The sequence below is a fragment of the Mesoplodon bidens genome (genome assembly GCF_964165515.1).
Source record: "Mesoplodon bidens genome assembly, chromosome: 14".
Classification (NCBI taxonomy): domain Eukaryota; kingdom Metazoa; phylum Chordata; class Mammalia; order Artiodactyla; family Ziphiidae; genus Mesoplodon; species Mesoplodon bidens.
The window spans coordinates 76,114,284-76,238,904 of NC_138170.1; the positions used below are offsets into that span (position 1 = coordinate 76,114,284).

Sequence of the window (124,621 nt, forward strand, 5' to 3'; positions counted from 1 at the left end):
AACTGCAGCGGGGGAAGGGAAGGAGCATCCCTCTCAGGATGGGAGACAGGATGGGGAGAGAAGGTGGGGAAGCTGCGGCTTGAGCTTTGAACCTGATCTCTCAACCTCAACAGGAAGACTCGGCATTAGCAACAACTGTCTTATGGCTCCCAATTTGGCACTTCTAAGGCCTCCTCTTTGAGGGTGGGGGATGGATTTTCCAAGGAGGAAGGGGACTTGCAGAACCTTCTGATTTGTAGCAGACAGTCTCAGAAAGGCTGGGGAGAGGCTGCAAGTAGGAGAGTGGTCCTTGTTTCCAGGAGAGGCCTTATTGGTCAAAAGACCACCCAGGTGGTGGTGGGTGAACACCAGGTAACCTTAGTCTAGACTTGACGTCCCAAGAAATCCACCAAATGATAGCATTCATCTCTTTGTCCTGTTGCTGTTTGCTCTGAATTCAGCACAGCAGCACATTTTACAGGCCAGTCACCCCAGCCAGGATACTGTCCAGGCTCCTCGGCACATCCCACCGCCTGCCATGGAAAGGAAGGCTCTGTACAGTCCTACCATCGCCTGGGTTCAGATCCCAGTTCCAATAGTTACTCGTTGTGGAACCTTGAGTCGGTTATTTCTCTGAGCCAGGGCTCCCCTGTAACATGAGGATAATAATTAATTGTACCTCACTGGGTTGTAGTGGAGATTAAATAAGACAAAGCACCCAGCACGTGGAGGTGTCCATGTGATTTGTCTCTTTTATCTTTCACTTTTAACATAGCAAATACATAGCAGGTATTCTCATAAATCTGACACCAGCTACCTTGCATGAGTTATTCTCGGAACCTCTGTTTCCTAGATGTTTTCTAGGATCCTTGCCAGCTGCAGAAAAAGTAAGGGTCTGAGATTCTGAGCTTGTTTCCAACAGGCTTTCTTTGAGGCAGAAGGCAGCTCTGTTCAGCAAATCCTAGGGGCCTGCAGAGGACGGCTCCAAACCAAGTTGTGCAGCTGTCAGGCTGCAGAGGCCTGCGTGAAAGACGAGTAGAAGAAGGAAAGGAAAAAGCCCAAGAGCCCAAGAAGAGCTGCAAAGGAAGACAGCTGCAAGTTTGTCCCGAGTAAATCAAATTGTGACGTTTATTGGGCTCTTCCCAGAATAACACCAGCAAGAAAACTGGAACGCAGAATACTCTTTTCCAAGAAGGATCTCAGCTAAGTAGCCTACCATAACCAGGCTTTGTGACTGGAGTCGGGCTGACTTCATGAAAAGGTCATAGGTTTGGAGATACACAGACCTGAGTTTTAACTCTGTCGCCGTTACTTCTTATCCGTGATTTGGGGCAGGTTATTTAACCTCTCTGAGCCTTGTTTTCCTTTTCCCTTCACAACAACAAAAAAGGTAAATAATAAAACTTGCAGGGAGGTTGTGGGGATTAGAAATTAAGAAAAGTACTCAATATATAGCTGGTATTCAATAAATAGGAGCTTTATTTATAATATGAGTATGAGCGTAGCACCCAGGGCACATATCCTAGAAACCTCTGGGCCTGGAGCCATCATTTCTCAAGTTTGTACCTGGGACAGTGTAGAGAACTGAGGGTGGGGAAGGCAGGCAAGGCTGGGGGTGGGTGGGTAGAGGGGAGAAAGGAGATCAAAAGGCCTATAAATATCTGTCAAACTTTAAAATGCAAATCCCTTGTCTGTGGCCCTGTTGGGACCAAATCTTCCATTATCACCTTTCTGGGAAGAGCCTGAGAGAAAAAAATGTGAAGTATAGTTTTTCCCTTCAGTGAAGTGCTTTGGTTTGGTTTGGTGTGATTTTGTAGCCAAGCCTGGATTTCATTCAACTCTGACCTGAGTAGACACTTAAGACACTAACTGCATATGGTTTTCTTTGTGGATAGACCATGAGTTCCTCAAGGGAACTGTCTAACCCTTACTATAGCCCCTGCAATTTGCATGGTACTTGGCATAGAGTACCTGCTTGTTGAATGAATAAGTGGATGGATGGATGGATGGATGGATGGATGTTAATTCTGGGCATAGTAAGTTATCTTCACCAGCTGCTGACCTAGTCCTCAGGGATCTCCCTATCTACACTTCACTGGGTGCCATGGTTGGAGGTGGAGGGGCGTCCCCTCTGAGGGGGAATCTTCATGAGGGACAGCTGTGGCACTCTGAGAAACGCTTGGATGGTGTCTGCCAGTGGCCAGGGCTCTATGCAGCCCCTACCTGGGCACACACAATGCTGCAGAGCAGCTTTTCCCTCCCATTTGTCCCAAAAATGTGGCTTCCTTATGTGAGTCCCTGTTGGTGATTTATTTCTGGAGAAAGTATGGAATTCCAGGTAAATCTTACAGAGGAGAACTTCAGGGGTAAGAGAGCCAATGATTATGTGACACCGGGTGCCAGGTCCTGGTCTCCCACCACCATCCTAAGTCAGGAACATGGTACCTCACTCCCTTCCTTTCCTCTTCCCTTGCTGGCCTTGTTTTTCTCATGAAATAGTACTTGTACGTAATGGGTGACTGGGTTTTTTTTAAGATAAAAGAATCTAACAAATGTGTCCAGCCTAGAATGCCCTAAAACACATGTCATTTACGAGACTCTTCCTGGACCAACTCACCTGACTTCGTCTTATCCGAGAACCTGACAGCCTTCCTTCCCCAGCTCTAAACTTCATCTGCCATTCAAGCCTCCTATCAAGTCACTCACCACTAGGGAGCCTCTGAGGATCACCTAGGTCCTTGCTGACCACTCACTTCTGCATTCTGGTGCCTCTCCTATCACCCGGCACTTATCTGTAGAATCTGTTATTTCAAGAACAGTGAGTCAGAGCTTCCCTGGTGGCGCACTTGTTGAGAGTCCGCCTGCCGATGCAGGGGACACAGGTTCGTGGCCCGGTCTGGGAGGATCCCACATGCCGCGGAGCGGCTGGGCCCGTGAGCCATGGCCGCTGGGCCTGCGCGTCCGGAGCCTGTGCTCCGCAACGGGAGAGGCCACGACGGTGAGAGGCCCGGGTACCGCAAAATAAATAAATAAATAAATAAATAAATAAATAAATAAAAGGACAGAGTCTGGTATCGCAACTAGGTTATAAACATCTTGAAGAGAAGGACCGAGAATTATTCCTGTGGGCTCTGCACCATGCCTCGCCAGGAGTGAATCCATCTCAAGTTCAATCACAAATTGCAGCATTTGCATTTTCAGGTAAATATAAGCAGCACATCACTTATTTCATATGTAACCTTCCAGCTAAAAATGGCAGGTGGAGTGTGTCGATTGGATGAGGACCGTTAGGGGAAAATTATAAGAAGATAAACTCTTGAAATAAAATGATGATATGATAAAAAAAAAATTGCAGCATGTTGGTGGTCAAAGCTTGAGCTTTGGCTTCAGGAAGATTTGGGTTCAAAGGTTAACTTCATCCACTCATTCATTCAACAAGGATGTATTAAATGCGCGCTACATGTTAGACGCTGCTGCAAGCTCGGGGGATATAACAAAGAACAAGACAAAGTTTCTTCTCTTGTGTTGTTACTCTAATGACATGAGACAGACAAGATCTAATTATTTGTGAAGAAAATAGTGGGGTTGGAGTGGGGAGGTGAGGCCGCTACTCAGCTGGCGCGGTCACAGAAGTTCTAGCTGAATGGCGTGGAGGCGCTTACCATCCAGAGCTCTGCCAGAAGTTCAGGCAGAGGGAACAGCAGGTTCAGGAGCTGGAATGTAGGATGAGCTTCATGGGTTTAAGAAGCTGGGATGAAGTGAGAGAGAGGCATGGACATATACACACTACCAAATGTAAACTAGATAGCTAGTGGGAAGCAGCCGCATAGCACAGGGAGATCAGCTCAGTGCTTTGTGACCACCTAGAGGGGTGGGATAGGGAGGGTGGGAGGGAGACGCAAGAGGGAAGAGATATGGGGATATATGCATATGTATAGCTGATTCACTTTGTTATACAGCAGAAACTAACACACCATTGTAAAGCAATTATACTCCAATGAAGATGTTAAAATTAAAAAAAAAAAGAAAGAAAGAAAGAAAAAGAAAACAAAAGAAAGCCAGTGCCTCTGGAGCCAGGTGAGCTAGGGGAAAGGGTCAGGAGATGAGGCTATAGGGGGCCAAGCAGGGGTCAGCCACAGAGGACTTTACAGGCTCTGTAGAGGACTTTGGAATTTAGACTGAGAGGGATGGGAAGCTTTTGCAGGAGGGCTGTTAGAAAGTGATTTGCATTTTATTTATCTGGCTCATGTGTGCACCACGAAGGAAGGGAGTGAGTGCTTTGAAGCAAAGAGATCAATCAGAAGGCGCTTTTAGGAGTTCCTGCAAGAGATGATGGTACCTGCCCTTTGGAGGCAGCAATACAGCTGGGAGGAGATGTTTGGACTAACAGTGTGACCACAGGCGAGTTGCTTTACTCCCTTAGATTGCTTTCAAGATTAATGACAAATGTGCTTAACTGATTTGATTCTTATGGGGCCTCTGGCCTATTTTAGGCACTGTGCAAAGATGATTCAAGTCAGAGATGAATGCTAAAAAGGAGACACTCTTAATTAATGCTCTACTGAGAACTTGCAGACAACCTCGTCTTGAGGATATCTGGCCCTATTGGTTAGAGCTTTGAAGGAAGGGGACAAAAATTCTGGGATATTTGGTGTCCTGCCTGTCCCTCACATGCTATTCTTTCCTCACACACAAAAATCCCCAGCCTCCCCAAGTGTTAACTGTGATAATTATTTTTTAATTCTGAAAATTAAAGTAACTTTTGTGATCATGTCTTGAATGTTCACAATACTGCTTTTCTGGGATTCTGAACTACTCTTAGTGGCCAGTTGCCTATAAATAAGATTAGTAGAAGTCCTTGCACCTCTCTGATGGGCAGTTTCTTTAAAAGTGACACAGACTTGGGCTTCCCTGGTGGCACAGTGGTTGAGAGTCCGCCTGCCGATGCAGGGGGCACGGGTTCGTGCCCCAGTCCTGGAAGATCCCACATGCCACGGAGCGGCTGGGCCCATGAGCCATGGCCGCTGAGCCTGCGCGTCCGGAGCCTGTGCTCCGCAACGGGAGAGGCTACAACAGTGAGAGGCCCGCGTACCGCAAAACAAACAAACAAACAAAAAAAGTGACACAGACTTAGATAAATGTGGAGTATACAGAAGCCTTAATTTTTGCCAAAGAAACTTTGGAGTTAGACTAGCTCTGGATTCAAATCCTGGTCCTGCTGTTTAATAGATTTTGACCTCGGATAAATTCCTTAGCTTCTCTTAGCCTCATATATAACCAGGGGATAAAAGTGCCTGCCTTTCAGAGTTTCTGAGGGGCATATAGGAGGAATTTGAAGAATCAGTAAAGTGGGCGGGCATAATAGTAAACAAGCAATATATGTCATTTCTCTTTTTCCAAGATTCACTAATACTTTGCATCACTGTGTGAACCTCCTCACACTCTTTACTGCCCAGTATGTTTTGCCTCTCTTTTCTTCATATGTAAATTAGAGACAATTGCCTTCTCAAAAAAAATTATACAGGTTATAGTGGAACACATTTTAATGACCTCATTTGTGGACCATCAATGGATTTAGCATATCAAAATCAGTAATGCTAAATGTATACATTAATATATGTCTCTCAAAAGCCATCTGTCCTCAGTGTATAAATGAGGGCAAAGAGAGGCAGAAACATCATTCTCACTTACAAGAAGAGAAGCAAGCTGAAGGCTGGGAAGGTTTGCCCAAGGCAGCTAGTCTCCTTCAGAACTAGGACAATTGCTCAGACCACTGCCTCCCAGGTTAAAGAGAGTGTCCTTTGGTCTGTTTCACAGGATGTCAACCTGGTTGTACTGAGTCCTTTGACACCTCCCGTAGAACTATCCCAGCTGTGAAGTCGTGGGGCCTTCACAGGGCCTGGATGAGAGACGTCTGCCTTTGGACACAACCCTGTAAAAATAAGCCTTCTGGCATCTGGCATCCACAGAATCAGCATTCTCAGTTTAATAAAAATGTAAATGATTTAAGCCATAATAATTACTTTGGAGCAGTTACTGCAACCAGTATTGGTTTAAAACAAAACAAGACAAAAAGGCAAAGGATTTGTAGTCTATCTTCACGTGGATGGTGAATAAACCACTCATTCTCATTTGCAGAGTCAAAGGACAGCCCTTTTAGACGTTATTCACAGCTGAAAGGCAGGTATCTATTGAGTGGTAAATGAAGAGATTTAAGTTATGATGATGCAAACACTATAGAATTCATTCATTAGGTCTTTCATCAGAGAATTCTAAACATACGGGCACCTTTTGCCATTTGGGAGGTCAATATCTTCCTCTTCAGGTCTTGGCACAGAATAATGCTGAGGAAGCCCAGACACTTAATCCTCACCAAAGAAGTTCTGCTTTAGTGCTTACAAAAAGAATTCTTCCAAATATTAGCAAAATATTCAGTCATTCTGCCCACAGAAGGGTCAGCCTGCCTTGCTGATGACCCTCCCCTCCATTGCCAAACAGACAATTCATTGAATTTATCTGGTCTGGGGCTAAATAAGCTATTTATTCTGGCAATCATCTGCCAAGGTTCCACATTTTGGAGGATTTGGGCTGACTCTGCAGCATCTCAGGTTAAAGGCAATGTGGCAAGTCCTTGTAAGAGGCTAATGCGAGCTGTTAGCTGAGCCTGATAAAAGCTTTTCCTGGCTAAGAAGGTGATAAACGTTGCCACGTTAATCTGCAGATGAAAGGAGGCTGACTTCAGTAATATTATTTAAGCAGTTTTACCCTAAGTGCTACCAGCACAACAGGAACAGTCAGCAGGTGATTTAGCCCCCCACCTTCAGAAAGCAAGGCATCTCACCATGGCATCTTTTTTTTTTTTTTTTTTTTTTTTTTTTTTTTTGCGGTAGGCGGGCCTCTCACTGTTGTGGCCTCTCCCCTTGCAGAGCACAGGCTCCGGATGCGCAGGCTCAGCAGCCATGGCTCACGGGCCCAGCCGCTCTGCGGCATGTGGGATCTTCCCAGACCGGGGCACGAACCCGTGTCCCCTGCATCGGCAGGCGGACTCTCAACCACTGCGCCACCAGGGAAGCCCACCATGGCATCTTAAAATGACTAAATGGGACCAGTGATCAAGGAACCATCCAAATGGATTTGATCTTTCTCCACAGTCAGTGGAAGAACTAAGACCCTGAATTCATTACCAGGCAATCAGCACCCATTCACTGAATGCCTTCTATGCCAGCCCCTCTGCTAAGTGCTACAGATTCAGAAATACAAGATGCTCACAGCCTGGTGCCCGAGACAAAAATGCAAATCAATCAACACAAAACTACTCATAGCTAATATCTTAGATATGTATAGGAACTAGTATAGATCCAGAAGAAGCTATATAAACCCTTCTTAGAGAAGACCATGTTTACACTGAGTCTTGATCAGTAAATAAGAATTAGTGAAGTAAAGAATCAAACTCTGTGCAACATTCTGGGGGCACAAAATATTGCAATATAGTCCTTACAGAGTTGTTGAGAGGATAAAAAATCTTGTAAGGAACCTTACTTTGCACATTCATAGTAGGTACTCAAGAAATGTTAGCTTTCCCCTTGCCCAGTGATGTATTTATTTATTTTTATAAATTTTATTTATTTATTTATTTATGTTTTGGCTGCGTTGGGTCTTTGTTGCTCCACGTAGGCCTTCTCTGCTCCACGTGGGCTTTCTCTAGTTGCAGTGAGCAGGGCCTACTCTTCTTGCAGAGCACAGGCTCTAGGCGCATGGGCTTCAGTAACTGTGGCACACGGGCTCAGTAGCTGTGGCTTGCGGGCTCTAGAGTGCAGGCTCAGTAGTTGCGGCACACGGGCTTAGCTGCCCCACGGCATGTGGGATCTTCCCAGACCAGGCATCAATCCTGTGTCCCCTGCATTGGCAGGCAGATTCTTAACCACTGCACCACCAGGGAAGTCCCTTGCCCAGTGATTTAAAATTCCTTGTCCTTGTTTTCCTTCCCTTCTGTGCAGGTTGGGTGCACCTTTGGTACTTAATGTGTGTGAATTGATGAACTCACACATAAACTTTTTTTTTCTTTGTGAATAAAAGTGTTAGTTTCTGCTTTATAACAAAGTGAATCAACTATACATATATATATATATATCCCCATATCTCCTCCCTCTTGTGTCTCTCTCCCACCTTCCCTATCCCACCCCTCTAGGGGGTCATAAAGCACCGAGTTGATCTCCCTGTGCTATGTGGCTGCTTCCCACTAGCTATCTATTTTACATTTGGTAGTAATATAAGTCCATGCCACTCTCTCACTTTGTCCCAGCTTACCCTTCCCCCTCCCCGTGTCCTGAAGTCCATTCTCTATGTCTGCGTCTTTATTCCTATCCTGCCTCTAGGCTCTTCATAACCATTTATTTTTTAGATTCCATATATATGTGTTAGCATACGGTATTTATTTTTCTCTTTCTGACTTACATCACTCTGTATGACAGACTCTAGGTCCATCCACCTCACTACAAATAACTCAATTTTGTTTCTTTTTATGGTTGAGTAATATTCCATTGTATATATGTGCCACATACATCTTCTTTATCCATTCATCTATTGATGGACACTTAGGTTGCTTCCATATTTTGGCTATTGTAAATAGAGCTGCAATGAACATTGTGGTACATGACTCTTTTTGAATTATGGTTTTCTCAGGGTATATGCCCAGTGGTGGGATTCTGGGTCATATGGTAGTTTTATTTCTAGTTTTTTGAGGAATCTCCATATTGTTCTCCATAGTGGCTGTATCAATTTACATTCCCACCAACTGTGCAAGAGGGTTCCATTTTCTCCACACCCTCTCCAGCGTTTATTGTTTGTAGATTTTTTGATGGTGGCCATTCTGACTGGTGTGAGGTGATATCTCATTGTAGTTTCGATTTGCATTTCTCTAATGATTAGTGATGTTGAGCATCCTTTCATGTGTTTGTTGGCAACGTGTATATCTTCTTTGGAGAAATGTCTATTTAGGTCTTCTGCCTATTTTTGGATTGGGTTTTTTGTTTTTTTAATATTGAGCTGCATGAGCTGCTTGTAAAATTTGGAGATTAATCCTTTGTAAGTTGCTTCATTTGCAAATATGTTCTCCCATTCTGAGGGTTGTCTTTTTGTCTTGTTTATGGTTTCCTTTGCTGTGCAAAAGCTTTTAAGTTTCATTAGGTCCCATTTGTTTAGTTTTGTTTTTATTTCCATTTCTCTAGGAGGTGGGTCAAAAAGGACACACATAAACTTTTATATGTGGTTTATACACTCAGAATCCTTTAGCATCCTGGTCAGGTTCTTTGCTATATTTCTTTTTTCTCTTTGCCCTAAGATAGCCTAGCTTGCTTTCTGCTCCAGATTCCTCATTACTTCTCCTCAGTTCCTGGTGATTCCTTTGCCTGCATAGCAATTTGTTCTCTAGAGACTGGAGTTCCAAATAACTCCACAATTAAAAGGGATTTTTTCACCATTCCCTAAACATGCCAACTCTCATTCTTTCATCTGTGTCAAGGTTACTTCAAGTTATTCACTCATTCATTGAAATATCTTCTGCTGGTAATGCTGCTCCAATTCTGCCAATCATACTGCTGCCTATACTTCAAAGCCCAAATGCTTCTAGTTTGCTAAAAGAATCTTCCCTCCCCTGAAAGATTCCTGTAATATTGATTGCCTACTGCATTCATTTAACAATTCTGTGCTAGCCAATATAGTTTTTTTCTTGGATGCAAATATGCCACACTGCCCTACCTTGCTCTAGCTTGTCAATTCCTTGAAAGTAAAAATTGGGCTTTACTCCACTTTGTCTTTCCTGGCAGCCCTTGGCATTTGATGTGTGTAATACTTATTCATTTGACTCTGAATAAATGTTTCTGGGTTGAATGAATGTACACTACCAAAATGACTTCACTTGCAACTAGGAACCAGTTACAGCAAGGCTTGGAACTACATCCCGGGTTAGGCGTGTCGAGCACCTCAGAGCCTCTGTCATCTCTATTACCATACTCATCCCCAGTGATGTCAGAAATTGGTAAAATGGGCAGATCTATAGAGTAGGAGAGAAGCTTTGGCCAAAGATCTATATCAGAGTCATAAGCACATAAGCAGTTGAAGTCATGAGTATAGAAAACATCTAGAGAGAATAGAGCCAGAGAGAGAACTGAAGGAACACAAGTATTTAATGAGCATGGATATTTAAGCCTATGAGGAGTTTAAAACGATAGCCAAGAATGTGGGAGATAAACCAAGAGGCAGTGTTGACATGGAAAACAAGAGAACATAAATTTTCAAGAAAGAGGGAAGCTCAATAGTCCCAAATTCTGCAGAAAGTTAAATTTAAGACTGTAAATTGTTTATTACCTTTAGTAACATGAAGGTCAGTTGGTGATCTTGACAGGAAAATACAAGCAATGAACAAAAATACAGTACTTGATTTCAAGACTTACTGTAAAGCTACAGTAATCAAAACAGTGTGGTATTGGAGTGATGAAAGGCATACAGATCGATGGAAAGAATAGGTCAGCAATAGACCCACTCTTATATGGTCCATTGATTTTCAACAAAGGAGCCAAGGTAATTCAATGAGGGAAATGATGTCTTTTCAACAAATCATGGTGGCACAACTGGATATCTGTATGGGAAAAAAATTTTCCTCAATCCTTACCTCACATTGTACACAAGAATTAACTTGAAATGAACCACAGACCCAAATATAAAAGGTAAACACCATTCAACTTGTAGGAGAAAACAAAAAAATATCTGGGACACTAGGTTAGATAAAGATATCTTAAATAGGCCACTGGAAACAAAAATTAATAAAGTAGACATTAAAATTTTAAATATTTTGCTCTTTGAAAGACGCAGTTAAAATGACAGACACAGGGGGCTTCCCTGGTGGTGCAGTGTTTGAGAATCTACCTGCCAATGCAGGGGACATGGGTTCGAACCCTGGTCTGGGAAGATCCCACATGCTGCGGAGCAGCTAGCCCCGTGAGCCACAATTACTGAGCCTGTGCATCTGGAGCCTGTGCTCCGCAACAAGAGAGGCCACGATAATGAGAGGCCTGCGCACCGCGATGAGGAGTGGCCCCCACTTGCCGCAACTAGAGAAAGCCCTCGCACAGAAACGAAGACCCAACACAGCCATAAATAAATAAATAAATAAAATTTAAAAAAAATAAAAGCAAAAGAAATCTGAACGAAGTATGGTCTTAAGAAAAAAAAAGAATAAAAAAAATAAAAAATAATTAAAAAAAACACATCCCCTGCCTCTGGGAGGGCAGGGGTTTACAGGGTAAAAGAAGTCACCAACAATTTCTTAAAAAAAAAAAAAAAAAAAAATGACAGACGCAGGGATACAATTTTTGCAAAACACATCTTGTATCTAGAAAAAAATAAGGAACACTTATAATTGAATAACAAGAAGACAAACTACCCAATTTAAAAATTGGCAAAAAGAATTGAATTTCACAAAAGAAGATATATGAATGACCAATATGCACATGTTAATTAATCCACCAGTTATCAGGAAAAGACAAATATAGCCACAATGAGATGCCACTACACTAATTAGAATGACTGAAGTGAAAATGATTGACAATATTAAGTTTTGGTGATAATGTAGCATAATTGAAACCCTTATGGTGGGAACACAATGCTTCTTTGGAAGAGTTTGGTAGTATCTTAAAAAATTAAACATATGCTGATCATATGAACCTGCAATCTCACTCTTAGATATTTATCCAAAAGAAATGAAAATGTGTGTCCACCTAAAGACCTAATATCTGAATATTCATGGCTACACTATCCATAATAGCCAAAATGTGAAAACAACCTTATTTTTCCATCAACTGATGAAAGAATAAAAAATTATGGTATATTAATATTATGTCATACAATTCTACAATGAAATGGAACAAGATATTAATATAGACAACATAGATAAGTCTTAAAAACATGCTAAGTAGAAAGTCAAATACAGAGACTATATACTATATGGTCCCATGTATATAAATTCTAGAAAAGGCAAACCATAGTGAGAAAAGAGTACCAGTTGTTGTCTGGGATCAAGGCTTGGGAGAGAGGCTTAATTGCAAAGGAACGTAAGGAAACTTAGGGGTGATGGAACTTTTCCATATCTTGATTGTGGTGGAAGTTACACAACTGTATACAATTACCAAAATTCATCAAACTTTACACTTAAAATGAGTGGATTTTGCTGTATGTAAATTAAACTTCAAAAAAGAAAAAAAGTCAGTGAAAAAGGAATTGAGTCTTTAGGTTTATTTCTGAGAACATAAATTGACTGGGTGTGGGATCAGGTGAGCAGTTCAAAACAAAATTAATTACTCCAAAGTAAAATTTCATACTCATCCCCTTCAATGTAGAGTATTGGGTCTTTGTACAACTCTAACCTCAGAACTTAGAGCTGTACACACACCTACGAAGTAATTAATGTCCAATTTATGTCAAAAGCATGTTTCCTTGAAAAATTAAGAACTTACATTACATGGGCATTTAAAATTGAGATTACTAAAAATATGTGGTACTAGTTCAAAACTGGTCAAACTCTAAAATGTGATTTTACCATGGAAATAACACTCTTGGTAGCCATACTGTCAGCTTTTTCTAATGTCAGGTCTTCAAAGTACATTTATTATTTTCATATGTAAATTCATGTCATTTACAATTATGCTTAACTATTTAAGGGCAAATGGGAAAATTTTAAAAGAGGAAGCTTACAGCAAAGTCAAATATGAGTTTTAAAAGCATTCACATGATTTAGTTCACATATCTGAATTTCAATAGTTTAGTTAGCTCTAGAGATTTAAAAATGTTTCAATTGTACATTTATCAACAGTTAAAATCAAACATGACATTCACATCTACTATATAGCTCTAGGCATCTGAGCAAAGATATACACATAGGGATATTGATGTCATTAAAGAGTGAGACATCATATTTACTGATATGGGAAATTTCTAAGATACATTAATATGTTGGTACAGAACACCTCTGGAAGGATCTACAAGAAATTAGAAACTGTGTTTGCCTCTAGATGCAAGAATTGGAGTCTGAGCATTAAAGATGGAAAGGAGATTGACTTTTTCACTCTCTGTATTTTTGTACTGTTTCACCTTTTTAATTAACCACACAGAAGTATTACCTTAAAAAGTAAATACAGTTGACCCTTGAACAACACAGGTTTGAACTGCGCAGATCCACTCTTAGGCGAAATTTTTTTCAATAAATACATACTACAGTACTACATGATCTGTGGATGGTTGAGTCTGGGATGTGTAACTGCAATTACGGAGGACCGACTGTAAAGCTCTGTAAGGATTTTTGACTGTGCAGCGTGGGGGTAAGTGTTGGTGCCCCTAATCCTCCACATTGCTCAAAGGTATACACTTATATCAATACAAATAATCACTAGGTTTTAAAAAATGTATCAGTTCAATTAGAATAGGTGGGTTTCTTGAGAGCAGCGGACTGACTGCCTTTATTTAGTACTCTCCTTGCCCAGTAACATTTTATATATATTAAGTTCTCTGCAGACAAGACACTTTTCTAAAACAATGTTACACTTGATTCAAAGTACTTTATATATTTTTAGAATTTTCAAAAAAACCCCAAGATCATAACTTCAGAAAAGCACAAAACTTCAAATGTATTCCAAATTTGATCCTAATTTTACAACATGGCATAATGAAATAAATACTAGATAAATAAACACAATTCCATCTCCGGTCTTGGGAAAATAAATCTCTTCACTTTTCTGGACTTATTTTCAAATCTAGACAATAATGATGGCAGTGCATATATGACAGTGAGGTTAGACTATATACATTTTAGATATTAAAGAGTTTGGACAGGTAAAACTCTCCACAATTTCTTTTTGTTTTTAAAGCTGCTTTATTGCGATATAATTCACATACCACAGAATTTATCAACTTAAATTGCAGAATTCAATGGTTTTAGTATATTCAAACTTTCACAATCATCACAATCAATTCTAGAACATCTTCATCATCACCCACTCCCCCCAAAACCCATCTTACAAGCAGTTATTTCCCTTCTCCTTCCTCAACCTCCCCTCCCTGCCAGCCTTTGGCAACCATGAGTCTACTTTGTGTTTCTATATATTATAGATTTGCCTGTTTGGAACACTTTATAAAACTGAATCATATAATATATGGTCTTTTGTGACTGGTCTCTTTCACATAGCATGTTTTCAAACTTCACATTGTAATATGTAACAGCACTTCATTTCTTTTTATTGCCAATATTTCGTTGTATCGAAATGCCACATTTTGTATATCCATTCATCAGTTGATGGGCATTTGAATTGTTTCCACTTTTAGACGATTGTGAATAATGCCACTATGGACATTTATTTACAAGTTTGTGTGGGTGTGTCTTCATTTCTTTTGGGTATACACCTGGGAGTGGATTTGCTGGATCATATGCTAACTATGTTTAACCATGTGAGAAACCAACAGTCTTTTTCCATAGTGGTTGACCCATTTTACATTCCTACCAACAGGTTATGAGGGTTCACATCCTCACCAAACACTTTGTCTTTTTGATTCTAGCCATTTTATTTGTTGTGAAGTGGCATTTCTTTGTGGTTTTGATTTGTATTTTTCTGATGACTAATTATGTTGAGAATGTTTTAATCCACTTGTTGGCCATTTGTATATCTTCTTTGAAGAAATATCTATTCAGATATTTTACCCACTTTTGTCTTTTTATTATTGAGTTGTAAGTGTTCTTTACATGAGTCCCTCTAGATATAAGCCCCTTTATTACATTTATGATTTACAAATAGTTTCTCCCATTTTGTGGGCTGTCTCTTCATTTTCTTGATGATGTCCCCTGAAGCACAAATGTTTCTGGTTTTGATGAAGTTCAATTTATTTTTTCTTCTTGCCTGTTTTTGGTGTCATATCTAAGAAACTCTTGCCTAAGTCAAAGTCACAGAGATTTATGTCAATGTTTTCTTCTGAGTTTTATAGTTTTAGATCTGACATTTAGGTCTTTGACCCATTTTTGTGTGTTTCTTTATATTGTATGAGGTGGAGATCAAACTTCATTCTTTTGCATGTGGATATCCAGTTGTACCAGTAGAATTTGCTCAAGGACTACTGTTTCCCGATTGAATTGTCCTGGAACTCTGGTTGAAAATCAACTGAACATAAACGTGAGGACGTATTTCTGGACCTTCAGTTCTAATCCCACTGATCTGTATGTCTACCTTTATGCCATTCAACACATTCTTCATTACTGTAGCTTTGTGGTAAGTTTTGAAATCAGAATCAGAAAGGGCAAGTCCTGTCCTGCCATTTCTTTTTTTTTTAAGGATCGTTTTGCCTATTCTGTATCCCTTAATTTTCCGTATATATTTTAGAATCAGCTTATTGGTTTCTGCAAAGAAATTAGCCAGAATTGATGGGGATTGCATTGAATATGCAAATTAGTTTGGGGAGTATTGTCATCTTAATATTAAGTCTTCTGATCCACGAACATGGGATGTCTTTTCATTTATTTAGGTTTTCTTTCATTTCTTTCAATGATATGTTATAGTTTTCAGAGTAAAAATTTTGTACTTCTATTATTAAATTTATTCCAAAGTATTTTATTCTTTTTGTTGTTGTTGTAAAAAAAATTCCTTAATTTCATTTAGTATTATTCATTAGAAGGGTATAGAAATACAACTGATGTTTATATATTGATCCTGTATCCTGTAACCTTGCTGAACTCATTTATCAGTTCTAATAGCTTTTAGTGAATTCCTCAGAATTTCATAAACACAAGATCTTGTCATCTGCAAGTAGCAATGGTTTTACTTTTATCTTTCCAATCTGGTTCCCTCTAGACTTTTTGAATGCTAAATAAATAAATGAATAGCTTACTATTTGGAGGTACTGTAGTTGATATTGTATAGATGCATTGTTAAAACAAAAGGGGAAGAAAAAAGTGCTATCAAAGAAAAATTTTAACAGAAAAAGCAATGAATTGAGAGGCAAGAAATCTGGTTCCCATACCACTATTAATTACATGTATGATCCTGAGCAAGTTCCTAATCTTGCTTCTGGTTATACATTCTATTTTCCAAATCTTTTTCTGGTTATACATTCTATTTTCCAAATCTTTTTCCACTTGGCATACCTGTGGACTTCTGGGGATACATAAGAAGTAGATTTCCTCAGTTTATTCAGCTACCACAACCATGATTTTCACTATATATATTGATCATCATCCTCCTTTTCCATTTTTTTTGTCCCTCACAAAAGAGAATAAGATTATTGAAACTGGAAGAGCAGCTGAAAGTATCTTCACATTGAAAGCAAATATAACTCTCAGAAAGGCACAACAGAAGATGTTGTGAGAATGCAGGCAATTATAAAGAGTTATCCCTTGGGAACAAGCTGGAATATCAAAAAATGCTTTAGGGGCTTGTGGAAGAAATGAGTAGAAATGAGCAAATGAATGGAGCATTTACTCTGTCTAGTAGTATACAAATATTTTAAGGATATAACTTAAGAATAATCAATAAAGATTTTTTTAATGAAAAAAGTATGTTATAAAAATATACATTATCTGAAGTTTTCACTGCAGAGGGTCGTCTTTTAAAACCAAAGTTTTAGGTAACATTTTTTATTACAGTTTTGATTAAAATGTCAAGTATCTAAAAAAAAAATGTCAAGTATCTCACAACATATAGAATCACATTAAATTTTTCTACTATACATTAACTAGATACCTTCCTTCTGCTTCTGCTAATGCCAACAGTACTAGAATACTAAGTTATACTTGAATATTTTAAATTTAATTTCAGGTGTTTTGGAACCTTAGTTTTAATCTCTGACTTAAAGGAAGAGGACTATCCAAACAGGTACCAGAGACGTCTTTTTCCTTACGACACTGTAGAAAACTCAGAGACCCTTTTGTTGCATCTTGGAAACAGGTTTCTTCATTTCCAGCTGTTTTATAAGGCTGGACACACTGTTCAGTTTCTTTAATATGTGCTTTAGGGTTACTCAATTTGTTGGCATCATTTTTTTTGAACTGGGCTGGGCTATGTTTCTGAGAGCTCTGCTTCATTTTTTGAGTTGTGGACTTAGCTTTCCCAGACTCTGGGATAATTTCTTCACCAGAGGAATGTTTGTCAAGGGAAACACTCTTCTTCATATCAGTTTTCCGAGTGGTTTGCACATCAACTTTCCTCCTATAATCTAAAGCAGTATTTGGTGGTCCAATTCTAACATTGGAGGTCTTTACTATTGGGTTATTGACAGAATAAGGTATAGAAGTATTTGCTTTATAGTTTTCTTGAACCAGCTGGTTTCCTTTTAGGACTTTACAGTTTCTAGATTCATTTTGCAAATGAATTCCTAGAAGATCTTTTGAAAGATGTGATAGACATTCAGAACTACTATTAGCAATACAGTGTCCTTGTACAGTAAGTAGGGACAATGTTTTCAGATCATTATCTGGTTGTCCATTATTCTGAGGATATGATGATTTTATATGTATTCGTTCCTTTAAAGGTAAATCCTGAAGATGTAGATCAGTAATGCCAGAAAGTAGGTGCTCTTCAGGATCAGTCTTTTGAAGATCCCAATCGAACAGTTTATTAATGTTGGTAGTGCACCATTCTGATTCACATGACAATTGCTCTGTAATATTTTTAAAGCTATCAGGGATAGCTGTTTCAAGTTCGGATTTTACACCATGAGCAAAAGTGTTCCCTGGGACAGCTGAAGAATTACTAAAAGAAGTCCCTTCCCAGTCAATGGTGCTCAAGTGCAGATCAGCAATTGCAGATATATTATGGGATGAGGTACTGGGTTGATTAGATTCTGCAATCAGAGACTTACTGATAGCTTTAATTTGCTGCACGGCCAAAGGTCTTGGAGAAGATATTAACTGTTCTTGTGTATTCAAACAGGGAGCATCTTCAGGTAAAAGCAAGGTATTCAATGACACAGAAGTAGATTCCTGGGGTAATGTAGAATCAGGGGAAATTTCCAAATTTAACTTGGAATTCTGCTTAGAAAAGATTTCACATGTGGGTTTTAAAGTCATGTGTGATTGAAAAGTCATCATATCATCTGATTCTGGCAAACTGTTTCCTTTAGACTTAGTTTTCATGCCTGAAAGAAAAAAAATATATAATACAATTAAAATCTATTGTATTCTCCTAATATGGGTAAACAAATTAAAGAGCTCAGATCAAAAATCTTCTGTATGATCAATTTTTGCCTTTTTTGTCTCAGAGCATTCCTGAAAACTGTTATACATAATTATAACAAAATAATTATTAATAAAATATTATAAAATATTTTATTTTGGAAACAATGTTATAATTGAGTGGCATGTTATAAAATAATGTTGTAAGTTCCTCACTGAGTTCTGGGAAATAAAGAAAATGTATTTATAATCCAAAATATGTTATATATACTAGTTGCTCAATAAGTGGTTAGTAATTACTAACAGTTAAGTTAGCAGACTCAGAGCAGAATGGTCTATTCTTGGCTTTTAGATTTTAAAACAAACTGTGTCGAGGCAAAGAAGAAAAAGTACAATCCTTACTCTTGATTTTACAGAACTTTCAGCAAAATTTGGACAAGATCGATTGAAATAAGACGGGTCGCTCTTTTGTAATATTTATGTGCAGACTAAATAGTCATCAAATGTGACACTTACTTTTCTGTTTCTTGCCTTTAATTTGTGACTTTTGTTTTTGGTAAACAGCAACAATCTCAGGATAAGCTGCTTCAAACAATGATTCTTCTTCTATTGTTTGTAAAACCAATTCTCCAGGTTTATCTTCTATAGCGTAATGTTCTAAAGGATTAAAAATACAATAAAACGGCTTTAATTTCAGATTTGAAATATTACATTTTTCCAGGTAACTTCAGTTTACCAAGTCAACTAGGTCATTCACAAATGGATAATTCATGCAAATCTTGCTTTACAACAGCTCTATTCTAATAATCTGTTGATACTAGTACAGAAGTGATTTTATTCCACTTGGGAAGAGCTGAAAAGAGGTTCCTTTTAAATTAGAACTTTAAATTTCTCTTGCTTCATAGATGGTAGGAGCAGCTTAGAGAATAGGAAACTTTATTTAGATAAGGCTAGTTTGTTTTAATTTCATATAATAAGTGTAAAATTTCAGATAAAGCATGGAAACAATTTCCTAAAACTTCCTAAAACACTGGCTTTCTTTAGTGGTAGCTTCTGAAAAGGACAGAATTGAAATGGTCATCAAAACTATCACTATTTTCCAGATTGTTGTTTCAAAGGTTATCAACCTCTTGAGGACACACCCGGGCTTACTGGACTCACAAGCACCTGATAAATGAAAATGAGAATGCTTATATGTAAACTTACAATAAGATATGTAAATAGTAGACTAGATTCTTGTATTTATCGTATATGAGGGCAAAACTCCATAAGAAGCCAAACTGTAATGAAACTATTAGTTGATGAGTTTAAAGCAGAAACAATGGAAACAAGTGAACTTAGAATATTTCTTAGTTAAAGCAGTGTGGGGTACATTTTTTCCCTTAAGGGATGACTCCTACAAGGATAAGTGAAAGTGGGCACCCAATCCTCAGTTCTTAACAAAGGAGATGCACTGCCAAACTGGGTTAATGCCATTGTCTTTCCTGAAAATCTACTACAGTTGGTGGTTGAAAACTGTTCCTAAACAGTTTTCAAAATTCTTTAGCTATTTTCCTATTATTGCTTAGAACGACTTATCTAATTCTTTATCATTTAATTCTTCAAAGTTACCTAAAACTTTCGTTTCATTTCATTTCATTTCAAATCTGTTCTCTCACTCATTCACATGTAATTATACAATCTAATTTCAAAGCCAAATAGAAATGAATTTGGTATTATTTTCCACTTTAAATGATCTGTGCTTTCCTTGCCTTCAGTGTTGGGGCTAATTCAGAGTTCACTGTATTTCTGCCTGTAGAAGAGAAGAGTAATTTGACCATTATAAATTCCCACGAAGGGCTTCCCTGGTGGCGCAGTGGTTAAGAATCCGCCTGCCAATGCAGGGGACACGGGTTCAATCCCTGGTCTGGGAAGATTCTACATGCCGCGGAGCAACTAAGCCCGTGTGCCATGACTACTGAGGCTGCACTCTAGAGCCCGCGAGCCTCAACTACTGAAGCCCACACGCCTAGAGCCAGTGCTCCGCAACAAGAGAAGCCACCGCAATGAGAAGCCCGTGAACCACAACGAAGAGTAGCCCCTGCTCGACTCAACTAGAGAGAGCCGGCGCGCAGCAACAAAGACCCAACTCAGCCAAAAATAAAAAAATTAAAAATTCCCATGAAAACTAAACAGAGTAAAGAAAGGAGAGGAAGAGCACCCCAGGTGCTTTTCAGAAACCCTGATTTCTTTAGACCCAGCTATACAATGAAATCCAATGACTAGACCATTTGTAGCAGTATTTTCTTGAGAAATATAAATCAAAACTATTTCCATATTGTTTTCGTAAACATTAATTACAAAAGAAATATCAATTTAAGACATTGAAATAAAATTACTTAAGTTTTAAATATTTACTATTAGTCAACGGCTGTTTACATAGCACAGGTAAACTATGAAATTAATCCTTGGTGTATATGATATATTTTTGTCTTTACTTTTTATATACATACATATGTTTTACCTATGTATATGATATTTGCTAAACATACATGACCAGATGTTATAAATTTTGCTTAAAGTGTATACATACCAGGCTTTTCCCATTCTATTTCAAAGCAATGAACCCCATTTCTGATTCGGTTTTTAACAATTCTGAAAAAAAAAAAAAAACTCATATAATGAGGTTTAATTGCATGAGTTATTTGGAAACTTTCAATTTGTAGATTGAATAATTCAATTCCCATTAATTTTTATTCTGTTTTAATAATATTCTAAAAATGTTTTAAGAATTATTGTATGGTGATTCCTTTGATTTGTTTATTTAAAAGGTAGAGTTTATAATTGTTAGATCTTACCAGTAGATTTTTCCTCTCATTATTATTCAGTGTTCCTCTTTTCCATAATAATGATTTTTGTTTTAAAGTCCTTTTTGCTTCTGTTAATTTTGCTACATCACTTTGGTAAATATTTGCCTGGTTAAATCTTTTAAATCTCTTTATTTTCAAACTTAACATAGTCTTATTCTGCACATGCCCTATAAAGCAGAATATTGTTGAATTTTGTTTATTCATCTGATATAATGTCTTTTAATAATGAGTTTAATCCACTTACATTTATTATGATTACTGATATAGTTGGATTCATTCATACATCTTATTTTGTGTTTTTGATTACTAAGATTTTCTATGCTATTTCCACCTTTCACCTTCCTGTATTCTTTCGGTTTGATAGTTTTACTTTCTTATTTTATGTATTGGTTTTAAATATAGAGATTGTATTTCTAATGTTTTAGTGGTTACCCTTAACTGTTTACATGCATACTTTGGGAGTTTTAGTTTATTATCATCACCATATACTAACCATCAAGCATTATTAAGATATTTATATACAAATTTTTTCCATTCCATTTATTAAATTAGCTAAACATGTTTTATCAGTTTCTATGCTGGCCACTGTTTGTTGTTACCCACATCTTCTCCCTGAGTTCATTTTTCTTTTGCTGAAGACATCCTTTAACAGTGCTTTTGATGAGGGTCTGTGAGTGGAAAACTCTTAGTCTTCATATGTCTGAAAATGCCTTGCCAACCAGTGAATAATTTTAATGATGTCTGGGTTGCCAATTATTTTTAGTCAAAGCTTAGAAATATTACTCCATCATCTTCTGGAATCTACTATTGTCATGAAAGATGTATGCTAGCAGACTGTCACTCCTTTGTAGCTTATCTTTTTTCTTTAATACTTTCCCCAAAACTTTGGGGCCCAGCTGCTCAGCGGCATGTGGGATCTTCCCGGACCGGGGCACGAACCCGCATCCCTTGCATCGGCAGGCGGACTCTCAACCACTGCGCCACCAGGGAAGCCCTCCCCAAAACTTTTTGTTTTGAAAATTTTCAAACCTTAAGAAAAGTTTCAAGAAGAGTACAATGAATAATCATATACCCTTCACTGAGAGCCACCAATTCTCAGTTTCAGTCCCTCCATTCACTTTACATTTCTCTCCCCTTTCTGGTCCACAGAAATAATTATCTAGTTAATCTATATCTTTTTATATTTATCTCTTTTAATAGTCTATTATTACTATATGTTTGAGGCAGAGAAGTGTGTCAAAGCATGAACTTACTATGTTATCTTGACTGTAAGTCCTGAATAAGCTTTTAATATTCCAGGTAGACCTTTTCTCCATTTTTATAAAACACAGAGATATATATCCCACTACTGAAGATATTAAGAATAATATTTTAGATAAGATATTCCAATGAAAACACAGGGACTTATTCATACAATTCTTTATATTACCGAAGTGGCTGTAGTTGGTTAGGGTTCCTTCTACCGAGCTTTCTTTCTATCATGTCATAGTGGGTCAACAGTACCAACAATTTCTCACATGCATAGTGACTGGGCCACTCCATTTTTTCAAGAGTAAATCTCTGTAAATATAATAAAAATAAAACAAGATTTTGTTATCTCTTGGAGACAAACAGCACTCTCAGGGTGATATTATCTTTTCCTTAAGAGATAACATTAGTTAAAGTTGTATCAACAAGAATATTCCCAGAAAGAACAGTGAGCCTCCTAAGGAGGCAATATGGCACAATGATGTAAGCGTGAGGGTTCTGGGTTTGAAGGCCAGAATATTTCCTAGATTTGGCTAAATTATTTAACCTCTTTTAGCCTCAGGTTTTCCCTCTGTAAAATATAATCTGGCACACACATTATAAAGTTAGGGAAGATTACATGTTATGTGGTAAATATAACAGCAAATTTTAAATGTTCAATGAATGTTGGTTGCCATTATTACTACTGTTGTTGAGCTAAGCAACAAGTAGTTACAATTTATTGAGCTACTCTGTTTCTCTAGTTACTATACTAGGGGTTAATATAAATAATCTCATTTAATCTGCATAGTGACTTCACAAGATAAGTAATATTATTTCTATTTTGAGGAAAACACATATCCAGGGTCACATGGTAAGCAACGGACTGTCCAAATTTAAATTTAGGTCACTGGTTACAAATCCCAATGCATTTGTAAACTATACTGTCTTCCATAACAATATACTGTCTTCCATAACAATATACATCAACAATATATATCTTTACATTCTCTGGTTATTAGCATCTCTCCCCCAACATGTCCCTGAATACAATACATCTGTACATGGTCTTTAAGGTGTCTTGTAAAGAACAGCATAATTGTGATTTGTCTTATGGGCTGCAAAGTATAGTTACTGTGTGGCAAAGGAATGAAGATTAGATATAAATGCTGAAAAACACATGTGCACTCAAGAGCCATCTATTTCAAACTCCTCTCAGATCAGTCAAAGTGATTACCCCTTCTTATCTTCCTAGTATCCAACTTCACACTGTAAAATAAGAGTTTATTTTCAGATACCTGAAACAATAATAAATCAGGTCTTTGGTACCTGATTGCCATCACCAGTTTATCCTTGTTCAAAAGGAATTCTTGAATAACCTAGCAAGAGAACAGAAAATAGCAATTGACATGTCAAACTTTTAAAAAAAGCTTCTGAGATAAACACATGGTTGAATTATTACTCATTACCTCATGGAATGGGAATCCCTCACAACTGCAAGCTTTTCTGAAAATAAGTTATATACATGTTATTAATACAATCAGGCAATTTTAGATATACTCTAAAATCATCCATTTAATCTCTTCTCAGTTAATGGAAAGTGTCCTTGTGTAGTATCCTAGTCATCAAGCTTCTCAATGAAACATTATTAAATTACTATCTCCTAAGATAGCCTATTTTTTGAACAGAATCTAGAAAAGGATTTTGTGAAATGTTATTAATCTACATGGGGGAAAGTTATGCGGAAATAATTCAACCACAGGTGTGTAATAGGCCACATCAGGAAACAATGAGCATAAAAAACTTCTTTTTTTTTTTTTTTTTTTTTTTAGTTTCTGCTTTATAACAAAGTGAATCAGTTATACATATACATCTGTTCCCATATCCCTTTCCTCTTGCGTCTCCCTCCCTCCCACCCTCCCTAAAAAACCTACTTCTTAATACTGTTTTCTACTGCATTTAGTTGTCTCTCATGTTCCGTTCGGTGCCACTCACAAGGACAACAGTATTCATAATCATGTGGCTCACAATATCGATCAGTTTTACATAATTTGCATCCATTACGTTCATGATCCTTACGTGAACCTTCATGGAGACACAAAAAGTATGACTTTCACTGCTTTTTAGAATTACCTTCTATGTACATGTTTTTTTTTTTTTGCCCTTATCCAAATTTTCAAAAACAAATACTGCCTAGCACAATGCCTAGCCTATAGAAGGGTTTCAATACATTTAGGCCAAATAGAGTAATGAACACAATAATAATTCTTATGATAAAGTAGATCTTTAGCTATTACTATCACATGACACTATTTTTTTCTGTAAATTACCCTTGTCTGAAAGTGTTCATTTGTAATATGAAATTATACATTTATAATAATCTCAAATGGAAAACTGTGGTGTATGTGGTAGCTACATACAAGAAAAGAAGGACATTACTAGTAAAACATTATTTAGTTAATAGAATAATTCATGAAATGGTTTCTTTAATAAGAATATGAGGGCCTCCCTGGTGGCGCAGTGGTTGAGAGTCCGCCTGCCGATGCAGGGGATACGGGTTCGTGCCCCGGTCTGGGAGGATCCCATATGCCGCGGAGCGGCTGGGCCCGTGAGCCATGGCCGCTGGGCCTGCGCATCCGGAGCCTGTGCTCCGCAACGGGAGAGGCCACAACAGTGAGAGGCCCGCATACCGCAAAAAAAAAAAAAAAAAGAAAAAAAAAAAAAAGAATATGAAAAGAATAGAGCAGTTAATTACCTCTGCTAGTGGCTAGCTCTCAGTTACTATATAGCTATTTTTAAACTATGCTTGGAACATAAATTCTGATTGTGGCCTGGGTGTGGGGTCCTAGTGCCCAGTAAAAGGAAAGCATGACTACCTTCAACACTTTTGAGAACACAAAGAACCTACATAACTGATATGACCTAAATCATCATTTATAAGGTACCAAAAAAACTACAGAATGGCATTTTATCTATAAAAACATTGATTTCTTCCATGGTTTCATCCATCATTTTAAAAGGCTAATGAAAACATATTAAGACAAATAGATAAAGCAGAATTTCTTTTAAAAGATGAGCTAACATGATCTCTTAATCTCTCCTGAGAGCAAAAGGTCTTTTTAACCCAGTACATGTCAGGGACATCATTTTTTTATCAAGACTAATGAACAGGGTCCAAGCTACTTAACAGTGAACATGTATTAGAAATTAGTTTTAAGTCACTATCTTCACACACAATAAAAATGCACTATAGGACAGTTAAGAATTCTTTAAATATATAAATATAAATCACTGATACATAAGCAAATGATTTCACTTCCATTTTTCCCTAAGATTTATCAGTACAATTTTTTTTCTTAAAATGGATTTCTATATTGAAAACATAATTTTAGGATCAAAGTAATCTGATAACATAGTTCAAAACTGCACATATCCTATATTTATCATTTACATCACGTTATTTCATTCAATAAATATTTATTGAGTGCCTACTGTGTGTATGTGACACAACTCCTGACACTGAGGGTTCCCAATCTGGTAAGGAAGGTAGGTATGTAAAAAGTACTATAAGAACAGAGATGAAAACATAGGTATCAGACAATAATATTCTAGAGCTATCATTCCCTATGTCTGCTTACCTGGATGGGAACATACAGAGCAATGAGCCAGTTTGCTAACAACTGCTGGTTGTGAATTAGAGTAACACATTTTTTCATTCCACTGATTAAACCTTTAAAAGAAAATGGTATTAAAAAGAAAAAATAAAGAATAAGGTCACCAAAATGCCATGTTCTCAAATATCAGGCTATTCTATTCCTTTCCACCTGCCTACTTATTTTTCCTTTGGTGGTGAAGTTGCTGTCCCAGTCTGGGGACATAAAAACATAAAAAAATTAAAAATAACTAGGGGGAAGTTTAGTCTAAATTAATAAAAATTGGAATGACAGATAATTATAACAAAGTGTAATCTCATTATTTTCAAGCGTGAAGGCAAACATTTTATAAAATGTTGCCAAAAGTACATATTTGCTGAAGCTGTCTCAATAAGAATGATTTGTAGTTAGCCAAGTGCCATATTTGCTTGCTTTTCCTTTTTTATTTTATTCTTCACAATTCCCAAATGATTCCTTAACTCACCCCCATGCCAAAGTATACCTTTGCTTTTCTGCTTTGGAAAACAGTAATCACTGATGTTAATAATGAGTTTATTAAAGTCTTAGATCTATCAGTAGCTTTACAGCTGAAAGAGAAGCACTAAAAGAAAGAGCATGGCTATTCGAAATCTTTCTCATGGTCACCCCTTCTTCATTTCTACCACTTAATGTTTCCTTTCATGTACTCACTATCTCATAACTACTGGAGGCAAGGACTATTTTAAGTCTCCCAGTGTCCTAGTTCCTTTCCTTTTTATTCATTTCATACTTTATCATCATAAATATTAATTTTTATAAAACATTGCCCTCATCAAGTAAATATAACTGACATGCTTTCAAAACCAAACAGCACAGTTTGTAAACTTTAATATACTCTGTATCCTAACTGTCTTGAATCCTCAGATTGTACAGTTAATTCCTTAGAATTAACGTATTACTAAATTTGTGGCTATAGAACAAAGGGCAGTCAAATAAAACTTTTGATCAAGTGTTATTAAATATTTGCAACATATCAGGTATTTCATTTATAGAAAAATATAGTACCAAAGTATTTATATAAAAAGTAATTTAAAATATAAAATTAATTTAATGTTAGTTTATCTTTATTTGTTGATGAAATAGTCTAAAATAGCCTGTGGCAAATACCCATGGTTATAAATAAACGCATTTGACATCTTACTACTTGTGTTTGTAATGAGCTAATAATATTGAAAAAAACAAAATATGGCTTAGGACATATACTTTTCAGCTTCCTTTGGAAAACTTCTGAATAAATAAAATAACTGATTTTAAATAAAAATACAGATCATCTCAAAAATGCAAAACCTTTTTTTGGAAAGCACAATACTTTTTGTATTCACTATTAAGTTCAACAAGAATAAAAGACTAATGTCACAAGAAAAAGTAATTTTTAATTACCTCTGAAGTAAACTTTGCCCTTTCAAAATCTTTATAAGTTTTAATGCTTGCTCTTTTCCAACTCCAGGGACTCCCTTTCAGAAAGTGGGAAAAGAAGTTCAAACGTTAATCACTAGGGAATCGATAAATGAAGGGTGAGACGTCCATTCAATGTAAGATTGTGTAGCTCAAAGAATGAGGTAACTGTGTGCAAGACACATTGTTACGTGTAAAATGAAAATTGCAGAACAGCATACAGTATGATTTAGATTTGTAAGTTAAATAACAATTATATTGTTAACTTATGCAAACAAAAAAGTCAGAGTGTGATATACCAAACCACTGACTGTTTATTTTAGGAGAGGGAGGAACAGAATTTTAGAGGGCTTTCATTTTCTGTTAATTATTTTGACAGTATTTTAATTTGACCTAACTTTATGTTATATTTGTAATCAGGAAAAGGCATGTTCATTTGATTATATGAACATATAATATTTAAAGATCCAGACAACCAAAGAGAACAAAAGAGAAGTCTAAGTTAACTCTTGAAATTAATAACTTAAGAAAATTAAAATAAGCATTGTTTCCTACACAAAAAATATATAAATAAATGTATATTCACATGACAATTTCTGGTTTAAATGGAGTCTTCCAGTTCCTATAAAGGTTTATTAATATGTCTTTGTAAGCAAGGCTGTTCTTTAGCCGATATGCATCAGGAGAGACATACCAGTGTTAAAATACTTCTAAACTGGTTAGTAAATAGCCAATGCCCATGTACCCTGAGTGCCTGCCAGCAAAGGGGTCTCCCCCTTAAAATGAATTCCCTTTCCAATCCACCTACACTCAGGATTCAGCTAAAAGGGTAACATATAGCACAATAGAGGGTATCCAGAAGCATTTTCCATCTCTACAGCCTATGTCTTTAGTAAAACAGTTGCTGGATATTTTGTATGTCACCCTTCATGTGTTAGCGTTTAGTTATATATTAAATTTTTTAGGCAAATCATGATAGTAGAGACTTAAAGATCATTAAGTACAATGATATAAATAGATAGCAGTTTTGGTTGCAAGGAAACAAAAAATCAAAATAGGTAAGGCTAGTATATAATACCATTGCAGCTAAAATTGGTTTCTGTGAGTTCAAGTTTGCAAATTTTTTCTTATATTCAACACTGAGCTGTTTTTAGACTTTAATTATGATACAATTACATATGGGAAACAAATCTATTTCAGAATGAGAACTATAATAATTATTTTCTGTGTTGTTTAACAGTTCTTTTCCTCCTGTTTTCTTTTCTTACTAGTTAAAAAAAATTGTTGACTTCTCTATTTGGTCACTGGTGACACAGACTAGAAATTAGAGTTAATAATTTTACTATCCTACTATTTTTTCCTCTCCCAAGCTCTAGTGAAAAAAAATTATATGTCATCCTTCTTTAGACTTCTCTTGGGGATAGAGTCTATAGTATAATGAGGGGTTTAGTAAGGATACAAAGATGATCAGCAGGAACATAATAATGGGACTATATAAAAATAGTAGGAGCTACAGTACAAGTCATTTTATAGTTTTAAACATCATATTTATGAATGTGGTTATCATTGTAATTCTTTTTTTTTTTTTTTTGTGGTACGCGGGCCTCTCACTGTTGTGGCCTCTCCCGTTGCGGAGCACAGGCTCCAGACACGCAGGCTCAGTGGCCATGGCTCATGGGCCTAGCCGCTCCACGGCATGTGGGATCTTCCCAGACCAGGGCACGAACCTGTGTCCCCTATATTGGCAGGCGGACTCTCAACCACTGTGCCACCAGGGAATCCCATCATTGTAATTCTTAATTCATCCCTCACCTATTATACCTGTTACAGGGAACTATATTGTGTATCTTAAGATATAAAATAAAAGGTTTTCATGAGCAAAACTCAATGCAATGCTAAGAGGCATGGAAGGGTGAATGGCTTAACCCAATAATCATGTTGCCTAGCAACAGTAACAATAACACTGAGCATGTGCACAAAAAGAAAGCTAAAATGGAGATGCAAAACTCAGACAACAGTGAGAGAAACTAATATTGGCATGAGACAAGGAAAGAGTAATTCCTACATTTCTCTAAAAAGATAGTCAAACATGAATGTGAATCTCTTAGAGGAATGGTTTACTGAGATTTAAGCTGTGGTACTAGTTATGATTCTATTCTCATTTATAACATTCAGTATAATGATGAGCAAGCTGTTTAATGCCACTTGAGATGCTGATTATTTTAGTTACTGAATAGTTTATTACACCTATATTCTAAATTAGGTTCTTAATTATATGATATTATATTCATATTTATGCATCATGTAAGGTATCAAAAAACCCCATTATGAAGAGTAAATAAATATGACAATTTCAGCAGACCTTTGGAAGATAATCACAGCCAAGTAGTATTGCTAGCCCAACCAGAGCATTTCTATCCAAACCTAGTTTACTCTCGATGGTTGACATTGTATAACAGTCAACATGTGGGTCCTAGAAGAAAGAACAGATTCAGTTTCATCTTCAAAAAACTAAACAAAAACAACATTATAAAAAATAATTTGTCAAAGCTGTCTCTAAATGTTTATTCCTAAAAGTTTAAAATTATCCTGATCACCAGAATCTTCATAAAATCTAACACTTCAATATCTGGAAATAAAGTCATAGTTTCAAAAATGGCTTTAAAAAATTAACTATAGTAGTCATTTTTTCCTCTTTATTGTTTTTTGGTGTCTACAAAAGTAGATTTTCATCTTGTACAATTAAGCACTGTAAAATGTATATTATAGAAATTGTATATTACTGTAATTACATCATCAGAGGTTAACTATCATTAACAGCATCAGGCATATTCTTCTAAGAAACATGTTCTTTGACACATGCATACAAATATTTATTACTCTATTTTTAAGTAAAAATAGGATTATATAAAAATACTATTTTGCAATATTTCTTGCCCACTAATATAACTGGATATCTTTAATATCAATAATACATACCTTTTTAATGATTGCTTACATTAGATGGACTCTAAGGCAGTGTTTCTCAATGGGGATACTGGGAGCATTTTCAGAAAGATAACAGAATTTTTTGGCAAGAGGTTTAGTCTCTCTGGCTCTAATCCACCAAAGGTCCATAGTCTCCCTTGCCCAACCTTGAATAATTACAACCAAAATGTCCCATGTATTACCTCCCTCCATGAGAACCGTGGCTGTATTTAGCCATTCTCTATCAATGGGCATTTGGGTGCTTGCCAAATTTTTGTAATTAGTGACAATGCTGCAGTTAACATCCTTGTATATCTCTCCTTGCATATTTGTAGGTGTTGTTGAGGCTTACTAAAAGTGCAAATTCTGGGTCAAGGCAATACATATTGTATGCAATTTTATAATATATAGTTGAAACTGATTTAGAATTAAACCTTGTGAAACAAGTCAAGCCCTTAGGAGACAAATCCACATTTCAAAGAGAATGAACTATGTGGCACTGATATTTTTAGTAACAGTAAACATTTTACTTAGCAACTGCTAAGTGCCAAGAATTAATCCCTTTAAAAAAAGTAGTGTGTAAAACAAATGCTGAAAAAGAGAAAGAAAAAATACCTTGGAATTCATAGTGAAATTTCTATAAACAGTTTGGGCCCCATAAAGGAAAGCATCTCCATCATTGGTGAGGCAGCCATCTACATAACCACTGGCATTGAGGTAAGCACACATGGCTTCAGCTTCCCCAGCAGCTTGGACCCAGGGAATTCCTAAGCATTCTAGCATATCAAGACACTGAAAAGAAAAAGTCGGTGCAACAAATCTAAGAACATTTTTTTTTTTTTTTTTTTTGTGGTACGCGGGCCTCTCACTGTTGTGGCCTCTCCCATTGCGGAGCTCCGGACGCGCAGGCTCAGCGGCCATGGCCCATGGGCCCAGCTGCTCCGCGGCATGTGGGACCCTCCCGGACCGGCACGAACCCACGTCCCCTGCATCCGCAGGCGGACTCTCAACCATTGTGCCACTAGGGAAGCCCTAAGAACATTTTTATTGCTGCTTTTTTCAGTGTTTAACTTACTTCTATATCACAAATATTAATAGTAGTTATTTAGGTATTTTAAAAGTTATTACATTTAAGAAACAACTGGAAACTTGAGCACTGAATACTTAATGGCAAAGTATTAGTATTAAACTGTTAGATGCAATAATAAAATTATATTGTGGTTATGTTTTTATTTTTTAAGAGCCCCTATATTTTAGAGAAAGGTATTGAAATACTAAAACAATATTATGTCTGGGATTTGCTTCAAAATAACGTGGGACCTCCTAGAGAAATGGAAATAAAAACAAAACTAAACAAATGGGACCTAATGAAACTTAAAAGCTTTTGCAGAGCAAAGGAAACCAAAAACAAGATGAAAAGACAACCCTCAGAATGGGAGAAAATATTTGCAAATGAAGCAACTGACAAAGGATTAATCTCCAAAATTTGCAAGCAGCTCATGCAGCTCATGAAAAAAACAGACAATCCAATCCGAAAATGGGCAGAAGACCTAAATAGACATTTCTCCAAAGAAGATATACAGGTGGCCAACAAACACATGAAAGGATGCTTAACATCACTAGTCATTAGAGAAATGCAAATCAAAACTACAATGAGGTATCACCTCACAGCGGTCAGAATGGCCATCATCAAAAAATCTACAAACAATAAATGCTGGAGAGGGTGTGGAGAAAAGGGAACCCTCTTGCACTGTTGGTGGGAATGTAAATTGATACAGCCACTATGGAGAACAGTATGGAGGTTCCTTAAAGAACAGAACTACCATATGACCCAGCAATCCCGCTACTGGGCATATACCCTGAGAAAACCATAATTCAAAAAGAGTCATGTACCACAATGTTCATTGCAGCTCTATTTACAATAGCCAGGACATGGAAGCAACCTAAGTGTCCAATGACAGATGAATGGATAAAGAAGATGTGGCACATATACACAATGGAATATTACTCAGCCATAAAAGTAACAAAATTGAGTTATTTGTAGTGAGGTGGCTGGACCTAGAGTCTGTCATACAGAGTGAAGTAAGTCAGAAAGAGAAAAACAAACACTGTATGCTAACACATATATATGGAATCTAAAAAAAAGAAATGGTTCTGAAGAACCTAGGGGCAGGACAGGAATAAAGACGCAGACGTAGAGGATGGAGTTGAGGACACGGGGAGGGGGAAGGGTAAGCTGGGACGAAGTGAGAGAGTGGTATGGACATATATACATCACCAAACGTAAAACAGATAGCTAGTGGGAAGCAGCCGCATAGCACAGGGAGATCAGCTCAGTGGTTTGTGACCACCTAGAGGGGTGGGATAGTGAGGGTGGGAGGGAGATGGGTGGGATAGGGAGGGTGGGAGGGAGACGCAAGAGGGAGGAGATACGGGGATATATGTATATGTAGAGTTGATTCACTTTGTTATAAAGCAGAAACTAACACACCATTGTAAAGCAACTCCAATACAGATGTTAAAAAAAAAAATGTGGGAGTAAAGGAGTGGGTGGGAGTATAGATGAAACAAAATTGGTCAAGAGTTGATAATTGTTAAAGATTGGTGATGGGCTACTTTTATATTCATTTAAAATTTTCTGTAAGGAAAAGGTAAAAATTTTAATGTCAATTAAAAAGTAATCCATATTTGATTAAAAAATTAATTCAAAAAGTACTTTTAAAAGTAGTGACTATGCAATTTTCATTGTCTTGTTCAATGCTATTATCTCAAGAGTCTGGAAATATCTTGACATAATAATAATTAATCACATTAACATTTACATCTGTAAAACGACAGCAATTCTTCTCACATGATGATCAGCCCAATATGAGCTCTTCCAAAGAAGACGCTACTACACAATTTTGGCTTGAGACCTTAAAGTGCACTTCTTATCACCTCCCCTGTACGATGAAACCCTCACATTATGGGGAACCACACAGGGGTCCATTGCTGGTGTGCTCCTAGTAAGTCATATGTCTGTACAGGATGTTTATATCAATTTGTGGTTTTCTTGGGGTTATGAATTTAACCCAGCTGAGTAGCTTATAGTTTAGCTTTACAGCCTAGTGCATTCTTTCTTGTCGTATGTGATACTCTCATTCTATCACTGAGGAATACTGGATATGGTGAGGAAAAGAGGCTATTTACCTAGTTTCTAGAGACAGAAAAAATATCATCTCTTTTGCTTTAACTGATTGTTTGCATGCTATATGATGTAATAAAAACCTCTGCCAGATGTTGCCCAAGGTGGACAAGGTTCAGAAGGACAAAGTACTATGTCAAAAAAAAAGGTGCTTTTCAGAACTCTGGCTGGGTGACTTTAGAGGCAGTTTTGTTATAGGTGCTGCTTTACTGCAACACCATAGTTGTTTCTAATTTACCCATACATAAAAAGTATCCTTTCATAAAAAAACAACAAGAGTTTAAAAGTCATTTCAGATTCTGTTCCAACTCTTTTCAAAAACCAGCACAGAATTTGTGATGAGGTTGGTTGCAATTTTCTCTCCCCTAAGTCTCTATCATGTGGGGTGGAGGTTGTGTTGGAGGACTAATGTGTGCTTTTCATGCTTGTAACTAAAAATGGCAGTAGATTAGGATAACGTAAGGCTTAGTAACTGAGTGTACAGAAATATGATAATGATTAATGGCCAGGCAACATTGAACCAATACAAAATGCCTAAGAACACCAGAATTAGAGAAATAAAGAAATAGGAATAGAGCAATTTTCTCAAAAGGACATAAACACCTTTTTGCTTTATACTGGGTATTTAATGCCTTAAGTATGTAAACCATAGATATTTCCAGGAACTGATTACACAAGAAATAATTAGAATTCAGTACAGATATTTTTTTCAATTACTGATAGTCATTAAGGTAGAATAGTCACTAACTGAAAATTATTATTTTTAATCACATAAAAATAGAAAATAGAATTTCTGGAGAAAAATGCTTATTAATTTATGCAATACCTTTTAAAAGAAATTAAAATTTTAAACAACATTAAAAAGAAAAACAGGGATAGGAACTCAAAGCAAATATGATAAAAGGTTTATTCCTTAGTATATAAAGAATATGAACAAAAGAAAAAGTAAAACCTCAAAAGGTAAGTGGGGAAAGGATATGATGGTCATTACCCAGAGAGGGACTAAAACTACGTTAAATGTTTAATCTCACCATTAAAAGAACAATACATATTAAATATGTATTATATGTATTTATACATATTATATAAACAAAGAAATGTCTTCGATTTTCCACACTAAATAGTACAAAGATAAACCTCCTAATATTCAATAATCTTGTGGGTGCAATGAAATTGCCTATCTCATATCTGTACTGGTAGAAAGTAATTGGCAAGTGTTATAAAATCACTCCTAAACTTTGGTCTATCAATCCTACTTTGGGTAATTTTATCTTAAAATCACAAGAAAAAGCTATGCTTACAAAAAATGTTCATCATAATTTCCTGTATAATAGAGAAGAACTAAAAAGCAAACAATATACAATACAATATAAAATCATGGGGAATGATTTCATACCTTCATACATGTTGTACCATCATTAAAGTAATGATTTTGAATAGAATATGGCAACAGGGAAACATGGGTATGTTAAGTGAAAACTCCAGATAAAAATTATTTGTGCATGATTACTACAAGTTTTAAAAACATATACCCTTAAAAAAGAGACAGGGGACTCCCCTGGTGGCGCAGTGGTTAACAATCCTCCTGCCAATGCAGGGGACACGGGTTTGAGCCCTGGTTGGGGAAGATCTCACATGCCACAGAGCAACTAAGCCCGTGCGCCACAACTACTGAGCCTGTGCTCTAGAGCCCGCGAGCCACAACTACTGAAGCCCATGTGCCTAGAACTCATGCTCCACAAGAGAAGCCACTGCAATGAGAAGCCCACACACTGCAAGGAAGAGTAGTCCCAGCTTGCAGCAACTAGAGAAAGCCCCCGCGCAGCAACGAAGACCCAACGCAGCCAAAAATAAATAAATAAATTTATAAAAAAATAAATAAAATAAAAAGAGACAAGATAATAATAGCTTCCTATCATTTTACTTACTTTATCGTATTATAGATTTTTCTTCTTTTTAAATTTTTATAAAAATATATATTTTATAACGTATAAATATATTAAAATATAACTGAGTACTTTTTAAAATTACAAAGCCCTAAAGAAAGCCAAATACGTATTCTGTCTATGAACTCTCATTAATCCTGAATGAGTAAAGTATGAATGAATGAGACCTCTATTCTGGGAATTCTTTAAGTGCTGAAGATGTCATAAAATGTTACATATTAAGTCCTGACTATGTACCGGTTGTTTTAGATATATTTTCTCTAATTTTTACCATATCCCTGTAAAGTATTACTATCCTATTTTACAGAGTAGGAAACGAGGCAGACAGGTTAAAAATCTTGCCCACTGTCTCAGAGTTTCTAATGTCCAGTCAGAATCTGAACGCAGGTGAGTTTCACTCCAAAACTTAAACTCCCTTCTCTATTCACACTGTCCTTCTAGTCACAGTGAAGTTAATAAGTATTAAGGATGCTGAACGAAAAACTTTAACAGAGTAAAATATACTCTATAATTCAAATCAGAATTATTAGATCATATCTGAATGCTCACCTCCTTTAAGACTGATTTAAAATGGGATCTCCCTGTTTTCTGAGACCATGTTTTCCCCGAAGGTCCATACCGAATCTGATTCCTCTTACTTATGACATCGGCTTTCAGCTTTGGGGGTTCCCCTTCCATAACGAACACCAGTTTTACATCCATTAGTGTTAAATATGAGATACGAAAAAATAGGTTCCTGAAATATAAAAGTTAATAATACATGAATCATCATATATTGATAGCAGAAGTCAACATAGCAGTATGACATAATGGCAAGAACATTAGTATCAAAAATGTTATATGCAATAACATTTGTTAAGATTTTATTTTACATAGACTGGACTGAGAGAGCACTGTGTGTCTTTTAGCAAAGGAGATTTATGATTATTCTAATTGCTATGTGGAAGATGGTTTGGAGAAGGAGGCCAAGAGAGGAGGGAGGGAAACTAGTGAAGATTTCATCTCAGCAGGGCAGATAAGAGACGTTGGCATCCACTGAGGCAGTGCTTCTGGACGTCGAGAGAAGTTTGTGAATGCAGGGTATATTCTGGAAGTAGAACTGGCAAGACATTCTGATGGACTGGATGTGTGGAGGACAAAACAGGGGGAGAATGGCTCCCAAATGTCTGGCTTTTAGTCATCGAAGCATCCTTGCGGATATGTTAAATAGGCAGCCAAGTATATGAGTCTGAAGCTCAAAGGGTACGAGGTACAAATGTGTGTTATCAATATGCAGATGGCAGATCGAGACATGTTAATACATTTTAAAATCTCAAAAGGTAAAACAGCAACAACAAAAGAAATGAAGTGGAAACAAAACCAAGACATCCACTGCTTATGCAATCATCTATTTATATTCTGAGCACGTTTACTCTACCTGAGGTGGGGCTTCATGACTGTCCCAATCATTTTTTTGACTGTTTGTGCTTCACATACCCAGAGACTCAGATCAACCGCAATGGTTTTCCCACCAAGACTGTGCAAGTGGACGTGTTGTTTAACAGGCTCCAGAATCTGCCACAAGTCATTCACTCCCATCCTGGTGATTATCTGCAGCACACTTTTCAAAAGATTGTTAAAAGACATAGAAGCTCAGAATAGAAATTCAAACAGTGTATTCTGAGCTAGTGTGGGGTGATTCATAAATAATAGAGTATTCTTATTTCTTCCATTGGTCAGCTCTTCCGAATGAATCAAGAACACCTGAAACGTTAAAAATGGTGGTAATACACTTAGTGGCTTCAAAAATACTGACACAACTAACAGATGAAAAGTTATTAACAGATTATAGCATGCTGAATTTGTCCTTAAAATCCACTCATGTCACCAAATATGTTTCTCTATAGTACTGAAAAATAGTTATTTTTAAACTTAATGTAACCAATGCCAATGGCTGCCTTGTCCCTCCTCATTCTTTCCTCTTTTCCACGCAGTCTTTAGCAGTGGCTGAGAATAAAACTTTTCACATGGTCACATTAACATTGCATGAAATTTGGAAAATAAAAGGAAAAATTACCCCCATCTCAAAAGGTGGTAATTGGCTTCTCCCATCTAATAAGAGCTAACAAATGCAGAGACGGTACAAAATCCACAGATGTGGCAATGCATATTTGTCTTCTTGAGAATTCACTCCTTGATTTACATACCTAAAGAGAGAATAGGACTAGTCCTCTATCATAATCAGGAAAAACAAAAAGACAAAAGCAAGGAAGAATGCAAACGCACAAACAAAAAAACACAAAAGATTAATGAAGGAAAACTGATGGAAAAGTGGGGGGGTGGAGATAGAAAAGGAAGAGTTGAAGGAATACATAATTTTTTTTTTTTTAAGGAGCATTGGCTTTTTAAATTGCAAGGTCATGCATGTTCATTGTGGGAAAATAAAAAATCTTTTAAAAGAAAAATATTTTAAAATCACCTATAGTTCCACTATCCAAAGAAAACTGATGTTAAACTCTTTTCTATGTACATACATTTTAAAAACAAAATTGGCTTAAACCCTGCTATTGTAACCTGCTTTGGTATTTTCTATATGCCAGTTTTTCCTTATTAAACATCTATAGCTGTTTTTCTTTTCCTTTGTTATTATTTGATAAAAAATATTATGTAGCATTTGCATTGAAGATTCAGTCTATGTAAAAGTCTGACTATGTATCATCTGAATAATGACCTTAATTCACTCTATAAACACAAGGTAGGATACAAGACATATTAAGACAAAAAGCTATCACCACAATGTAAAGCCATTCTAAATAAAATGTAACTGTATTGTCTATTCCTTTAACAGGGTCCATAGTAAAAGCATATGTTCTCAAATTGTACATGGCTACAAAGAAAATAAATGTTGGAAATGTGGCTAGCTGTCATTTTCTCTGAGCTTTTCTGAATCTTAATTTTAAACGTGGTCAGTGTAACCCTAAGTAGTATTTTGTGCACTCCTTTGTATGAAGAGCTGCACAAATATTTGCCGATACGTCACTTTAGAAGGAAAATTATAGATTAAAATACAGAGAAGAAAGCATTAGGTAGTAATGGTGATTCCAGTGCTAATATAGTCTATTGCACATCAAGAAGGCCCAAAGATAGAACGTGGGTGGCACTGTGACATGGATTCAGAGTCAAGGTTTTATCTCTTTGTTAGTGAAAAGTTGTAGTAAATTCTGGAAAAAGAGCGGGGGCACATGTATTCCCTAAGGCATTATTATGAAGGGAAACAAGCCTTTTAAAGTGTTAACCACTAGGACTTCTCTGGTGGCGCAGTGGTTAAGAATCCACCTGCCAATGCAGGGGACATGGGTTCGAGCCCTGGTCCGGGAAGATCCCACTTGCCACGGAGCAACTAAGCCCGTGCTCTGCAACGAGAGAAGCCACCGCAGTGGGAAGCATGTGCACGGCAATGAAGAGTAGCCCCTGCTTGCTGCAACTAAAGAAAGCCTGCGTGCAGGAGCGAAGACCAGCGTCGCCAAAAATAAGTAAATAAATAAATTTAAAAGAAAAGAAAAAAATAAAGTATTAGCCACCACAACATGTAAAATTCAGAAATAGAAAGTTTGAGGGGGAAGTTCTTATTGATAATTGTGCTTTCCTTTTATTTGTGACTCACACTGGATACGGGAATGTGTTGCTACTGAAGGAAATTAAGCAACTTCTCTCTGGAGGAACATTATCATAACTGATCCTAGTTCATTTAAATTTGACCCTGACGCTAGCTGTCAAATTTTTAAATGCAGGTATCTCCTGATTTCGCAATAGCTCTCCTAGGAATCTACTTTAAGATATGCTCTTAAGTGTTTACACATTTATATTCATTGTAACATTATTTATAATAGACACTGGGAAGAACCAAATGAGCACAGCAGACATATCTTTAAGCAAATTATGGTATATTCAAACAATGGAATAGATGATGCAGCAAATAAAAATGGATACATCTACCTGAACTGATGAAATAGTCTCCAAGTTTTGAAATGAAAACAGGTACAAAATAGGTTATTTATTAGGGATGACTTAAGTTGAGAGATGTGAAAAATTACTCTGTGTTGTTTTTTTTGCATGTTTATTTTTTAAAATAACTATATGCTTGCATTACTTTTCAAATTAAAAAAAAAGCTAAAAAATGTGGCCCTATCTATAAAGGGTTGGGCAAATAAACTAGAAATCTTTAGATGGTTCATGTCTTGCCTAAATATTAAGTAATGAAATATGGACACAGTTCATGGGTCAATTAAAAAGCAATGCTCTACATATTTATGAGTACCTGAATATCAAATATGACTTCAATATGTCTTTTTAAGGATAAGAGATTCACTTTTTCTGGTTTCCTCCAGAATGCCTAGGAATGAGTTATGTGGTCTTGGGCAAGGCGCATCTTTTCTCTGGCCCTTCCATCTCTAAAGTTCAATCCTTCCTACCATGTCTCTAATGTTTCATTACATAAGCTGACTACACATATATAAATGAATAGTAAGAATAAAGACTGTTGCATGGTGCAGTGTTATCATGGCACACACAAACACATATTTATAGACAGGACAGTGATGTACCTTGTATTCCTTCTGAGGGTGATGGAAAAAAAATTGGAGAAACACTAATGAGGTAGACTCAATCTTAAAAACTGTAGTCCTCTATTTCAAGCACATTTGGAACATTTTTAAGGATCTTAACAGAATATATTATTCACTGGGGCAGCCATGCCTGGAAAAATAAAAATAAACCCAGAACTGATTCTATTAATATTTTAAGATTCCCAGATTGGATTGGATCCCTTAAGCAAGACAAAGAGGGCTGTTAACTAATCCCATAAGTAATGTCTTTAATATAATATGATCATTACATTTAAAACTTATTCATGTTATTTTAATTTCTTTTGTCAGAAATAAACCTGGTTTAAAGAACGAGCATCCCAGGACTTCCCTGGTGTTGCAGTGGTAAAGAATCCACCTGCCAATGCAGGGGACACAGGTTTGAGCTCTGGTCCAGGAAGATCCCACATGCCGCAGAGCAACTAAGCCTGTGTGCCACAACTACTGAGCCTGCGCTCTAAAGCCCGCAAGCCACAACTACTGAGCCCATGTGCCACAACTACTGAAGCCCGCACACTTAGAGCCTGTGCTCCACAACAAGAGAAGCCACTGTAATGAGAAGCCCACGCACCACAAAGAATAGTCCCTGCTCACTGCAACTAGAGAAAGCCCACGCGCAGCAACAAAGACCCAATGCAGACATACATACATACATACATACATACATACATACATACATACATAAATAAAAAGAATGAGCATCTGTGGTTATGTTACAGAACAACTAGCACTGGCAGCTGAACAGATATGTACCTAGGACATCTATTTTGGCTATTCCTTTATTATAATATGAGCAAAGACTACAAAGCTGTAACAATGGCTACTTAAACACAACTAGTATGAAAAACGCAGGCAAAAAGAAAAAAGGTCTGTAACAAAATTATCATTTAGGTCCCAGAAAGTAAAAATTAAGTTACTATCTCTGAGCTAAGGTTTTCTCTTCTCCACTTTCCTTAGTTATATGACATTTTCTAGGAAGAAAAAGTCTCTTTCATTGCCAGTCTTCCTGGTCACCACATTTTTTCTTCCAGTTTTAATGAGATACAACTGACATACAGCACTGCTTAAGGTTCAGTTGTACAACATAATGATTTAACTTAAGTACATCATGAAATGATTACAGTAAGTTTACCACATCCATCATCCCATAAAGATACAAAATTAAAAAATGGTTTCCTTGTGTTGAGAACTCGGGATTTGCTCTCCTAACAACTTTCACATATAACATACAGCAATGTTAATGATATTAATCATGCTGTACACAACACCCTCAGTACTTATTTTATAACTGGAAGTTTGTACCTCTGACCACCTTCATCCAATTCCTTTTTAAACTACTTTGGTACCTTGACCTAGAGTCCCAATATATCAACTGAAATGCATTTGAAAAAGGTTAAAAATCTCTCGTGTCCCCCAAGCATACTCCTATAAAGTAGTAATGCTCTGCTGTTTCTTTCATAACCATGAAATAATTGCTGCTATCGTGAAACGTGCTTTTTTCCACTTTTTTCTCTGAATGATAGGACCCAAGGGGACAATTTTTAGGAGCTAGCCTCTCTCTCTAACATACCCCAATGAGTCTTTTTTTTTTCTTTCTCTTAGTAACTTACCGTTAATGAATTTCCATTAGACCTTTTTGAATAACTGCAAGACTTTATATAGCCTTCACCACTTTTAACTAAAAAATAATAGATTAGAACTATGCCAAGCAACACTATTTAAAGGATTGGTGGCAGGCATAAGAACTAGAAAGTTAACAGAAAGACTCCCAGGAAGATTATTTTTAGAGTCAGAGAGCTGAGTCTCCTTTGAATACTCTATAATGAAGAAACTTCTCTTCACTTTCCCTCTTTAATATTTATCCCTCATCATCTGACAACTTCTCCGAATTCTTGATAAGAACATCTAATCTCCTACTTTATCTTTACATGGATGCATAATATGCATCTAATTCTTGATTCCATCATCTCTCCTCAAAACTGTTCTATCCCTAGTCATTGCCAAATATCCAGTTGCTTAGGCCAAAAACCTAGCAGTCATTCTTGATTGTTCTCTTTACTTCACTCTCTAACAGCAACTTGATCAACAAGTCCCCTGTCTCCAAAACACATCCTAAATCCCCGTTTTTAAAGATACTCTTCTAGTGCCTGAAGTCGGCTAACTGGCCTCTCTGCTTCCACTTTTTACTACCCGCCACCCATGCAATCATCCTCCCCATAGAAGTCACAATGATCTTATTTAAAAACCTAAAACATATTTAAAAATCTTCATCTCTTTGGTAATGGTTAGTGAATTTCCTCAAGGGTGACATAACTTCTCTTTGTTACCAGTTAATTTACTTCATTTGTGGTGCTATCTTATAGCCAGTTGTAAAATGCAAAAAATATTAATGTAAAATTACAAAGCATTCTAAGTGTAATACATTCTTTTAAAATACTATTTTAGGATTATCTTCAATAGATCTACAATCTAAGGTCTTTGTGCTCCTTTTGAAAATCACTTGTAAAACCAGAATATTAAACGAATACCTCAATAGTTCTGAAAGGGTAAAATTATGTGAAATATCTTATGAAAAATTACACCATGTGTGTGTTTGGTTTTTTTGGCTGTGCCGTGTGGCTTGTGGGATCTCAGTTCTCCACTCAAGGACTGAACCTGGGCCACAGTGGTGAAAGCCCAGAATCCTAACTACTAGGCCACCAGGGAACTCCCCATGTTTTAAGAATGCACTTAATCTAAAATGTCTATTTCCACGATCTATTATTTCCCATCCCTTGTCACTTTCTTTGCACTAGCCCTTCCTTTGAAGTGATATTAAGTAGCAATGGTAAGACTGTAAAAGCATTTAAAGTTCCAAAAGGGGACAGAATGCAACAACTTTTAAGATATTCAAGTACAACTACACTCAAAGATAGAACAGATGGTTCTTGCATGAGGTCATGAGCAACCTGAAAAGGTTGCTTGAAAATAGCTCAGCATTAAGTAAAATTTAAAAATGCTACACATAGCAAACTCACCCCAAACTGTGTATAATTTTATCTTCCATTTTTATTTTAATAGGGTGAAATTTGAAATTTTTTATGATGTAAGATTTGATGAGTCTCTACTCCTATCTTTCTTAATGTAATGATTTCATTGACATCAATCTGCTCATGCAATCAATGTATATTACATATATTTTAAAAAGTCTCCTAATATAGTTCTCAAGAACTAATGTGATGCAAGAATACTTATGTGAATCAACGAAGTTAGAACAACCCATAGCAAATAACTTTATAGCCTACTAGTGGCTTCAATTTATATGCTTTAGTGAAAGAGCATTGGACGTGGGATAGAAAACCTAAAATTTTGATCTTGGATATACACTGACTAGCTGTACAACCCTGGGAGGACATTTAACCCATCTACAAAATGAGAGGTATTAAACCAAATGAATTACAAGATTCTGATATCTTTTGAATCTCATCACCAATTCTGATAGCTTGGTATTAAAAACAAATCACTCTATTTCAGATATTATTTTTTGGTAGAAAGAACATGAATTTCTAGTTTAAAAAAAGAGCTTAAGAATCCCCTTCAAGTTAAAACAGAACCAAATCCTTTGATGTAACCATATGGTACCCATAAATCAATTTATGCTCCTAAAACTTCCTTAAAAGCTAATAAGCTTTATTGTTTAATTATAAAACTGAATGAGGTGAGAAAAGCACAGAACCTTGCTAATTCCACTAATGAATCAAATTTAAAGAACATAAAAGAGGTCAATGGTTTGATATGCAAAAATATACATTTTATTAAACTAACAGCTTTCCAGTTTTATTTCAGTTTTAAGCAGAAACATTAGAAACAATTTTTTTTAACAATAAAGCAGGAACTACTTTAAATTTCCCAATTCCCATGCAGATGACTCTATTTCATATAAAGTTTGGTAAACTGTATAATGCTTATTTCAGTTCAGGATTGTATTGTATAGGACTTAGCACATAATTTCACTAATTAATGCTGTGTTTATTATTTCTTCAGTTTTATTTTCATATGAATTTAGCTTAAACTTTGAATAATAATATAACCCAGGCTTAAATTACTTGTTATTAATAAATATTTATTAAATGCCTATTATTTATCAGAATTCTTCTTGGTGCTGGAGATAAAATATTGAAAGATCAAGCCCTGCATTTAAGGACTGTGGTTAGGTGAGATTAGAGATAAAAAGGAAATTATAACAATGTGACAAGTACAGGCACAGAAGTAAGGCTAGAGAACTATAAGAGTAAACAGAGCTAAAGAAGGTATTCTACCTAGTGTAGGGCAGCTCCGGACGAGCAGGCTCAGCGGCCATGGCTCAGGGGCCCAGCCGCTCCGCAGCAAGTGGGGTCTTCCCGGACCGGGGCACGAACCCGTGTGCCCTGCATCGGCAGGCGGACTCTCAACCACTGCGCCACCAGGGAAGCCAAGGAAGACTTCTTAAAGGAAATGACATATAAGCAGAGACCTCCCAACTGTGCTTCCCATCTTTTACCCACAAGGACCACCTGGGCCAGATGTCGTAGTGTTTTCACCTATTTTGACTATGTCATATGTGTATCATGGCAAAGGCCAGGATAGGAACATATACTTGATTATCTTTAGAAGTAAAAGGGTAGGAATTTCCTTACTGGAGACCAGAAGTTTGACATCAATTTCTTCGGGGGTGTTCTGGGTTAGCAGTAAATACCCCGTTTTTCCATCTAGAAAGGAAGATTTTGGAGTATAGAAAGTATATTGCGTAGCTACATCAGCATGCCACGTGAAGAGCTGTGTAAAGACAGAGGAGGTAGCTTAATGTCGGGTTGAGAAGGCGCTGGAAGCTAAGCCAAGGAACTTAAACTTCTTTAGTTCCGATGTTTATTGAGAGGGTTTACAATGTAGGCACGCGCCAGCGGAAAGAAAGATTGTAAATAAACAACCACAATGCCTTAAGATAACTGCTATAATGGAAGTATTTCCAAAACACAAAGTTAACACCAAAAAAGAGGAACACCCAAGTGTGCCCACGGGGATCAGGGAAGGCTCGCCCAGGATGGCCTTGAACCAGGCGTGGGAGTGTACCCCACGGTGCCCGAGGGAAGGACATTCGGGACCCAGCGGCCTCGGCACGGCCGCCAGAGCGCGGAGCCGCGGCGGACAGCTCCCACGCGCCGGGGCGAACCGCAGGGACGGGGAGACTCCGAGCTCGGAAAGCAGGGCTGAATCCGGCCGGGAGCTTCGGATCGCTGTCCTCCTGGACCCAAAGGGAGCCTCTGACGGTGTTTTGGGAGGAGGGGCGGGTGCGACAGGGACGCGAACACAGAGATCGCCCCCAACCCAGACTGCAAAGGAGCCAGTGGAAGGACCCGGGAGGTGCCGTCTCTCCACCGTTCTGCGGGACTTACCGAGACAACCCTTCCTCCTTGGTTTTGAAAGACGCCCTTCCGTGATTTACCAGTTTGGCCTGAATCCTAACTACTACTGTCTACAAGTTTCTAAATTTTCTCTTCTCAAAAAATAAGAAAAAGAAAAGGAAAGACTTTCTCTTTCCTTCCCCAAGCAAACTCGACCGTTTGGCGCTTAGCACCCTGCCCCGGAAAGCTCCTGGGGAGCATTTGAATTCGGCGTCTTCTCGCCCACGACCCCGCCTCTTCCGGGAAGTGACTGTCCCCTTTCCGCGACCGCGGCCGTACGCTCGGCTTCCCGGGCTCCCAGCCGGTCGCTTTACGCATGGGTGGAACTGAAGTCGGGAGACTCCGAGTTTTTTTCACTTTCACTTAGGCAAATCACCCGCCCCGCCCCCCGCGTCCCGCTATCGCCGAGCTCCGAGCTTCTACAAGCTTTCTCTGTCCGCCCTGGGGCACTTCCGGCCCCTCCTCTTAGACTCCAGTGGCGCGAAAATCCCGAACCGCGCACGCGCGGGCGGAGTCCCCGCGGGAGGGGGGGCGGGGCGCAGGCGCGGAGCGTCCCGTGGTGGGCGCCGGGGCGACCGCGCTGCTGCCTTCTCCCGCTGTGGGCGCGCGGAACCCCGCGGGCCAACGGCGGCCGGCCGACGCCGAGACGTCCCTAGGGTGCTTTAGCGTCCTGTTGCGCCGCGGCCGCCCCGCCGATCGGGTTCCTTCGGGAGACTTGGACTTGTTCGAGGTAGGGTGAGGGAGCGCGCCGTCTCTCTCCCTTGCTGCGGGTCCATGCCCCTTCACCGCACTCGTAGCTGGCGCCCCCAGCCCACCTGGTGGCGGCCGGGTCAGCGGAGCTGCGGCAGTGTCCAGGGGGCCCAGGGGGCCCGGGCGGCCCGGCCCACGGCCGGCGGGGATCTTCGCGCCCTCTCCGCAGGCGGCACAGGTCTCCTTAGCCGCGGGAAACTTGCCCGTGTGTCCGCTGGGCTCCGCCCTCGAGCGGTTCAGGCGGCGAGGCTTGCCAATCCCGGCTCGGGCTGCGGGACCCGGCGCCTGGCCCCAACGGCCCTTTAGGCTTTGACGAGGGGCTTGGCGGGTATAAGGGTCGGGGGGTGAGGTTGGGCTCGGGAATCGGGCTTTTATCACCCGTTTGATGGTACCTCGCAAGTAGCAACTTAAGTATGTTTAAGAGATGTATGTACATATTACTTAAATTGGATTTGTTGCTAAATGCCAGTTTCATGAGAACGCAAACTCTTCTGTACCTGGAAGAATTAAATTGTGATGTTTGGAGGTTTTATGATGTTATTTCTTTTCCCTGATTATCTCGTGGAGATGAGCTGGAGAAGAATCACTATTGGGAATTGCGGAACACAGGACTCAAGGGTAGAGAAAGGGCTTGAGAGGATCCTGGGATAATTCCTAGAAAGAGCAACTATTTGCTGTTTAAACCCTGAAGACAGAACTTATGTGAGTGCTTACTACTCTGTATATTTCATGAGGAGACGATTACAAGCGAGTGTTTTAAAGACAAGCTACTCTGGAATGTATATTCAAAAGAAAAAAAGTCCAAATTCGCTGACGGCTTTTAGACGGCTGCTGTGTAGTCTTTTAAAATGTTCACTGGCACATGCACTTCCTTGCAGGGAGTTCCATGGGTACATGAGTGGAGAGGGACCATATTGAAACTACCTAGATTTACTTTATCTCGTTCTTTTACTGTGTGAAATATGCAGAGTAATAATTTCCTATGAGAATGTGTATTTACAATTGTGTTGTTGTTGTTTTTTTTCCTTGAATGGCTGTAAGTACAAAGAAGTTTGGAGATTAGTAGAATATTGCTTTAAAAACATGTTTTTGTGCAAGACAGAACCAGTATTGTGTGACCTCCGACAAGTGGGTACCACCTCTGCAAATTTCAGTTCGTATTCTGTAGTTGGAGAAAAATAACATGGTCCCTAACTCACAGGATTCTTAAACATGTGAGGGTGGGGGGATAGAGAGAGAGAGTTAGAGTTTTATCTCTGTACTTGTCTATAATTAGTATGAAGTATTTAGAATTGAGCCTGGCAAAAAGTCAGCACAAATGGCATATTAAAGTGGTTACAGTGAAAAACCAGTTTCATTCCCCAAAATTTATTTTACTGAGTATATTTTACTGAGTGCCTAGATGTAGAATTTTGTGTAAAACCTGCCTAAATTTTGACTATCATTTTTAGACCTAAGTTAGGAAAATTAATCAAAGCCGTACTTGGCTTACTTTCAGGAATTAATAAATAACTCAAAATTTTACCACAATAGTATGCATTATATTTAAGGCATAATTAAATGTCACAGTTTTTTATACACACACACACACACACAAGTCCAGATGACTGAGGGTCAAGGGTAGATACTTACAGTAATGTTAGTGTTTTGGATTCACTAGTTAATGAGATACATGTTTCTCACTAAACATAGTTCCCCTGGTGACCAAATTCAGAATACTTCCTGTGGCTCTCTTAGGTCTACTCCCAAATCTGCCTCTACTGCAGAATATATTTTACTGCCTAGTGGCCTCTCTATCTCAGGAGCACTTCAAAGTCAGTGTTTTCAAACAACATAAATGTATTATTTATCTTCCTTCCTTTCCAAACCTGCTCAGTCTACTGATAATTTAGTATTAAGAGTAAAGGTTGTTTCTGAAAATTAAACACAAGGTAAAATTTTATAAAGCAAGCCCAGGTTTTAATTGGCTTGAATAGTAACATTAGAGGGACATACCACATTAGAATCCTTTATGTAGTTTTATACATTAACAAAGGATGGACAAGAAGATGAACAGATTAATATCCAATTTCACTGCCTATAAATAGTCAAACTTGGTTAAACTCAGTTCATACCACGAGGAACCTGGATGTTAAAGAGGTTTGACTTTGGGTTTTGACAACCTGGGTTTGGATCTAGGCTCTGCTAAGTTATAGCTACATAAGTCTGGGTATCTTTTAATTGAGCCTCAATATCCCCTTTTGTAAAATAAGGACAATACTTAGAAGGATGTTGAGGATTAAAGGAAAGGTTTGTACCTCTTAATCCCCTTCACTTATTTCATCCCCGACCTCTCCCTCTGGCAACTATCCATTTGTTCTCTGAATCTGTGAGTCTGTTTTCATTTTGTTTTGTTTCTTGTGTTTTTTAGATTCCACATATAAGTGAGATCATATGGATATTTGTCTTCCTCTTATTTCATTTAGCAAAATACCCTTTAGATTCACCCATGTTGTTGCAAATGGCAAGATTTCATTTTTAATGGTTGTGTAATATTCCATTGTGTGTGTATGTATGTATCACACCTTTATCCATTTATCTGCTGATGGACACTTAGGTTCCTTCCATATCTTGCCTATTGTAAATAATGCTGCGGTGAACATTGGTGTGCATGCCACTGCTTTTGTTCAAAAAATTTTTTGTTCAAAAAATCCCTTATCCTTTAGGGACTGGTCTCTTTTGCCCCTGTTCTTACTCTCTCCGTTTTGTTTGTCTTCTGTATTGAGGTCACAGGGATTTTTTAAAACACAAATCTGAGTGTTCACATTTTATTATCTGAAGTGCTGTGCTTAGTACTTCCTAGTTTTGCTCATCTGGAATTGTTTGATGGATGGCCTAATGAGTTTTTTCACTTATTTATATTATTGATTATCTATTGCATCTCACATTACTTCATGATATATTCCAAGTAGTGTGCTTAGTTAATTCAGTACATTAAAAATGAGGTGGTATAATGCAGAATGAATTTGTCTGTGGTGGTGGGAGAAGTGGAATTGGGAATGAGGTAAATAGTCCATGGCAGATTCAGAAGCAGCAGCAGTTTGCCTTTTTTTAAACCACTGTTTTCTATTAATAATTCCAGTTCTGTTATGACTGTTCTCACTGCTGTTAGCCCCTACTTTGATATGAATGGGAAGTGTGAATTACTACATACTTACAATAAAATTGAAAATTTAGAAATTTATAGTCCTTTGTTAAAATGCTTTTGGTCTCTATCAAATTTCCTATGTACATGCTTGCTGTAATTAACCCTTGGCGATTGATTTTTCTTCTTGAACATTTTTTTTATTGAGAATCTGCATATTTGTTACTATCCCTGCTCTGATGGAGTTTGCTTTCTGCGAGGGGGAAATGATATGTCCCTTAATTTTAATTTTTTTATTGTAAATAAACAAATATTAAAGACCATGAAGAGCTTTATGGATATATTGAAAATCCCAGAGGAGCTTTTTTTCCTATTTTTATATATTGCAAGATTTTAAAAGTATTTTTCTTTGCATCTGTTTATATGTCTCTTTAGCCTGTTAGAAACAATTTTACTATTGTAACCTAAAACTAACTCTCAGGACATTCATGTGTGTTTTTAAAAATCCATTATCATTAAATTACAAAGTGATTCCTATTTTAAAAGGTAGGATCCTTCAGTGTCTGTTAGATGCAAGTTACCATGGCAACCTAACAGCAAACTGCAAATCCCAGGCTAAGCACAGCAAATAAAAAAACATCATTGTCATGTAGCACACTGTCTTCTGTCTTGTATAGAATCTCACATTCATTTTGAGGAGCTAATCACATTTACCTTCGTGCCCCTTGCTCCCCCCAATTTTACTTGAAAAACTACCATTTTCTAATGGTAAAATACTAAAATCAGTCAGCTGATGTGTCTGCTAACTGCAAGATCGTGTATTAAGCATTAATAAAAACAGTGTCTAAGAGGGCATTTAATGTTGGGAAAACCAAAAAGTAATGCGTCTTCTTTGCTCTTCTATAATAAATAAATTACTGTAATTGAGAAAGGAATAGAGGTATGGGTGGGAAAGAAGGAAGTGTTGCGAAAATAATAGCCTGGTGGTATTCTAGGGAACTTAAATTAGCAACAAGCTGAAAGTAATATACATTAATTCTTGCTATTAAATAATTTGAGAATTGATTTTCAAGTTCTGACTTGTGTAAGAGATTCAAAATAAACATTAAATTATTTGTAAAAAAGATGGTGGATATTATGTAATTGTGACTGTAACACTAGTACTGTCTCAAAAGGCATTTGTTAAATGTCCTTCTTTGGATGTTAACTAATACACCTTTTAAGTGGTATTTGATTTATCATGATAAATTAGGTTCCTTATTGCCTTCAGGATAGGATAAAGTCCCAAGTTTTTTAATGTTGTTTACAACAGTTCTTCTCAGACTTTAGTGTGCTTGTGAGTCACCTGAGACCTTGTTAAAATGAAGCTTCAGATTCAGTTGGTTTAAATTGAGGCCTGAGATTCTGGATATCTAATATGTTCCTCGGAGATGTAGATGACTGCTTGATGGTCCTTGGACCACATTTTGAATATCAAGTCTACCAGTCATTCTATGGCTGGCTTCTTCTCTGCTGCCCTAACTTTATTACTGGTAGCTATGCCTTGTCATTTATGGCACTGTGTCATAGACATGCTTATAGTATCCCCTACAGTAGCAGTTTGCCAAGTGTGGTCCAGGGATCCATGAGACTCTTTCAAAGGGTCTACAAGATCAAAATTGTTTTCATAATTATTGTAAGATGTTATTTCCCTGCTTCATTTTCATTCACTTGTGACTGTACAATGGAGTTTTCCAGAGGTTACAGACGTGTGATGATGCCGTCGCTCTGACGACTGATAGACTGTGTACTTGTGTGTTGCTTGTTTTAAAAGTTTTTCAGTTTTAATTTATAATATGGTAAACATTGATAGATTTAAACAAAACCTCTTTGAGGTCCTTGGTACTTTTTAAGACACCACAACCTTTGCGAACTGCTGCCCTATGGTTTTTTTAGGCCATGGACACAAAGACTCACATCTAAAACTTTACCAGGGCTCTTTCCATAGCTTACGGTGGCTGTTCGGCTAGGGTGGGAGTTTCAGCTCCCCACGTGGACACTGCAGTGGGGTGGCCTCCTCACCTTTCTGGGCAGTGGTAGAAGGCCTCCCCGGACGCCATCCAAGGGGGAATGGGAGTAAGGAGCATCTTGTTGCCCCCTGTTGGGGGTGGACATCTAAGTTCTCCACCTGATGCCATCATCATGGCTCCCTACTTGGCCTACACAGTCTTCTCTGAAACTAGCTTCACCAGGGTGGAAGTCCAGGCTGCCCACTTGGCCTTTGCTGGTGTTGGGGGGGAAGAGGAAGGGCCGACAGTTCTTTTAGTGATATTTGACTGGAGTAGAGTGATGATTGTCTAAAAGTTTCCTGTCTTGTTAGGCTCCCTTTTTCCTGCTCCTTTGCGGTACGAGGGCCTCTGCTGTGGCCTCTCCCACTGCGGAGCACAGGCTCCGGACGCGCAGGCTCAGCGGCCATGGCTCACGGGCCCAGCCGCTCCGCGGCATGTGGGATCTTCCTGGACCGGGGCACGAACCCATGTCCCCTGCATCGGCAGGCGGACTCTCAACCGCTGCGCCACCAGGGAAGCCCTCATTAGGCATTTTTGTTTTTACCCTGCACCTGTTTGTGTTTTCCCTGTTGCTGGCTTCTCCAAGTCTGGGATAGTTGAGGCAAAACAAAAACTCAGGGAACCACCACGATGTCATTCCTTGGGTCACGTGGTTCCTAGCCAATCTGCCTCCTTCTTCAGAGTCGTCTTATGTTTGTTTTATCGTATATAATTTTCAAGGATTTTAGTTTTACTAAGCAAGGGGAATAGGGAAAATTACATCTATTCCATCTTCCTGGAAGTGGAAGTCTCTGATTGCTTTTATTAACTTGCACTTTGAGATAAAGAATTAGAGACTGAACTCCAGCCCCACTGCATATCTCTTATATTTGGTTGTATAAAAATATATGAATAAACATTAAAATATTTTCATTAAAGAAAAACTAGGTTTGAAAAACACAAGTAACTACTATTGGGAGAAAAAAGTTTAAATTTAATTAAATAGAATTGATGTGAAAGGAGTCATGACCACAGTTGAGGATTTTACAAAACAAGGTAATTTTGTGTAGTAAATCTGAAGCTTTAAATTATCAGTGTTCTGGAAAATAAAATTATAGCAAACTTGTTCTAGGAAGATATAATGAACCTTTAACAACCAGTGTACAAAAAAGGAATTGAAATGGTATCATGAAATTAAAATAGTCTCTAATATCTAATAGCTTTAAGCTTAGTTCTTTCTCACTTTCAAAAAACATTTCAGTGTCATGCCAGAGTGGTGATTTCAGAGCATTAAAAAGATGGGGAGGGCTTCCCTGGTGGCGCAGTGGTTAAGAATCCGCCTGCCAATGCAGAGGACACGGATTCGAGCCCTGGTCTGGGAAGATCCCACATGCCGCGGAGCAACTAAGCCCGTGTGCCACAACTACTAAGCCTGTGCTCTAGAGCCCACGAGCCACAACTACTGAGCCTGCGCTCTAGAGCCCACAAGCCATAACTACTGAGCCCGCATGCCACAACTACTGAAGCCTGCAGGCCTAGAGCACATGCTCCGCAGCAAGAGAATCCACCACAATGAGAAGCCCACGCACCACAACGAAGAGTAGCCCCTGTTCACCCGCGCGCAGCAATGAAGACCCAACGCAGCCAAAAATAAGTAAAAATAAATATATTAAAAAAAAAGATAGGGAAACTACCCAGTTCACTTAATGAAGCATGCATTGTCACAATAAAACCTATCAAAGATAGTTCCCCAAATCAGTTCCAACACAGTACGTATAGATATTTGATGCTTCTGCAAAATCGGTTCTGTCAGTGTAACTTAAGAAAGCAGTGGATAAAAATTAAACACTGTACGAATGTGTCTCGCCCACCCTCCTTCTCTCACATCCCTGCTCTAGGGTGCCTGTTCTCCGTCTACTTCATGCCGTCTTTGTAACACCACTCCACTAGCCCCCCAGCCTCCCCCCCCCACATACACACTTCAGCTTGGCTGTCTTGCCCTGCAGGTACATCAGCAAGTGGAGCTTTCCTCTCTTCTACTGAGAACTGACTTGAATCTTTCAATCCAAATGCATGAGAGAGAAAATCTCATTTAATCCACTGCTGCCGTGTACCTGGTACAAACAGGGCTGCTGTAGTATAGCACTAGGGGCACCTAAATGGGTTGAGAGGAGAGCTATTTTTCATATTCTTACATCTTAGAAATTTTTTATTACCTATGCTGTGGATTTTTCTTTCCAGTTATTCAGCAAACAGTTATTGGGTACCTATCATTTTAGATCTCTTAAGTGAATTTTTAAGAGAAAAATGAAAGCAACATTTGGAGTAGTCAACCATTTAATTTCAATCAAAGACCATCAGCTTTGACTTGAGGTGCAGCATTTATATGTTTAGAAAATCTTGATGATGTTCATTTTCTAGGTATAAATTTTATAGTATATCAGTAAAAAAAAAACAAAAAACAGACAATCAGCATGGGCTATTTCTTTGGAGAAGAGTTAAGGGACACTCTTGATGCTAGGCAACACTGCTCCAAGTATGCTTCTTTGGGAAAATAATTAAAATTAGTTTTATGTGGTTCACTATTTATAACTTATAAAAATTGGATGATTGCTCTGGAATCATTTCAGAGGCATTATGCCATCTCTATCCATAGATCCACAGTTTCACAAATAAGATCTTTTACCTTTTGTGAGCTTAGGAGTTAAAACACTTAGGTAGGCCCATATGAGTAAAAACCTTGGTCATGAATCATTCTGAAGTAAAATCAACTAGTGTAGCATATGTAGATTTTTTTTTTTTAACAAAAATTTATTATCTTATACTTCTGTAGGTTAGAAGTCTGACATGTCTGCCTGGACAAAAATCAAGGGAGCAGTAGGACTGCATTCCTTTCTGGAGGTTCTTGACTTATCTGTGTCCTTGCCTTTCCAGCCTCTAGTGACCACCTGCGTTTTTTGGCTCACGGCCCCCTCCCTCCATGCAGATGATAGTTCTACTTTTCCTAAGTAAAAATGAATGGATATAGTACTAAAGCTTAAGCTTTGTCTGTCTTATTTTGTTAAGTTTTTTAATGTATATGGAACAATCTTATGGATGCTATACATGATTTTCTTCATTGTCACTAATATTTGTTTAGACCTGATGGCCAAAAGAAAGGAAGGAAATTTCTTCTCTCCTGGAAATGCCAAAAGACCAAGACATGAAGAGCTGGATGATTTTGATAAAGATGGTGACGAAGATGAATGTACAGTTTCTTTCACTAATGGTACCTCTCCTTTGGTGAGTGCAAAATTACAATATTATGTCTTTTGATTTGCATGTTTCTCATGTCTGGTTTATATGTCATATTCTTAATTCAGTATCAGGAGCTGGGTCTCTGCAGAGGAAAAGTAATATGAATTTAAAAAGCTGAGATAAAATCATCTCACTAATTTTGAAGTTTATGTTAATGATTAGAAAAAATTACTAGAGAAAACAGTGAAACAAGGAGCTGGTTCTTTGGAAAGATCAATAAAATTGACAAACCTCTACTAAGATTGACAAAGGGGAGAAAAGAGAGAAGACACAAATTACTGGTATCAGGAATGAAACAGAGGATATGACCACAGACTCTGCAAACATCAGAAGGATAATAAGGGAATACTGTTAACAACTCTACACACATAGATTCACAGCTTAGATAGAGTGGACCAGTTCCTCGAAAAGCACAAACTACCACAATTCATTCAATATGAAATAGGTCATTTTAATCACTCTGTAACTATAAAGGAAATTTAATTCATCATTTAAAAACTCCCAAAAAAGATATCTTCAGTTCCAGTTGGTTTGATTGGAGAATTGTACCAAATGTTCAGGTTCAGGTTCAGGTTCAGGTTAACATTCAGGAACAATTCTTAGACTTAACATCAAATGTACAAGCCATTAAATGAAAAATTGATAAATTGGATCTCATCAAAATTAAAAACTTTTCTTCTGCAAAAGACCCTGTTATAGGGCTTCCCTGGTGGCGCAGTGGTTGAGAGTCCGCCTGCCGATGCAGGGGACACGGGTTCGCGCCCCGATCCCGGAAGATCCCACGTGCCGCGGAGCGGCTGGGCCCGCGAGCCATGGCCGCGGAGCCTGTGTGTCCGGAGCCTGTGCTCCGCAACGGGAGAGGCCACAGCAGTGAGAGGCCCGCGTACAGCAAAAAAAAAAAAAAAAAAAAAAGACCCTGTTATAAGGATGGAAAGTCAAGCCAGGAGAATATTTGCAAATCACATATCCAACAAAGTTCTAATATCTTGTTTGTATAAAGAACTCTCAAAATTCAGCAGTTAAAAGCAAATAATCCAATTTGAGAATGGGCAGAAGACATAAAGAGACATTTCACGGAAGAAGAGGATATACAGATGCAAATAAGCACATGACATGATGTTCAGCATAATTTGTCATCAGGGAGATACAAGTTAAGACCACGACGAGATATCACCACACACCCACCAGAATGGCTAAAAGTTTTTGAAAAGTGACAACACCATATGCTGGCAAAGATGCAGAGACGCTGGATCATTCAGTGGTGGGAATGTAAAATGATATAGTCACTCTGGGAAATAGTTGGGTAGTTTCTCTAAGAAACTTCACATGCAACTCTATCATATAACCCAGCATCTGTCACAGAGAAAAGAAGATTGATCTTCACACAAAAATCTGTACATGAATATTCCTAGCAGCTGCATTCGTAATAGCCAAAACCTGACAATCCAGATGTCACACAGTGAGTGAGTAGTTAAACCTGCTGAGGTACATCTATACCCTGAGATACTACTTAGCAATAGAAAGTAGTGAAGTACTAATACAGGCAAAAATGGACAATTATGCTGAGTGAAAGAAAAGCCAGTCTCAAAAGCTTACATTCTGTGTGACTCCACTAATATAACATCTTGAAATGACAGTGTTTCAGAAATTGGAGAACAGATAATTGGGCCAGGGGTTAAGGAGGGGGTGGATTGGGTGGGATGTGGATGGGGCTCTAAAAGGACAACATGAAGGATACTTGTGATGGAAATCTTCTGTATTGTCACTGGATCAATATGAGTATGCTGATTGTGATATTGTACTGTAGTTTTCGAGATGTGACCTTGGGCAGAAACTGGATAAAGGATTCACAGGATCTCTGTATTATTTCTTACAACTGCATCTGAGTCTTCAATTAGATCAAAATAAAATGTATTTTTAAAAAGTCTTCAACCACGATTTCCAGTATTCTGCTCATACAAGGATGTAAATGTTTTCTGCTTTTTAATAAGCTGGTGTCTAGCAGAAGAGAGCCAGGGATTTTTAAAATAAATGACTAAAAAGGCTGGAGACGTTAAGTGTTCTTTAAAATAATTTGGAAGGTTTGGTAAAATATGTTTGATTTATTTTCGTATTTTTAACTACAAGGTCTGACCACTGTGTGCCGAACTTTTGCTTGAAACATTTATAAACCTTCTCTAATTTAATTATGACATATATTCACAATATGAGAATTATAATTACATATCCTCCCCGCAGTGGGGGACATTTAGCAGTGTCTGAATATATTTTCGGTTGTCACAACTAGGGTGGGGGGAGAGTGCTACTGGCATCTGGTGGGTAGCAGCTAGGGATGCTGTTAAACATCCCACAATGCACAGGACAGCCTCTCTCCAACAAAAAATGATCTGACTCAAATGTTGGTATTGTCCGTATTAAGAAACCTTGATACACTTATTAGATCCTATAAGGACTTTAGAATGAGTGGTTAATCATATAAGGTCTCCATTTAATATCATTTACTCATTGACTAAAGTTAACATTTAACATTATACTTTCTGGGCTTCCCTGGTGGCGCAGTGGTTGAGAGTCTGCCTGCCGATGCAGGGGACGCGGGTTCGTGCCCCGGTCCGGGAAGATCCCACATGCCGCGGAGCGGCTGGGCCCCTGAGCCGTGGCCGCTGAGCCTGCGCGTCCGGAGCCTGTGCTCTGCAGTGGGAGAGGCCACAGCAGTGAGAGGCCCGCATACCGCAAAAAAAAAAAAAATTATACTTTCTGTAACTTTTTTCATTGGTAGCACTGCTAATCTTTCTCTTTAGCAAATGATTGGTTGATTGTAGTGAGTGAATTTGATTGTTTTCTCTCGTTTTTTAAATTAATAGACAGCAGCAGAAGTTGGAATAATTGAGAGTATTCAGCTCAGAAACTTCATGTGTCATTCGATGCTTGGACCCTTTAAATTTGGTTCTAATGTCAACTTCGTTGTTGGCAATAATGGAAGTAAGTGCTTTGCCTCCTTCTTATTCGACTTTGAACAGTACGTTGAGATCAGAATGCATTAACTTTTTAAAATAGGTGACTACTAGTGCTGATAAATCTCAGTTTTAGACCTCTGATTTGTGGTCATGAATGTTTTCAGGATTGCCTGCCAGTCTGCCCTTGAAGAAATGAGTTAACTTTAGGCTCATTATGCAACAGGGATAAACATTTTCTGCTTATTCTTCTGAATAATCTATGTACCTTGGAATTCATACCACAGAAGAGCAGGCAAGCTATCCTCATTGCAACTGAGGCAGGCCTGTGTCTTATATCTATTAAATGTTGTAAGAGCGTGCATAAAGTGCCTTGGGAATCCAAACTTGAAAGAAACTAATCCTTCTGGTTGTGGCCGATGAAAGCTTTAAGAAGAGGTGGTATTTGTGGTGGTACTTGAATAAAAATGGAAGATGCTTTAGATCTTATTGGGGAAGAAGAAGCTGAGATGTTCCGGGCAGAGATTCCTCATCACCAAAGGTTGGGAGGGGTAGCAGCAGATGTATACGGAGAGAGGTGAACAGTCTCATAGAGTTTTGGGTTTTATCATATCATACGTGGTAGGGAGGGGCGGAAGCATACACTGGAGAATCAGTTGTAGGTGATGTTGTGGAGGATATTGACTGCCATGATACATATTTGGGGATTTCGTTCGCAAGTCAGTGGGGAGGCAGTTAAAGTTTTAGAGTATAGAGGTGACATGGTGAAGATTTGTGAAACAAACTGGCCACATTGTAGAGAGTAGAAGGGGGAAGACATAGGAGTTAGACCAGTTAGGTAGCTTTTGTAGTAGACCCCCGCCGGATGTGAGGTGTTGACTGCTTGGCTGAGCCAGTACAGAGGGAGAGGAGCTTGCCAGGGTCCACGACTGGTGGCCGTGCTAGGACATGAAACTAGTACAGGTAGCTCCACAGTCTGTTTAGTTGTTGCTCTTTGTTTTCCCTACTCTGTTCAGTCAAGAGGAAAGTATTTTCAGAAGGAGGGAACAGACAAAGGAACCAGAGCTACGGGGAAGTCAAACAGGACAAGAAATAAAGACAGACGGGTGGGTTGGTTCTGGGTTAGATCTTCACTCCTGAAACAGCAAAGTTATTAATATAATGCAAGTGGTGGAGGCAGTGAATTTGGAAATGAAGAAAAAGGAGAGAGTTAGGATAGGGACTTGAAAGGCATTCCAGGAGCTAAAATTGGGCTAACCAGTGTGTACTTTGGTTAATTTGGAGTATATTGTGGAAGATGATGAGCTGATAAGAGTTGATTAATTTGGTTGATTGTGGAGTTGAGAAAATGGTTACCATAATTGTTAAAGATTTTGGAATTTTAGCTTGTGATATTTTATGTCTGTTAGGGTAAAAAGAAGTATGCTCTTCAAAGAGCTAACAAATGAATAATATTCAAATTAGGAATAATAATTGTCAAAATATTATATAAAAACATTGTCTATGTGACTGATAATTTTTTCATATTTAAGCTCATTCATTCAATAAATATGTGAGTGCCTATTGTGGGCTAATATTGGAGATAAAGCACTGAATAAAAAACAACAGTCCTGTCCCTCTGGAGCTTGCATTCAAGGTTAAAAGTAGTTTCTGGCTTCTGAGAATTTATGGAAAAAGTAAATTTTAATTAAATTAGGGTGTAAGGAGAATTAGATGAGTTAAATGTATATGGGTAATTAGAAAGATAAATTCATTTAATAGGCTGATGGGCCAAGATGACACAATGAGAGTTTTAGGTTGGAAAGGTATCAACCATTTTTTCCATTTCCTTATTAGTGGCAAAGATTTGATTCCTGATATGTACTGATTTTTTTCTAATAGCAACAGCTAAATATTTCATGATATGTACAACTTTTTGTTTGTTTTTGGCACTGGAAGAAAATTATAATTGAAGTACAATGCTTTATTTCAGTATTTTTTTTACATCAAATTGTAGGAGTCAGACTTCTCTTTTCTCCCTCTAATGAATGTGATTTCTTCAACACCTCTTTCTTTAGGTGGGAAGAGTGCAGTACTCACAGCTCTCATAGTTGGTCTTGGTGGAAAAGCAGTTGCTACTAACCGAGGATCTTCCTTGAAAGGTTTTGTGAAAGATGGACAGAAGTAAGTGTGTTTTCTACATGTATTTTTCAGTTCTTTAATAAGAAGCAGCTTCTTTAGAATCCCAATTCATGTAGACATGGTAGGAAATGAATTGGCTTCCCGGAACTGGAACAGCGATATCATATCTTTTCATTCCTTTCTCTTGCCCCCTGTTGCCAGCATAGCCCACTGTTGCCTGTTCACCTCTCCCGACAGGATGCTTGTGTCAGTTAGTGCCATGTGCCTGCCCACTAACACTCGTTTCTGTTACCTTTCTGGAAGAACGAGCAGTGATAAATCTGCATACTTCTGTTTAAAGGAATATTTATAAATATGGGACTTTGCTGGCTCTTGACCCAAACCCAGCTTCAGCAAGTCCACGTCGGTATGATGTGGGCTAAGGCAGAGTTAGTGACCAGCCCAGGTGTCCCTAAACAGAATTTTCTGCCTCCAGCTCTAAGAATTTCAAAAAAGTATTCCATCTGTCTCTCACTGTATATCCTTTACTCAGGGCGTTCACCAGTGAGCTTGACTTGAGGACCACAGTCTCAAGTCTCTTTGGGGTCCATCTTGACCCTTGGTGAATGGTCATATAACAACCCTCTGTGGCTTTACATTTGTATTTCTTTCTGTTATAGTTTGCCATCACCTAACTATATATTAATTGCTCAGTTTGCATCATCATAGACTTGTGACCTTTTGCCCATTAGGAAACTCTCTTCAGGCTGATCTCCTTATTCTTTTTAATTCTGCCTCAGAAACCTCTGAGGGATCCTCGTCTCTCCCGACAGCTGCACGTCCCAGACTCCGTCATACCAGCTCCCAGAGACACGCTGCTCCCGCTGCCCATTCCTCTTTCACACGCCCAGTGCCCAGAACTTCTGGAACTTTGATAATTAACAGTGATACCTTTTTTTTTTTCCCCCTTCATGTAACAGACTTTCCTCCTGCTCAGTGTTGTATCCACTTAACTTCCCCCATTGTCCATTTTATTTCTAAAAAATAGAACGCGGACGGGATGTGAGTCAGGATTACGGGTTTTTTATGTATCTGTCAGAAACCTTGGGAATCTTAACCCTAAGCCAGGGTTCCAAGTTGACTCAGGAGAAGGGAAGAAAAGATACAGAAAAAATCATTTTCTGTGCTGTATGGCCTTGAAAAAGAACTGTTTAGTAACAATTCTCCAGCTTATTTTCTGTCTCTCCTTACCTTACTTGGGCGCCAGCCCAGCAAGGTCTTCTCTCCCACAGTCTCCAAACAAAATTATGGCTGAAGTCAAAAATTAGTTATTTTAACACTTTTAAGGTACTGGTCTCAACTCTGCTTCAATTCATTATACTGAACTCTACATTTCTTAGTTGTCCAAATAGTTACCTAGTCTGCCTAGCTAGATAACACATTGATCTTTCAAATAGAAGCCTCAGGAAGAAATTTTTTTTTTCTGCACCATTAAGTGTTTTATGTCTCAGTTAAAGATTCTAAATGTTTTTTCCATATGGGAAGTAGCTGGATCAAAGCAGAAACTTCTTTCTGAGATGTGTCCTTGGAATAGCATTAAAAGAAAGAAAGATAAAGGCTAGCTTACACAAATCACCAACTTTGAAGGACACAGCTGCCTGTAGACAGGAACATCAAAATATTTTAAACAGAGTTAATAACAGTTCAAAGCTTTAACCTGAGCTCAGCCTCCTTTTTACTGACCTCCTCTAAAAAAATAGCTAAAATGAGCTTTTCCAAACCCATTACTATTCCTCTTGTCCTCCCCTTCCTCAGTTAAAACATTTAGTATCTATAAAATTTCTTTTCTTTTACAGTCTGATTCTGTCATCACTTTTTTACAGAATCAGCTCATCGAGCTTTTCGGTTCTATGCTGCATCTAAAATCTGTGAGGCTATCCCGTTTTTCCTGAGGAATGTCTCTCAGTCTGGCAGGGGTTTGAGGTCGTCCTCAGGACTGTGTCCCTCCCACACATCTGAAACAGTACACTCTCCATTTGTGACGCCTGGGCTCGGGGCTACCTTTGTAGAGGGTTTCAACTCCTCGCTTAGAGACGCTTGCCGAATATGGTTAGGAGAAGCCAGATGACTGTGCCTGGAGGCTCTTTCCTTGGCGCTCCAGCCTCTGATTATCCACTGAGGCTTTGCAGTGAGTGGTACAGGGACCGTGATGGAATTCTCCCGTGACCAAGGTCTCAGACCCCTAGCTATTCAGGTTCGTCAACAGGTTCAGTTTACTGTTCCCTCCCTCGGCCTTCCTAATCCTAGTCCTGGTGGCACTGGGCTCTTTGCCGCAGGCCTGGTTTTGACCTCAGCTGCGGCGTTGGGCGTGGGTTATGGGGGGACAAAAGCTCCTGCTCCTGCTGTACGTTCCTGACTTATTGGTCAAGGTTACAGAACTTACTGCAGATGAGCTGGCCACCCAGAGAAGGAACAGATGCATCCTGCTTTTACATGACTTTTCCCCTGTTCCTTGCTCCTTGTGCCCATCAGTGCCTGATGCTACCAGTCACCTCTGTGCAGATAGGTTCTCCTGGAGCTAAGAAAGCAGCCACATCCTTATGGTGGCGCTGCTTGTGTGTGTTGTCGTTCTGAAGGAACTCTCGATGACAGTCTCTCTTCTCACTGAAGGGTCTCTTTAATTACACACACTGGGCTCTATGGCTGTTGACCCCAATTCAGCAGCAGTCACATTAGTAGGTGGGGAGACAACAGTTAGTCTCAGCTCAGTTATCCCTGTCTCCTTGTATAGGTTTTTTGAGCAGTTGTTGTGAGGGGTTTTTTTTGGTAAACTTTAATTTTTTAAATAACTTGCCTTTCTTATATTTACTAAATTCATATGGCAGTAGGATACCAGTGCCTCCAAAGCTCTCACAATACTAAAGATAGCTTTCAAATGCAAGGAGTAGCTAGGAAGGAAAATAACAAAGTAGATGTTTGCTAATCAAGGGAGATGTCACTTTATTTTTAAAATGTTTTCATGAGGTACATTCACTTAATACTAGGTAATCATACTAGTTAATGCAATAAATATTGTTTGCTCCATGTTGTAGGCCAGCTACCCTTCCCCTATCATATACTTTAGTTAATAGTTTTCAACCTTGGCTGTTCATTAGAATCAACCCAGAGAGCTTTCAAAAATCTCACTGATTACAACTTTTCAGGAGCATATCTGTCTTAATTAGGTATTTCTGATTAAAAACACACACTCCCCCAAACCACTCAGGGTAGCTTTAGAAGAGGAGATTTATCATAAAGATGCAGGGATATATATGTCTTGGAAACTTCAGTGAGGCAGCGTAATTGGATCTCATGAGTGACCAGGACTGAGAGACTCAGAACCAAAGATCTTCGGTCTCTAGGTCTTTCTTTTCCGTGTCTCTGGCTTTCCTTGTGTCTTTGTCTCCAGGCCCCTGTCTCCCTTCCTTCCTTAGCCGGGTGTGTGCTGCAGCTCTTCCGCCACGCCACCTCCCTGCCGCTCCTCCATGGCTGCCCTCTGTGCTGTGCCCTCCTCTCTCCCTCTCCTGTGACAGGCATGGAGGTTGGTGTGTTTCCCTCTCACTGCCTCTGGAGCGTGTGTGCTCTTTCTTATTCTTCAGGGCTTTGGTACTCTGTGTCTTCGTGGGCAGGCGTTTACGTCTTACTGTCTTGGTGTGCGGGGCTGCGCGTGGAAGGAAGTGCTCTCAAGTTCTCTGGGTCTCTGATTCACAGCTGGTATCTGTGATTATGTGTCTCTGCCAGTCTGTCCAGGTGGTTTCCCAAGAGCTTATCTGCTCTGTGCTCCTGCTTCTCTCTGTCAACTCTGCAGGCTTTATACTTGTTCATCGGAATATAATGCCCCAAATTGGTTTCTCTAGTCCCAGAGGCCTCAGAACTTTGTATCTCCAAGGAATCACCACCTTTCCACTTGATGTGTCTTGATTTGAGTTTGTTTTAAAAACTTGTAGTTTGGAAATAATTTTAGATTTACATAAGTATTGCAAAGATAGTACAGTTTCCTTACAGCCTCTACCCAGTTTCCCTTAATGTTGACATCTTAAACAACTAAGGTACTTTTATCAGAGCTACGCAGTTAACACCGGTACAATATTATTCACTAAGCTACAGACCTTACTTGGATTTTACTAGTTTTTCTTAATTTGAATTTTTAAAGAAGGGAACGTGGCGCAGTTAGCATTCACTTTCTATATTTAGCCCAATCTGTGGAGGGAGGGATGGGGCTGATAATGGCTGCTAAGCCATCTTTCTGTGAGGGCACTTGGACAGAAGTACGGGGGCGCAAGAGCTGAGCACCCTTCAGGGTGTCTACCAAGTGTAAGTTTACAGTGAAATTCATCTTGAGTATTTTTACCTACATTTCCTGCAAATAGGAACTATTTTGGGGTATGATTACTCCAAATTGATGAAAACAAGTTTATTCTGTTAAATATATCATTTAATCACCAATTAAAGCAATTAAAGGACTTTAGCATTTTTGGCAGATATTTATATTAACCGGAGAAAGTATTATCTGCTTTTATGTTTAAGGAAATTATAAGTACGTATTTATTAATGCCCTTCATTAATTTTTTAAAAATTTTTCTACAAAGTCTTATTTGAACAGAAGTTAGAGTAGAAAAATAAAGATGGATTCCTCCCCCCATAATATGTTAAAATATACATGGCTATAAATGCTTCAGATGTCTTTAAAACTTTTAAAATGTTTATTTTGTAATACCAATAAAACTTTAAGAAGCTTTGAGATTTAGTTTACATCTCTTGATATCAAATACTAAGCTTTTTTTTAATTGCCAAGTAATAGAAGAATTGAAGTTGTTTCCCTTGATCCTAATTTTCTTAGAAAATATATAACTTCACTTTAATTCTTACTGCATCTTTCTTAGAGGCCTGCTGTCAGGATGATGCTTTATCATATAATTTAGCATAGTCAGGCAGTGTAATATTGATTATACATAGCGGTTGGGAAAATGTGTAACTTATCTACATTATGTGAAACAACCAAAACTTAAATGGATTTTGTGCAAATGTATTTCTGTTGTGGATAAAATAGTCAATTATTTTTTATAAAGTTTCTCTTCTTCTCAACTTTGTTGCTTGGTATCTTTAACATTATTCTGTAGTAGCCTGTCAGCCATCAGCTGCTGGTATAAAGCTGCTTTTCAAATGAATTAGCCAAATTTCTTGGAGGTTTTTAAAATTATGGTTACCTAGTGTTGTAATTGCCCTGTACCGTCATGTGACTTAGCTTAACCTTATTGCTTTAGCTCAGCAGATATCTCAATAACATTAAGGAACAGAGGGGATGATGCCTATAGAGCCAGTGTGTACGGTGACTCTATAATTGTGCAACAGCACATCAGCATGGATGGAAGTCGATCTTATAAACTGAAAAGTGAAACAGGTTTGCTATGAATTTCTCTTTATTTCATATAAAGTATTAGTAAACATCCAGTTAAAAAGAGTTAAGTGATTGTGCTGGTATCATTGAGAGGACACTTCTCATCTCTTGAAACTGCTTTCTTGCAAGAGGGTTGGTTGGTTGCATATATGTATACACACACGTATATATCCATACATAGTTGTTTTACCTCAGGACATTCTACAGCAAAAGCATGATTAGCAGAATTTGGGTCTGTTTGAAACAAGCTGTGATAAGTCATTTTGATCTCACTTGCAGACTTCCTTTCACCCCCATAGTTTCTATCACATGTGGAAAGAGAAAGTTAGCTAAAGGTAGAAAAAGGCATAAAGGAAGAGGAGGTGGGTGTGGAGAGTTACTAAAGAGACAGATGAGAAGGAAAAGGAATTGTTTAGCTACAGGAAGAAGAGAAGCACCTGCCACTGCATTTGTGTGTTTCTGCCTCCTGCATACTTGTGTCATAACAAGTGTGTCACCCCAGTTCATTCAAATGTGTGTATGTGCACGGGTACCTTTCTTGATGACATCAGGAAAACTAGTTAACATTTATGTTTATAAATAATTGCTCATTTTAAAAAACATACTATTGCCCTAGAAACAGTCTGGTCATTTTGTGTTTCTCATAACTAGGCGCCGTGGTTTCCACTAGGAAAGAAGAACTGATTGGAATTCTTGATCATTTTAACATACAGGTAATTGCTAAATTTGCGTTTCAGATTAATAAATACAACTGGTTACTTTTTTGTGTGGTTTCATTTGTGGTGTGGAAAGAATTTAAATGGCCTCATATAAGTAAATTGACCACAGGACAAATATATTTAACTATGGTTAGTGAAGTTCCTTAAGGCTTCCTAATTCAACAGGAACCTTCAATATATAATATAACGTCTTTAATTTGACAGAACACACAAGAATATCTTGTCTATACTAGTATGTGCCAAAAGTTATGTTAATAAAATTTATGTTATAAAGTTTCTTTGCTTTCTGCTGTCCAAGTCAGAATAGCATCATAGTTTCCTAAACTCAGTTGCTAAATGTTTGTAGAAAGGAAGTTTACTCTAGCCATATAAAGAAAGCATCTCTTTATGTATTTTGGAGTTATTTCATCATACCTATAGGAGACAAGACTTGAGTCCATTCTGCTAAGATACTTTGACTGAATAATTGGAAATGGGGCTCATAGAGTCCTATAACATTAGCACTGGAATTGTCTTTGGAGGTCATCTAATCTGGACCCTTTATTTTGTAGGTGAGAAACTGGGAGCCAGCAAAAGTAAACTTGCACTTACAGTTGTCTAGGCGTGGGTACTGGTTGAGCCTGCCTTGGGATCCAGACATCCCTTTCCATTCTAATGCTCTATCCAGTATCACCCTGCCTTATTCCAGGATTAAGAACACCAAGGGTAGTCACCAAGGAAAAAGAATAATTATGAGTATGGGTCTCTTTCCCATTTTGGTTTAGAACAAGTTGTCCAGAAAAACTTTCTGTAATGGTACAAATATTCTGTATTATGGTGTCCGATGGGGTGGCCACTAGCTCCTTGAGCACCTGAAATGTGTGACTGAGAAATCAAATGTTTTATTGTATTTTACTTAAGTGTCAAATGCTGCATGTGGCTAGTAGCTTGCATACTGGGCAGCACAGGTTCAGAAAAATAATTAGTAAAATCTGGAGAAAAGCAGATACAGCAAATAAATTTGAGACTAGAACACAGGTCAATTTGTTAAGCAAAATCAGGAAAACCAAAAGTTAGAGCGTATGGATTCACAGGTGTTGGGAAAGTCTCGAAGGGCATCCAGTGTAGTATCACACTGCATGCTTACCCTGTGCGCAGTCTCCACCAGATGTTCCTTCAGCGGGTACTTGAGTGGGTAGTAGTGGGGAAATGACCTCTGCCTGAGGCTGCTGATTCCGTCTGTAGGTGGCTATATTTATTAGAAAGTTTTTGTTAATGGGAAAAGAATAAAGTCAGTTTCTCTAAGCTCCCACTTCCTTGGGGAATATAAAATATGTTTCTTTTCTTTTGAAATAGTTAAAGATTGTTATAACTCCATTAGTCCTCTTCTTGTACAATTCAGTTAACTAAAGGTTCAAGTTCATTGATCAAAATACGAAAGGTCTAGAGCTATACTTACTGAGTAACCACTAACCACGTGTGATGGATATTGAGCCCTCAAAATGTGGGTAGTCCAAATGGAGATGTGCTCTAGTATAAAGTACACACTGGAGGTTGAAGACTTAATGCAAAGGAATAACTCAGTTTTCATACTGATTGCATGTTAAAATGATAATATTTTAGATATATTAGATTAAAAATATACTAAAATTAATTTCACCTGTCTCTTTCTATCTTTTTCATGTAGCTACTAGAAAACTTAATTATATGTGTGGTTTGCATTATATTTCCATTGGACAGTGCTGGCCTAGAATTACCAGGAGGAAGGAGAGTGTTTAATGTCTTTAAGTACCTGATTATATTTGTCCCCTGTGCCTCTTCTTACTCTTTCTCTGAAGTTTACCTGTGTGTGCTTGCCTTTTGCTTACTCCAGGGTCTTGATGGGTAAAGCTGCCAGATTTTTAAATAATCTCTGGAGTAGTATAGAAACTAGGAACCCCATTTCAGAGGATGTAGAAAAAAGAATATGAACTTTGGTGAAGCTGTTAATCCAAAGCTGGTGATAAAATGTCTGTCATTAAAGCTAGTGCATTATGTCTTAGTTTTCAGAAGTCAGATACTGTGTGAAATTAAGATACCACACAGACCTTGTTAAAAAAAATACGTGGCAATCAGCGTCTGGTCTACCTATATAATGAGAAAAAGGTGATATGTAGAGGTTTCTTTATAACTGCATAAAAGTTTTTTATCATCTTAGAAGATGAGACCCAAAATCTTGCTTAACAGGAAGGTTTTCACCAGGGGTATACTAAATAAAGTACAATCAGTATTTTACAGATGGTAAAATGAAGGAGTTAAGCATTTTTTTCCTTTATAGTGGTCCTTCATGTTCTATACCTTTATAAACAAGATTATTTTCTAACATATAAATTACTTTGTTATTAACACCAAAGATGTAAATGAGAAATGAACTTGAATCTTTTTGAAACAAGTTGAACTAAAAAAAATTTTTTTTCAACTCCACTTTGAACTGTTACTATATTGTTATTTTAACTGTACTTTAATTTGTTAGCCTGAGGTAGTTTAATTCAAGTAATGGCTTATTTACAATGACTTCTTCAAAAGATAGAAATGATCCCAGTATTTCCATTTGTTTTACAATATCCTCATGAAGAAATGACAGGATATAGGAAATCTGAAGAACTGCTGTACAAAAAATAAACAATACTTGTCATTATAGTTCTGATTAGAAGTAACTGAGTTGGACTTCTTGTCTTTAGTTGGAGGAAATAACTAACTTGCCTGTGGCTACATAGGAGGTTCAGACAGAGCCAAATAAGAACCCGAGTCAGCTGACTCTCATGCTAGAGCTCTTCCAGCTCTGTGGTCTGATGGTTAACCAGTAGCATAGGAGTGGTACTCTACAAAACCAGTGAAAGGAATGAAAGCTTTCTAAAAAAACACACTTCTTTAGAAAGTTCTTGTGCTTGTGCCCTCATGTAATGGCAGAATATTTAATTTTGGCTGTATTATTGATATTTATTTTAATATAATGAAATTTTGAAATATTTTCTCTCTTAGATCACTTGTAATGGATGTTTTAGTTCATTTCTCTTTAAGGAATTAAAATGAAACATTTAAAGATAATCGTTTTTTTGTTTGTTTGTTTCAGGTAGATAATCCAGTTTCTGTCTTAACGCAAGAGATGAGCAAGCAGTTCTTGCAGTCTAAAAATGAGGGAGACAAATACAAAGTAAGATGCACCGAAGTGAACATAAACCTCACCGAAAAGAATACATTTATAGATTAAGCATCTATACTGAACATTAATCTTGGTCACATAGTAAATATCGAGGATTTTTTTAAGTCACTATTTAGAGTAATGTTGTAGGACTAATTTAGGAACTTGTTAAGTAAGATGGAAGTATAATTTTTTTGGTAAATCCTTGCTTTAACTTCTTTGCTTTAATTCTGAAAGAGAATGAATTCTAAAATTTATCTTTATGGAAATACAAGGGAATGATTGCCCAAACATACATAATAACTTTTAAACATTAGATTATTTTAAACTTTTTTTTAAATTAATTAATTAATTTATTTATTTTTGGCTGCGTTGGGTCTTTGTTGCTGCACGTGGGCTTTCTCTAGTTGTGGCGAGTGAGGGGCTACTCTTTGTTGTGGTGCGTGGGCTTCTCATTGCAGTGGCTTCTCTTGTTGCAGAGCACGGGCTCTAGGCTCGTGGGCTTCAGTAGTTCTGGCACACGGGCTCAGTACTTGTGGCGTACGGGCTTAGTTGCTCTGCGGCATGTGGGATCTTCCCGGACCAGGGCTCGAACCCGTGTTCCCTGCATTGGCAGGCGGATTCTTAACCACTGCGCCACCAGGGAAGCCCCTGTTTAAAACTTTTTAAAAAGCCAACAAAATATATGACTACTACTACAGCTTACAGTGTGACTTTTAAATGGGTTTTCGTATTCCCTATGCTAAAAATTATGATGCATTAAGATCAAGGATACTGGGACATCCCTGGTGGCACAGTGGTTAAGAATCCACCTGCCAATTCAGGGGATATGGGTTCGAGCCCTGGTCCGGGAAGATCCCACATGCCACGGAGCAACTAAGCCCATGTGCCACAACTACTGAGCCCGCGTGCCAGAACTACTGAAGTCCGTGTGCCTAGAGCCCATGCTCTGCAACAAGAGAAGCCACCATAATGAGAAACCTGCACACTGCAACGAAGAGTAGCCCCCGCTCTCCACAATTAGAGAAAGCCCGCGTGCAGCAATGGAGACCCAATGTATTTACTTGCTTAAGTATGTTTTTAATGTCTTTTTACATAATTGGTCTAAAAGTTTTTAGAGACAAAATTCTTCTTTTTTTCATAGTCCCATGGAAGTTTACCAACTCCTCATGGTGTTTTTCTTGTTGTTATAGTTCTTTATGAAAGCAACCCAACTGGAACAAATGAAGGAAGATTATTCATACATCATGGAAACCAAAGAAAGAACAAAGGAGCAGATAAATCAAGGAGAAGAGGTTTGTAAACACTTAATGCAATTATTTTAGAGATCAGTCAAATTCCTATAGTACTTATCGGGTCAACGGTATTGTAAAATTATATACCTACATATCTATATATGTATATCTATATAAAACTAGTAACATTTTTATAGTACTCTATCAACTCTAACAAGTGTGGTTTTTTACATTCAGGGTATTTATTAGCCTTTACTTTTTTGTTTTATAATAATGGGTATGTCCATGTCGTAATTCTTCTATGAGGCTATACGGTAGAGGACAGGGCAGTATCTAACATACTTATCCCTTAGTTCCACAATAAGATATCACTGATTCCCACTCGGAAGTAGTTTAAAAGCACAAGCCTCAAGTTGGTCTCAAGCATAATATGCATTTATCATCATATACAATAGATGACTCTTCCATTACACTGGTGAAATGTTAACATTCTTTAAGCGCTGACAGCTTGGTAGCAGCTGTCATATTAGTATTCACCAGCTTGGCAGCCACGTGAATGTGCTTGAATTTGAAATCACACAAGCCAGTGTGACTTTTTTACTTAGGTTTGTTTTTACATCTGCTATAGTTTGTTCTTGTACTTGCTTCTTCTGATTCTTGAAGAGCAAACCTTTGTTTGGTAATCAGAGATCTCAGAGTTATAAGGCTTATGTTTCAGCTGTTCATCCAGTACATTGAGTCCCACCAATTTTTGTATGATTCTGTATCCTTTTCTTTTGTCCCTTAGTCCGTTTTATACAGTCAGTTGCTCTCAGCAACTTTTTAGCATGTTCTTTTGAGATAGAATTGTATTAATGATTGACCTAAGTCAACTTTATTAGATGTTACACTGACTTTTTTTTTTTTTTTTTTTGCGGTACGCGGGCCTCTCACTGTTGTGGCCTCTCCCGTTGCGGAGCACAGGCTCCGGACGCGCAGGCTCAGCGGCCATGGCTCACGGGCCCAGCCGCTCCGAGGCACGTGGGATCTTCCCGGACCGGGGCACAAACCCGTGTCCCCTGCATCGGCAGGCGGACTCTCAACCACTGCGCCACCAGGGAAGCCCATACACTGACCTTTTTTACTTCAAGTCTTTGAGGCCTACATATTTAAAATTGGGTTTATAGTTGTATGGTTCATTAAGTGAAAACTGAAAAAGCAAAGATGACTGTATTTATTTTTATTCCCCATATTATTTCTTCAAACCTGGGGTATGTGATAGTGTGCAAGGATGTACTATAAACCACAGAATTGATAATGGAGTATCAGTGTTATTGGAGTGTCAGTGTTATTATTGGGGAAAGGAAATATTGTATATTCAAGCAAATGTACATAGTATATACTAATATCTATTATTCTAAAAACAATAAATCAGGACTTTGAAGAAATTTGTTTGCTTCAAACAGCTTGGTGTTTAAATACCCACTTTCTTCCTCGTATACTTTGTCATAAGCGATTGAAGATACTTTGTTTATGAAGTTTAAGAAGCGCATCCCTATATCATGTATCAGAGTTGCTTATGCATAATATGCACTTCATAGGAAATTTTTTCCTAATTAATTAAATGCACTATATTCTCAAAATAAGCTCTGGATTTGAGTAGTTTAATCTTTAAGAAGTAGAATGTGGCCTAACACAATATTGTAAATCAACAATACTTCAATAAAAATTTAAAAAACAAACAAAAAACCCCCAAGCCAACAAAAAAGGCTACAGTGGGACATACAAATGAACAAGTCAAAAAAAGAAATAGAATGTGAAGATTAGAAACTGGAAGTCATTCAGCCATCAAATATTAAGTTCCTACCATGTGCCTGCTAGCATTGTGCTTTGGCCGTGACCATATAATGGCAAATACATACCAGGATTCTTGGGGTCATACACCTAACTATTCAGCAGAAAGCAGATGGTAGATAATTGACTATGGTGAGCACTACGAAAGGAGTTAAGATTAGTTTGTGCAAAAGCACTTAATAGGATACTGGCAACAGGGTTTAGGGACAAGGCAGGGGCAGTGGGAGAGGTATAGTTGTTAAGTAAGTAATATCTAAGGTAAGAACTGAAGGGTGAATAATACCAGGCAAAGGATGGTGAGAGTGAGGAAGTGTGTTCCAAGAAATAAGCATGAATGGAGTCTTGGGCAAGAGATCATGTGGTGGTTTTAAACAGCTGAAAGAATTCTACATTGTCTAAAGTGGAGAACACGAACATGAGAGTTAAGAGGCCAGATTGTGGAAGACCTTGTAAAACTTAAGGGCAGTACAACATATGGAAGTGGATGGCTTGATTAAATGTATATTTTCAGTAGATCACTCTACTGCAGAAGAGAGTGAACTGCTGTAAGGAAAGAATAAACAGAGAGATCAATAAGGAAGGTATTACCGTTGTTCAAACAGATGATAATGATGTAAGTTAGGGTAGTGGCAGTGGTAGTGTAGAGAAGAGCTTTGAAATGGTTTGGGCCAATGTTCTGTGGACATGTAGGGTAGTGGTGAAAACAGAAGCCAGATTTGTGGGGCTGAAAACCAGAGAGAGAATTGAAGAGCTAGAGATAATTTTCATGAAACTTGGATGGAAAGGGAAGACGGCTTTTAGAGGAAGAGGTGGTATCCAGGGGTGGATATTGGTGGTTTTGTTTGTAAATTGGAAAGATAAGTAAGTAAAGTTTTAAATGTGATCATGGAAAGGAGTCAGTGAGGAGGATTAAGTGGAAAAAAGATGGGATGAAAAATCAACTAATTTAGACCTCTTGAGAAGGCAGAAGGGGGGTGAGTAGGATCTAAGTAAGAGATAGGGACTGGACTTAAGTATAATGAAGCCACCTCTTCCGTTTTAGCAGGAGGAAAAGACTGCTTTAGGTTTATATATAAGGTTGTTGAACACTGGAGACGGTTTCTTTCTGATAGCTTCTGAATTCTGTGAAATAGGCATCAGGGAGAAGGAGTAAGGGGTTAGGGTGGCAGTTATCATGAGGTTTGAAGAGAGTGATGATGGATTGAAATAATCCTGAAGAATGGGAAAGTGACTTGGATAGGGAAACACACTAAGAGCCATAGTGAAGACCTTAGTTGAACATGGAAACCATGAATGAAGAGGAGAGGCTGTCTACCCAGGTGTGCAGCTTTAGAAGCTGTTCATACGTCACTATAGTTTTTGCTTTATTGATTAATTATTAAGAGAAAGCTTGGATAAGAAAAAATGTAACATTTGATTTTTAGAAATAAATTCCTTTTGAGCCTTCCATTATCATTGGAATGGATCCTGGGTATACTTCGCCCAGGAGAACAGTCCCGTCTGTCTATCAGGTAGGGAACTGATAGAAACTGAGTTTTGTCTATACTTGTGTGGTCTTGAAACTGTTATTCCTTTGCTCTTCTTCACTTGAAGAGTATCTGGTCATTTTTATAGTGCAGAAATTAACAAAATGATTGTACTTAGTAAAAGTATACCAAAGAACCAAAAATATTTTTTATTTTTGCTTTAATTAAAGAAGTCATTTCCTAGCACATCTTTTTCAGTACTTGTTTATGCAGTATTCAAATGAAATACATTTGCAGAAAGTCTTGTCTCTTCAATGTTGTTAAGAAATATATTCTTTTTTTCTTTTTTTAAGCGACTTACTGAACTAAAGCGCCAGTGTTTGGAGAAAGAAGAACGTTTTCAAAGTATTGCTGGCTTAAGTACAATGAAGACCAATCTGGAATGCTTGAAACATGAAATGGCTTGGGCAGTGGTAATTTTCACTTAATTACCTATTCACACATATTTGTAAGATACAGAATATACTTGGTTGTAGTTAGTCTTATATGTGACTTGCTATATAATTTCTTTTTAGGTCAATGAAATTGAAAAACAACTGAATGCTATCAGAGATAACATTAAAATTGGAGAAGATCGTGCTGCTAGACTTGAGAGGAAAATGGAAGAACAGCAGGTAATTATATTTTTTTTATACAAAGGTAGAAGTTGGTTGAGGGGTAAATAAAGGGAGTAATTTTCTGTTGAGGGTTTCCACACGGACCTTTGTACCACAGAGCAGACCTGCTCTTTATATTTACCTTGCCATTCTCTTGCTAACAGCTTTATTAAGATATGATTCATATACCATACAATCCACCCATTTAAAATTTACAGTTCAGTGGTTTTTTTGTATATTCCAGGGTTGTACAGCCACCACTGTGGAATTTCTCTGCCGTCGTGCTGGAAGTAGATCTCCTAGCCTTTTATTTCTTTATAGGAGCCCTGGTGTACTCAGTGTGACTGACTTACATCTTAGTATTTTGTTCTACTTAGCTTACGAGCTTCTGGCTCCCAGGCTTAGTTGTAGTACAGGGTGTAATCTTTCCCACCTTACTTTTTCCTGTCTACCCCTAAGATAATAAGCAGGTCAGTCTTTTTCCTTTTAAGGGTTATAACATTAATCCGTGAAAGGTAATAGATGAATGTGTAAAAGTAACAGAAATGGTGAAGACAGTACATTTACTTAGTGATCTCTGGGCTGAATTTCTTATTCCCTCTTCAGGTAGTAAATGGAAATTCAACCCCACCCACCTCTCTCACCTTAGATTTTCATATCTGAGAGAATATTCTGAAATTTTCATTCAATTCTTCTCAGCTTCATTTCTTAGCTTGTCATAGGGGAAGACCTTGTTGCTTTCCTCTTTAGATATTCCCCAGTCTAAAAGTGAAATCCAGTCTTAGTAATAAACACTCATTTTTTTTTTCAAGTGGGGAAAGGAAAATCTTGAGGTTGGATGGTATTTAGTTCTGTGGCTATTTGCTCTACTTAAGTATTTGGCCATGCTATGTAGTAAATGGTAAATTTCTGGAGGGTTTGGACTATCTAATATTTATATCCTTCCTACCATGTCTTACATAAAACCTTTCACATAGTATATGCTTGTTTATTGATTATAGAATAACTATTGAAGGGAAGGTTTCTGAAGAAATAGTGTCTAAAGCAGACTTTAAACTTGTATTAACCTAATTTAAACTGAAGATAGATGAATTATATTTAGCTTGTATAACACCTAGACCAACTTCAATTTTTATAAAAAACATAGAGATTATACTACTGATGTCTTAATAACAGAACTACACTACCATTCTATATAATGTTTCCTAAATAGCCTACATATTGACAATTCCCTAATCTGTATCTCCTAATCAAACTTTTATCCTGAGCCCTTGGTTCAAATATTTGTCTTCCCATCTTTACCTACATGTTCCAGACACTTCAAACTTAGCATTTCTAGTTGAATAGCTGTGACAGAGACTTTATAGCCCACAAAGCCTGAAGTATACACTATCGGGCTCTTTCTAGAAAAAATTTGCTGATCTCTGATCCAAATAGTTCTCATATTTGTCCCTTCTAATCTATTCCTATTTTCAGTGTGACGTTTTGGTCCCTAATTATTTTTGTCCCAGAACATTACATTAACTTCTGACTGACATCATTTCCTTTAACTTTTCCCTTTCCCTTGCCTTCCATGAGCTTCCAAAGTGATTGTACGTATAGATTTACATATAGTTCCGTATCTTGTTTCCCTGTTACTTAGAGGATTCAGTTGTAAAAGCTGATCATGGAGTTCAAAGCCCTCCTACCCTTCATCTCATCTCCCACCACTACCCCCTCAGTTCAAGCTCCAGAAATAATTTTAATTCCTAAAATGGTTTTAATGCCTTTCCACATGCTTTTCCAACTCCCCGTAACACCTTTCCCTAGCTTTCTTCCTGGTACATTTTGATTAATCTTCCAAATTTCAGCTCACATGCTTCTTTGAAGGCATTCCTAACTCTTTCTGACAGACCTATGAATTCTTCCTCGTGCTTTCACAATTACAGATATACATACCCTACTTAAGCATTATTGCATCCAAACTGCATGATCTATTTGCATGTTTGTTCCTCTGCTAAATTGTGTCCGTCTCCCTTTAATTGTGTTACTTGAAGACAGTTGTTACTATATCTTTGTATCCCCAGAATATAGCACATTTATTGGAAAGCTAGATGTGGAATTAAAATATATGTTAGCATTTCAAATTATTCGAGAAATGCAAATCAAAACTACAGTGAGGTATCGCCTCACACCAGTCAGAATGGCCATCCTCAAAAAGTCTACAAATAATAGATGCTGGAGAAGGTGTGGAGAAAAGGGAACCCTCCTGCACTGTTGGTGGGAATGTAAATTGGTGCAGCCACTATGGAGAACAGTATGGAGGTTCCTTAAAAAACTAAAAGTAGAGTTACCATATGACCCAGCAATCCCATTCCTAGGCATATATCCAAAAAAGATGAAAACTCTAATTTAAAAAGATACATGCACCTCAGTGTTCATAGCAGCACTATTTATAATAGCCAAGACATGGAAGCAGCCTAAGTGTCTATCAACAGATGAATGGATAAAGAAGATGTGGTACACACACACACACACACACACACACACACACACACACACAGAGGAATATTACTCTGCCATAAGAAATAATGAGATACTGCCATTTGCAGCAACATCGGTGGACCTAGAGATTATCGTACTAAGTGAAGTAAGTCAGACAGAGAACGACAAATATTACATGATATCACTTATATGTGGAATCTAAAAAGTGATACAAATGAACTTATTAACAAAACAGAAACAGCCTCACAGACATAGAAGGCAAATTTATGGTTACCAAAGGGGCAAGGGGTGAAGGGTAAATTAGGAGTATGGGATTAATGTATACATACCACTATATATAAAATAAACAACAAGGGCTTACTGTATAGTACAGGGAACCTATATTCAATATCCTGTACTAACCTATGATGGAAAAGAATCTGAAAAAGAATAGATAGATAGATATGTACCTATCTATATATATCTATGTATATGTATAACTGAATCACTTTGCTATACACCTGAAACTAACATAATATTGCAAATCAACAATATTTCCATTAAAAAAATACCTATTTAACACTTTATATAATTATGTTTGTTTACCTAATTAATGTCTCGAGTTTAGTTAGAGCAAAATTAAGTTTATTTGAAATGTGAACCATATATAATTATTTTTTTATTTTTTCTGTTTATTGGAGAAAAATAAAATATACTCCAACAATGTTATTTTCTTAAAGGTCAAACTTAATGAAGCAGAAAAAAAATACAAGGATATTCAAGATAAACTAGAAAAGATTAGTCAAGAGACAAATGCACGAGCACCAGAATGTATGGCATTGAAAGCAGATCTTACTTCTAAGAAAAGGGCCTATAATGAAGCTGAGGTGAGAGAAATTTTCCAGTATTAAAAATTGCATATCAACTATAAATACTGTTCATTTATTTTTAAAAGTAGAGGTTTTTGTAATTGTGTTGCTTTCAGACTTTAAAAAATGTAATGATTTCATATGGCCATATATGTATGTTGTTTTAAAAATATATTTCTGCATATATTCAACCTCTGATTTGACGATTTGGCAAAAGTGGTCTTGAATGGGGTGTTTGTTTTTTCATTTTACCAAAGAATGTCTATTTTTTTTTAGGTTTTATACAACCATTCCCTAAACGAGTATAGAGCATTAAAGAAAGATGATGAGCAGCTCTGCAAAAGAATTGAAGAACTGAGAAAAAGGTAAGATAGTTACTTTACAATTTTCATAGTTATCTCATTTTGTAATAACGTAATCCAGGTGAAATAGAATATTTTATTTTCTGTATTATTGCTAAAGGAATTTTATCACATTGCTTTATGTTTTTTCAATGTTCGGTTTTTCATTGAACATTTTCCACTTTGTATTATTTACCATTAGTGCTGATCAGTCTTTGGAACCTGAACGGTTGGAAAGGCAAAAAAAAATATCTTGCTTAAAAGAAAAAGTAAAGGTCTTACAGGATCAAGAAAGTTCAGTCAATCAAGAGATCGAACAATTTCAGCAAGCCATAGAAAAGGACAAAGAAGAACATACCAGAATTAAGTAAGTGTCCACATTCTTATACTTTTTTCAGTTATTTGAAAATCATCTAGTTTTCCTCTTATATGAAAAGAGAATACATGTTTTTGTTGTTGTTCTTCTTCTTCTTCCTCATAATAAAGGATCTTTTAAAATCACTTTCCTAATAAGACTTCTTAAACTTGTAGAATTGGACAGTTTCTGGGATTTCTAGTCCTCGTCACGATTGCATTTTTTTTTTTTCCATGCTAAGTTTTGAGGTCTTCTGACTTTTTTCCTGGTAGCACAGTTGTTTTCAAGTGAAGAAATCCGCTTTTAGTTTTTAGGGCAGCTGTGTCATTCACTGGTATGCAGGTATTAGGGGAAAAGACTGAGTATTTCTATTTAACTGTATCACATATCTGTTTTGTTTTTCCACTTGTATTTTGTAGGAGAGAAGAGTTAGATGTGAAGAATACACTGAACTATAATCAGAGGCAACTGAAAGAATTGAAAGATAGTAAAACTGATCGACTGAAAAGATTTGGCCCTCATGTTCCAGCTCTTCTGGAAGCCATAGATGATGCTTACAGACGGGAGCATTTTACCTATAAACCTGTAGGCCCTTTAGGTATTTGTCACCAATTAGTCAGTATATAATAAAAATTAGAAGTACATTTTTATTTTCTGGAAGGAGTCTGTTGAATATAATTTTAAACGCTGTTATCGAAGAACCGTGTAGTTATATGTAGACTTTGTACATATTTTAAGAAATAATGATAAAATCACTTTAAACTTTGTCACTTTCCTTTTGTATATTTTAAGCATAAAAAAGCCAAAAGAAAGAGAACTTAGGAAAAGGAAAAGTAATTATAGAGTTGAATAATCTGCTTTTGGGTTTTTTTTGAATGAATAAATCAATGAACTAATTTGCATGTAATTGATTAGTAGGAAAATTCAGTGATATCAAGATATAGTTAAAAGGCCAATCACCTGAGTTTTGTGTAAAACTTGATAAAATGACTTGTCTTTTTAAGTTTCTATTTAGGTTTGGACAGTATTACTTCTAAGTCCTCTTTCAACTATAAGCTGAGGTTATTTAGTTATCCTCATATATACATGAGAAAAAAAAATCAATTGAGTTCTGAGGAGTTATCTCTAATTCTGTACATCATTAGGTGAAAATGATGCTATAAATATAAATATACTTTTTTAGTAAAGTACTGTATAAGTACAGGATTATGTACTGTATTAAGTATTGTAGTAATGTCTCTTCATTTAAATGATATGTACCTCTATACCAGGATCCATTTCAATAGATGAGGTATTTTTTTCCTTCTCTAAATCTAAAATTTCAATATTAATCAGTTTTACAGAAAATAGTGAACAGTCTATAACCCTTTTGGCTTGATTTTCAAAACACCATTCAGAGGCTGGAATAGTATTATATATATATATTATATATATATATATATATATATATAATATATATATATACACACACACACATATACACACACACACACACACACACACACACACACACACACACATATATATACATACACATAGGAGAAATACTGTTGATTTACATTAGAGTGAGACAGCTTTTTACAGGATTTGGTGGGTTTTCTCCCCAGTGTATCCAGTGGGATGGGGTATTTTCCATTTGGTTAAAATAAGATCTATAATATCATTTAAATTGCTTCATATGAAAATATTTTAAAGTCATTTATGAACTATTATAAAGATAGTTACATTAATATTTCAAGTATTTATGGGCTTTTTAATAATTTTCTCTCACTTTTAGGAGCTTGCATTCATCTTCGGGACCCTGAGCTTGCTTTGGCTATTGAATCTTGCTTAAAAGGACTTCTGCAAGCCTATTGTTGCCATAATCATGCTGATGAAAGAGTGCTTCAGGCACTGATGAAAAGGTTTTACTCACCAGGGACCTCACGGCCACAGATAATAGTTTCTGAGTTTCGGAATGATGTGTATGATGTAAGACACAGGTAAGGCATCAGTAATTAAATACTGTTTCTGGTTTTGCTTAGTTACGTGCAAGCTCAGAAAGAGTTAAAACATTTTTAATGTTAACCATATCTACACTACTGATTTGTAAAATTCCATCAAGCCACGTCTTTAATTTGAATCTTAGGCATTGGAGATACATAGATAAATGAGAGATACTCCCTGCCTTTGAGGTCCTTACATGAGATCTGTTTTGGGAGACATACTGGGAAGTAGATGTTGTGTGGCTTAGAAATTGTACTGAAGAGGGAAATGGTGCAGACCTGGCCACGTTAAGAGGGAGGGTGTACGGAAGAACTTTGGCACTCATTACTCACAGTTCAACTCTAGGTGGTTTACAGATTCCATAAAGAGCTGTGATTGTTTTCTTTAATGACCCTAACAAACCTCAAGGGCACCATACCCAAACTGCCTTCTTTGTTAGCCGCTGGCTCGCTAATCACTTTACTTTTAAAGATATACGTGTATGTGTGTGTGTGTATTCCTACATATATATAGTCCTCTCTATATATCCCTGTATATATATCCCTATGTATATATATATTCCTATATATATATTCCTATATATTTATATTCCTATTAACAGATTGTTTTAAAATTTATCTCTCCCACTCCACTTTTTCTTATAAATCCAATTTTTGCTTTTTTCAATTGCCTTATATTTGGAAACATTAAAAATGCCCTTCATTTTAAGCATGTTTTTTCTGTGTTTAATTTGATTGTGGTATTTTTCCTTTTACTTGGTTTTATTTTTTTATTTATTTATTTATTTTTTTTGCTGTACGTGGGCCTCTCACTGTTGTGGCCTCTCCCGTTGTGGAGCACAGGCTCCGGACGCGCAGGCTCAACGGCCATGGCTCACGGGCCCAACCGCTCCGCGGCATGTGGGATCTTCCCAGACCGGGGCACGAACCCGTGTCCCCTGCATCGGCAGGCGGACTCTCAACCACTGCGCCACCAGGGAAGCCCCCTTACTTGGTTTTAGAAATCACGTTTTTATTAAAGCTTTCTTCTAAGCTTAATTAGGATCATCAAATCATTTTGTCCTATAATTCCTCTTACCAGTGAGGCTCCCCGTGCTCACCTAGAATTGATGTGTGGTTTTTCCTTTGTCCCTCTCGTCCTCTTTAGGCTTTCTACATTATGTTGTTTAGTGAGCCTATTCCATACTTGTCCTTTCCTTGTCTCATCACTGACACATTATTGCTACTATTCCTTCCTACTTTTAGTTTTCCTCGACTGATTTTACAGCATCTCTCAGCGGGCAACTAATTGTGATATAAACTAAATATGAAGTGCATCCCAGGGAAGTAGAGCAAAAGGAAGGGGTGGTTGTGACTGGGTGCTTTAGAGCAAGCTGGTGGGAGCAGCCCTGTCTAGCAGTGGCATGTGCCTGCTCCAAAATACTTGCTGCTTCCTAACATAGAATCCTGTGCTTTCAGTGGACTGGCCAGAGCCTATGTTTCACCACCATCCCCTCCCACATCCCCTCCCTCTTAGACTCGGGCTCCCTATCCCCTTTCCCCTCACTCCCTGCGTTGTTTCATTGACACTGCTTGATGTTTCTAGAGCGCCCACCCCCTGTTCTTTCCTATCTTTGTTTTTACTTCCACTTGAACTCTGTCCTAAGGTTACTATCCTATTTCTCTGCCTCTTTTTAACAGGAAAAACTTCTCAGAAGAGTTGTTTGTGTCACTAATTTCTCTCTTCCCCTTCTTTCTTGAACCTACTCCAGTCAAGTTTTTATAGCTTCATCATGTACCAGAGCAGCTCTGGTCCAGGCGCCAGTAAGCCTTGTGTGGCTTGGTCCTGTCGACCTTCCTTCCTACCCGCTGACTTGACCTACCAGCAGTATTTGATTCAGTTGATCGTTTAATTCTTCCTGAAACACTTTTTTTTACTTTGTCCCTAGGATGTCACTCTTCTTGTTTTCCCAAATCTCTAGGTATTCTTTTCTAATGTCTTCTGCTTATTTCTCCTCACTTGGGAACCTCCAGTATCAGTGTTCCAGACCTCTTCTCCATGTGCACCTACTCCCAGCACTTACTTCCTGGGTGAACTCATCCAGTTTCATGGCTTTAAATATAGTCCATACACTGATGATCACCACATTATGTTTCTAGCTGGGCTCTTTCCTCTGAACTCCAGAATATAATACATTCAATTTATATTTTCCACTTTCATGTCCAAAAGACATTTGAAACTTAACATATCTAAAAGCCAAACTCCTGAGATCCACCCTAAAAACTGCTCTTCCTAGTCATCCCCATCTCCATTTTTCAGTTGCTCAAGCCAAAACCTCAGTCATCCTTGACTTCTTTCTGCCATCCCACATCCTACTGGCTATACTTTATAAATGTATCCAGGATCTAAACACTTCTGCAGTGCCACCCTGGTTCACGCCATTATCATATCTCAAGTGAGTTTTGCTTCTGGTTCCCTTCCATCCATACTCTCAATATCACAGCCAGAGTAAAATCAGACCATGTCATCCCTCTGCTCAAGTCGTCCTGTACATTCTCATCCTCTTTAGGCCTAACTGCGACCTCTCGGGCCCACATGACCCGTCCTCTTGCCATCTCTCCTGTCCTTGTGTCCAGTAGCACTCCCAGCACTGCTCATCCACCACAGCACACTGGCCTCCCGGCTTCTCCAACAGCCCTCTTAGGGCCTTTGCAAATGCTGCTCCCTGGGCACAAAATGCTCTTCTTCAGTATGCTAATGTAACTCCCATTTCCTCAGGTGTCTGCCTGTTGACACCTTAGTAAGGCTCTTCCTGACTGTTTCTGTGTGAAAAAGCACAGTATATCACTTTTTCTTGATTTTTCTGGCTCCCTTCAGTAGAATGTAAGCTCCATGGGGAGAAGGATATAGTCTGTTTTGTTAACTGCTATCTCCTTATCCTCTGAACAGCATCTTGCACATAGTAGGTGCTCAGTAAATACATGTTGAATTAATGAATGAATAAGTGGAAAACATATATATACAAAGATATTTCTTTGTTTTGGAATTTTAGAACTAAGAAAGCAGTAAGAATGCCATTGCCTTTTCCCAGTGTGTTTTAATTAAATGACTTTTATGTTTGTATGATAGAGTATAAGATTTAAGAAAACTGTAATGATTAAGTATAACAGGCAATAGGACATAATGATTGAGAATCTGGGTTCTAGAGCCGAGCTGCCTGGTTTAAATCCTAGCCTGACCTCTTACCTCTATGACATTGGGGAACTTATTAAACTCTCTGCAGCTCATTTGGGGAAAAAAAAAAAATAGAGCGAATAATATTATCTATCTCATATAGTTGTTTTGAGGAGTAAATGAGCTAATATAGGTTTCCGCAGGGATATCCCTCTGTGGGTATAAAAATCTGTGGATGCTCAAGCCCCATACTTGGTCCTCTGAAGCCACAGTCCGCATCTGCTGATTCTGACAACCACAGATACTGCAGTGCATACTGTATTCATTGAAAAAGAATCCACATATAAGTGGACCTATGCAGTTCAAACTCGTGTTGTTCACGGGTCAACTGTATTTATGATATGCTTAGAACAGTGCCCAGCACATAGTAATATATAAATGTTTGCTAATAAAATAAAATAAACCTAATACAGATGTTTTCAAACGTTATCACATATTTTCCATGTCTTGTTACTATCCATCATCTCATCACCCATTTAAAAAATATACATATATAATTACCATTTGGTAAGTTAATCCTTATATATTTTTGTCTCCTAGAGCTGCTTATCATCCAGAGTTCCCAACGGTTCTGACAGCTTTAGAAATAGATAATGCAGTTGTCACAAATAGCCTAATTGACATGAGAAGCATAGAGACAGTGCTGCTGATCAAAGTAAGACCAGATGCTTGCTGTATTTTATATTATTCTGAATTTCCTAAACTGAGGTTGGTTATGTAAATTCCTATTCTGCTTAAGTACTTGATATTTTATGAATTCTTTTTCTTAGAAAAACTTTGAGTTCTGTAAAATAAATCAGTGTTTATTCTTCATCAGTATACATATTTCTATTGATATGTACTTGTTAGATTAGATCACCAATATTGTGTTTCATCTATTGGCATAAATTTGCTGAGAAGGGACAAGGGAATTCAAAACAAATCTGTAATTAATACAAACAGAGTCTCTTTTTCTCATTAATGGAACCTGAGAGGCAATGACATCAGTCATCCAAATGTGTATATGTGAATTGCAAGTTCATATTGTAATTATTTGTGGGCTTGGCCCTCTCATATTTTAGACAGATACTTGAAAGAAAATAATGAAGTCCTCTTGTAAAGGTCTGTTCCAAGGAAGGTTGATTAGGCCTCAGTTAAGCCTAATCCTCTTTTTACTTCCTCTAGGAAGTAAAATACTAAATATTTCCAGGCTTTCCCTACATAATTCAGTGTACTAATCTTTTATTGGAATTTGCTGTTCACTCATCTTTTCTAGGGTGTAAAAGACATTTAGAAAAAATAAGATTTCATTTTTCTATGAAAAATAATATTTCGAAGGTAAATATTTTCATGTGAAAAAGTACTTAAAATTTTTAACTTTAGTGGATAGCAATATCAGAATTTAAAAATAAAATCTATCAGGGAGATTGGTTCAAGATGGCGGAGTAGAAGGACATGTGCTCACTCCCTCTTGCAAGAGCACCGGAATTACAACTAACTGCCGAGCAGTCATCGACAGGAAGACACTGGAACTCACCAGTATCTGGTACCTTCCAAAAAAGATACCCCACATCCAAAAACAAAGGAGAAGCCGCAATGAGATGGTAGGAGGGGCGCAATCACAATAAAATCAAATCCCATAACGGCTGGGTGGGTGACTCACAAACTGGAGAACACTTATATCACAGAAGTCCACCCGCTGGAGTGAACGTTCTGAGCCCCATGTCAGGCTTCCCAACGTGGGGTTCTGGCAACGGGAGGAGGAATTCCTAGAGAACCAGACTTTGAAGGCTAGCAGGATTTGATTGCAGGACTTCGACAAGACTGGGGGAAACAGAGACTCCACTCTTAGAGGGCACGCACAAAGTAGTGTGCGCATCGGGACCCCGGGGAAGGAGCAGTGACTCCATAGGAGACTGAACCAGACCTACCTGCTAGTGTGGGAGGCTCTCCTGCAGAGGTGGGGGGTGGCTGTGGCCCACCGTGGGGACAAGGACACTGGCAGCAGAAGTTCTGGGAAGTACTCCTTGGCGTGAGCCCTCCCAGAGTCAGCCATTAGCCCCACCAAAGAGCCGGGAAGACTCCAGTGCTGGGTCACCACAGGGCAAACAACCAACGGGTGGGGGCGGGGAAGCAGGGAACCCAGCCCCACCCATCAGCAGAAAACGGGATTAAAGTTTTACTGAGCTCTGCCCACCAGAGCAACACCCAGTTCTACCCACCACCAGTCCCTCCCATCAGGAAACCTGCACAAGCCTCTTAGATAGCCTCATCCACCAAAGGGCAGACAGCAGAAGCAAGAAGAACTACAGTTCTGCAGCCTGTGGAAGGAAAACCATGTTCTTGGATTGGAAGAATCAATATTGTGAAAATGACTATACTATCCAAAGCAATCTACAGATTCAGTGCAATCCCTATCAAATTAACAGTGGCATTTTTTACAGAACTAGAACAAAAAATCTTAACATTTGTATGGAGACACAAAAGACCCCGAATAGCCACAGCAATCTCGAGGGAAAAGAAACGGAGCTGGAAGAATCAGACTCCCTTACTTCAGACTATACTACAAAGCTACAGTCATCAAGACAATATGGTACTGGTACAAAAACAGAAATATAGATCAATGGAACAGGATAGGAAGCCCAGAGATAAACCCATGCACCTATGGTCAACTAATCTATGACAAAGGAGGCAAGGATATACAATGGAGAAAAGACAGTCTCTTCAATTAGTGGTGCTGGGAAAACTGGACAGCTACATGTAAAAGAATGAAATTAGAACACTCCATAACACCATACACAAAAATAAACTCAAAATGGTTTAGAGACCTAAATGTAAGACCGCACGCTGTAAAACTCTTAGAGGAAAACATAGGAAGAACACTCTTTGACATAAATCACAGCAAGATATATTTTTATCCACCTCCTAGAGTAATGGAAATAAAAATAAACAAATGGGACCTAATGAAACTTAAAAGCTTTTGCACAGCAAAGGAAACTACAAACAAGACGAAAAGACAACCCTCAGAATGGGAGATAATATTTGCAAATGAATCAACGGACAAAGGATTAATCTCCAAAATACATAAACAGCTCACGCAGCTCAATATTAAAAAAAAAAATCAAAAAATGGGCAGAAGACCTAAACACACATTTCTGCAAAGAAGACATACAGATGGCCAAGACGCACATGAAAAGCTGCTCAACATCACTAAATATTAGAGAAATGCAAAGCAAAACTACAATGAGGTATCACCTCACACCAGTTAGAATAGGCATCATCAGAAGATGTACAAACAGCAAATGCTGGAGAGGGTGTGGAGAAAATGGAACCCTCTTGCACTCTTGGTGGGAATGTAAATTGATACAGCCACTATGGAGAACAGTATGGAGGTTCCTTGAAAAACTAAAAATAGAATTACTGGATTACCCAGCAATCCCACTACTGGGCATATACCCAGAGAAAACCATGATTCAAAAAGACACATGCCCTCCATTGTTCATTGCAGCACTATTCACACCAGCCAGGTCATGGAAGCAACCTAAATGCCCATTGACAGATGAATGGATAAAGAAGATGTGGTACATATATACAGTGGGATATTACTCAGCCATAGAAAGGAACGAAATTGGGTCATTTGTAGAGATGTAGATTGATCTAGAGACTGTCATACAGAGTGAAGTAAGTCAGAAAGAGAAAAACAAATATGGTATATTAACGCATATATGTGGAACCTAGAAAAATGGTACAGATGAACCGATTTGCAGGGCAGAAATAAGAGACACAGATGTAGAGAACAAAGGTATGGACACCAATGTGGGAGAGTGGTGGGGGGGGGTTGTGTGATGAATTGAGAGATTGGGATTGACATGTATACACTGATATGTATAAAATGGATGACTAATAAAAACGTGCTGTATAAAAAATAAATAAAATTCAAAAAAATATGTATCAGTTTGTCATAAGACATTATTTCTTATGTTTTTAAGACTCTTAATAGTTTAATTCTTTGAATCTTGAAAGTTGTTTTTTAAATTATTTTATTTTTCTCATGGAATTATTTCATTTGAATGTTTAAATAAAAATACTTGAATCTTAAAGTGATAATAGGTAATATTTTGAAATTATATACAACAGAAATGCTTCGGCATATTTTTAAAATGTATTTTCCCCTCTATTTTTTTAGAATAATTCTGTAGCTCGTGCAGTAATGCAGTCCCAAAAGCCACCCAAGAATTGTAGAGAAGCTTTTACTGCTGATGGTGATCAAGTTTTTGCAGGGCGTTATTATTCATCTGAATATAGAAGACCTAAGTTTCTCAGCAGAGATGTGGATTCTGAAATAAGGTTAGTGTCCAGTGTAGCTTTACTGTATTATTCCCACTAGTTCTTTGGGGTTCATTTCTTTTCATATTACTCTATTAGTAGTTATGTCAGTGAAGAATTGTGAGTAATCTGTTTGGTCTTAAAAGATCATTTAGCTGGATGTAGAATTCTAGATTGATGGTTATTTTCCATCATGACTTTAATGACAGTATTCTGGGCTTGATGAGCTGGTCTGCACATTGATTATTACCTGTCTGCAAGGAGGTTAGGAGCTTAACTCAGAATGTAAATCAGCTACATCACTATACCACTGTTTAGTTTTGCTGATTTTTCTCAGTGAGAGTACAAGTGTGCTGGGTATACATTCTGGCTCAAGGTCCTTGCTGTGTCTCTGCCTGTTACTTTGAGTTGCACTGTTCTAGAAGAAAAATCAGTTGGCACCGTTAAATCAAATGCTTAGGGAGACAGAGCTGCTAGAGGAGACGCAGTGAGAAGCCAAACAAAAAACTAAAGGTACTTAATAAGATTCAAACACGTGCAAAAAGAACTTTTGGTACGAGAAAAGCATGATTTTCCCAACTGAACTGTCAGTTGATGAATTGATAGGGTGGAGCTGAATTAATGACCTAGAAGACCTCAAGCAGAAGAACATAGAACTTAGGTAAAAGCACTATCTAAGAAAACTGAGTAAAAGTGAAAGTATTCTAAATGGGTTTTATATATAGGGGGAAATGAGGTTTTTTTAAAATAGATATCTGATTTTCAAATTATATTAGTTATTTTTGTATGATTATGAGAGCAGCATAAAGCAAAATAACCATAGTGGATATTGGGAAATTTAGTAAAAATTTCTTTTTTAGCAACAGAAAACTGTTGAATGACCTGCAACTTGTTATTACAGCACTCAACACACATTTTAAATTGACACTGAATCTTTGTGATAGGATAGATGAAAATTCATCAATGTCTGAACGTACCTGTATAAAATTGACCTGTAAAGTGATAAATTTTTGTCCGCTGTGCCATGACACTTAAATCAGGCCCTTCTAATTCTTAACTGCGTAAGACTAAATTATATAGTACTCAAGCAAACATGAATGCAAATGTATAAACAATATTGTGGTAGTGTTACGTGTGTAATTCATGCTTTTTCTTTCAACAAAAAATGCCTTGTGCATTTGTGTTCCACATCTTTAAAAAAAGTATGACATTCTTGGGAAAGGTAGTAAGTGTATCAGCAGCAAATCAGGATCCCTGATTCTAGCATTTTAGTAGTAATGGTTTAAGACTTATTTATGAAGTTAATAATTGGCTTCATTTTTAGCTAAAATATTTGCATCAATGTGTAGTGGACAGAGCTTTTGTTTTAAAAGCCAGGTGAACATTGGTTTTTTAAAAATTGTTTCTCACCTTGATAAACTTTATTGATTGAAAATATACTAAGTTATCATGATACTTAAATGATATTTGTGTCATCTGTTTTGACCTGAACCAATATGATAGTTGTCTGATATTTGGAAATTTAAAAAAATTCACTGGTGTTTTTTAAATACGGAAAATATAAATTGGAAAACAAAAGTAGCTCATAATTCCATCTCTCCACAGTCCCTGTTGACATTTTTAAAATGATTAAAAGTAATATAGGCATGTAGTGAGAAAATTCAAACAGTACAGAAATGAATGCAATGAAAAGTGAAGCCCTTTGCCCCCACTTAGGTATAATGTTTTCAAGGTTCATCCATTTGTGCTGTGTATAAGAACGCATATGGTTTCTGTGTCTTGCTTTTTGTCTCTCAATCTTATATCTTGGAGATTGTTCCATATCAGGACACTTAGAGCTGCCCCTTGGTATGGCTGTTCCATAACCTGCCTGACCAGTTCCTGTTGATGGACATACGTGTTACCTGAGGTTTTCTCCTACTGTAGCAGTGCTGCAATGAGAACGCACATGTGTATCTTGGCATACTTCTGAAAGTATATGCATAGATTAAATTCTAAATGGTGAAAATGCTGAGTCAAAGGATATGTGAATTTTAAAATTTTTTAATAGCTGTTGCCAAATGACTGTCATTGTTTTATTAACATACAATTTATGGCCTGATTTTAAATATTTAATAACATTAAACAATTACTAATATTTTTAATACTTAATAATATTAAGTGAGCCTAAATAAATAAATAAATATTTAAATTTTATTTTATTATTATATAAGTTGATCATTTAATAGCAATTGCTATTTATTTATTAAAATAAATATTTATTAATATTTATTAAAATAAGTATTTAAATTTTATTTAGTTATTATATAAGTTGATCATTTAATAGCAATTGCCAAATGACTACAGAACAATTGATTCCCTAATCCCCTCTCACACTATGAGTATATGAAGTATGCTTTTCTGTACCCTCATTAACTCAGCACTGGCAGGTTCCTGTTGATGAAAGATGGCTCTGAAAAAGTTTTTGCATCTGGCTCCATTTTTACCAGAAATACCACACTTTCTCTCCCCTTTTTCTCATTTTATCATTTGTTTATCATTCATTCAGCTAACGTCATTGGTTTTTGTTTTTAATTTTGAGAATTCCACAAGGTAGCACAGTTCTAATAGTTCATCAAATTTAAGATGTTCTATTATTTTATATACCAGTAAAAAAGAAAAGTATTGATAGTTGAACCATTGACTGGAAGATGATTTCAGAATTCAGAGATGTTAAAATGTGGAAAAATGTGCATCTTAGTGAAATCTGGCATACACTCTTTATCAGAGAAAAGTTGTTCTTAATTGCACAGGTGGTTCTCTTCCACCAGGCACAGAGTTTTAGAAGACAGAGTCAGTGAGACAGGAAAAGATCACTTCTGAAGACAGTTGCCTCTGCTGGCATAGAGACCCTCTATGGCTTTGGCATCTGCCGACCTTATCCTCCACCTCTTTTCACTGTCCTCCTCTCCTTCCCTTTCACTCCCCACACATTCATAGCATTTATTCACCACAGAAAATGTTGAGCTGACCTTCAGTTTTACTGACCTTCAGTCTTATTCGTTTTTCACCTCTTTGTGCCTTCGTGTATTTCTTTCCATCTTCTCCTCTAGATGGTCCATCTGGTGAAAACTTAAGAGAACACAAGTCAGTTGTCACTTCTCCCAGACTTACTCTTAGGTTCCCGTGGTATTGTGGACATATAGTGCAGTGTCCTGTTCACATTTCAATGTTATGGTTTATTTCCTGACGTTTTGCCTTTTTGTTTGATTCCTTTATGCCTTAATTTTTTTTTCTACCTCTGCCTATCACTGTGCACAATGCCTACCACAGATAAATCATAAATACTTACCAATGAAGTAAGTAAAATTTAATTCCAGTTTAGAAGATGTTTTTTGAAACCTCTGTATTTTCATGTTATGAATTACTTGGTAGGAATACAGAACTGGTTTAACTGCATAGGTTTTGCAAAAAAAAGCTATTGAAAATAGGGCTTTCTTTGTAAAGATCTAAATATTTGTAATATTCAGAAGTAAATTTAAAGTATTTTTGTACCCTCTCTTCTCTATTAAGTGACTTGGAGAATGAGGTTGAAAATAAGAAAGCCCAGATATCAAATCTTCAGCAACATTTGTCTGCCCTTGAAAAGGATATTAAACAGAATGAAGAACTTCTTAGACGGTGCCAACTACATTATAAAGAGTTAAAGGTAAAAAACATCATTTCTTTTCTCACCTTAATCATTTCCAAGTTATTTTTAAGGTCTTAACATTCACTTAGTTAGACGAATAGTTCTCAACTATTTTGGCCTCAAGCCCCTTTACACTCTTAAAAGAGCTTTTGCTTGTTTGGGTTTTATCTATCAGTATTCATACTATTAAAACTTAAAGCAAAATTTAAGAATGTTTATTAATTCATTTAAAAATAATAAGTACATTATGTGTTAACGTAAGTAACATTTGTATGAAAAATAACTATTTTCCAAAACCAAAAAGATATAGTAAAAAGATTGACGTTTTTTATATTTTTTTAAATCTCTAACATCTGGCTTAATAAAATGCACCTGAACTGTCATATCAGCTTCTGTAATCCGTCTGTTGCAATATTACACGTCATAGCTATAAACCTCCTGCACACCTGTAAGAAATAGATAGTAAACTTGGTCTTAAAAAAAAGAATGCCGGGCTTCCCTGGGGGCGCAGGCATTAAGAATCTGCCTGCCAGTGCAGGGGACACGGGTTCGAGCCCTGGTCCGGGAAGATCCCACGTGCCAGAGAGCGGCTAAGCCTGTGCGCCACAACTACTGAGCCTGCGCTCTAGAGCCCGCGAACCCCAGCTACTGACCCCGCATGCCACAACTACTGAAGCCTGCGCGCCTAGAGCCCGTGCTCTGCAACAGGAGAAGCCACCACAATGAGAAGCCTGAGCACAGCAACAAAGACCCAACACAGCCAAAAATAAATAAAATAACATAAATTTTTTTTAAAAAGGCTTTTAAATAAATAAATAATAATGCCTTAGTGTTTTTATGAAAATAGTGTTGACTTCATGGACCCTCTGAAAGAGTCTCAGAGACACCCAGGAGATAGTGGGATTGGACTTTAAGAACCACTGGAGTTGGGCTTCCCTGGTGGCGCAGTGGTTGAGAGTCCGCCTGCCGATGCAGGGGACACGGGTTCGTGCCCCGGTCCGGGAGGATCCCACATGCCGCGGAGCGGCTGGGCGTGTGAGCCATGGCCGCTGAGCCTGCGCGTCCGGAGCCTGTGCTCCGCAACGGGAGAGGCCACGGCAGTGAGAAGCCCGCGTACCGCAAAAAAAAAAAAAAAAAAAAAGAACCACTGGAGTAATCTTTCCATAACTTGAGACTGGATGTTTCAGGAAAGTACTTTCTCTGTGGACTCAACACTGTCATCATTTTAAATGCTAAGGTGGAGTACTTATATCTGCTTTGCATGAGAGTGGATTAGCAATAATGGTGATCAAGGCAGACTTTATACATACATTTCTTTGGTTCATTTAATACTAATGTGTCTCTTTCATTAACTATGGAATCCTTCTGTAACATAAAGCAGAGTAGAACTTTGTTGATTAATACATCCTTCTCCAGGGTTTTTGTTTTTATTTTTCATTTATTTCTAATTACTAAAATCTAAATACTGTTTTTCAAAAGATGAAAATAAGAAGAAGTATTTCTGAAATTCGGGAACTTGAGAATATAGAAGAACACCAGTCTGTAGATATTGCAACCTTGGTAAGACTCTTTTCCTCAATTTAAATGTAATGTTAAAGGACAAATCTGTCATTTAATTTAAGAGTATCTACTCTCAGCTTTATAAAAAAATCCTTTTTTGAGGCTACTTTTTATGATTGCTATATCCATTTACAAATAAGGTAGAAACTACCTGGTGTATGGCCTTCAAGTTCCTTAATATTTTGTATATGTAACTTGCATGCGTTGTAATTGGTTTTGTCTTCTTCTGTTGATACATAAAATAAAACTTTATCAGAGTTTATTATGTAAATAGTGCCCTCTCAAACCAAACTACCTAGCATAGTTTTTTTCAGAATTAATCAGTATCAATATTAGTGATATCTTTTAGTCAGTTGAAGTTGGTCTCTTTGCATTATTTTCTCTTTTCCAAGTTAATGGTTTTAACTTACCGCATATTTGTTAGTCTATTTTAATTTCTCTTAGACATCTTTTTATGACATTCAGCTTAGCTCTCTGTGTTACCATAAGTAGTGAATTAGATAGATTGCAGAGTCTTGTTAAAATGAATCAGTTTTTACCAATTGTCTACTCTCTACCAGGCATCATGTTAAATGCTGAGGGACACAACAGTGAACAAAACAGATCAAGTCCCTGCACTGATAGAGCTTTACTCTAATAAGAATTTGTCTTCATTTTTTATTAGTAATCTGGTTTTCCTCTTAGTGTTTTTCTGCTTTCATTACTTTTATTGATAGACTAAATTTCTTAAAGGTATGGACTGTGTCTTGTTTATTTTTGTTTACTCAGCATCTAACACATTGTCTGGCATAAGATATATATTTATATACATTATATTTTGAAAGAAAAAGTGAGTAGATAAGAATAAAAGTTACCCCTTTTGATTATGACCTCGAGCACAATGTAGTTTGTCTTCTAAATGTAATCCTTTTCTATTTTTGAACCTATTTCTTCTACCTCCTAATTTACCATTAAGAGTATGAAAATATCATAACTTGTTCTTCGTATTTGTCTTTAATCTGATTTACTTGTAGCCTATAGTTTCTCCTCTTCTAGAATTGTTTGTACTGTTTTTCCATTTGATTACTTAAAAGTGTTTTAATTAATTCTGTATGCTCTGTAAATGTTGCCAGGAAGACGAAGCTCAAGAAAATAAAATCAAAATGAAAATGGTTGAGAAAAACATGGAACAACAAAAAGAGAATATGGAACATTTTAGAAGTCTGAAAACAGAAGTGGAAAACAAGTATGATGCAATTAAACAGAAAATTAATCAGCTATCAGAGCTAGCAGATCCACTCAAGGTATGTCTTTTTTTTATTTTTATTTTTTTTTTTTTATTTTTTTTTTTTCTTTTTGCGGTATGTGGGCCTCTCACTGTTGTGGCCTCTCCCGTTGCGGAGCACAGGCTCCGGATGCGCAGGCCCAGCGGCCATGGCTCACGGGCCCAGCCGCTCCGCGGCATATGGGATCCTCCCAGACCGGGGCACGAACCCGTATCCCCTGCATCGGCAGGCGGACTCTCAACCACTGCGCCACCAGGGAGGCCCAGGTATGTCTTATTGTTACTCTACTATATATATTTTTTATGCTTCGGTTTTATATACGCGGTATACCGACTAGATACTGCCTCAGCAGAATTTATGGCTAAATGTAAATGTAACTGTATAAAACCGGGCTGTAAACCAACTTTTCATCATTAGATCAATTAGAATTAAACACTCTGCTCACGCCTTTAAAGAGAATAAATTGCCAAATTTCTGACCCCCCCAGAAGATTACAGCTTTTGTTACCTTTTTATTTTGTGAGATTTTTTTCTTCTTTGAGAACTAGAGGCCGGACATCTTATCTGTCTATACTGTTTCTGTGCTTATCTGTTCTCTTGTCCCACTTTTCCTCAATAGCTGAAGAATTAGTTGATATAAAAGCCAGCTTGAAATAAAATGCTACCCAATTCCCATTTATTAACATATCTGCATTATATTCCAACTAGAATTCAATCGGCTTTTTTTTTTTTTTTTAAAGCACATACTTTTTGGAACCAAATTAGGGAAATAAAGTTATTTAACAATTAAAGTCTGTAAATTGCATCATGTTTAATAGCTTTGTTGTCAAGTAGCTTACTATCATTCTCATTTTTATGAATAGCTCAATTATTCTCGAAACCTCAAATTTTATTTATAAGACATTGAGAAGAATTAATAGTATGTTTTAAGAGGAGAAAGGTTTATTGATGATATAACCCCCTTTTTTTGCAGGAAAACTACCCCTTTGAATCAAAATGTATTTAGATATTTAAAATTTTTTAAAGAATTTGTATGCATATGAACTTTACTGTAATTGTCTCCATTGACAATTTTAGAAAACATAATTTATTAAAGGAAGTTAGAGGAGGAGCCGAGCAGAAACAACTTTTCTCTGTTTGCGGTGGCCTCTCTATAGCTGCTTTCCATAGAGCTGTGATTCCTGCCTGCTGTTGTAATGCAAGGTGGTTTACTTTTTTTCTGTTTGAGATAAGAATAAAAAATGGGAAAATAGAGTGATAAATTACTGATTAAGAGAATAAAAAATTTTAATAATAAAGTTGTGAGGAAGGAAAAAAGTATTAAGGATACTATTGAAAAGACAAATAGTAGTTACTACAGGAAATTAGAATTAAAAACACAAAAAGTCCAAGATAAAAAAGAAGACAAAATTAGTTTTTAAAAGAAAATAGAATAAGAAGAAATAAAATAAGTATGAAAACTGTCAAGAATAGGAGAGAGAGAATTCAAAACTCAGAAATTAGAGCAGTGAAGTTAAAACAAAGATGAGGTAATAGAAAATTTTAAATGGGTGAAGGATTGAGCAGGGAAACTTAAAATGATAAAGTATGCTAAAACAATATAGGAAAAGAAATAATTAGCACCCCAATTGTCCCAGATAGCTTAAAATTAAAAACAAACAATGAAAGATAAGCTGTGTTCTGTTCTTTTAGGGATGTGTAGGCTAACGCAACTCCTGGAATTGGGAGTGCGTAGATAAGTTCAAGAGCAGAAAATATGGGCAGAAGGCAGTAAGAATTCTTGGTCTTAAGTTCTTTGCCTTGGTTGCAAATAAGTGAAAGCTAGATGAGTCCTTCAGTAAACCTGCATGCAGTCAGCCAGTAGCCAAGAGGGTTTTCCTTTGCAATATCACATCCCAACAGCCATCCCAATAGGTAACAACAGGACCAAGAATATTTGGCTAACAAGAGAATTTAATTCCTCAGAAACTGTCTTTGTGATATATTGGCAGCTTCTAAATATAATCTGTTTGCTATCAGGATGTTTGTTCATTTTGTGTCAGAGGAGTGGTGAGGAGTGGAATACTCTGTTCAAATATGTAGTCATTGAAATCTTCGCATAAGATTTCAACATTTTTCTCCCTTTGAACAGTTTATTTTGATTTACACTGCAAACTTAATGCTTTAGTTACAAATTAAATTTTTTGTACACGGAGCATGACCTACATCAAAAATGATGGTCTGCATTTTGGAGTAGGAGGGCCTCTCAGTTTCTGATAGAGATAATGAGTGTTTATTTGGATTGAGGCTGACTATGCTTTTGAAAATTCCAAGATCTAATGATCTATAGCTTTTTAAAACCTCATAATTGATGTAGAGTTATATGAAGCAAGTGGCTATAATACATACTGTAGCAATTTATCTAATGTTGTCGGGTAACTAAAATTGGTTATCTAGGCATCAAAGAGAATAAAATTTTTCAGTGATTCTTTCCCTTCTAGCATCTCAGCCTGTCATTTTAAAGGCTGAACTTTCTAGGGCTACATCAGAATTAATATTAGATCTAATCCAACCTAGTCCTCACCCCAAAACCAGGATGAGTGTCACTAACTGGCTTTTAATATCTCTAAGTCTCTGTTTCACCATGAACAAAATGAAATTAAAAGAAATACTCTCTTGGTTCCTTTTTAGTTTTAAGTTTGATGCTACCTATGATATAAATTTATTAAATATATAAGGACAAGTCAAAAGCCATGATAAACGTGGAGAAAAGAACATTAAATTCTTTTCATCCTATTTTATAAGTCAAGTCTTTCCCTTTCTAAAGTTGCTAGGAGAAAAGATTAAGCAGCACAAATCTGCCCTGATATAATTGACCCCTTTGGCTCTAGAAAGCTGATTTGGTTCCCTAAAGCAAATGTGGACATATTTATTTTGAAAGTTTCTACCAAAAGTGATTCGAAAATTTACTGTTCAACCATTCTGTTTCATAAGGTATTGCAATTTCTAACTGTAGTATCTCCTACTATGTAAATTGCACCCATTTTTTTTATTCTCCTCAAAGTAAAGGAACAGAGTATCTCCCTACTCCATATAACAATGTTTTTATTTTTAATAGAACTCTGCTATAAAAGCTGTATATTATTAAGTGTCCACCTTGGGTGATAGTTATTTTTAGCAGTACAAACAAGATGCAGTAAATTGTAGCCTTAGGTCAGCAAATAGCCTAAATCTATTCTTTTATATGAGGTAAATACTTGAAATGTTTAGATACTTCACATGTTCTTTTTCTTTTCGGGATATCTCCAAATATTCTGCCTTCCTTGGTGCTGTTGTTTTGGTTTGTGTTAGTTTCTTTTTCCTTATAACTGTGATTCCTGAGGCTGAACATTACCATCATAGTGTGTACGTCCAGTACTAGGCTCAAAAAACAAACGGACTAAAATTTAATTCGGTGGTTATTAGGTCAAGAGCCATTTTAAAAATTGAGATTCAGGGATTCTCAGCCTACTAAAACAGAATCTCCAAAGGTGGAGTTTGGAAATCTGTATATTTTTTAAAACATCCAAATTGATGATAAAGAAGTCAATCTGTATATCAGTATTTGAGAAAGCTGCCGCGATTGCTGGCTATGTATATATATATACCATCTTCTAAATAAAATCTTTTCACTAGGCTATGCCTCCTTTAAAGAAATTTGTTTATTGCATGTACTCAAATAGAAGGCAGATTCCCATAACAAGGGAAAAATCCAGTAACAAAGGAAAATATATTTTAGTCGCCATTCATATATGAAATTATTAGGCAAAATAATCAAAATGTGTACTTGACATTAGGTCTACTAATTTAATTATACATGAACACAAAATCACAGGTACAAAGTGATATTTTTTTTTTTTTTTTCTTTTTGCGGTATGCGGGCCTCTCACTGTTGTGGCCTCTCCCGTTGCGGAGCACAGGCTCCGGACGCGCAGGCCCAGAGGCCATGGCTCACGGGCCCAGCCGCTCCGCGGCATATGGGATCCTCCCAGACCGGGGCACGAACCCGTATCCCCTGCATCGGCAGGCGGACTCTCAACCACTGCGCCACCAGGGAGGCCCAAAGTGATATATTTAACATTTAGAAATACTTCTTTGTTTCCATTTACATTTCATGAATTAATTTTTTTAACCTTTCTCATGTGTCTTCAGCGTTGGCATCTTTACGGTGATTAGAGCTATATTTTGAGTACTTAGAAGAGTTGAGTGATGGATTTTTCCAGAGCTCTTGATCTTCTCTTTCATCTATATTATTTTAAATATAGCACTTTTAATAAATCATCTTTTGGGCTTCCCTGGTGGCGCAGTGGTTGAGAGTCCGCCTCCCACTGCAGGGGACACGGGTTCGTGCCCTGGCCGGGAGGATCCCACATGCCGCGGAGTGGCTGGGCCCGTGAGCCATGGCCGCTGAGCCTGCACATCCGGAACCTGTGCTCTGCAACGGGAGAGGCCACAACAGTGAGAGGCCCGCGTACCGCAAAAAAAAAAAAAAAAGAAAGAAAGCACTTGATATTTCGTCCTAAAAGTAATGGTTAGCTGTTATTTGTTCTTGTTTGTATTTCTTCTCTTTATTTCTTTCTTTTGGGATTAGCCAAGTAATTTTTAGTGTTCCTTTTTAAAATTTCCTCTACTAGTTTGTTTAGCTACAATTTTTGTTTTTTTGTTTTTTTCCCAGTGGTTGCTGTGCGTTACAGTATGCATCTTTACCTTATAGTTTACTACTGTTTCCCTTTAAAGTGATCTTTGGATAGCTTCTTTACAGTTATATTTTGTTCTCAAAATTATGAGGTTACACCTCCAGAAATGATGACCAAATAAGTCAGTGTTAAATTTCTTCACATCTTTTCCTCCTCCACCCCAATTCACCTTTTTTTAAAACCAGGTTTCGCCTGTCAGATACCTCTGTAATATACAACACTTACATTGTTTTAAGTCTTTTCAGGCTAACATAGCTTCCCAGGAAACTGCCTTGTTTACCAAAATAAAGTTGAGATCACCATAAGGTATGGAGACTTCATACAAGAACTTTAATATGATAATGTGACTTCTCAATTTGGGAAACTCCTCACTTCTCTTCAGAAACATATGGATATGAACTTAATAACACTTGCCTCTTAAAGCAGCATAATCCTGTCCACTTTATTGAGTTGTCAATTAGTTTATGCCTATGCTGATAATTTTTTAAAGTAATCTTTATAGATTATTTTGGTTTTATTTAAACAGGATGAATTAAACCTTGCTGATTCCGAAGTGGATAACCAAAAACGAGGGAAACGGCATTATGAAGACAAGCAAAAAGAACACTTGGATACTTTAAATAAAAAGAAACGAGAATTAGATATGAAAGAAAAAGAACTAGAGGTTATCCATCATTTTTTTAAATGTTTTGTTTACACCCTTAGTCATGATTATTAAAGTGTGTTTTCCTAATGTCATGTTTTCCAAACATAGACATGTTGTCTGATGACTGTTTTGTATGAAGTAACAGCTGTTTCAGTGAATCAACAGAGGAGAAGACTGAGGGACTCTCAGAGTGTGGGGACTTCTTAGATCAACATGAAGAGGACTTTAGGCAGCACTGTAACAGCCCCATGTAGTGTCACTGAGTGATTTGGAAAATGGCTCTCCCTCTGCTGAAATAGTTCCTTAAATGCCCAGCTTGGCAAGTGCATACAGCTTCATGTCAGAAAAATGCTCCCCTGCCTCTGAGTAACTTGGGTGTGAGCTGGGTTGCAGTTCAGCCCCCACTTACTAGATAACCTTTGTTGACAACTGAAAGCAGCAGCCCTGTTTTTAGAGGAGAGTAAGTTGAGGGCAACCGTGGTTTAACCTAAAAGAGATGAATTCCAGCTTTGCTTTTACATGTCTTAGGAAAATGATTTAAACTCTGTAATTCACTTCCCTACTTGTTTAAAACTTACTGTACTACAAATGTCGTGAATATAAATACTATGTTTAATACGTTACAAACACGAGGGTCTTTGTGTTTTCAGTACTACTTGATGTTCAGAATCCATGTCTGACCTCAGCACCCTGGGTGCCAAACCTTTCATAACTGCTACTTGAAATTTGTTTCACTAGGAAGTTATGGAGCTCTTACAAATTATTAAAGTTATGTACACCAATGCAATTTTCTCTTAAAGATTATGACAACTCTGGACCGTATTCTCAATATAAAGCTTAGAACAACAGTGATATTAAACGTAATTAAAATACATTTCTTAAACATAAGTTCAGAATTCTATTTTGCATACTTTGGCACAAGTAGTACAGTGAATTGTTATATCAAAGAAGAGTTTTAAAGTTAAACATCTGTTATCTTAGGAGAAAATGTCACAAGCAAGACAAATCTGCCCAGAGCGGATAGAAGTAAAAAAATCTGCATCAATTCTAGACAAAGAAATTAATAGATTAAGACAAAAGATACAGGCAGAACATGCTAGTCATGGAGATCGAGAGGAAATAATGAGGTAAGTGGTTGCTCGCTTTTCTACTTTATGATATTATCCATAGATATATAATAGTGAGAAAAAAATAACATTTATATGTAAATCTTAAATTTGGGTAAAGTGTTGCTATGGCGTATAGTTATAGCTAAACTAGCCTTTCATACATGTATTATTAATAATAAACTTTTTTCCTTCGGAATTATTACAGAACTCATTACAGAATGACATTTTAACATAGTTGCCATTTTTATACCTGTAAGATTCATATAGACATGAGGATATTCAGCTTCAGAAGTAATCAAAGAAATGCAAAGCAAAACAATTAGAAGCCATTTTCATATATATCAAGATGAAAAGAACACATATTTCATGTCAGTGAGATTTCAGTGAAATGGATATTTTTATATTACTTGTGAAAATGGAAGCTCTAGTTTAGTTAGAGCACGGGTTCTGAAGCCAAGAGTACCTCAGTTTGAATTGCAATTCTGTTACCTACTAAACTGACTTTGGAAAGTTATCTAATTGCTCTGAACCTCAAATTTCTCATCTATAAAATGGGTATAATTATAGTACTTACCTTATAGAGTTGTTATGAAGATTAAATGAGGTAACCCATAATAAACAATGTATAGGATACATAATATGTTAGATGTTATTGTTATTAGTCTTTCTGAAAAGTTTTAAGGTAGTTTATGTTAAACACCTTTAAAAATTTCAATTTGGCCAAGTAATTTTGTTGTTATAATCCAAAATGAAAAAAACAATTTGTACTTGGATGTTTATTGCAGCAGTAGTATTTTTTTTTAGTTGAGATATGGTTGATTTATAATATTGTATTTCAGGTGTACAACATGGTGATTCAGAATTTTTATAGATTGTAGTCCCTTTATAGTTATTATAAAATATTGGCTATATTCCCTGTGCTGTACAATATATTCCTGTAACTTATTTATTTTATACATAGTAGTTTGTATAACACTAAAAAATTAGAAATATTGTGTAACTGGATGATAATGATTGAATTACAGTAGAAAATTATAGCTATTAAACTTTATGAAGAATTTTTCATATTAAAAAAGGCAGGGAACAGGAGTGATCTCAATTCTGTTTTCACAAACTGGGGAAAAAGGGGAAGAAACAAAAATAGTAACAGAAGTTTTTCTTTAAAATAGGTAATACCTTACATGTTTTAAAAATATAATGTGAAAGGGCAGACAATGAATTTTTCACGTTTATTAAATTAATTTATTAAATATGCTTTCAGTGTTTCTGTATGCAAAGTCAAGATGATATGAGTATGTGTTTTTATCCTTGCAGATACAAAAAGTAGTACACTAAACTGTTTTAGGTTGCTTTCTTTGATTTAATGATATATTTTGTAGATCTTTCCATATCAGTACATAGGCATTTTCTCATTGTGTTTTTATGTTTCACAGTATTTAGTCATCTCCTACTGATGGATAGTTGAGTTTTAACTTGATTTTTTGCTATTATAAATGGTGGTACACAACAAATAATTTTATACATGCATTATTTTGTATAAATTCGGGTTTTTGGTTTTTGTTTTTTTAATAGGATAAACTCCATTTTGGCAGAGTCCCCTTTCTAGGGATTGTACTCTTTTTTCACTCCTATCAGCAATGAGTGCTTGTTTCCCCACAGCCTAAACAATGTGTGATTATCTTAGATTCTTTTTGCTGATAGATATATTTCCTAAAAATATATATATACACCTCAGTGTAATTTTAATTTGCATTTCACTTCTATTAAATGTGGTTAACATCTTTTCATGTCTTAAGGACCGTTTATTTATATTTCTTTTCCTGTGATTTTTTTTTTTTTTTTTTGCGGTACGCAGGCCTCTCACTGTTGTGGCCTCTCCAGCTGCAGAGCACAGGCTTCGGACGCGCAGGCCTAGCGTCCATGGCTCACGGGCCTAGCTGCTCCGCGGCATGTGGGATCTTCCTGGACCGGGGCACGAACCCGCGTCCCCTGCATTGGCAGGCGGACTCTCAACCACTGAGCCACCAGGGAAGCCCATCTGTGAATATTTTTGATGTGAGGAATGTATTTTATCTTTTTCCAAATGGCTGTTTAGCCATTTGAAAAGTTATTGGTCCTCTAATTGTTTCCTTTAGAATGGCCATAGGAGTAATATTTTTTATATTTTTGCAAGTTTAAAACTATTTGTCTCTAGCTTTTGAGTTTGAAAGAGTTTAGCCTAGTGTAAAATCCTCATTCTCCTGAGTACCTGTGTTTGATGATGCTCATCTGTTAAGTTCTATAACTTATCCAGAATGTCAAATTCTGTGATCCTTTCCTTGGTATACACAGTGCTTTTTTTTTTAAACATATCGATTTAAGTCTTACTTCTTAAAAGTTTTCTGGTATTTTACTTTTAAGTATTTTCTGTTGTCTAGTGTTCTTTTTTAGAGGTCTTCAGTTATACATATGTTGCATGTACTTTTTCTTCTCTAGTTAACCATTCTTCTCTAGTCTAACCATTTTATCTGGGTTTTTTTCCTGTTTTGTTTGTTTTTCTCATTTCTCATCTGTCTGTTGATGTTTTCTGTGTTGTCTGTTTGTTTCTATGCATCATCTCATTTTGTCTCATGTCTTTGTTTTTTTTTTTCTTTTTGTCTACACTCCCTTGCCCCACCTTGGGTTCTGCAAGTTCATGCTTCTCCTCCTCTTGTCTGTTTGTAACCTGTTGTTGTTTACCTGTCGGTTAGCTTTGAATTCTTCGATTTATCTTTTCCTTCAGTTCTTTCATTTCTGCTTTGAGGTATTCCTTCCTGGTAGCACTTGTGTCTTGTTTTGTTTTCTTTTGTTTTAATTTATCGTGTTCAATTACAGTTTTAATCTGCTTTGTGACAACATTGTTGTAATAAGTTTTCTTTGTCTGTAGAGAGAGTTTTGCTGCTCTTTCCCAGTGCTTTCCCCCCCCCATAAATATCTTTGTATGTGTGCTTTGTCTGTGCTTTTTTCATTATTCGTTATTTAATTGGTTGGATTTTCTGGGACTGGACATTGGAAGGAGGATGGGACGGATCACTGAGAGCCTTGGCCAGGGTTCACCCTTCATCCTTTGTCAGGATCTTTCTCTCCCTCACTACAGCAATGAGCTGTTGCCTCCACAGTAGCACTCTGAGAAGCCATGTCTTCCCGGCCTCTTTGACCTTGTCTTGTTCAGGCTGGGGCTGGGGGGATCCTAACGCCCAACCTGTGTTCTTCTGTTCCTGCACGGGCATCTGTCACTAAGGGGAACATTTCTTGCCTTCCGGTGTGATTCCTTCCTTGCTAGAGGATCTGTATTTGCTGGTATTCTCTTACGATCCGCCCCTCTGGGCCCCACTTGGGCACTGTCTTCACTCACTTTCTCTGCCGTCTCTAGGGCTTGCGCTTCGTTTCTGCCCAGCCCTGCTAGCAGCTCTGCCCAGGGAGGGCAGCACGCTCGCATTCTGGCCGTGTACTTGTCTGGAGATTTATGAAACCTGCTACTGCTGGGCCCTCTCAGCGCTCCCTGTGCTCCCAGTTCTTCCTATTAAATACAGTTGAGATTTTACTTTATGTTTCATTGAATGGCATTTATTTACTTAACATTCTTTTTCATAAAATAGGCAATATCAAGAGGCAAGAGAAACCTATCTTGATCTGGATAACAAAGTAAGGACTTTAAAAAGGTTTATTAAATTACTGGAAGAAATAATGACCCATAGATATAAAACATATCAACAATTTAGAAGGTAAGTGAATTAAAAAATATTACCACATATTGTACATTTTTGTTTTTTCTTTGTTTTCACATTCTCCCTTATAAATAATAAAATAAAATTAAAAGAACTTGCATGATTTATTCAGAAAAGAAATGGTGGTAGTGCTTGGGATCCTGGATTTCAAGGGACTTCTATAGTGAGCTGTTTAAACTTAAACTGCATTAGATATGCTTTACTGGGTAACTCATAGATGGCTGTTCAGTCTGTGCTTAAATGGGTCATTTGGAAGCTCATTGGTTCTGTTAACAGACTGTTTCACTCTTGGACATTGCATGTTCTTAAGGCATACGAGCTTTGATAGGACATGTTAAGGCAGTTTCTCAGTTGATTACCATGATCTACTAGAATGGTGTAGCTCCATGGATGCAGAATCTATGTTTTGTTTGCTGTTGTATCCCCAGTACCTACTACTGTGCCTGAAATATAGTAGAAACTTGATATATATTGGTTGAATGAATGAATACAGGATCAGCAAAACTGGATGTCATTAATATACCCAGAAATGTGCAGACTGACAGAGATAAGTTAACCTCAGCTAAAATCACAAGCAACAGAAATAAAGGACAGTTTATAGGGTAGGGTTGCCCTCTGATATACTTGGATCCAAGGCAGCCCTAGTCTTTCCACCTAACCTCTATTTTCCCCATGACATTCCCTCAGTAACATGCATTTTAACTGTACTTATACCAAAAACTATAATCTTAGGACTATAGAAATTTTTTTAAAATTTAGCTCTAGTACGTATGGGGAAATTCAAATAAAGCCGTAATGAGAAACAGGCTTTGCATGTTTGACCATATGCCTTAACTAAACTATAGCTTAGTTCTTGAAATGTGTATTTCAGTTTTATATGCATGTTATTAGGACTTGACTTAAAGAGTTTTTAATTTTATCCTCTTGAAGCTGCCCTGCAGTTTTGTTAGGTGGGACCAGAGCAGGCTTTGGTGAAGGACTGATTTTTTTCCAACCTGTGAAGCTGCGTTCTTCTGGGTCCTCTATTGATATGTTGTGAGGTTATTCCACTCGTGCCTTTGGGAATATGAACTATTCCTGGCTCTGGGTGACCTTGGGGGTTGTTTCTGCTTCTGTTGGGTGTTTCTCTCACCAGCCTCGGGCAGTATCCTCACACTGACACTGATGAGGAGGCTACTCAGCCTGAGGCTCTCCCACCCGCCTCTGTGGTCCTCTAGAACTCTCTCTGTGCTGCCCTCTTTCCCGCACTCTGCTTCGTGAACTGGAGGTGCCTTGGCCACCGCAGACTCCTAAACAGGAAGACTTCTGGACTCTGCTTGGGTTTCCACTCCCCTTTTCTCTCAACATAAAAGTAATTTGGGGCATTCACAGGGCTCAATTTGTTTGTTTCCCATCTTTCAGAGATTGTTTTGACTGGAACTGTCTGCGATGTCTGATGTCCAGAGTCCAAAAACTCTTGTTTCATAGATTTTGTCCAGTTTTCTAGTTGTTTCACGCAGAAGAATAAATCTAATGCCTATTACTGTGTCTTTTCCAGAAGCAGTAGGGTTCGTTTTCATATTGTTATTCAGAAAATTTTAGAATATTTTCTGTAAAGGTATTGGTCTTACTTATTTTATTATCTTGATATGTTTCTTCACCACTGACATGTTTTATATTGTTTATCCAATCTTGGGAGGACAATAAAAATGGTCAAGTTTTTAAAGTTGTTTATCCCTTTACACTGGAGAACCTTGCCATTTTATGAGGACAGTCTCTTTTAGTCATCCCATGAGTGGAAGCAATTGAAGAATACATATCAGTATTGAAAGAAAGAAAAGTTAACAGAAAATTCTGAAAACCAGCTAGCAATAGTTGTGGCAGCAAAAGAAAACTCAGACTACCAGTATTTTCTAATGTGGAGATTTAATACAGTTTAGGAAGGGAATTGGGAGGGAAAAGAATAAAGCGATAGTTATTCTGAAGAAAGGAGCCTTAGACTCATTAAGGAGCAAAGATGTTAAGAAAAATAGCCAGTCACCTGTCACCTAGATCTTATTTTCTAAATACCATTCCCCAACAAAAGGAATCAAGGCTCCTTTGAGAAATGGCTGATGATAACCAGAGCAGAGCAGGGAAGGTATAGATGGGCCTCTTGCTATGCCGGAACATAAGGAAGTGCCCCCCAGAAACGTGGAGTCGTGATAAAAGGACGCAGGCAGCTTGGAGGGGCTCCACTGGCAAAATCTGGGACAATTTGAAGACCAAAATAAATAAGAACAGTAATGGATGATAACCCAATGAATAAAATAAGAATCTGTGACTGCATCCTTATAAATAGAAAGGTGGTAAGTAAATAAATGAGGAAGAAGGGAACGCTCTTCCTTACAGCAAATGCCATATGACAAATAAGTGAAGTTCACGTTGTGCTAGACAGTGCGTAAGGTCTTACAGATACAACATGATTAAGAGATTGCCTTTGCCCTTTTTGCTACTGTAAAGTTAGGAGGAGACAGGCAAATGAATAGGCAGTTTACCATTATCTTAACACTACTAGAGTTGAATCCTCTCAAGGACAAGATTCATGTCTTCTGTATTAGGGTGATATATAAATTAGTTGAATGATTGATACATTCATATGGACTGACTGTCGTATAATGGGTTTCATTGTATGTGGGATGACATCTTTATTTATTTTATAGATGTTTGTTTATTATAAAAGGAAATGAAGTGGTAAAAATGTGGAGACATGAATGAAATATAAAGACACAGGCAAAAATCATCTAAAATTTTACCTATTAAATGGGCACCAGTGTTAACATCTTGGCATATGTTCATCTGGCCTTACATGCTGGTGTGAAGATCATGCTGAATATACAGTTCTGTATCTCTGTAATCTTTTTTGTTTTTCTCTCTGCAATCTTTTTAATATGCCCAATTTCTTTTTTCAAGGTGTTTGACTTTACGATGCAAATTGTACTTTGACAACTTACTATCTCAGCGGGCCTATTGTGGAAAAATGAATTTTGACCACAAGAATGAAACTCTTACTATATCTGTAAGTATCTTAACTCTTTGCATGTTAGTCATTAGGAGAATTAGCTGCTTCGTTTCTTTTGATGATATTTTGATCTGTTGTCATTGGAAAACAAAATAACTTACTTTGAAGTTAAAGATAGTCTTTGCCAAAGTGTTGAAAATTAAATTGATTTTACTGACTAAAGCCATTACTTTAGCTTTTTTTTTTTTTTTCCCAGACAGCCACATTATTCTCTTATGGTGATAATTAGGAATTTTATTTTCAGTGATAAATATTTACCTTCTCTTTTCACTCCACTGGTTCCTTTTTAAAATTCATATAGCATTTTAAATTACCTGGGACATTATAGAAAGTCTGTATTCTCTGGCCCCACTATAAGAAGCCAGAAAAGAATTTCTCAAAGAATGTTCAACCCCATGTAATTGTCTTTGTGCTCCTTATTTTGGAAGGTATCCCTAGATCTAGCCTCTTTTGTATAAAGGAAGCCACCACTTTCAAATTGTGGAGTCTGTGTGTCTGGATTCTATCATTGTCACATGCATTAAAGGAGGAGTGTGGGATATAGCATTAAAAATAGTGTAGTCAGGGGCTTCCCTGGTGGCGCAGTAGTTGAGAGTCCACCTGCTGATGCAGAGGACACGGGTTCGTGCCCCGGTCTGGGAAGATCCCACATGCCGCGGAGCGGCTAGGCCCATGAGCCATGGCCGCTGAGCCTGCGCGTCCAGAGCCTGTGCTCCGCAACGGGAGAGGCCACAACAGTGAGAGGCCCGCGTACCGTAAAAAAAAAAAAAAAAAAATAGTGTAGTCAGGAGGTCAAAAGCAACTACTCACTCTAAATAATTGGGGCAAACTTTTCAAATATTTGCATACTATTCTTAGTAGCCATAAATTTTATACTTCCATTTTAATACTTAGAATAAGTAATAATTTGCCATACAGATATGCAACTAAGAACCCATCTAAAAATTTTTAAGAATAATAATAATTGAGAAAAAGAATGACCATACATTTAAAAATGGTTAAAAGTCATTAATTCGCCAAGTGGTGAATAAGCACATGAAAAAGTGCTCAGTATCGCTAGTCATCAGAGAAATACAAGTTTATACCGTAATAAGTTACTATCCCACTCCTATTATTGTGACTAAAATGAACAAGACTGATAATACCTTGTGTGGGTGAGGTTGTGGACTTAGAACCCTTATACCTTGCTAGTGGGAGTATAATTTGGTAGAACTAATTTAGAAACCTGTCTTGCAGGGTCTATTAAAGCAATTCCACTTTTCAGAACTCTTCAAAAACCAGTAAAATTTATCTACAGTAATTAAAGTCAAACTAGTGGTTACCTTTTAGGGGTTGGTAGTTGACGGGAGAGGACACAGGGAATCTGCTGAGATGCTAGAAATGTCCTGTCTTGATCTGAGCAGTGGTTCCCCAGGTGTGTGTGCATATGTGTACGTATATGTCAGAATTATTTGAGCTAAACACTTAAGCTTTGTGTTCTTTACTGTATATAAATTATACTCTAGTAAAAGTGAAAAAAAAAGAACATATTAGGTGTTTGGATAATTTATCCCCAGAGCCATAACTGTTCAAGACAACTGAAACTAGATTCTCTGACATTATCATCCCTGTTATTCCACAGAATATTATTGCTTTAAGAATCTTCAAGTGTTCTAGTCTTCATTTTACAAATAAGAAAACTGAGGCAGAAGTCCCATGATAGGTTTACTAATAGGCCAGGGATAAAATTTAGATCTCCGTAATTTATCTGGGGCTTCATTCATTAGAATGATACAAGATGCAGTTTGGGAGCCAAAGACCGCATCCTGTTTCTTAGTTCTTACTGTTCTGTTGGGGTGTGTGTGTGTGTGTGCGTGTGTGTGTGTGTGTGTGTGTGTGTGTTTGGTTGGTTTTGTTTGGCTTTTTACTGCTTACGTTAATGTTGCTTTTGTGTTTGGATTTTCATAGAGAATTCAGACTTCAGATGATAAATATAAAATTTCAGTGTATGTTTAAATTCAGAATTTTTTATAACCCTTAGAAGATTAAAATATAAGTGAATGCTCGCTTGAGAACCAAATAATTTTTCAAATAGTGTTTTGGAAAATACGTGAAGCTGTGTATCTGTTAAAACACATATGATAAAACTGGTTGGTGCTCTATTTTTTCAACTTGAGTGCATATATGTATATCTGGAATTCTCTTAAAATGAAATCAAGTGCCTTCAAATGTTACTTATACTGTCTTCTTAGGAAATTATATGAAAATGTTATCTCACTAATTACTTTTATATTGTTCCCGTGAACACTTACTAAGAGAAATTTTTAAAAGAGAGTTATGTATTTCAATTGATTGCTGCTGTTATTCTTTGGCCAGTGTGAGCCTCTTTAAGTTGGTCCTGTGTCCTTTTGACATTCAGTAATTACTCTGAAAGCAGTTTAACCACTAGAGGTCACTAGAATTCAAGTAACAAAAGATTAACTTGGCACTTAAAATGTTTGACAAAAAGAAATAAAGAAAACAATCCCACTTACAATAGCATCAAAAACAATAAAATACTTAGGAAATTTAACCAAGGAAGTGAAAGGTCTATACACTGAAAACTATTAAGACATTGATGATAGAAATTGAAGAAGACACAAATAAATGGAAAGATAACCCTTGTACATGAATCAGAAGACTTAATATTGTTAAAATGTCCATACTATCCAAAGCTATCTATAGATTCAGTGCAGTCCCTATCGAGATTCCAAAGGCATTGTTCACAAAAAGAAAAACCAATCCTAAAATTTGTATGGAACCACAAAAGACCCCTAATAGCTAAAGCAATCTTGAGAAAAAAGAACAAGCTGGAGGCATCACATTTCCTGATTTGAAGCTATGTTGCAAAGCTATAGCGATCAAAACAGTATGCTATTGGCATAAAAATAGACACAATAGACCAATGGAACAGAATAGAGAGCCCAGAAATAAACCCAGGCATATATGGCCAACTAATATTTGACAAAAGAGCCAAGAATATACAATGGGGAAAGGGTAGTCTCTGATAAGTCGTGTTGGGAAAACTGGATAACTACATGCAAAAAATGAAACTGGACTAACGTTGGTACTTTTATTATTAAGCCTTTGGACTTTTGGTATGTTAGATCTGGTTATGGCAAGAAAATGTTTTCAGTTTGATTCTCTCACAATAAAACAGAAACCACCGTTACACAGCTCACTGTTTTACTCTAAAATATTTTGGATAGAATAGATGTCATTTCTAAGTCACTAAATGATTTTTTTTAAATCTTCTTTTTTACTATAAACTCATCCTTTCTAACGGTAGCCAATCTTTTTTGTAAAGAAATTAATCTGTTTTTTTCCCATACTTTGTTTTTTGTCAACTCTTTCAAGGTTCAGCCTGGAGAGGGAAACAAAACCGCTTTCAGTGACATGAGGGCCTTATCTGGCGGTGAACGTTCTTTTTCCACAGTTTGCTTCATCCTGTCTCTGTGGTCCATTGCTGAATCTCCTTTCAGATGCCTGGATGAGTTTGATGTCTACATGGTAGTGTTGACTTTTAAATTCTCTAATTTTTTGGTTGTTTGAAATGTATATTTTCAAAGGAAGCAATTCATTCTTTAGTTTTACCCATAACAGAAAAGATCCTGCTCTGAGAGTTTTGTCTGTGATAAGTGATAGAGGAGAACCAAAGAATTCCAGTTCTCTCCCTTGCTAACATACCACACTGGCAGGGACCCTGGATTTGCAGCCTTTTCCCCAGTTTGCTTCCATCTTCCGTTTTTACACAGAATTATAAGCAGTTCCCCACATGTGCTTTCCCTGACTCTCGCCACTGTTCTCTCCCTTCCTGCACAGCCACACTTTTCAAAACAGCAGTGTGTGTAACATGAGGGAGCGAGAACACTGGACTCCAAGGTTAAAAAACCAAAGATTGAGACCTACCTCTGTCACCAGTTAGCCAGCTGACTTTGGGCAAGATATCTATCTTCTTTGGGCCTCAGTTTCTTCATCTATAAAATAGGTTATTAACCTTTCCTACCTCGTAGGGTTAGAGCAAGGCTCCAGTGAGGTCCTATCTGTAATGTGCTCACTGTGGTGCAGGCGCATAGTAGGGCCTCCCAAATCAGCTGTTAATCATTCTCTTTACTGCTTCATGCCTCCTTCTTTACTAAATCCACCGTAATCTGGGTTTAGACGACAATACTCCAGCAAAACTTGTTTAGCAAAAATCATAAGAACTTTAATTTGGTGAAGTATATGGCACCACAGACTGACCTTCCATCTCTTAAACTCTGTGTCTTCTTACCTCCTCTTTGTTCTCCGTGTGCCAGTCTGCCTCCCCTAATTCGGGTGCCCTTAAAAGTTTGAGGTCTTCTTTGTTTTCCATAGTGGTGTTAATTTTCCCGGATATCATGTTCTACCTACCCCCGGCCCCCCCGCACACAGACACACACAGTCCCACAGGCTGCTGTCTACGTTTGGGTCCCTCCCAAAGCTAAGCCTCTCATTCTGACATCTCTCTTGTTCTCTGGACCCGTGTGCCTGACTGCCTGGGAGACCTCCTCTAGTGAACAACCCACATCTCAAACTCAGCGTGTCTGAGTCTGAATTTTTCTACTCCAGACCTTCCTTTTCCTGAATTCTTTTCCTTGATTAGTTGCAAATTGCCATTTCCAACCCAACACCTAACTGCAAAACCAGTGATTTATCTGTGATTCTTCTTCCCTCGTTGCACATGACGTCGGACCTCTGTCTGACCTTGACGTCTTCCTCTTCTCAAGTATCTCCCTGGCCCCCGCCTCTTCTCCTTCCTGTCGCCTCTCCTGTCCTCGCCTCTCGCCTGTTGTCATCACTTCCTGTCCACACTCTCAGACTTTAATCCGGCCCCTTCTCAGTTCCTCCTTCGCTGTCTTGCCAGGTTTATATTTCTAAAATAAATCTAATTGTAGTCACTCACTTGCTGGAAAATCCTTGGTTTAATTCCGAAGGGTGACTTTGAAACCCTTCATGATACAGTAGACGCTGACTTTTTCAGCTGGACTAAGCTGTTTGTGATTTTCCAGACTCTGCGCCTCTGCCCGTTGTGCTCTTCTTCGTTGTATGTCACACTCCGACTCATCTTTCAGGACTCGGTTCAGATGTCCCCTTTATGTAGCCTCCATGACCACCCCCCTGCCAGGCAGGATTAGGGACTTCTCAGAGCTCCCTCAGCACCACCTGACATCAACTCGTGCAATTATATCATTTTTATATTTTATAGTATCTCCTATTATATATTATACACATTTTATTATTATATATATTTATATATTTTGCGTTCTATTGCAATCCCCTATTTTCATGTCTGAGTCACCCACCAAATTTTCAATTTTGAAGTTATCAACTCTGTCTTAATCATATTTCTAACTCCTAATGCCTAGCCCATGATTAGGATTTAGAAAATGCTTATTTACGAATCAGAATTCATATTTGTAAGTGCTATATAATCCTTCAGTGGGTTTTTTTTCCTCTGCTGTCACTGCTGAAGATTAGTTAGAAATTCCTCTGAGATTTGGCTTCAAAGCTGATTCACAAATCATAGAAGATGATTGCTCTTTCCATATAAGGTTTTTGTCCAAAATGCTATTATTTAGACTTATCACCCATCTTATAAGTCAAATTTAATTGTGAACAATTTCTTTCTCTTTCAGAAACTTACAGGTTCTTAGTCAGAATGACATTTTGCCTCATTGAAATTATTCAGAAAAATGTACCCAAGTTCTGAGAACCAATCCAGTGGAAATGAATAAATATTTCTTGGTGCATTGGCAGCTTTGTTATTAAATGATGGGCCTCCCCAAGGCATTGTTTTGAAAGGACAGTTTTCACTTTGGTCAAGCTCCGGTCACTTCTGTTAACGTTAAGTTAGATTACTTTAGGGATATGCCTGATGGAAGAATTTATAGAGTAAGAGCCACTGAGCAGTGTAGCTGGGACGCAGGGCCCCTGTCTGTCTCCAGAGCCCAGGTTCTAAACCGCCACGCCGTACAGTACAGCCACATGTGGTTTCATTTGTCTGTGTTTTCAAATTTCAGGAGTTTTCAAGGGAGGAGAGAGGTACTTTGATTTTTGTTTTTTCTGTTATTTAACTCAGAAAATGTAAGCACACAGTTTAATTCCTGTAGTCAAAACCTGTTATAACCAAGCATTTTTTCCCTATACGTGGATGTGCCATTTAACTTAAAGATTCAGCTGAGAAATTAGTCTGTAAATTCAAATTGATTCACATTGTACAAATTGTAGAAGGTGATGGGGACAGAGTTTTTAGAACACCTTAATCATTGAGGGAAAACTTGAGAGACTTAGTAAGTTTGAATCTGGTCACCTTTGACACTGTTCTCCTGAGTAATTAAATATTACTGTAGAAATTAGATTCACTCTGCAACATCTAGTTGTATCTTTTGACTATTTTCTGATTATTTTAATTGTTAAGTATTTTTGAGGCAAGGGGCTATACTTTGACTATAGAGATTCCTGGAAGATACATGTTACTCAGTTATTTTCCCCTAATAATTTTAGATACTGTCTTTCACAGTATGTATGAATTGCTTGGCATCATAGATAAGATAATGGATGATCCTTGGATAAAAATCCAGGGGTTCGTAGCAACCAGCAGAATGCTCCTTTCACAGGAACATGATTGACACAGCAGCAACTCTGACTTCTGCCTCTGTTCTCCAGGATATGGTTAACCGGAGAATTGCGATGGATATGATACTCAAGATGGCAGATTCCCAGCGCTTCAGACAGTTTATCCTGCTTACCCCTCAAAGCATGAGGTAACTTTTTAAAACTCTTCTATGAATTATATATATATCAAGTATATAAAAGGGGGTGAGAAATCTTTTATATTCTTAATTTTAAAATGCAAATGCATAAATGACCAGTCAAAAGAAAAATTAACCCCAAACTAGTTCCAGAGATCGAACGTAGTTTTCCCGTATTAGATATTTAAAATTTTGTTTGTGTTATCTCCCATTAACAGAGGCAATTTAATTGAATATGATTATTGACTTGTTAATATTTCTGTTTTGAATCTGCTCTTCTGTGGTTATCATGACCCAACTAACATAATTTTAGTAATTCTGCTTAGACTGAAGAAGCAATTCATGATTTCCCTAGTCTTGATTCTTTTCCTGGTGACTTAAAAGTAGCAGTCTTCCTAAATGGAGAATGCTGCTCTGCTGTCAATCAGTATTTATTAGGTACCTCCATAGTGTCAGGCTCTGTGTCACTTAAAAGTTGATATTCTTTCTCTAAAGTGGTCACTCGATCGTATGGGGACTCAAGTTTATGACTGGAAATATTCAGGTGACTCCTTCCTGACTAGACAAGAAGAATAAGAGTTAGAGATAGTTGATACATAAATCTCCTTCATTTTCTTTTTCCTCCAAACTGAAAACCCATGGCATTTAGCAGGAAGTTAATTTTTAAAAATGAAAATTTATTTCCCTATTGCAAGTTATATTTCTCCTAGAATTCCAGATATCAGACATACCCCCCCATTAGCAGCCATTTAGACTTATATTTTCATGAGGTAGTATTAGAATTTTTTTTTAATGAAAAAATTTTCTTGGAAATTGGAATAATTAATTTTGCTTCCTCTAGTTCACTTCCACCAAGTAAACTGATTAGAATTCTTCGAATGTCTGATCCTGAAAGAGGACAAACTACGTTGCCTTTCCGACCTGTGTCTCAAGGAGAAGAAGAAGACCGGGGTTGATTTACTGTGGCTGACTGTGCCACACCCTCATGTTGAAAGACGTGTAAGGGGAGACGCCCGGGACTATGGGAAATAAAATGAAACTGAAGACATTCTGCGGTGAAGGAAACTCACTCATGTATCTGACATAATAAGCCTAGAAGACCGGCCACAGCCCGCAATTTAAAATTATAATTACTTTGCTTTGAGAAAATCAGCTTCATAGTACTGGTTTTAAATCTTTTTAAGTTTGTTTGTTTTTCATTTTAACCATCTACTTTTATAGATTCTTTTTCAGAAGTTTAAAATTTTGTACATATGTACATGTACATATCTGTTTAGTTTGGGTTCATTTCTATAGTATTTTGTAAGAATTAAAATAAACATTTGATCACCCGGTTATATTTAGTTTTGCTTTTCCAGAATATTACATTATTCGCATTGCAGGGGGTGGGGCAGCGCCCAGGCGGGCTGTGAACAGGGACCAGTTTACAATAGATTCATTGTCTGTTTTGCGCTTATTAATGAGGAGGGACCTACCCAGGACTGTAGGAACTTTGGTCACAATCCCTGCATAGGTGATTTTTTTTTTTTTTTTTTTTTTGTGGTACGCGGGCCTCTCACTGTTGTGGCCTCTCCCGTTGTGGAGCACAGGCTCCGGATGCGCAGGCTCAGCGGCCATGGCTCACGGGCCCAGCCGCTCCGTGGCATGTGGGATCTTCCCGGACCGGGGCACGAACCCGTGTCCCCTGCATCGGCAGGCAGGCTCTCAACCACTGCGCCACCAGGGAAGCCCTGCATAGGTGATTTTTAACCCTAGAGATACAATTGCAGATTTGGACGGTAGTTTTAATTATTGTGTTTCATCACATTTAAGATGCTCTCTATTAAGGCACATTCTCGGAGATTTACTAAAGCACCGCCAGTCCTGACACGGTGCCTTTCTCTGAGTCCCTTAACCATCATCCACCCTACTAAGTGTCCAGCCTGTGTCGGAACTGGGTTATGACCCACTGGGGCACCCTGACCTGCAGCCTGATTGCTTGCTTGCTTTAAAGTCCCGCAGTTTGCAGTCCAAAGCGTCTCAAGCTCTGGCTCAGCCGAGAGAGGACGCAGGCCAGAGGGACTGTGCAGACCAGGCTGAGGAGAGGGCTGGGGAAATTGGGGCAGAGGACAGCTCCCCCTGGAGCAGAGAAGTAGCTGGAGCCAAAGGCCCAGCTGCTGATAGGGAGCTGATGTCAGTTATAAGACACACCCTGATTTTAGAGTTGTTAAAAAGTGTGCTTCTTAGAATGATGAAATATAGCCTGTTGTAAGCAATGGTATTTATGAACTGTTTTTTAAAGAAAACATGAGTAGAACTCCTGCTTGCATTCTCTATGTTTGATACTAGGATTAGTGCAAACCTTTTTAAAAAGACGTGGATACCAACAAGAAGAATTCCCTATATTGCTAGCAATAAATATTTGTGAAATTGAGAGGAAGTATTTTAAGAAAAAGCCAGTATTTTAAAAGCAGCGACACTTCTGTAGTTTCTGAGAAAAACTGGATTTTGTTTTTGGTGAGGGGAGAGAGTCTGATTTAATCTTAAGTTGAGATCCATTGGTAAATGAGAAGTCCAGAAGCTGTGCTTTTCTAATCTAAGAATTTACAGAGAGAGAAAACATGTGCCGCACGTTTTAAACACCGTCCACTAACAAAACAAAGTCTGATTTTTTTAAAGGTACATTTATAATTCATTTGTATCAAACCTATTTTAACATACATGTGCTTTTTCAAATAAAAAAATGAAGTAGCATGTACCAAATGCATAAACTTTTATTCGCTAAATGATTTCAGTGTCTGAATTTTTGTGGTAGTTTTTTAATGTTGTGCTTCTTAATACAGAATGGGAAGTAGAATCCTCAGGTATCCAGGCATCTCTTGTTGAGTTGAAGATTATTCATTGCTTTGGCCTCACAAAGTTTGGGTTTTAACTATCATAAGTGAAAATATTTTCAATTAATATTCTAATTAATGGTAATATTAATTAGAATAAAAAGAAATTGCTTTTTTGAAATATGTGTAACTTCTAAAAATAAAACTTTAAATTTACCTGTAGTTAAAGTCATCCTTTTGTGAATTGGGGAAGATATTATAATTGACAGAATCAACCTCTTCATGAATAGTGACTTGAATACTTCATAGAGATGACTCTTCCACCCCTGGTTTTATCAGCAGGGCAGGTATGACTGAACTGAGTCATGAAGTCCTGGGAAACAAAGAAGAAATGCTTCCTTGGGCTTTTAAATCCTACCTTCTCATAACTTTGGGTTAGACATGATTAAAATCGTTCTCAAAAATAACAAATGTGGGGCTTCCCTGCTGGCGCAGTGGTTGAGAGTCCGCCTGCCGATGCAGCGGACGCGGGTTCGTGCCCCGGTCCGGGAAGATCCCACATGCCGCGGAGCGGCTGGGCCCGTGAGCCATGGTCGCTCAGCCTGCGTGTCCGAAGCCTGTGCTCTGCAACGGGAGAGGCCACAACAGTGAGAGGCCCGCGTACCGCAAAAAAAAAAACCAAAAAAACAAATGTGATTAGTTTTAATAAACCAACATTTAAGTAATATTGTTACTCATACTGATCATCAACACTACAGATTCAGGCATTGCATTCTTCTGAAGTATTTTCCAAATTTTCCCTTCTCCCTTCCTCCCACTCCCTGGTGCCTTTTTTTGTTTGTTTGTGGGGTTTTTTGCCGTACGCGGGCCTCTCACTGTTGTGGCCTCTCCCGTTGCAGAGCACAGGCTCAGCGGCCATGGCTCACGGGCCCAGCCACTCCGCGGCAAGTGGGATCTTCCCAGACCGGGGCACGAACCTGTGTCCCCTGCATCGGCAGGCAGACTCTCAACCACTGCGCCACCAGGAAAGCCCCCTGGTGCCTTTCTGCATGTCTTCAAAGTGTCTGGGCTGTTGATATATGGAGACCAAAATGCTTCAATTCTGCATAAGAAACTATTGCCTGGGACTCACAAACTGGATCAGAATTGTTGCTGACTATGATGAAAACCAAGTGATCCAGAGTGTCTGATTAAAAGTTTCCCTGAATGCGAATTAGACGTGGTAAAAATTAGTACAAATTATGTCCTGAGTCAATAATTTTCTGGTTAGATTTTTGACTTGTTTATTCATCTGCTTAGAGGCCTATACTTTGCATAACTCAGATTTTCAGAAGAATTGGTTTGAAACCTAGAGTTCTAAAAGTTTAAACAGTTATTGATATTTCATAACTTGAACTAAATGCCTGTGGACTTGAAGGTATATCAAAATATTTTTTGATATATCTTTGAAGAGTTTTGTTCTTTAAAGAGTGAATATAAATTAGTTGTTTCTTTGAGTCAGCAAATGAAATTTTCTTAATTTTATATAATATTGATACCTAGCCTATTTCATTTTGACTATGACATCTGGATAGAATCCATAGATACTAAAGCGGCCTGAGAATACTCACTAATCATCAAGCTTAAGGGGCTTTTGCTGCCTAAGTTTTCTTCAGTTTAAGGATATAGAGATTAATTCATTAACATGAGTTAGTTCCTGCCATGTGCTAGGGACTATTTTAAGCACTGGGAATCTGACTGTAATACGAAATCTGCCCTCATGGAGCTTAAAGTCTAGTTAGAAAAACATAATACCATGTATTATATCAGATTATGGTAATTGCTATGAATAATAATAAAGCAGGATAAGGAGTTAAGTGTGGAAGGGAGTGGTATTTTGGATGAAGTGTTCAGGAAAGACTGCAGAAGGTAGTGTTTAAGCAGAGGCCTGACACAAGCGAGAGAAGAGCCATGGAAAGATGTAGGGTTGACAGTTCCAGGCAGAGGAAGCTAGTGCAAAGGCCTTAAGGTGAGAATGAACTTCACGCCCCAAAATCTCAAGACCAGAGCTTAGTGAGCATAGGGAATGAGGTTCAGAGGCAAGGAAGTAAGATGGTTTCAGGTCCTAGGCAGCTTTTCAGACCCGGTCTGGTAAGCATTTTCAAAGGATCCCTCTGGCTGCTGTGTGAATAGGTTAGGATTACAGCTGGGCACACATGGAAAGAGCAAGCAATCTGGAGGCTTTGGCAGTGATCCAGGTCAGAGGTCATGGGGACTTGGACCAGAGTGGTGGAGATAGAAGTGCTCAGATTCGAAGTCCAGAGGCAGTGAGACTTGCTGATGAGAATACAGTTGACCCTTGAACAACACAGAGGTTAGGGGCAGTCAAAAATCCGAGTTTAATTTATAGTTGGCCCTCCGTACACGGCAGTTCCTCCTGTCTCCCTTGCACATCTGTGGATGGGGCAGCGCTGTAATATTTACTATTGAAACAAATCCACCTCTAAGTGCACCTGCACAGTTTGAATCTGTACTGTGCCGGGGTCAGCTGTACTGTGGAGCTGTAAGAGGAATCAAGGATCATTGGCCTGGGGTTTGGGGCCTGAAAAACCGCAAGAGTGGTGGTGTCACTCACAGAGCTGGGGAAGGTGCCGGGCGGCTGTGGAGGAGAGCGATGGACGGCTGGTGGGGAGACGCACAGCAGCTCTGATCTGAGCAGGCGGCGTTTGAGACAACCATTTAGTTAATCGGGTATTTGATGGGTAACTTTACGTTGGTAAATATAAGAACCTGGGAAACAATAACATAAGCTAAGAGTCTAGAGATCTATATTCCGCCTGCAAAATGCTGGGAAGAACCCAAATCGTATGCCCAAAATATTTGGGAAACTGAATTGCTTACACAAATGGACCTAAGGGAACAGTGTGTCATTTTATTTAGAAGCTCTAGTTGACTGTCATTTTCTCACTAAACCGCTACACATCTGGTGCAGTAAGGCTCTCTGAAGACGTCTATTTAAGCGTGTGTTTTACTTCCTGACATGGTTTCCAACGGTGTGCAGGAAATCAGCATCTGGCCTCTTTAAGAGAGTGGTTCATGTTATTCATCTAGAGACCGTGATCCTGAATGAGGGAACTACAGGGAAAAGGAAGCCTTAAAGCAATATGATTCCCTTTTAAAAACAGTTTAGGGGCTTCTCTGGTGGCGCAGTGGTTGAGAGTCCGCCTGCCGATGCAGGGGACAAGGGTTCGTGCCCCGGTCCAGGAAGATCCCACATGCCATGGAGCGGCTGGACCGGTGAGCCATGGCCACTGAGCCTGCGCGTCCAGAGGCTGTGCTCCGCAACGGGAGAGGCCGCAACAGTGAGAGGCCCGCATACTGCAAAAAAAATAAAAATAAAAAATAAAATAAATAAATAAATAAAAATAAAAATAAAAAAATAAAAACAGTTTAGAGTTATTTAAGAAATAAAAAAGAGGAAATATGGAAACTTAGGTCTTCTAAACGCACAAAGAGTTCAGGCTAGAATAAAAGTAAGACATTTGGGGGCATTTTCCTTTCAGAACAGCAGCAGGAGTTAAAGAGCCAATTAACATGGTAACCAGAATAGTAGCTGAGTATAAGCTGGAACTGATAGAACCCAGGCCCACTTGAATGATGAGAGGATGCCCACAGCTGGTCCTTTCTGAAGGTACCACAGGCTGGGAGGGACACTGAGGTTCTGGAGGATGCCCGTTGCTGAGGGTGTGTGTGTGTGTGTCTCTAAACAGAACTCAGTTACAGAAGTTGTGTTAAACACACCCTTCAGTTCATGGCTCACCTTCATCTCTGGTCCATGCCGTACTTGTTTCCTTTCACCTCCTGTCTTCATTCCCTGACGCAGATTGTATTTTCTGAAGATGACCACAGCAAGAGATCCCTTCTGTGTCCTTCCCAAACCTTGCCTTGCAGAGTCTAATTCCCTTCTTAAACTAGACAGATTTGTATCTCACTTATAACCATTAGAATGACAGCAGAAATGTGTAACTTCCAAGGCTAAGTCAGAAAAGGCAATGAAAAGAAGCGGAAGTCCCACCTTGGTCTCTAGAACATTCATGCTGGATCCCTGTGCCACCGTGGAAGCAGCCTGACTTCCCTGAGGCTGCCACACCATGAGGAAGCCTGAACTAGACTAGACTGTGTGGAGAAACCACACGGAGAAGCCCTGGGACTACATGAAGAGGGGTGTTCAGCCACCCTCAGCTGCTGCAACTCCCAAGTCCCCCATCTCACTACACCCGCAATAGACGTCCCAAGCCAGAACTGCCCAAACAGAGTCCCTTCTGACATCCTGGGCCAAAGAACCATGAGAGATAATACAATTATTATTTCAAGCCATTAAATTTCAGGGTGATTTGTCACATAGCATTAGTAACAAACAGATTTAGGTATCTGAAAAAAAGAGTACCCAAACAAAAATAAATATAAACCATGTGGCACTGGCTGGAAGGACCTTGAGGATGGTTAGAGTCACAAACGCATGAATCCGAAGGGACTTGAGGAAGATGCTACTGGAAGCCTAAAGGGCCTTGGGGAGAGTGTTAGCAGAATCTTAAGACTTTCAAGGATGCTCTTGGCGAAAGCTAAAAGAAAGTAAGGAAAATGCCATCGGAAGCAGGAGCAAAGGGGACCCTTGTTAGGTAGTGGTGGAAAGTTGGCATCACTGATGCCACAGTAACATTGAAAGTAGGAAACGTACCTAAGAAACTGGTGATCTAGCTGAAGACATGTGCAGGTAGAATGTGAAAAGTACCTCCTGGCTTCTTGCTGCCTGTGACAAAATGTGAGAGGGGAGAGATGAACTAAAGAGCAAGCAGTTACATATAAGGAGCCATTTTTTATTCCCACACTCTTCCAGATGACAACCGATTTTTAAACTACAGAGTGGCTTCAGTGCAAAATTAAATCCAGGGTAGAACTGTAAGACCCTTGGTTAGGACTTCAGAAAGATCTAAGGCCATGCTTTTAGACCTTTTCAGACAGAAAAAGGGCCTTTTTCTTTTTGTTGGGGGTGGGCAGGACTGGCTTTAATTCTGTTTAGAAAGGAAAGTGGCTGTGATATGAAAGACTTAATGAGGTTAGAAATCTAGAAGGAAATGGAGCGGGACTGGATTACCAGGAGGAATGAAGGCAGCCGTCAGAGAGAACGGGGACATCCCTGTGCGACTTCCAGGCCAAACAGAGGGCCTGCACGTGGTGGGCAGGGGCCAACAACCAATCTTAGAACCACATCTGTCATCGTTAAGCAGAGCAAGGGGAAGGTGTCATCACGGGGCCGTGGAGGGGGCTCCACCCACAGCCGGGGGGCACTGGGAGTGCCCACCCCACTGCCAATCAGCCACGTCAATCGCTGGGCTCCCCTTGGCTGGGCTAAGGCGGTGACAGCTGGCCTGCTCCCTCACGGCTGCCTCTCTGGGGGGCAAGTGGATGCAGGGGCTGCAGACGAAGGCCCATGGGCTGTGTGACAAGGACACCTGCCGAGACAGAGCCCCATGCGTGTGGGGAGGCCGGTGCGGCTGAGGGGTCCTTGGTGGGGTGTGGGGGACAGGCTTCCTGGGCTGGGCTCCCCAGCCTCGGTTCATCCTTGCCGAGCTGCGAGTGTGAAAAGGCCTTTTTCTAAGGGCGTGACTTTCAGGTCCTCTCCATTAAAGAACAGCCTTCTGAGAATATTAGGGGTGTTGTTCCTTAGGAATCACACAGTGAGCCCCTTCTAATGGAGTGGATTTTATAAATTGATACATAAAAACCCTTAAGAGTTTTTTTTTTTTTTTTTTTAAGAATTGTATCAGCTTAGACTGAAAGAGACAGTACAAAAATGAAAAGAAGGTATTGTACTCCTGAACTTTTATGGGCAGGCAGTAGGCAGAGAAAACTACTCAGCTATAAACAGACTACTTTTTTTTTTTTTTTAATAAAAAAGGAAGGCTAACTCAGAGGGTAGAAACAAGAACACAAAATTCAGAGCCAAAAGCCATGGAGACCAACCTGCAGAAAATAGGACTCAGCCCTAATCAAGGAACTTACAAGGTGTACATGGCTGGATTTCAGAATTGCTATGGACCAGAGACTGCTGTGAGCGTTCCAGTTTCCCCTTTTTTGAAAGTGTGTCTCTACTGCAGCTATACTTCACCTGTCCCAACATTCTATGCTGTGGGGGAAAAGGGGCAATAATTACCCATTGGGTTCACAGGCCTTTGGATCAAAAAGGATGGTACTCAGTGTACTATACCTGATGAACCACATCTGAGGAGCCTGTAGATGATGAGATTCGGGGCCTCAAGCCTGACCCTGAAGTCATAATGAGATAAGGCTTTTGTGGTTGCCTGGGAGCAGGTGAATGCATTTTGTATGTGGAAGAGATGTGAATGTGGCTACAGGGCAGACTGTGGCTGATTGTTTTCCAGAGAGGGTGGAAACATCTCTCCTGTTCTTCTAGAAACTTGTTGTAACCTATCAAGACATAGAGTTTAATTTCCTTCTTGACTATGAATAGGTTTGTGACTTTGTTGTAACCAATAGAATGCTGGAGAAGTGTTACTTCATGACTATTGAGGCTAGGTCAGGAAAGAATATGAAACTTCCAGTTTCTTAGCAGGAATACTTGTGCTGGAGACCTGAACCGTCAGGCAAGTAGTATGACTGCTCTGAGGCCTCCATGCTGTGACGAAGAACAAACTAGCCCATGTGGAAAAGCCCTGAGGCTGGAAGAAGAGAGATGCCCTCTTAACGCCCAGCTTCTCCAGGCACCTCTTGCAGCTCACGCTTCCATGTGACTGCAACTGCACGAGACACCCCCAGCTAGAATCATCCAGGTGTACCTTCTCAAATTCCCGACCCACAGAAGCCATGAGGAATAATAAAATGATTGCTTCTATTTTAAGCCATCACATTTTGATTTGGAAAGACAGCTTTTTGGAGGACGCTTCTCAGTCAGCTAAATGTGTCCTCCACATAGTTGTGTAAAACATAGTGCATGGTTAGCACCACAGTAACACTAAGAAAACATCTATTGTCATATAGTGAGCATTTTTTGAGAATGAGCAAGTTTTATGTTTTATTTAAACTTTACACGCCATATTGATTGTCCCTCTTTTGAGGGCCAGGATGAAGAATTGGGAAGTTGCTTTTTTCCCTTTGGTTGACACTGATTCTTTGAATTCCCAAGTTGTGTGTTCAAAGGTAAATTTAATAAGTTGTTGCTATTGACCCTTGACACTTATGAACATCTGTTTCAAATTTAAAATTCTGAGATAAGAACTGAGGGAAAAAGTCAAATGTTATAAATTTATTTGGGACATCTATTGCCACCTCTTTGGAAGCCTTTGAGAATTCAAGCAAAATCAATACACATACATCTTTTCTTTACTTTCAATAAATAATATCTTTGAGTATATGTATATATAGATAGATATATTTAGTTAATGAGTCATTTAGCAGTGTTTTTAAGTTTTATACTGCATTAATTCCAACACAGCTCTT

The 124,621-nt window shown here is 37.9% G+C and overlaps 2 protein-coding genes across 5 annotated transcripts; one reads left to right on the top strand and one right to left on the bottom strand.

Annotated features, from left to right (window-relative positions):
• Window positions 1–13,899: 13,899 nt before the first annotated feature.
• On the bottom strand, window positions 13,900–45,970 carry GEN1 (GEN1 Holliday junction 5' flap endonuclease). Of its 3 annotated transcripts, none has more exons than XM_081254067.1 (14): window positions 45,475–45,969; window positions 36,859–37,041; window positions 35,991–36,177; window positions 30,927–31,103; window positions 29,707–29,817; window positions 27,330–27,403; window positions 25,896–25,987; window positions 24,192–24,342; window positions 23,727–23,763; window positions 23,556–23,636; window positions 22,460–22,590; window positions 20,754–20,815; window positions 18,698–18,838; window positions 13,900–18,144 (listed from the first exon to the last, which is right to left on the bottom strand). In XM_081254067.1, exons 2-14 carry the CDS (start codon window positions 37,017–37,019, stop codon window positions 16,823–16,825), a joined length of 2,727 nt encoding a protein of 908 aa, XP_081110193.1. In that variant the 5' UTR covers window positions 37,020–37,041; window positions 45,475–45,969; the 3' UTR covers window positions 13,900–16,822. The 3 variants fall into 3 exon arrangements, with proteins under 3 accessions (XP_081110193.1, XP_081110194.1, XP_081110195.1); XM_081254068.1 differs by lacking the exon at window positions 45,475–45,969 and adding an exon at window positions 44,719–45,464; XM_081254069.1 differs by lacking the exons at window positions 29,707–29,817; window positions 30,927–31,103 and having other exon boundaries at window positions 45,475–45,970.
• Window positions 45,971–46,016: 46 nt separating this feature from the next.
• SMC6 (structural maintenance of chromosomes 6) lies at window positions 46,017–115,640 on the top strand. Of its 2 annotated transcripts, XM_081254066.1 has the most exons (28): window positions 46,017–46,213; window positions 46,801–46,935; window positions 54,524–54,666; window positions 57,543–57,660; window positions 59,690–59,795; window positions 65,036–65,172; window positions 65,821–65,882; window positions 68,980–69,060; window positions 70,242–70,343; window positions 73,936–74,055; window positions 74,158–74,256; window positions 77,442–77,588; window positions 77,847–77,935; window positions 78,114–78,278; window positions 78,686–78,864; window positions 80,044–80,248; window positions 84,006–84,120; window positions 87,631–87,791; window positions 91,323–91,458; window positions 92,920–93,000; window positions 94,113–94,283; window positions 99,506–99,643; window positions 100,607–100,752; window positions 104,352–104,477; window positions 107,412–107,517; window positions 110,896–111,048; window positions 114,226–114,323; window positions 115,153–115,640. In XM_081254066.1, exons 3-28 carry the CDS (start codon window positions 54,529–54,531, stop codon window positions 115,265–115,267), a joined length of 3,294 nt encoding a protein of 1,097 aa, XP_081110192.1. In that variant the 5' UTR covers window positions 46,017–46,213; window positions 46,801–46,935; window positions 54,524–54,528; the 3' UTR covers window positions 115,268–115,640. The 2 variants fall into 2 exon arrangements, with proteins under 2 accessions (XP_081110192.1, XP_081110191.1); XM_081254065.1 differs by lacking the exon at window positions 46,801–46,935.
• Window positions 115,641–124,621: the final 8,981 nt, after the last annotated feature.

Excerpts from the sequence above, each read along its gene's own strand:
- SMC6 (XM_081254066.1), top strand. The coding sequence starts at position 54,529 with ATGGCCAAAAGAAAGGAAGGAAATTTCTTCTCTCCTGGAAATGCCAAA. Across the intron at positions 104,478-107,411 it reads ACATATCAACAATTTAGAAG|GTGTTTGACTTTACGATGCA; the intron begins GTAAGTGAATTA and ends TCTTTTTTCAAG. Across the intron at positions 111,049-114,225 it reads ATGAGTTTGATGTCTACATG|GATATGGTTAACCGGAGAAT; the intron begins GTAGTGTTGACT and ends TCTGTTCTCCAG.
- GEN1 (XM_081254067.1), bottom strand. The coding sequence starts at position 37,019 with ATGGGAGTGAATGACTTGTGGCAGATTCTGGAGCCTGTTAAACAACAC. Across the intron at positions 23,637-23,726 it reads AGGGATTCCCATTCCATGAG|GTTATTCAAGAATTCCTTTT; the intron begins GTAATGAGTAAT and ends TTCTCTTGCTAG. Across the intron at positions 22,591-23,555 it reads CTGATTTATTATTGTTTCAG|AGATTTACTCTTGAAAAAAT; the intron begins GTATCTGAAAAT and ends TTATATTTACAG.